At 47.7% G+C, this 138,544-nt stretch overlaps 2 protein-coding genes and 1 long non-coding RNA gene across 11 annotated transcripts; 1 reads left to right on the plus strand and 2 right to left on the minus strand.

Moving 5' to 3' along the window:
• Positions 1-445: 445 nt before the first annotated feature.
• On the minus strand, positions 446-31,670 carry ZNF76 (zinc finger protein 76). 2 transcript variants are annotated; one of them, XM_059938872.1, is made up of 14 exons: positions 31,563-31,670; positions 13,119-13,287; positions 9,383-9,463; positions 9,190-9,267; positions 7,730-7,929; positions 5,506-5,622; positions 5,091-5,166; positions 4,372-4,497; positions 4,073-4,252; positions 3,045-3,278; positions 2,787-2,950; positions 1,911-2,075; positions 1,253-1,366; positions 446-701 (listed from the first exon to the last, which is right to left on the minus strand). In XM_059938872.1, exons 2-14 carry the CDS (start codon positions 13,189-13,191, stop codon positions 597-599), a joined length of 1,713 nt encoding a protein of 570 aa, XP_059794855.1. In that variant the 5' UTR covers positions 13,192-13,287; positions 31,563-31,670; the 3' UTR covers positions 446-596. The 2 variants fall into 2 exon arrangements, with proteins under 2 accessions (XP_059794855.1, XP_059794856.1); XM_059938873.1 differs by lacking the exon at positions 446-701 and having other exon boundaries at positions 1,280-1,366; positions 1,898-2,075.
• A 62-nt stretch (positions 31,671-31,732) lies between these two features.
• On the plus strand, positions 31,733-36,337 carry LOC132374757 (uncharacterized). The gene is made up of 2 exons (XR_009505750.1): positions 31,733-32,108; positions 35,975-36,337. It is a non-coding gene; the product is annotated as an uncharacterized LOC132374757 (long non-coding RNA).
• A 1,258-nt stretch (positions 36,338-37,595) lies between these two features.
• On the minus strand, positions 37,596-74,840 carry SCUBE3 (signal peptide, CUB domain and EGF like domain containing 3). Of its 8 annotated transcripts, XM_059938862.1 has the most exons (24): positions 74,210-74,840; positions 60,785-60,907; positions 59,660-59,785; positions 57,762-57,896; positions 56,658-56,783; positions 56,349-56,465; positions 54,119-54,166; positions 51,652-51,768; positions 49,806-49,928; positions 49,177-49,293; positions 48,538-48,663; positions 48,126-48,242; positions 47,885-47,989; positions 47,479-47,595; positions 46,982-47,140; positions 46,529-46,744; positions 46,012-46,173; positions 45,638-45,805; positions 44,966-45,127; positions 44,331-44,528; positions 43,720-43,872; positions 43,518-43,597; positions 41,522-41,693; positions 37,596-40,946 (listed from the first exon to the last, which is right to left on the minus strand). In XM_059938862.1, the coding sequence occupies exons 1-23, from the start codon at positions 74,292-74,294 to the stop codon at positions 41,544-41,546; spliced, it is 3,030 nt and encodes a 1,009-aa protein (XP_059794845.1). In that variant the 5' UTR covers positions 74,295-74,840; the 3' UTR covers positions 37,596-40,946; positions 41,522-41,543. The 8 variants fall into 8 exon arrangements, with proteins under 8 accessions (XP_059794845.1, XP_059794846.1, XP_059794849.1 ...); XM_059938863.1 differs by having other exon boundaries at positions 37,596-41,693; positions 56,658-56,780; XM_059938866.1 differs by having other exon boundaries at positions 37,596-41,693; positions 44,331-44,465.
• Between the last annotated feature and the right edge of the window lie 63,704 nt (positions 74,841-138,544).

Below are 138,544 nucleotides of genomic sequence, written 5' to 3' on the forward strand. Positions count from 1 at the left end.
AGCTGGGGGTAGGGGTGGGGCGGGGCACCTTTACTCCAGCCACAGGCCCCTGAGCAATTCTGACTGCAGTGGCAGAAAGTCCCTGCTGCCAAGTGGCCAGACATCTCGGCTGGCCTCTGGGGAGGTGGTTATTGCTGAGAGGGGCAGTGCTGGGCCCAAGCTGCCCCTACTGGGCTGAAGGGCTGTCTGCCTTCTCCCCTAGTGGGCAGTGACCAGTTGGAGCAGAGGACCAGTCCCAAGAGCAGCCCCAGTTGCCACCTGAGAAGGGGAGTGGACCAAGGGCGGGAAGGGTGTTTTCTAGAGAGAGGAGAGGGTGCTCAGCTGATTTTGGGGGGAGGACACCCCAGTGCAGCCTGCTGATCAAGCTTGTCCTCCTTAGCTCCTGAGGATGACACACTCCCCCGATTCCAGCTGCTTGGCCCTTCTCTTGGGCAGGACCCCTGTGCCCTTCAGGCCATTTTCCTGCTGCCTTCTTGCCCTAGAGACCTGTGTGGCCACCTTCCACGTGTCAGCCACAGCCTGGGCCCTTGCAGGCAAGGATGCCTGTACGGCATGGCGCCTCTTCCAGCGTGGTGTGGGACCCGGCCCTCTCGGGCTCAGCAGCCGCTCTCCGAATCTGTGGTCTCCAGGGTCACAGTCCCTTGCTGCATGGCAGCAGTGGCTACGCTGATGGCCTCCTCTAAGGTCTGCTGCTCCTCCAGCTGTGGAGAAGGGGGAGGAGAAGGAAGGAGAGAGTGAGACCCTTCCTCCTAGATTCCAGTGGTAGTATATGAGGCCCACTTATGTGAATCTCCACCCACCCAGTGCCAAACACCTGAGAACTTAGTAGGGCCCCAAGAAACAGGAAGTTCACTGATAGAATCCTATTAGGCTAGACATGGTGAGGAGCCATGGAATGGTCCAGGGTCAGACAGAGCAGTTTGCTCATAGAAGGGGAATGACTGATTGGAGTAATCATCTACTTCAGCCTCCTTATTTTCCAGATGACGAAACAGGGACACGAAGAAATGAAGGGTTTAGACCACCAGGGAGACGGCCATCGAAGTTATCCTGAAGGTCAGAAGGGACTCCCTACCCTGACTCAGTCAAGAAAGAGCCTGAGACAGGTGTGTGGATACAGGCAGAAAGGGGTTTGTCCTCTGAAATGGGCTCTTTTTGAGCCAAATGCTGTCCTCTTCAAGACCTCCATCTAGTTCCCCTTCCCTTCTAGTTCCTTTCTCTGGCCACAGTATCCTACCAGACCTCTACTCACCTGCACTGCAATATGAGTTCCATTGGCTGTGGCTAACAACGCCACCTGTTGATGATGAAGGGATGCTACACTTGAGTCCTCAGCCACCACAGTCCCAGAGGTAATGATTGTGACCTGAAATATAGAAGAATGAGGTTTTCCAACACACCTACATTACTCTCCCAAACCCCAACCCAAAAAATCCCTCCAAGCAAGGTGGCTGGGAACAACCCAGAAGGAAATGAATAAAACCATTATGAGTCAGATTAATTAATTAGCTTGGGGCTCAGAGCTAAGTGGGGTTGTATTTTACTTTAATTTACAGCCAACTTAATTTAGGAATTTTGAATCACAGAAGGACAGAGCTGTAAAAGGTCCCAGAGATAATTTAATCCCCTCATTTGAAGATGGGCTAAAGTTCATGGAAAAGTAACTTGCTTATGGCAGCAAAGCAAATTTAGGGTAGACTGAGATTTAGAAACTGTCTCTTGACTCCCAGTGCAATGCTTTTCAACAAGAGTTGCTGACGACCCAGAGAAGATGTAGGGAAGATCCCTTATGTGTGGGAATCTTGGTCCTCGTATGAAGGCTTGACTAATTAAGCCTGCACTTTAGGGCTCACCCCACAGAAAGGAAGGACAAGAGAACAAGAAACCCCAAGCAAACCGCCTGGTCATACGGGCTGCGTCTGGGTGCCATCAGCGCTGACCATGGTGACTGTGTGTGTGCCAGATGTGGCAAGGTCATCATCATGACTAGGGATGGTGAGGGTGGTACTGCCGTGCTGGGTCACCATACTGATGGCACTCCCCAGTGCCTGCAGGTCTTCTGGTGACAGGCTGACCTGCCAACAGCAAGGAAGAAGATGAGCTGGGAGTGGAGGGGAGGGCAGTCTGAAAGCCCCTAGGCAGATGAATCTGCTCTCCCAGAGCAGGTTCGCTTATTGGTAAGCTAGATTAGCTTCTTGTCACGGGGTGGAGGGAGTCAGGACAAGCAAGTAAAACAGGCCCTAGGTTGCAAAGAGAGGCTACATTGGAAGAATTCTGCTGACCACTTCTATTCATCACCACTTTGCCTCAGGGCTCTGTTCCATGTAATTCAGGGTCTCCACCTAATTTCATCCTCATATCAACCCCAAAAGTCATAAGTGCACTTGACAGTGAGGGTGCTGACAAAGGTCAGGTTATACTGCTGGCTAGAAACGCCAAGTTTCCAGATCCCACACCATGCTCTGGCCCGTATACCGACATGTCTCTCTTGAGAAGGACATCCAAGTGTTTCACTCAGATGAACAGGACCTGTCAGCCTCCAAGTAAAGAGGGAAGCTACTAACTGTGCTCCAGAAGTCACAGAGACTGAGCTGGAAGCATGAGGAAGAGGTGGGGGCCTGTGTTACAAGATTTGGTACCCTCGGCCTCAGCTTTCTGAGATCCATAAGGCTAAAAAAGAGAAACTGGGTGGACGTGGGGCTGTTAGAACTTGGAGCTCCCCAGAGAGAGTGGGAGAGGCTACCAGCCAGACTGGCCCACCCCACCTCTACCCCCAGGGTCTGTACCTGCTGGGCACCATCCTGAGTGATCAGAGCCACCTGGGGGGCCCCATCTTCCTCGGTCACCATAGCCACTTGGGCAGGGATGTCATCACCCTCTTCTTTCACCTCCGACAGGTAAGCAATGCGGGGTCGTTTGGGTAGCGGGTTCTCCTCGGCTGCAGAGGCGGCTGGGAGAGGAGAGCCCAGGCTGACACCTGCCACCAGGTGGTCACAGGGAGGCCCAGCCGGTCCCCACTCTCACCTCCTGCCCACGCCCCTCACCCTCGAGCTGCTGTTGCTCATAAAGGGCCTGCTCGCTCTCCTCCGTGGCCTCCAGCTCGCCGTGGGCGCTGCGCTTGTGCATGGCCAGGGTAGAGGTCTGCCGGTAGGTCTTGCCGCAGGTGCTGCAGGTGTAGGGCTTGCAGTGTGTGTGCACTACATGGTGCTTATACAGGCTTGAGTACTCGGTGAAGCGCTTCCCGCAGCCTGGCACCGTGCAAACGTATGGCTTCTCCCCTGGGGACACTGGGCTGTGAGGGGGGTGGGACCTGGGGCTGGCAAAGGGGAAACTAAGGGGATAGGAGTGGGGGACAGGGTTGGTGAAGGGAGAGCCAGAGGGAGGAAGAGGGACTGAGATCTGGGACTCTGAATGGACAGAGTTGGGGAAGGTGACCAGTGGAAGGCAGAGGGAACGTGAGCGTGGGACCACGGAGCCCAGAGACAAGGTGGAGAGAAAATGGCAGGGGCAAGGCCGAGGCTAGTGAAGGGGCTGGTGGGGGCACTGGGGGCTTGTGAACAGAAGAGGCAGGAGATAGAGAGGGGTGACTGATACGTCAGGTACGATGGGAGAGTGAGGGGACACATGCGTCTGAGAGATGACACAGAAGGCTGGACAGGGACGTAACACTGGGGAGGGTGAGGATACACGGGAGTCACATGGACAGTGGATGAGGTGAGGAGCTGAAGATGACATTTCCCTCTGCTTTTTCCCCATCACGCCTGACCCTGGCCTTTTTCTGGGAGCTCAGCTGGAGTGGGAGAATTTCGGGTGGGTATAGAGAGGCAGCAGGGAGCTGAGAGGGCCAGCAATGCCCGTCAGATTGGACCTAACTGCTGAAGGAGGAACCGCTCACTGCAAGTGAAAGAGTGGTTCTGGGGATATGGCCGAAACCACCGAAACCCCGTGCCCTGCCCACGGACCAGCCTGGAATGACGTTCTGGGCTGTGCGTCGAGAATATGTTTAGGTCAGAAGCCTATGGTAGAGGGGGCTGGGGCCTCAGGGGTGGTCCTTGCATGCCAGCTGGCCCACCTGTGTGGATGCGCACGTGATTCTTGTAGTTGGTGGCACTGGTGAAGCCACGGCCACAGTGGGGCTCGGGGCAGGTGTAGGGCCGCTCGCCCGTGTGGGTGCGCACATGTACCTTGCGGATGTTAGACGTGGTGAAGGAGCGGCCACAGCCCTCAAAGGGACACCGGAAGGGGCGTTCACCTGTGGAGATGGGCTGTGTGAGGGCGGCTCTGGAAGGGGTCCTGCGGAGCAGGGAGCAGGGCGAGCCCTGGGCTCAGAGCCGGGTCTGAACGGGGCAGGGCGGGCAGGGCCCAGCCTACCGGTGTGGGTCCGGACGTGCTTCTGCAGGTCTCCGGAGGTCTTGAAGGCCTTGCTGCACAGCTCCTCTGGGCACTTGTATGGCTTCTCACCAGTGTGGGTGCGCACGTGGCTCTTCAGCCCATATCCTGTCCGCGTGTGAGACGGAGGGAAGGAGGGGTGAGAAGAGCATTGGGTGGGGCCTCATCCTCCACCATCTCTTCTTCCTAATTCAGAGGCTCTCCATCTTCAGGTCTGCTCTGCGAGGCTCCGGACCTCCTCTGGCACAAGAAGCCTGTGTCTGCCTCTATCCCACCCCTGCCTGGGCAGGTAAGAGGGGCTGGAGAAGCCCACTCTGCTCTCCTTCCCTCTCCAGGGGCAGCTGATGCCATTCCAGAACCAGTGTAAGAGGGAACCTAGAGAACCTATGCCTAAAGGGCCTCAATTCAGAGGGAAAATGAAGCCTAGAGGGATGCAACCGACCACCTGGAACCCCCAGCTGGTGGGTGTCAGGGCTGATGCAGAGGCAGGTCCCTCTGCCAACCCCCAGCTCCTGCTGCCTCTTGCCTCTGTAACAGGGTTTCCTCCAGAGACGGCGCCCTGCCTCAGAGCACTCCGACAGCAGTCTCTCCAGGAAGGCAGCCCGGTGCTTGGCTTCCTTGAGGGAGTTGCCAGAGCTAATCTAGAACCCTCTCCCCTCAACTGGAAGCAGTCCACCTTGGTTCCCATCCAGGTAGGTTACCTGTGGCAAAGGCCTTTCCACAGCTGGGGAAATCACACCTGTATGGACGGTCACCTGTATGAGCTCTCTCATGCACCTGTGAGGACAAGCAATCATGTAATTCAGAGGGACAAGGGTATGAATGGGCAGTTTAGTTCTCGTTAGGGCCCGGAGTATCAGCATTGGCCACCTCCTTTATTTTGCTTCCTCTTCAGCTGAGATGCCCCCTCCAGAGAGCCTTCCCTGATTCTCTTCCCTCCTGCATTCTTCATGTGTGTCAAAGCCCTCTGTGCTGACTTTTCTGTACGCTCATCTCTTCCTTCCAGGAGGCAATGAGCAACTCGAGGTCAGGGACCAGTTCCAGTCAAAGCGGGAAGGCAGAATTACAGCCTGCTGGGAAGATGGCAAGGCTAAAAGCTCTCTGCAGCAACCTTACCTTTAAGTGATGAGCGGTGGTATAGAGACGCCCACAGCCCTTGTAGCCGCAGCGGAATGCTCTGTCCCCAACCTGCTGTCCTTTGCCATTATGGGGAGCCTGGCTGTCATGCAGAACCTGAGGAAAAAAATCTTGGGGTCCCTATATGTATTCTCCTCAATGAAAGAAGCGAAGAGGTAGGACACAGGACCCGGCTGGCCCCTTAAGACCCAATAAACAGGGTTAAACCTACCAAGGGGGAGAAGTGCAACCTGGGTGACAGATCCAGACAGACGGAACAGACACCGGGGCATGCTGCAGCAGAAATGGGGCTGGCATGTGGAGTCACCACCCAGCTCTGATGGACAGAGGAATGACTAAATGTCATAGGGGCTGTGACAGCTTTGGGAGAAAGGGTATGGACAGAGGAATGACTAAATGTCATAGGGGCTGTGACAGCTTTGGGAGAAAGGGTATCTCCTAGACGGCTAGGTAAGGTGAGGGAGGAGTGGTCTGAACAGCCACACTTGAGCTGGGTGGTGACTCCACATGCCAGCTGCCCCTTCTTTTGACCACCAACCTAGGAGGCGCAACTCTGGACATGTTTATCCTCTGATGGGAGGAGATCCCTCCCTCCCTGGGGGAAACCTGTGTTTGGAAGGGGCATTAACATGTGGCTTGCTGTGGGGATGAGCTCACCTGTGTTCACCAGAAGTGAGGTGGTCACAATCAACAAACCGCAGAAGTGCCAAGGGCAGGGGCCCGAAAGTCCCACCAGAAGCCTCAGCTCTAACCACGGCACCTGGCTAACTAACAAGTCGTTCCCTTCCCCTTCTCCTGCGAACACCCTTTTCACACCAGCCTCTGGCTTCGTGGAGCCCTTACTGTTCTTCTGCTTTCCTGGGCACAGTCCTGCTGGGACTGTCCCTTAGTCTTTGTTTCTGGGACACTATGGCCTTCCAAGGAGCTCCTGAAACAGAACTCCGGAAGTCGTGGTGAGCAGGACACAAAAGAGGGAGACCAAATCCATGGCAAGGTCTGTCTAGTCAGCTCCAGGTCAAGGGGTCAAGCAGCTGACAAAGTTTCATGGACACTTAAGCAGCTGGTGGGTGGCAGGAGAGGGTCACAGGTGGCCAGGCCTGCTCGGCAGGCTAACCCACTCAGGCGTTCAGATTTCATTCCCATGTCCCACTGGCTCTTGAGGTAATCAAGGGAATCAAGGAACTTCAGGGCTGGAAGCGACCTCTGAGATCATCTGGCCCCATCTCATCGTATGAGACAGGAACAAGCTGAGGCCTAGGAGGGGAGTGACTTACCCAAGGTCAGACTAGGTAGAGGCCGAGCCAGCACAGATCTCAGGGCTCACAATTTAAAGCTCAGTTGTCTTTCCAACGTCAGTAAGCCTCAAATTAGGCTTCTAAAATACACCTGAAGGAACTGGAGTGGGAGTGGGCATAGCCCAGAGGGGCCTACTGCAAAGTTTTATGCTTCAATTTGAAAAGATACGAGGATTTCCTCTTCTCTTTTATGATACAGACACATTAGTTTTATTATAAAAATAACTCCCCCCAGTCTTTGGGTAAAACGGGTGTTCCAGGAAGCCCTGCCACATCTACCCTGAGGCACTGCTGTTCATGGGGAGAGGGAGCACCCTGGTTTGGAAAGCTCACAGATCTCTGTACTGGTTCCCCCTACGGCAGGACCACAGCCCCAGCAGAGAGAGCTTAGACTGACTGATGTTTGGAAAGCCAAGATCCATTTCTTTGCAGCTGAGCTACTGTGCAAGCCTTGTGTTCCAAGAATCCCAGCTGCTCTGTTACATCTGCTCTTGTCACTGCCTACTGAGGTTATTTTCCCAAATGACTTAATGAGTCGCAGAGAAGAAATAAATACAAGAACATCTGACCTCGGTGGACTGGAAAACTAATAAAATTCACTGGCAAGGCAAGAGCTTTCTCAGACAGTACAGCCAAAGTGAAGCTGGGCCTAAATTCCCACCGTACGGATATCGCTGTTTCCTACAGCTGCCTTCCCTCTGCACAGACAGTATAAACAAGCGTGAGTGTACACAGCTGTCGGTGGCCCTGGCCAGGCTGCGATGCTTATCCGAGACGATGACGTGTGAGAGAGAAGTCGGGGGAGCCAGTGTGGAGGGGCAAAGGGAGTAGCCCCGGCCATGTCCAGGCACAGGACTGCCCTCGTCCTCTAGAAAGGTGGCAGATTTGGCAGGGCCAAGAGAGCTCACCTTGCTGGCGTACTGCTCCAGGGCCACCACTGTGTCCGTGCTGAAGCCCTCATCATCCTCTGTGGCCAGGTCCTCCAAGCCCACCTCTGTCTGCACGGCCAGGATGGTGCTGTCGGATGGCACAGCCACGGGGTGGTGAATGTAAGCAGTGGAGCCATCTTCCAGCTGGACGGCTTCCAGGGCACTGGGGTCATAGCCCTCTGCAGGGAACATGCGGTTAGCCCAGACGCTGCACAAGGGCAAAAGACGCGGCTGGGACCTGGGCTTTAGGTAACGAGAGGTACATATACCAAGGAGGGTTTTAACCTCGGGTTTCTCCTGGTCCCGCACTTTAGCGATTCACTTGGGCTGGCCTTCCTTCTGGGGCAGCCTCTCCTAAGCATGAGGTCTCCTATGGAGTACCGACTGGGAACTCACAAGCTCCGTGAGGACCTGAGGGGACCATCATCTTGGCCTAGATGACCACAAGAACCTCCTAACTGGTGGCCCCTCACCCCCTAGTTCCCTCTAGGCAGCAGAGCATCCAGAGGGATCTCTGCAGGACACAAATGCGATCACGTTACCTGAGGCTCTAAACAGTTCAACCATGTTCCATTTGTCTCAGGATAAAGACCAAAACCCTTATCCTGAAGCCCCACTGCTCTGGCCCCCGCCCTCTCTATTGAGCTTCACCTCACCCACTCTGCCCTCACCCCCAGTACTCGAGCTCCTAGTAGTTCCTTGGACGTGCCGTTCTTTCTCCCCACCCACCCCTGTTTCCGGACCACATATGCTGTTCCTTTTGTCTGGGGTACTGAACCCTCCCTGCCACTGCTCTTCCCCAGCTAAGCCCACTTCACCCTCCAGCACTCAGCTCAAGTGTCACTTCCCCAGAGAAGCCCTCCATGAGCCTGAACTCCATTTGCAATGATCAGTTCATCATGATGGTTCATTTCAGGCCTATTTCCCCCACTAGATTCTAGGAGAGCAGGGGCTATGTCCGACTCTGTTCTCTCTTGTATACTCCACACCTAGTACCATGCCTGGCACGCAATAATTGCTCAAGAAACTACTTGTAGAAGTAATAAAACATTATTCTTCGATACCTTAAAAGCTTAATTCTTTTTTTTTTTTTTTTTAAAGCTTAATTCTTAAAAAAAAATGATAGTTAAGTTTTTAGTCCTGGTCTTCGATGACGTCATTGGGTCCTATTTAAAGGCCTAAGAATCTGTGGCTGTGCTGGAGCCAAAGCCGCCATCAAGGCCCAGGCTACAGACCCCCATGCTCAGCCTCCCGGGGGCAGAAACAGCTGTTCCTGTGGTCCACGCCAGGGAAGGCAGGCGAGCCTGCTGAATCAGGTGAGCTTGGAGACCACAGCTCCATGTCTCTGCCCCAGCTCCCAGGGTGCACAACTCCAACCCCCAACCTCTGCCAGTTCTGCTTCCCTTCCTTCTTGCCAGTCGTGATAAGTGTGACCCCACCTTTGGGTGTGCGGTGTATGTAGGCCATGCTGCCATCTTCCAGCTGCACGGGCTGTCCATCCTCAAAGGAAAGAGGTTCTGTAACGAGAGCAATGCCTGCCTTTCTCTGGAGCTCGGTGTCACAGAGGGGGGTCCTTCAGTGGGGGCTGCCTGGCCTGCCTCATGAGGCAGGGGTGTCTCAGGATGCCCTCACCTTTCTGCACTGTCACTTGGTGAATGTATGCAGTGGTCCCATCCTCGAGCTGGATCACTTGCCCTTCAAGAAGCTTCTCTCCTGTGGAGGTGGAAATAGAGAGAAGCGGGCCAGGCCCAGAAGAGGGCTGAGGGACACATGCCTGTTTTAGCAGAGGCCTGTTGGAGGCACAGACCGTGTGTCTAAGCACAGGTGACATTCTCCATGTTATCTCATTCCCTCCCTCCCTCCCAGGCCTGTGCCTCAGAGGTACCGGCGGTAGAGACGTCCTGCCATGAGGAACCCTATAGCTCCCAGCAGATTCCCTTCCTGTCACTCACAGGAGGAGCAACTTCCTTTATTATTCTACCCACACCTGGCAAAGTGGGGACTTCCAACCTGGCAGTAAGCTGCTGAGACTGAGCTAAATGGCAAACAAAGGATGCCCTGAAATGTGGAAAGGCCCCAGTGGGTCAAAGTTCAGATCTGACTCAAACTAACTAAATTAAAATACATTCCCTTGTCTCCCACTGTGGCAGTATGCCAAGCCCTAGACCCTCTGATAAGGCAATATAGTTTAGAGGTTAAAAGCAGTGGGCTCTGGGGCTTCCCTGGTGGCGCAGTGGTTGAGAGTCTGTCTGCCAATGCAGGGGACACGGGTTCGAACCCTGGTCTGGGAAGATCCCACATGCCGCGGAGCAACTAGGCCCGTGAGCCACAGCTACTGAGCCTGCGCGTCTGGAGCCTGTGCTCCGCAACAAGAGAGGCAGCGATAGTGAGAGGCTTGCACATCGCGATGAAGAGCGGCCCCCGCTTGCCGCAACTAGAGAAAGCCCTCGCACAGAAACGAGGACCCAACACAGCCAAAAAAAAAAATAAATAAATAAAGCAGTGGGCTCTGGAACCAGTCCAGGCCTCCTGGGTTTGAATTTCAGCTCTACCTCTTACTAGCTGTGTGATCTTGGACACCTTATTTAAACTCTCTGTGCCTCAGTTTCCTCTTCTAAGAGCAAAAGGCTCTTAGGTTTAGAATTAGAATTAGATAGGCTTCTCCTTATGTCCAGTGAGTTGAGAGGGAGAAGGGGTAAAGGAAGTGAGAAAGGGAAGAAGGAAATGGAGACTGAAGACTTAATGACATGTGCTTTCTTTGTTCCTTTCTTTGCAAGTTTCAGGTTTAGGAATTTGAGCTCCTATGATGTGGGAGAAGGACCAGACAGCTACTTCTGGCTCACCTCTGCTGATGTCTCCCACTCAGAAGAATTCCCAAACTTGTCCCCAAACTGAGTTTTCTTGGGTCAGTAACTAACAGTTCAGCAACCCAGCCAGAGGCAGGGAAGGTGGAGACAAAGGTAAGAAGTAGGAGTGAAAGGCAGTTGAGACAAGGGGAGAGCGACTCCCCCTCTTCCCTCTCACCCAGCAAGCAGTAAGCTACCCTGCCTTTTAACACTTTAGCTGTCCTGGCAAGGGCACCAGTACATGGGGTTCTGAAAGTATCATCAGAGCTTCTGCTAGCGGAGTGGGTACTGCTTCAAGGCAGGAAATAAGAGGTTGAGAAGAGTTATTTGGGAGAAAATTTCAACCTTGAATTTCCTTTAACAAGCAGAGATGACAATGGGGAGAGGCAGGGGGGAGAAGAGCTGACCGTCAGGGCCCTCATACCCCACTACAGAGGTGACCGCATGTTCGTTTGCCTGGAACGGTGCCAGCACCGTTATTCATAGCACGCTCTTCCACTCTCCAAAGTGTCGGCTTTGAATAACAGGTTTCACACTTACCCTAATTATAGGTAAGTGTCATAAAATTTTAGGGCTTTCGGCTGGCTAAGCTGGGCCCAGGCAGAGCTGCCTGCTGACAGAGATGAAAGTGCCCTGGTCAAGGGCATCAGAGGAGCTCACCAGCAAGAGAGCTGCCTTTCAGGACAGTGAGGTTCTGGTGCCTGAGGGCCAACTCTGCTCTCAGTAGTGTGAAATCTGTTGTGTGTGAGTGTGTGTGTGCACTCATGTAAGCACGCACTACAGCACCATGGAGGAGGCAGAGAACAGAGCCAGGAAGAGTGATAAGAGGAAGATATAAACGGAGAGGTGGGGGAGGCAAAGAGATCCAGACATAAGAAGACAAGATGTAAGAAAAGAGTGTGGCTTCCGCAGGCCAAGTGTTGCCACTTGTTTTTTATTCATTCAGTCAACCATTAATTCATAACAGAAGACTGAGGCATGGGAAATACCTGGGTCCACAGAGTAAACACAGCCCCATCTATAGTTCCTAAGTTCTTCCATCCCACTGAGACTGCTGCAAAGGGGCAAGACCTGTGATGGGAAGTCTGCAAACAGAGGGTTGCAGGCTTCACAAGTATTCTAGAGAAGTTCCATTACCACAAAAATGAAGTCAGCCAGACCCATACATCATCATATGGAAAGAGCTTATTGATGAGTTTAAGGGGCCTCTTTGTCGTCGTCAGGAAGCAGATGATTTAAAATGAAATCAACAAACAATTTATCTGTAAGCTTGGGACCTGAAATACATTTTGACAATGTGTTGAAATGGAGGAGGGCAATGTTACAATGACAGTGCAGTCACGTGGATGGCGGTGCTCACAGAGTCCAGAAATGACAAAATAAAGAGTAGGAATGAGGCGGTGTTTGGCCAGTGCTGTCCAAGAAAGACACGCATGCCATCTGGCAAGCCTGAGAATGCTGGCGAGAAAGACAGAGGCTGTCAGGATGGTGAGTGTCCCTGGCCAGAAGGCCCTGCCCTTCAACAACGCTCTGTTCTGACTCCACGCCCTCCTTGAGAATCTGAATTTCAGGTAAATCTGAATTTCAGATAAACAATGAAGTTTTTTTTAGTACTTGGTGCTATTATGTTACTGTTTTTAATATTTAATCCCATGTTTATACATGTCTTCCTCATGCAGTATGTGGAACATACTTATACTACAAAATTATTCGTTGTTTATCTGTAATTAAAATTTAACTAGGGCTTCCCTGGTGGCACAGTGGTTAAGAATCCGCCTGCCAATGCAAGGAACATGGGTTCGAGCCCTAGTCCGGGAAGATCCCACATGCCACGGAGTAACTAAGCCCGTGCACCACAACTACTGAGCCTGCGCTCTAGAGCCCATGCTCCACAACCAGAGAAGCCACTGCAATAAGCCTGCGCACCGCGACGAAGAGTAGCCCCCGCTCGCCACAGCCAGAGAAAGCCCGCGCACAGCAACGAAGACCCAACGCAGCCAAAAATAAAAATAAATAAATAAAAAAAATAAAATAAAATAAAAAAATTTAACTGTGTGCCCTGTATTTTTATTTCTGGTCACCCTAGTGGGGTCTAAGGCATGAGATCTATGCTTGGGTGCCCCCTCTGAACCTAGAAGAGTATCTTGTACATGGTAGATGCTCAGAAGATAGTTTGACTGCTTAAACTTGCTTAAATTAAAATGAACTGCTTCTAGAAAGCACTGAGAAACTGGAAAAGCAGGAAGTCACAACCAGCACTGTGTTCATCCATTCCAGAAATATTTATGAACTACTCACCACATGTAAGGAAGTCTGCCTTTCAGAGGTCTTGGCTCCTATAGCTAGGCTAGTCCGATTTTCTAGCCTGCCTACATGGCATTTCATTTTAAGGAGTTCCCTTTCCACCAATCACCTTGAGAGATTCTCACGCAGAGCAGGCTGTGGCAAGCAGGCTGGAAGGCAGGGTGGTCGTGAGACTCTGGGATGGGGACAGGGCGGGATTCTGAGGTCCCCGGAAATACCTTTGATAGCTTGCTGTACGTAGGCCGTCGTCCCGTCACTGAGGGTCACCGTCTGCAGCCCCAAGCTCTCCATGGCAAACTCCTGCTCGTACACTCAGACATGAATTTGTCTTCTTCCCAGCACTGAGAGCCACAGCTGAGGTCAGAGATTTCCTTTGGCGTCACAAATCTGAGAAAACGGACAGTGTCATATTATGAGCTGTACGGCTTCCTCCTGCCGTAAGGACACACAGGGACAATGAAGGAGGCCAGCCAAGAAAAAAAAGAGGCGAATTCTTCAAAGTAGAGAACTATGTTGGTTTTTATTAAGAGAGTTCAAAATATACACACTTAAGAATTCTAAAGGTTGAGCATGCAAGAGAAGCATGCCAGCCAAATTGATTGTAAAGTAAGATTTCATTAATCAAAACCCACTTTTAAACTCGCTCCCCTTAGAAGGGAGCCCCACTGAAGGCAGGCGGCCAACCCCACTGCTGCTGGTTCTCTGTGACCATTCTGACATCTCTCCTGTGCTCAGATCTATCCATTCACCAGCCTTGTAAATATCACACAGGCATCACAAACAGCACAAGTCCCCAACAGAACTCACAATGGTCCCCACCCCAAGAACTGTTCCACTCCCAGTATCCCCTATCCCGGGGATGGCATGTCCAGCCACCCAGAATCAGTGGGGGTCATTCTTTTTTTTTTTTTTTTGGCCACATGGCTTGAGGGATCTTAGTTCCTGGACCAGGGATTGAACCCGGGCCCTAAGACTGAAAGCACAGAGTCCTAACCACTGGACTGCCAGGGAATTCCCAGTGGGTTCATTCTTGATTCTTCCTTTTTCCTCAGAAGTCTAGGTACACCACCATCTTACATCATACACAAAAATTAACTCAAAATGGATTAAAGAATTTAATGTAAGACCTGAACCCATAAAACTCCTAGAAGAAAACATGGGTGGTAAGCTCCGTGACATCAGTCCTGGCAATGATTTTTTCGGATTTGTCACCAAAGCAAAGGAAACAAAGGCAAAAATAAACAAATGGGACTAAAAAACTAAAAAGCTTCTGCACAGCAAAGGAAACAATCAACAAAATGAAAAGGCAACCTATTAAATGGGAGAAAATATTTGCAAATCATGTATCTGATAAGGGGTTAACATGCAAAACATACAAAGAACTCATATAACTCAACAGCAAAAAGCCAAACCATCCAACTGAAAAACAGGCAGATGATCTGAAAAGACATCTTTCCGAAGAAGATATATAGATGGCCAAAAGGTACATGAAAAGATGTTCAACATCCCTAATCACCAGTGAAATGCAAATCAAAACTACAATGAGATATCACCTCACACCTCTCAGAATGTCTATTACCAAAAAGACAAGAAAAAACAAGTGTTGGCAAGGATGTGGAGAAAAGGGAACCCTTGTGTGCTATTGGTGGGAATGTAAATTGATTACATTGGTGGGAATGTAAAATGAAAAAATTAAAAATTTGATCCAGGAATTCCATTTCTGCATATTTATCCAAAGAAAACAAAAACCTTAACTTGAAAAGATATATGCACCTCCATGTTCACTGCAGCATTATTTACAATAGCCAAGACATGGAAACAACCTGAGTGTCCACTGACAGGTGAATGGATAAGGAAGTTGTCACGCGCACACACACACACACACACACACACACACACACAGAATGGAATATTATTCAGCCACAAAAAAGAATGGAATCCTGCCATTTCGACAACATGGATGCACCTTGAGGAAGGACATTATGCTAAGTGAAATAAGTCAGGCAGAGAAAAAACAAACACTATGATCTCACTTATATGTGGAGTCTTAAAAAAGAAAATCTAATGGATTCATAGATACAGAGAACAGATTGGTAATTGCCAGAGGCAGGGGTTGGGGGTAGGTAAAATGAGTAAAGGGAGTGAAAAGGTACAAACTTCCAGTTATAAAATAAGTCCTGGGGGATGTAATGTACGGCATGAAGACTACAGTTAATAATACTGTAATGCACATTTCAAAGTTGCTAAGAGAACAAATCTTAAGGTTTTATATCACAAGAAAAAAAATTCTGTAAATGTGTATGGAGCTGGATGTTAATTAGACTTACTGTGGCGATCATTTCACAATATATACAGATATCGAATCATTATGATATACACCTGAAATGAATGTAATGTTGTATGTCAATTATACCTTAATTTAAAAAATTAAAAGATAGACAAAAAAGTCTAGGTACCTAATTTCAGATGAGTATCACCTTGTACCTCTTGACTAATGTAAGAGCCTCCTAAACATATGTCCTCAATAAATTGTTGCCCGTTTCCTATTCATTTTGTAATACCGTGTCAGAATGTCTATGTACAGATCTAAATCTACCACTTCCTTGATTCAAACTCTTCAGTGGCTTCCTACCACCCTAAGAATTCATTCTCCTTGCAGGCAAGGCTGGTCCCCTTATAAGTCCCTGCAGCCCTGGCTACTACCTCTTCCTGGCACTCACAATCCTGGAGTCACCTACTTCAGTACTTATCACTACCTCTTTAACACATGTTGCCTACACAAGACTTTGGGCTCCAGCCTGGTTCCTGGTTCACTGTGGGCTCTCCACAATTCCTTGTTCAGTGACCTACCAGGTCCTTGTGCCAGGAGGGAAGCGCTGGAGTGTCCTACTGGCAGCACTTGCTCTGCGTCTGCCGTAGTACAGAGCGTACTAGAGCCTCTGCTCTAGGCTCAGGGGTTAAGATACTCTTTGCCACCCATCCATAGAATTCTCCTGGACCTGGAGTCTGGACTTCCTGCTTGATTCTCACTACCTGCCAGCTGATCTTCTCAATCAGTGCTGCCCAAACTGTTTTCACATCAGGGCACCCAGGGAGAAGGATATTTGTGTGTCACACTTTGGATGCTGCTGCTTGAAGCCAGGAGCAACCAGCTGGGGCTTTGGCAGCCCGAAGGGCTGAGTGGATCAGTATTTTGACTATAGCCCAGTTGTGACACACTGGTTGGGATACTCTACCCTAGACTTGGCATCTCCACTAGAATTATTCATTCATTCTGTCCATAAACATTTACTGAATGGGCTAAGCTCTGGGGATAGCACTACTACTACCACTAATAGTGAATATTGCTGGAGAGCTAACCATGTACTAGGCATTTACATATAGTAACTCGTTTAATCCCCAAAATGGTCCTTTAATTAAATACTATTATTATCCTCATTTTACAGTTGAGGGAGTTGAAGCCCAAGCCATTAACTTGTTCAAGGTTGCACAGCTAATAAATGGAAGAAGAGGATTTGAATCCAGGCCATCTGGCACCAGAGTGGGCTCTTAAGTAATCTACTCTGCTGCCTAATACAGAGGTTTTTAGCTGGAGTTTATGAACCCTGAAGCCACCTGGTAATACTTTTTTGGTGTGTGAGCTTGTACATTTTTCTGAAGAGGGGAGAGTCCATGACTGTCATCTGAGTCTTACAAGGATTAAAGGAGGTAAAGAACCACTGGCCTAGGAATTCCCACATCTGACTCCTCTTCTTTGGTCTACTAGGATCCTGGCAGTGACCCCAATGTTGCCCAGAGTCCTGATAACCCCCACATGGTCCCTATTTCATGAAAGCTCTGGTCCTGGCCTGTTTTCATCTGCTCCAGGACCTTCAACTTTCATTCTCTTGATCAGGGAGAGAAGTTCTTTTGGTAACCTGTTTTCATATAAACAGCATTGTGTCAGAAATAAGAATACACCTGAGAGACCTAGGTCGGAAAACAAAGCAGACTGTAGGTTGAAAAGGGATTACAAAATGGCCTCAGATCTTTATGGCTGGGCCCTGTGACTGCTGAAGCAATGGTTGGTTTGATTTAGCTCATCTGTATTCTATTGAGACTTTCTGAGGAAAATCTGTGCCATGGTTAAAAACACAGGCTCTGGTGTCAGCCTTGGTTTAATCCAGACTTTACCTCTTTGACGCTGTGTACCCTTGGAAAGTAACTGAACCTCTCTGAAACTTAGATACTACTTCTAAAAAATGAGGATAATAGTGGCGCCTTCTTCAAACGTTGCTGTAAGGATAAAATGAGGTCACATACGTCAGCATTTAGCACAGTGATGGCACACAGGAAGTACTCGAGAAATTCTGGCTCTGAGGAAGGGGATGGAAGAGGAACCTAAGGGATATGCTTTTGAAGCAATGGGTATTTCTAAAACAGCCAAGAGTACTGGGAACAGCTCGGGACCAGAAGTCTGCAGAAAGCCTTTTAACCTCGATTCTATCTTCTGTGACTGCCTCTTAATCTGTAAAATAAAGTGTTGGTCCAAATAACCCTAAAATCCTTTCCATTGTTCGTGCTAATAACACTTATCAAATATATAGTCCTTAATGTGTCAGCTGCTGTTCAAAGCACTTTACCTATATTAACTCTTTTAATCTTAAAAATAATCCTATGAGGAAGTAGGTACACTATCCCCCTTTTACAGATGAGGTGACTGAGGCTTAGAGGTGGAGTAATTTGCCCAAGGTCCCAGAACTAGTTAGTGCTGAAGCCAGGATCAAAGCCAGGCTGGCTGGCCACAGAGCCCATACCTCTCAATATCTGGTGCATTTCTTCCTTTTGCTAATCCACTGTGACACAACATCAGCTCTCAAAACGCTTGAATACTGGTTGTTTAGCTTTCATCTCACCCACTGCAACTTAAAACCAGTTCTTCTCGACCTGACCACATGGAAAGAGGGAATAGCTGGTAGCCACATTTCCCAAAATAACACTTTTTAGACTCAAAGAAAACAAATCTCCACTCTTTTACATGTTCTCATGTCCAGGCTAAATACAGTTTTCCTCCTTAAGCCTCATAATATACACTTTCAAAACAGTCTACTCTTGCTCTTCTACCATTCCCTGGTCTCTGAAGCCGCTTTCCAACAGAGCCTGACAGCAGGTGAGGAGAAGGTGCTTCCTGGCTGCCAGGCATGTACAAGTGTCTAATTGCCATTTGTCTCCCTTTCTTTTGTTAAATGATGAATCCTCCTGTGCCAGTACTAAACCAACAACAGTGACACTGGCAGAGCCAAAGAGAGGCTTGTGACTGCCTCAGGATGGCTGGGTCTGAGCAGTTTCCGCCTGTACTTGACATTTCAGATTCATAACTCCCGTGGCCCTCTGAGAAAGAGTAGGGGGAGGCGGGGAGCAGCGGCAACTGCTATGTTTTCTCCTTGGAGGGTGTAAGTTATACCAGATCTCTAATGACCTGAGCTGGGTATAGGGGAGAGCCAGTCTGGGGGAAAGGAGGGAGTGGGGAATAAGAGCATGACAAAAGGTAGGGATGAAAAGGGAGACTGACACTCCCAGAATTATCAGCAAGTCCAGTTCCTGTTTGTTGCATTTTTAAATGAACTTAACCTACTGTTTGCTCTGATGCAGGAAACAACCCTATGGCTTCATAATATATAAATGTGTTTCCTATTGTAAACATAAATTTTAATTACCAGTGAGATAACATCTAGAAAAACTTTTTAGACACATAGAATCTTTAGGTCTCTCTATGAAAAAAGATGTGCTTAAATTGCCTCCCCAAAGCAGAAAAATAAGAGAAATGACAGACGGGAAATTAAAGAGTAGCCATGTATTTGTGCTTCTCCACTTGGTCATGGTTTAGATCTAATCTGATCCACACCCAGGCTGGGCTTCGCCTTGACTACAGGCACCTGTTCACTAGTCTACCATTTTCTGCTAACCCGAACTCCCTGGTCATTTGGAACAAGGCTTTCTGTACTCTGCCTCAGCCAGCCCAGAGGGCAACTGTATTGAGAAGCCAAAAAAGAGAAAAACAGAACATTTGCTTGGAAAGAGAAGAATGTTCAACTTTGAAAAAAAAAAAAATGACAATTTTCACTCAGATAATTCTTCATTTGGAAATATAGAAAACTTCTCAGAGAGGACAAAGCGACATTAGGTTGGGAGGGATGAAGGCTGAGGGAGTCAAGTGGCAAACAAATTAGAACCGGATTTGGAAGAGCTGTAGTAAAATGATTCAGTATTTGTGATTATAGAAGAAGACTTCAATGCACACACAAAAAGCTTAGTGAAACAGGCTTGGTTCTGTGGGTTTCCAAACACTAAAGAGAAAACAGGAAATTAATAACAGAAACATATTTAAAACATCAGCTAAACATCTCTTTCCAAAAGGCACAATGATGTTAAAAGCCCAAAGCACTTTTTAGTATGGTTCCTATTTGGCTACTACAATTTTATAGGTTTGAATTAGTCACAGAAAAGGGAGTATTTAGGCAAAGTGGATTATTTTCAATTCCAAAAGGGCAATGAAAATGCATACTCCTTTACTGCAGACCGGCATTCATTTAAACTAAAACAGATAACTTAAAAATCTAATTTTCGGCCAAATGTTTAAGTGAATTTTAACACCTTAGTTTGTAAACATTCAACAGAGCAATCATGGGGGAGTTTCAAACCCACCTTTAGTCCATGAAAAGAAAAGTGCAGAATAAAGGCAATTTGGAAGGGTTACCCTAAGGATATCACTTTACATCAACAAGCAAATTAATACAGATATGATGAGGTTACATCTCAATTGTTTCTGGAATTCAGCTTGGGATCACTGCTGGCTTGAGAAGGGCTATTTGAAAATGAAACATTCCATCAGCATCAGGAGGAACTGGGTCATCGCGGTTATTTAGACACGTCATGTTATTTAAAACATCACCCTGGGACAAAAAGGTTAAATTTATATTACCAGTTCATCAAAATGGAACAATATCCAGATCTCAACCAGGATAAGAAGGGAGTTTTGGACTTTTGAAGCATAAGAAAATCAAGTCAAAAGGAAGAGTTGGCTTAAAAAAACCCTCGACATTAGGGGAAAATACTAAAGAAATAAAACATAACACATGATATTAAAAACACATATAACTGATAGATAACTAATAAGGACCTACTATATAGCACAGGGAACTCTACTCAATACTCTGTAATGACCTATATGGGAAAAGAATCTAAAAAAGAGTGGATATATGTATATGTATAACTGATTCACTTTGCTGTACAGCAGAAACTAACACAATATTGTAAATCAACTATACTCCAATAGAAATTAAAAAAAAAAACACATGTAATTGAACCGTACACTTAAAAATGGTTAAGATGGCAAATTTTATGTTCTGTATATTTTACCACAATAAAAAAAAACTAGGTGGAAAAAAAAACCACATGCAGACACTCACAAACCTCCAAGAACATTATCAAATTCCCACTGGACAAATAAGGCTACAATATGAATTCACGTAAGCAAAAAACACTAATATTAAAAAAAAAAGTTTAATTAGTAATTAAAGAATAAGAAAGAATAATCATGAGGATATTATACTTATCAAATTACCAAAAATCAAAGTAAAAGTGTTCACATCCAACAGACAATGAGATATCACTACACACCTATTACAGGAGCCAAAATTCAAAACACTGACAACACCAAATGCTGGTGGGAATGCAAAATGGCACAGCAAAATGGTATTCTGCAAGACAGTTAGGCAGTTTCTTACAAAGCTAAACATATTCTTACCATAAGATCCAGAAATCCTATTCTTAGGTATTTACCCAAATGAGTTGAAAACTTATGTCTGCAGAAAAACTTGCACATGGATGTTTACAGCAGCTTTATTCATAATTGCCCAAAACTGGAAGCAATCAAGATGTCTTTCAATAAACAAATTGTGGTACATTCATACTATGGAATATTACTCAGCAATAAAAAGAGCTATTAAGTCATGAAAAGACATGGAGGAACCTTAAAATGCATTTTGCTAAATCAAAGAAGCCAATCTGAAAAGGTTACATACAGTATCATTCCAACTATATGACGTTCTGGAAAAGGAAAAACTATAGAGACAGTGGAAAGATCAGTGGTTGCCAAGGGTGTGGGGTGAGGGGAAGAGGGATGAACAGGTGGAGCACCGGTCATTTTTAGAGCAGTGAAACTATTCTGCATAAATCTATAATGGTGGATAACTGACATTATATATACATTTATCAAAACCCATAGAATGTACAACACAAAGAGTGAACCATAATTGCAAACTATGGACTTTAATTAATAATAATGCCTCAACATTGGTTTATCAATTGTAGTACATATACTACACCATTGTAAGATGTTAACAGGGGAAACTGGGAACTGGGGGCGGGGGGTTGGGGAAGAAGGGAGTATATGGGAACTCTCTGTACTTTCTGTTCAGTTTTTCTGCAAACCTAAAACTGCTCTAAGAAACAGTCTATTAATTACAAAAAAAAAACAAATTGAACCATCAGTGTTGGCAAGGCCAGGAGAGGCAGGCGCAAGCGTGCATTGCTAATGGCACTACAGGGGCTCCAGGTTCTCCAGAGAACAATCTGTCAATGCTTAACCCCACCAGGAAAGGTTCCGGATCTGAGATCTAATCATCTCATCTTCATAATTCATCCCACGAAAAGAATGGACAGAAAACAAGAGCTACTTGCACAGGATGCTTGTTTAAACGTTTCAGACAAGAACCACCAAGACCATCTGGATTAGTGGAAGAGGGTTAACAAATCAACGCTAAGTGAAAAAAGATGAGGCTGAACACACATCCAGCTCCAACTCGCAGAAACCTAAACTCCAAATGAGAAGAGGGCAGAAGAGGCCAAAATGAAATTAACAGTAGTGCTAAAAGGAGGGGGTATAATCTTTAAAAAAAAAAAAAAAAGTCGCTGAAATGAAAAGATACCAACCAGCATTGAGCTGAGAGGCAGCTCTACAGTGGACACTAAACCCGTCTGCTTGGTTGCCCAGCTCCACCCTCTAGGAGTTTTCCTTTACTCTCCCCACAGCCTTCCTATGATTGATACTACTGGCATCTCATCCCTCCTTGGTTCTGCAAAGACAGATACCTATTCTTCCTCTAATTTATGCTAATTTAAGTACTGAGGTAGGGAACTTCTTCCTCTAGGATTTTTTCTTCCTTTCTTCTCTTATAACCACCAGAGGTCCAGTTACTCTTTAAAATATATATATATTTTTTTATGGCTGTGTTGGGTCTTCGTTTCTGTGCGAGGGCTTTCTCTAGTTGTGGCAAGCGGGGGCCACTCTTCATCGCGGTGCGCGGGCCTCTCACTATCGCGGCCTCTCTTGTTGCGGAGCACAGGCTCCAGACGCGCAGGCTCAGTAATTACGGCTCACGGGCCCAGTTGCTCCGCGGGATGTGGGATCTTCCCAGACCAGGGCTCGAACCCGTGTCCCCTGCATTGGCAGGCAGACTCTCAACCACTGCGCCACCAGGGAAGCCCAAAATATATTTTTTTAATTGTGGTATTCTTTCAACTGGGCTGTGTGGTGCTTTGTGTGTCTTGTGGAATAGAGTGTCACAGTGGGGCCCCATGATTCAGTATCCTATGTTGAAGGTAGTCTGTATATTCTTAACTCAAAGCAATGTCCCTGTGTGACTTCCCTGGCTGTCCAGTGGTTAAGACGCCGCACTTCCACTGCAGGGGGCGCGGGTTTGATTGCTGGTCGGGGAACTAGGATCCCTCATGCCATGCTGCAGCCAAAAAAAAAAGAAAAAAAGCAATGTCCCTGAGGCTGTGGGGAAACAGGCACAGTCTTACATTGTTGGTGGGAGTATCATTGGTATAAGCTCTATGTTGGGCAATTTGGCAGTTATCAATCAAAATTACAAATGTACACACCATCTGACCCAGCAACTTCATGTCTAGTCTACAGGTAGACGTACATGTATGAAAAATGGCACACGTCCAAGGTTATTCATGGCATCCCTGCATGTAATAATAGCAAAAAAATTCCAAACAGCATAAATGTCTATCAATATAGAACTTCCTTATTATGTAGACATAAATAAATGAGGATGTTCCTTACATACTGACATGGAAAGATCTCCAAAATATATTGAATAAAAATTTCAAGGTACAAAACAGTGCCTTTTGTATGCTGCCACTGCCATAAAAAAATCTATGGAAAGACAGTGAAGCAATTACTAACCAAGGTTGCCAGTGGAAGGAAAACTGAGTGACGGGCACAGCGATGGAAGGGTGACTTTTCACTGCATATCTTTCACTTACAAAAAAAATTTTAAGCCCTGTGAATGTGTTACCTATGTAAAATAAATAAATAAAAATATAAGAATAAAAGAAGAAAGTCTAAAAGCAAGCTTTGCACTCCTTGTGTTGGCTAGAGGAATATCTATGATTCTCCCCTAACAAGGCATGGCTACTCCAGGGCTGGCAGGATAGATTCCATGATGTACTGGTTTGTAGCAAAACCACATCTGAAAACTCAGCTTTCCAATTCATGGATGCCATTCTCAAGTATCAGATGGAAACCTGATCAAGCTGAGCATGAAGCAACAGCAAATCTACACAGGACCTGAGGACATACTGGCTCCCCAGCCTGGTATGTCCCCAGGCGGGTCAAGAGGGTGGGTCTGGCTGAAGTGGCAGATGAGCAGGGGCTGCTTTTCTCCCTCACTGCTTCTGTGGCTTTGGGACAGTACCTCCTAGATTGAAAGGATGATCTTCTCAGACAGAGAGAACTCTGGTCTTAGGTACCCCTGCCACACCCTCTACATCTAAGCCTTGGGTCAGTTCCACAATTTCAAGGAGCTCCCAGTTCCTTGAGCTTATCTTAACTGCATGGGTCTCATGCTTTATCAGCTATCCCAAAGCAGCAGGGACTTCCAACAAATGAAAAGTTATACAGTACCAGGCTAACAAGTTACATCTGCACTTCTCTGAGATGAACCATTACGGAAGGCAAGCGTTAACCGGGAGGCAGTAGAAGAAGCGCTCCGACTTCCAGCTGGTGTCAGTCTAATACACTGAAGCTTTGAAACATCCCAGATCTTTCTGAACTATAAGTGAGGAGCCCAAGTAGGCCCTGCACTTCGAGCAGCAAAACAGAGACAGGATTTGTGAGACCCTCACACGGACACTCACATTTCTATACCTTGATTGATAGCTGCCAGGGCAAGAGGCATCTGATGTTTTGTCAGTAGCTTAAGGCCACCAGTTAAAGATAATGGCTTCCGGACTTCCTTGGTGGCGCAGTGGTTAAGAATCCGCCTGCCAATGCAGGGGACACAGGTTCGAGCCCTGGTCCGGGAAGATCCCGCATGCCACGGAGCAACTAAGCCCATGCGCCACAACTACTGAGCCTGTGCTCTAGAGCCTGTGAGCCACAACTACTGAAGCCCGTGAGCCACAACTACTGAAGCCCACGCGCCTAGAGCCCATGCTCCGCAACAAGAGAAACCACTGCAATGAGAAGCCCACGCACCGCAACGAAGAGTAGCCCCAGCTCGCCACAACTAGAGAAACCCCGTGCGTAGCAACGAAGACCCAACACAGCCAAAAATAATAAATAAAAATAAATTTATTTAAAAAAAAGATAATGGCTTCAGCTGCACTTGGATTTGTAGCTCAGTTGTTCTTTCGGTTTTTTGTTTTTTTTTTTTTTACTCACCAGAACAAAATTTTCCCATTCTGTTAAGTGAAAGATGCTAGTTACATATCCACTCTAATTTTGTGAGTGACCGGATCATTAAGATGGGCTATATCTCGTATTTTTAAATTTTATTTATTTATTTATTTTTGGCCACGCTGCACGGCATACAGGATGTGGGATCTTAGTTCCCCGACCAGGGATTGAACCTGTGCCCCCTACAGTGGAAGTGCGCAGTCCTAACCACTGGACCGCCAGGGAATTCCCTATATCTTGTATTCTTGTTTAGCTGGTCAGAGACTCTCCTTAAAATATAAGCATCAACATCTAAATGACACAAGGATTAGACGTCTGTGCTTCCAGATGCAGTGAAGGGATTACTCTGCCAGGTATTTTTTTTCCTTAAACTCAACTTTTTTGGGGTGAAAATCACACATCCTACTTTCTGTTAAACTGATTATAATTTAAGTTCCTGGAGAGCATGCATTTCAGCTTAATCAGCACCAAACAAAGAATGTGCCCACAGATACTAAATGAATAATACTACTAGGTCACATAACTAACTGAACTCTTTAGCTCAAATTTGAATCCTAAATCAACCCTACTTATTGTGAATTAGATCTAATTGAGACCAGATTTGAAACCCTTCATCTAGGGACTTCCCTGGCGGTCCAGTGGCTAAGACTCTGTGCTTCTAATGCAGGGGGTGCAGGTTCAATCTCTGGTCGGGGAACTAAGATCCCACCTGCCTCGTAGTGCGGCCGAAAAAAAGAAAGAAACCCTTCCTCTGCTACAGAACTATAAGCTCCCTAAGAGGAGTTCCCGGCAGAGGAGTAAATGCTGAGTGAAAGAATGAAGGAGGGTGGGGGACTTCCATGGTGGAGCAGTGGTTAAGACTCCACACTCCCAATGCAGGTGGCCTGGGTTCGACCCCTGGTCAGGGAACTAGGTCCCTCATGTATGCTGCAACTAAGAGTTCACATGCCACAATTAAGGAACCCACAAGCCGCAACTAAGACTCGGCACAACCAAATAAATATCAAAAAAAAGAGTGAAGGAGCTGAGTCCCACCACCCCAGCTCTTCCTACAGCCCTAGCTAGGACGCCCACTTTTTCCTCACTTGGATTACCATCTTGCCTCATCTCCGACATCCACGTAGTTTTCTCCCAGACCCAGGTCAAGAACAAGCTTTCCCTGGCCAACACCGCACCAGACCATCAGACTCCAGCCCACTCCCTCTATACTCAGCAGTGAAGCTACACCAGGCGGCTCGTCTGTAGTGTTCCACGAGGGCACGGATGCATCTCTCTGTCATCGGATCCTCTGTGTCCAGTGCCCAGAACATGGCAGGCACTCACTGGGTTTTGCTTTAGCAAAGTAAGGGAGGCCTCTTACCACCAATGCCACTACGCTGTGTAGGGCTCAGCAGTTTCCAACATGCTCTCAGATATACGTACAGTTATATTACCTCCCTTGCTCTATGCACTACTTCATCGACTCTCACACAGGAGGAGCTGAGAAGACAACTCATTTCTAGTCTAAAGCTGTCATTTTGCAGATGAAGAAACAGAGGCCAGAGCTGCCAGAGGAGTCCGAAAGGATCACAGAGCTACCTGGTGGCAGAGCCAGGTCTCACACCTGAGCCGCCAGTGTTCTTCCCACCATACTCCTTTGTCTCTTGCCCAGTAATAGTGTTCTTTCAGTTCCCAGGAGGGCAGAAATTGACTAACAAGTCTAACAGACTTGTATATCCAGCTGCTTATTTAACATCTTCACATCCAAAAACATCTCAAACTTGACATATTCAAAAGTGAATTCCTTATCTCCCCTTCCTATAATGTATCCTTCTTCCAGGCTCCCCCATTTCAGTAAATGGGAACTCCATCCTTAAATTGCTCAGGCCAAAAATGAGGGAGCCATCCTCAACTTCTCTATTTCTTTTATATGCCACTTCCAATCCATCTGCAAATCCCGTTGGCTCCTCTTTCAAAACATATCCAGAATCCAACCACTTCTCACTCTTGCACTGCTTTACTTTGGGTACAAACTACCAACTTGTCTTGCCTGGACTATTGCAGTAGTTTCCTAATCAGTTTCCTTCCTTCCACTCTTGCCACCTACAACTCATTCTCAACATAGCAGCCACAATGATCCTTTATGTCAGATCATGTCACTTGGGTGCCTAGGACCCTCCAATGGCTCCCATCTCACCCACAATTCACAAAAAATCCAGGGGCCTATAAGGCCTAATATGATCTACCACCAATCCACTCCCACCTCCACATCTCTTGCTATGTTTCTCCTCTCCACCCTACTGCAGCCATACTGACTGGTGTCCTCATGTTTCTTGAATATACGAGGCATACTCCTGCCTCAAGGCTTTTGCACTTGCTGTTCCCTCTGACTGGAATATAATTCCCTCAGATAAATGCTTGGCTCACCTCTTAACTTCCTTCGGGTCTTTGCCCAAATGTTACCTTTTCAATAATACCTTCCTTGACCACCCTACTTAAAATTTAATACCCTGGCTCCTGGTACTCTTTATCTTCTTTCTCTGTTTAATTTTCCCAATATATATTTTACTTGTTTATGGTATGTTTCTGCCTCATCCCAACAGGCGAGCTCCTTAAGTCCTGGAACTTTATTTTATTCACTGCTCTATCTCCAGGTATGAGAAAAGTACCTGGCCTCCAGCAGCTATTCACCAAACATTAGTGGAATGAATGAATGAGTGAATGAGTGAATCAATGAATGAACCTCCATACTTTTAGAATCTCCCAGTAATCTGGAGGGTTTAGGCCAGAAGGGGAAGACCCTAGTTGAGCTCTGATCTCTCCCTCACTTCCCCCACTGTCTCTCCCTCTTCTCAGGCCCAGCCCAGCCCTTTAACACAAGAAACCACACCTGGGCTGGGAAGCAGGGCAGGACCAAGGCCACAGGTGCTTGTTGCCAGGATGATACATTTCTGCAGTGTGCTGATTTTTGAATTTAGCATCATGATATCTCACAAACAGAAGAGGTCAAAAATAGGTTGGGACTAAATATACTATTTAACCAAGATAATAGTACTGACTCGGTAACAGCAGCTCGTTTGTTTTGAGATATTTTGCAAGGAACAGTGCTAAATTTGCACTTGTTCACCTAGCTGTCCTCTTCTTTTTTCTCCTATTTTTTATTATGGATTTCAAACATACATAAAGGTAGAAGGAATAGTATAATGAACTCCACGAACCCATTACCCAACTTCAACAATTACCAACATTTTGCCAATTTGATTTCTTCTCTTCTGATTGTCTCTGCAACCTCCGCTAAATATTTCATCTAGCTGTTTTCTTGAGAACTGGTCTATATATGACAGACCCTGGCCTTGTTACCACTGTATTCTAGCCACTATGTCAATCAATCTCTCTAGTCTAACCAGAAACACAGTAAAAAGAAGCACTTACACCCAGTCCCCCACCCAAGCAATGACTAAAAAAGAAAGTGTCTGAATTCCAGAACGTTTAAATCAAGGGACTTGCCCATTATTACGTTTGGAGGGATTTGGGGAGAAGGGTTGTTGTAGCTACAAAGTAGATGTAGACACTAGCTGTTTTCACTTGTTTGTACCTGATGCAGAATTTCTGAATGAGTTCATTCAATCCAGTAAGTATTCACTGACTACCTGCTAAATATGCGGGACAGGATTAAGATAACAGAAGATAAAGAAAACCCAGCTTTTGTTCTCAAGGAAATCACAGTGGGGGTGGAGGGTGGGTGTTGGGTGAGAAGAGTACCCAAATAACTAAGATCCAAGGCAGAATATGTTCTGTAGCCTAAGAGAGATTAAACAAATCTAAGGCGAAAGCTCCTTTTAAAAAAATCAACCCACAAAATTTGCAGACCCCAAGATTTATGCCTTCCTTAACTCTAAATCTGCCCTCTGCTGAGTTTATTGCTATACAGTCAATAAGTGTATTATTGGGAATTTGGGAATTCCCAATAATTCCCAAATTTGGGAATTTGGTGACCCACAGAATAGACTTTTAGAAGTGGATCTTTAATGTCACCTTTTGCTACTCACCATCCAGTCCTCTGGTGGGAGGGGACTGGAAAGTCCTCCCAGGGCTTGGAAAACAATGGGGCTAACTCGGGTGCTGACACTCAAAGCATTCTACCCTGAGGGCATATACAGCAAGCAGCTTCATAAACAGGATAGAAGAGTGGGAGTGTGTCAAGAAGACATGGCTACATTTATTCAGAAGGATTTCCAAGATCTCTCTTCTTGCTACCTAAAGGACTGTGATCTTGGTGATCTATTATCAGAGGTTCCCAGAGAAAAGTGTAGTTCTCTGGACAAACCAGTGAAGTGTGGCTGGCCAAGCCGTGTGTGAAGGAGAGAGTGGCAGGGAGAGTGGAAGAAGGGGCAGAGCTGGGATGGGAGAAAGGTTTACACCATAATCAATGCTACCAAGATTGGTGAGGTGAGGATGCAGGTGAGGATGAGGTGAGGTGAGGGAGAAAAATAAGAGTAGGGCAGGAAAAAGGCACTGTGAGAAGGGATAGGGCACAGGAAGGGGGATAAGGTAAAAGATGATTCTGGTTTGAAAAGATCACTGATGAAAATGAGAAAGATGCCATGAGATCCAGGAATCTAAGAGGCAGGATCTCACAAGATATTGAAAAGGGTATGAAGAGGAGGGATCTTAGCATGGGAGGGTGTATAGATTTTGAAGGATGGGCTCACATTGGGATGGAAGGGGCTCATTTCACTGAAGCTGGGTGAAGCACTCACTAGATGAAGGGCTAATTTAGATGAAGGTTTTGAGTAACAGGATGTGGCTGAGGATGGTAGAAGGGAAGCAGCTGGAACACTCATAAAAGATTTCCAATCTCTTATGTATATGAATTCCTGGGGGTAAAGGATTTAACAGGATGAGAGGATTTGGGATAGAGTGCCAGTGAGGTGGGAGACACCTTAGGGTAAGTGGGAGCTCCAAGGACTCATACGGTGAGAGGATAGTTGGACAAAGGATAAAGAGAGGTATTAAGGTGCAGGGGTCTCAGGACACGTGGGGTCAAAAGTCATGAACAATGGGTTAAGGAAGTCACCAAGCCATGGGGCAAAGGTTAAGAGAAACCTTGGAAGTGATGGGGAAAGTGTTGGTGTTGGGCTTAGAAATTATTAGAAAATAAGGAACAAGGGGCTGAGAGTGACCTGGAAAACTAGGTAGGTTTAGGGGCAAGAGAAGCAATGGATCCAATGAGTTTTGAAGACTGTGGGTTCAAATCCCAGCTCTACTACTCATCTGTGTGAGTTTCAGGTTCTTCATTTGTTTAAAACCAAACCAAAACAAACAAAATATGGGAAATAGTGGTAGATATATTGGGGTTGTGAGGGGAAACAGTTTACACATACAAAGCTTGGCGCACAGTAGGTGCTCAGCAGTAAGTGCCAATCATTATTAAGGAGATAGCAGGGTAAAAAACCAGAGAAGTGAGGAGGCCACAGCAGAGACAAGAGGACAGTGATTCCAAGAGCTCGGGGGTACCAAGATAATGCAAAGTGTGGCCCCTGTGTTCATTATCTGTTGACTCCCTAGCACCCAGGACAGAGTAAGACCCATAAGAGCTTCTCGGCTTATACTTAAGGGCTCCCATGGACTAGGCCTGGTACCAAATGCTTTGAATGCATTATCTCAAGCACTACTATTATCCTACCCTAGTAGAAGTGAAGACTGAGGCTAAATGGTGTGCCTAAGGTGCCATACTTTACAGGCCAGAGTCAAACTAGAACCCAGATCTCTTATCACATCAATACCCCAAGCTGAAGCACTCTTATCCTGCTTTGCAAACATGTTAACTGATGAGGCCTGATCAAGGGAAATGGGTACGGATTATTAAGAGTGTAGGGGGGGTCGCAGGAGTGAGGGAATAAGGTTCAAGAAGCAAGTGGACCCTGGGCTGAGATTACAACAGTAAACTTCTAGTTAGGAGTACAGAGTACAAAAATGATTGCAAACAAATATTATCTTGACTGAGAATTGCAGAACGTCACAGCTGGAAGGAAACTCTGAGATCATTTAACCCAACCTTATCATAATACAGATGAGAAACAGGTCCAGAGCGAGGAAAGACTTCTTCCAGGTTCCCAAAGCACAGTGGCAGAGCTAGGACTTGAATCTGGGACCACACACTCAATCCAGATTCTCTGATGATTCCAACTATATCTACTTCATATTCATCTCTATATCTTTCTGGGCACCAGCTCGGTGCTAGGGCACTTGTAAGTCATGTGCTGATTAACACTGGGGGGCTGGAGTGCAGAGAGGGATGTCCGTGGAGGTGATTTTAGGATGAAGGGGGCACATGGAATGAGGATCATGAAGTTACAGGGCAAAGAAAGGATTATCAGATACTGAGGGTTATGTAGAACATAACTCGGTGGGAAACTATTTTAGTAGGTAAGGCTTAGGAGTTACCAGGAAAGGTTTGGGGGGAGTCACCAAGATTGTGGGGTAACACAGGGTAGAAGTGGAGGGGGTTACCAGACCAGTGGTCACTGACGTTTTGGGGGATGTAGGGATCTCGGGTCCTGAGTCACTGGTTTAGAGCTGAGGTTGGTGGGTCCTGAGCAGTGCTGGGGAAATTCCTGGGTTGGCAGAGTCAACGAATAAGAGGTGAGGATTACCTGGTGAGGTCTTAGGGTCAGTGGATGGGGTGTGGGGGGTCACAGAGGTGGAGGCGGGCGCAGTCACGGGGTGGGGTTTGGAAGTCATGGGGGAGGAGTCGCAGGACGGAACGGAGGGGCAGGGATGGGGGCCGGAACCTGGGGTGGGGGAGGGTCAGGCCGCCGTCCAGCCTCCCGGCCACCGGGCTAGGGCCGAAGGAGGGGGGGCACGCCGGGCTCGGGACCTTCTCGGGGCCCTGCGCCCGCCCGGCCTCCCACCTGGGCACGGTGGACCCACTCTTCCCGCAGCCACCAACCTGACAGCCCCCGAGGGCGACTCCGCCGACAGACCGCCATGCAACGGGCCCCGCCACCAGCGCCGGCCCCGCAACCCGCCTGCGCCATAGCCCGCCCGCCCGCGCGCAGCTTGCCTCGCGCCATATCCAGGTTCCAGGGCCGCCGCACTTTCCTGTCTCCTCGGCGCGCCTCTACCGAGCCCCGGAACCCGTACAGAAAATACAGGGCACGCTCCACCCCGCACCCCCAGTCGCCGCGGCCGCCGTCCTACTTATCCCTGTTCCCGGGCCGCTGGAGCCCGGGCAGCCAGGCTCTGAACAGTGCCGGTGAGAGCCCCGCCCCGCCCCCCGACCGGGGTGACGCGCCGCCCGCGAGGCCGAGCGCCCGGGGAGGGCGTGATGACGTCACTACGCCCCGGTCAGGGACTGGGCGCGGCTCGCGAGCGGGGTTGTCTCTATAGCAATGAGGAGTCGCCACCTGTCCTGCCGAGGGATTCGGTCCACCTGAGGCGGGAGGCGGGAGGAGCCCGAGGCCCCGAGTCTCGTCGGCCGCCTGCGGGTGAGAAGGTGCGCTTCTGGAGGCGGGGAGGACCGGAGGGGCAGATTGTGAGGGAGGCTGTTCTCGCGGCTGCCACTCTCCGCACCGGGGCCACTGACCCTCTCCTCGCGGCTCAGAGCCCCCAGGCGTCCTCCTGCGCCTTACGATCCCGAGGCGCTTTACTGTGCGCAGTCCGCTGGCACTGCCTACGATCTATGAGCCACCCACTGAAGGAAGCAATTGCAGGTATTACTAGCTCCTTATTGAAAAAGACGACGTCGAGGAGCCGTGAGGGACTGGCCTCTTTAGGGAGGGCGCCCTGAGGGTGCTCTTCGGTTCTCTCATTCCTCCGCCAGCCCTACCCGCAGCCTCAAAACCAGCTGCTCCCCCTTGTAGGCTCCTTTCGGGGTGAACAAAGCCAAGCCCTTTTACTGTTTCCCCCTCTCACTAGGGAGGGGCTGTGCTTGGGGAATTTTCAGACACCTAGGGGAAAAGTAAAAGAGAGTGAGCTTTTGGTAAAAAATTAAAAATAGAGAAGTTAGATGAGGAAATGGTAAACGTTGCCTCTTAGGAGAGGAATTGGGGTGACTGGAGAAGTGAGGTGAGAAACTTTTCTCCCTCTCTGTCCTTTTAGACTTTAAGTCCTTTCTTTTGTCTCCTCTCTCCCCTCCCCGCCCCCCAAAATTAACTAACAAAAATTTTAAAGGAAGTATGCCAATAAACTAGAAACATTTACAAAGTACTGTGTTTGGGGCCCATGGTAGCTAGAGATGCCATTGGTGGTTTCTTTCCTCCCCTGTCTAAAGAGCTTAACCACAAAGCCTCCACTTCAATTTTAGACATTCTCTGTTCCGCGTCTTACTGCTTTTGGCACAATTCCAGAGGTGGGACTGGGGCTCCAGTTCTCATCAGGTTCTCAGTTTAGGGGGGGCAGTAAGTGACAGTTGATGGCCCATTCTTTTTCTCTTTTTTTTTTTTGGCCGCGCTGCAGGGCATGGGGGATCCTAGTTCCCCGACCAGAGATCGAACCTGCGCCCCCTGCAGTGGAAGCGCAGAGTCTTAGGCACTCGACCGCCAGGGAAGTTCCGATGGCCCATTCTTATGGTCATGTATATTATAATTAATCCTTTCTACATCTCCTGCTATAGAAATAAACAGCCTGACCTTTAAGGTGCCCTCTTTCCGTTCCTTTTTTATGGAAGTTTGACAAGTTATTTTACCTAGATACAAAGAGAGAACATAGTAGTTTGTCCTGTAGCATAAACTTCTGGTTAGACATAGAGCAGGGACTAGAACTCAGGTTGTCCTAGTTTGTCCCCCCCGCACCACCTTTTTCCATAATAAAAAATACATCTGTTCTTTCTCACATTCCTTGCAGATCCTAATTTGATTGGCTAATCACCTCTCCCATTACACAACAAAAACTCTGGGAAACTAGTGTCTGAATTTGAAGTATTAAGATTCTGATGATGGGTAATTTCAGGTACTCAGGAGAACTGGGGAGGAAGATACTTTGGAGTGGAGGATTGAAGATCATTTCTAGTAACTTCTGTTCTGCCTTTGAACCCCATCCCCACAATATACCGTATACGCTGGTGGTCTTCAGACATTTTAAAAACTGGACTCCATATAAGAATTTTAAAGAACTATGTACCCCCTTGTTCATTTCTAAGTTGATACCTAAATTTTCCATCATAAATTTAAATACTTGTAGAGGATATAATTTCTGACTTACTGCAAATGTTGACGTTTTAAACTAAAACCATTACATCATTCTTAAATTGTATCTAGTGGACTCCAAATACCCTAAATATTTGATGTCTGCCAACATCCATTTAAAAATATATGCACAAGAAATTTTATATGGTTCCCTTTCTTATTGAGTTCCTAATTCCATTCACTGCCCCTATAGAACTTTATCCTAATTAGTATATTTGTATGCTTTAAAGTCTTTTACTGATCACTATCACCTTCTTTGCAACAAAATTGAGTATATATTTAAGCTTATTGCTTGTGACCATAGGCTTTGTTGAAAAATTTCTTATGAATCAAATTGTCATTACGGTTATTACTAGTACAGATTTATTAAGCTACATCACTATATTACACATCTTTATAACTTGTGAAACCTAAAAAGTACAGTTTTATTGAAAATGCATCTCAGTGAGAAATATGGTGTTTCTCCTCAATTAGTTCAGGTATTCACAGACTAATATTACCTAATGGTGGAAGGAGATAAGGTGCCACACCAATTCTCTACCTGTTTTTTATTTTTATAGACGTAAGCGTTGAGAGACGTTGTTCACATAGTAATTGGGAAAGGAAGAAATTTGTTAAAATGATATCCCTCAAGTCTTTGAACTGCTTCTAAATTACATGCCAACAATCACAAAGTGTCCTATTACCAAATACTGTTATCAAGTACTATCAAATAGAGTCCTCCTTTACTTTATTAAAAGCAAAGAATTGGAAACCACTGATCTTGCAAAAGGATTTGTTAGTCATTTGATTGTCAGTTTCAGTCTTATGAAAATAATTATTAATTATCTGTCACCTTTTCACTCAGAGGCACCTAGTTAGTCAGATACTGATTTTCGTACTTCTTTGCCAACACAATTTTTTTGATAAAGTTCTTTCATCATTACATGTTTTCAGTATCTTTCTGTTAAAATATTGACATGCATTCTCTTCCATACGGAAAACACCTGCCATTTGTAGAATTAGCAAAGCCAGTCTTCATTTCACATCAGACTTACTTTCTGTCAGGAAAAAGTCTGACTTTATTCTTCAATTTAAATAAGTACATTAAGGGACTTCCCTGATGGTGCAGTGGTTAAGAATCTGCTTGCCAGTGCAGGGGATACAGGTTCAAGTCCTGGTCCGGGAAGATCCCACATGCCACAGAGCAACTAAGCCCGCACGCCACAACTACTAAGCCTGCGTGCCTAGAGCCTGTGCTCGGCAACAAGAGAAACCACTGCAATGAGAAGCCCGTGCACCGCAATGAAGAGTAGCCCCCACTCGCCGCAGCTAGAGAAAGCCCACATGCAGCAACGAAGACCCAACGCAGCCAAAAATAAATAAATAAAATAAATTTATTTAAAAATAATAATAAATAAATATGTTAATATTCACTTTCAAGAATATTATAAAAATCACTGGGAAATAAATTATTAACGGTAGCTTATAAAATAGATTACTAAAGTCAGTCATGATAAAAATTATATAGATCTAATATTAATATTATAAAAATTGTAAAAACAAGATGGTACTATTTCTCATTATATAATTTGGAATAATGCCATATAATGTATAGCTGAATACCTTAGTTAATTTATTAAGTGAAAAGTAGGGTAGAAGGCATGTTAGTCCCTTGGCAAATACCGGTTTCTGCTTGTGTTGAACTCTTATGTTTGGCTTTTGGGAACAACTAAATAACAATTGTGTAACAAAAAAAGAAAGAACTCCAATAATTTTCTTAGACTTCATGATAAAACTTTTTCTTATGTATTTAATAAAAAAGAAAGTTTTTTTGTTAGGAAATAATGGTTTGAGCAGCTAACGATTTCATTTTTTGCTAGCAGGAGGTAGAAAATAGGAAACATAAGATGAAACAAGAAGATTGATTGTAATGGGAGTATTTTGTTATGAAGGGAAAAAACAACCCCTTCCTTCTACTCCCCAGGGTTTTACACCCTAGGCCATGCATCAAGATTCAATGTAGGTGAGGGATATGCCTTTCTTTTGTAATGTAGGACAAGGATTATGGTGAAAGAGGAGGTAGAATGGAGAGTGCATGAATATGCTGGCTAGCTCTCAAAACAGATGAGTTTTAGGGAAGAATTCTTATGGAAGTTGAGGATCTGGAAATGTATTCCCTTAAAACTCTCCTCAGGGCTTCCCTGGTGGTGCAGTGGTTAAGAATCCGCCTGCCAATGCAGGGGACATGGGTTCAAGCCCTGGTCTGGGAAGATCCCACATGCTGCGGAGCAACTAAACCCCTGCGCCACAACTACTGAGCCTGCGCTCTAGAGCCCGTGAGCCACAACAACTGAGCCCATGTGCCACAACTACTGAAGCCTGCGCGCCTAGAGCCCGTGCTCCACGAGAGAAGCCACCGCAATGAGAAGCCCGCGCACCGCACGAAGAGTAGCCCCCGCTCTCCGCAACTAGAGAAAGACTGTGCACAGCAATGAAGACCCAATGCAGCCAAAAATAAATAAATAAAATAAATGAATTTTTAAAAAAACTTTAAAAACTCTCCTCAGATTGATTTCCTTGGCCAGGTACCCCCCTTGGAAAGTCTTCACATACCTTAAGGAAGAATTCCTTGGAAAGTCTTCATGTACCTCACTTTAAAGACTGCTTGATATAGACAGACCCATACTCCACTGGCCCTCACTCTACGTTATTCTGGGACATAATTGCAAGTGTCCTAGAAAGAAGGAGGAAGATTTGGTGTTTTTGGAATAGAAGAGGGTTAGGAGAGAAGTCAGAGAAGATGGCCCCAAGTTGGTATAGTCACTCACCATGGTCCTGGATGTGGTCCTCAGCTTTGCAGTTCTAGAAATGTGATTTTTGTCAGTCCACACAAAGGTGTTCATATTTTGTCACACTGAATCAAACTCATAGGAAGTTAATGTATGAAATAGAATGCCAGTGAATTAATTTATACTCATAATCACCAAGTTGACTGGATTCCCTCTCCTGCTGGGAAATCTATGTAGAAAGGTCAGTTGTAATCAGTGTTACGTGAGGTGTGCGGATCTTGAGCATGGCTATTGTTATCAAGCTGTGATGGCCTGATGCGCGATGCCTGGCATGTAACAGGAGCTCAGCAATTGTGGAGTAGAATGCACCTGTCTCCTTTATAGATGCTGACGGGGAAGTTAAGGATTCTGGTAGGCCAACCCAACATATTTTTTGATCAGGTAGATTTTTCCTTGTTCCACTTAAATGGCTATATCATGTAGCTATTAAATCCAATAAAATTTCACATCAGGAAATTATGTAATTACAACAATTAAGTTTTATCTATCATCTCTGAGCCTAGAAATGGATACTGTTCATTTATAAGGGGTTAGAGGTTGCTTTCCCAAGACCTGTATAGTAATGGTGGTAGTGGCTGAATGATCTCTACTTCAGAATTCTGTTTGGCGGCCAAGAATGTACTGCATAAAAAGAACAACGTTGGTGAATCTCAGTGCTGGTACTTTGCTAGAGATGGGACATCTTTATTAGGGAAGTATCTTAACCACCTGTGGCCTGGCTGGATTTTGGGGACTGTACTATGATAAGCAACAATACCCCAAATTTCCCCCACTCGGGATAATTCTTGATACTGCTTTTTAAAATAGACAAGCCTTTTCAAATTCTAAAATCATTAGGAATAAGATGGATAAATGAAAAATTGGGGTAAGTCCTATCTGGAAGCAAGAAGACACTTTGTCTCCTCAAAGCTTTTTTCCAGCTCTAGGGTAAGCCATTGAGAGAGGAAAAGATGCCAGGCTGAGAAGTTTCATTTAGTATTTTAATAATAATAATAAAAAAAGACAATACAAAATCCAAACATTTCTTTTTACAAGTTCAGATACATTTTTTCCCCCAAGTGCAAAATACTCTATGAACTGCATCATTTATTGTTGTGTAGGAGATGCTTACTATATCGGCAGCAGTGGAAGGTAGATATAAATACAATATTTTGAGACTTCTTTTGCATAAAAAAAAAAAAAGCCTCCCACATGGTAATGGTTATTCTCTGAAACTTAAGTTCAACTCACACAGAAGAATAAAGTTTTTGGTTTGTCCAAACTGTGACAATCTGTGTTGTCTAGATAAGCTGATAACAGAACTGGGGGTTCTATTCCCTTTGTAGAGGGTTCCTAGTCCAAGTAATGGCCCAAGGACAGAGTGTGCTACCTTTGAGACAAGTCAAATTTAAAGGTATCTTTGTGTTGTTGGCTTCCACTTTTCTCTTACAGTGCTTAAGAGAGAAGCCAAGCAGGTTAACATTATTTTCTGCTTGTGGTCAGTTACACTTTGTCTCCCTTCCTCTAGTTTGAGCCTGTTATATTGAGGTTAAGCAGCAAATACAGAAGTCTGAATGCTCTATAATATTTTCTGACATTTTGAGATATGGCCCCTTAATCTTCAGAGTCACCTCAAACATGCATATGGAGAAAACTTCTTGGATATGAAAACTTTCATTAGGGCTAAAGACCAGGACGGTACTATTGAACTTTCAGCAATAAATCTGAGCCTCCACCACCTCAAATTAATCCAATCCTGGCAGAGTCAGAGCAGTCACTGCTCAATGTCAGCCTCTGCGAATTTGTAGGCCTGGGGCAGGGCAGTTCAAGTCCAGGCTCTGGTCAGTTTTCTCCTGACTTTGTTCTCTAAGGTTTAGGGAATGGGCCTGGCCCAATAATACAGAAAGACAGAGGCAGAGAAGTAAAAAGAGATTGCCACGTTGCTGAAGACATAAGTGCCTTTCTGATATGCATCACTTGGCGCTTGCAGCCCTTGCAGGAATGGCTTCCCATTCCCAGACTCAGATCAGGGCAGGTTTTGTACTAAGAAAAATGAGGCCTCACAGTACTGCGGCCCTACGAATACCTCATCCTGCAGAGAGGCCTCTTAGCTAGTTCATGAAGGGTTCCCATTTATACCATCTTCCCACTTCCCTACAGTGGTAAAAACCTCTTTTTCTGTCTGACCTGTAAAGGCCTAAAGAGTCCCTGAATGTTGACTCCTCAATCCACTAACCCTTAGTTTGATGCCCCTGGGCCAGCTTCCTCTGTAGGTTTAGGAGCAGCTTTGCCTGGATTCTTAACTCCCAACTTGGACGACCTAAATTAAACTTGGTGGACATTAGCAGGTCTTCACCTGCTCTCCAAGATCTGTCTTAACATTAGTTAAGAAGCTTGGTGGTCTCTACTTTCCATACTGTGGAAATAATTTGCAAGCCCTGGAAACCATGGAATAAATGGTTAGAGGAAGTGTGTTTATGTGTGTGTATGAGGGTGACAGGGAAGGAATGGAGAGCAAGAAGTCAGACCCTGAAGGCATGAATCGGGAAGCACTCTGACTGTTTGGCTTTCTGAGAGAGATGCAAAATGGTAGAGAGAGAGGAATCAGAAAGTTATCCTAGCTTCTGGTGGAGAATGAGGATGGTCAAAGTAGATTAAAGCAGTTTTCATGGCATCTCCTGGGAAGTGTGGATACTTCTATTAAATGACCATTTCCCATTTTGTATCTCTACAGCAGAGCCTTCTTTGACCCAGAGAGACAAAGGCAGCCAGACACTCTACCCACAAGGGCCATGGTGTTGGCTAATGGATGTCAGGGGATCTAGTTGTGACATTGGTTACCTACTGCCTAAGGCTGTTTCAGTTGGTGAATGCTACTGATTGAGGGGGTGTCCGGCTCCTTTATTTAGTGTTGAGCCTCCTTGGGGAGCAATAGCCTGAGAGAGTCATTAGAAGTGAGCCCTAGGAGTCAACTGTAAGCCTTTGATTGAATAGGGCTACAGCTTTGGGGGAACTAGAAGGAGCAAATGGAGAATAATTTTATAGGCAGCAGTGGATTGAAGGTGGAGTATGTGCAGGATCTGGACTTGGGCATGGACTTGATTCTTCTTCCTTTTGAAAAGCAGCAGTTGAGGAAGCTAGGCTTGAAGTCAGCTCCGAGAGGAAATGGCAAACAGGGGTAGGCAGAATGGCCAACGTCAGGCAAACAACTCCATGCCTGGATAACTGTCCTATTCTTGGCTCCCACAGCCTTGTCTCTGGCCTCAGGGCCCTGAGTCGGCCTATCCCCAGGGGGTTTGTCCTGGTCTTCTTCCATGTGCACATCAGGGGAAAACTGGATGAAAGCAGGGAAACGATGGAGGTTTTCCCTACTTGGGGTGGAGAATCACTAGCCAATTCCATCGGCCTCTACAGTCTTGAGGTCCATGCTGAATTCATGGAGGCATAGGGACGGTGGGATTGGTTTAGCAAACACAGGTCCTTCTCCTTCCTGCTCCATCAAGTCCCCAGAATTACATATCCTACATATCAGGTGCCTCTGCTGGGGGAGTAGAGACAGATCAGATGCTCCAGCACTCAAGGCTCATGAGATTCAAAACCTTTTTTCTTCCACTCCAAACATACACTCTTCTCTCTTAGGCAGCTATAAATAGGGTTGTTCTAATACAGGAAAAAGAAACAAAAACAAAAAACAAAACCAGAAAACAAAAACCCCTCCCTCTAGTCAACATAGAAAGACTCAAAATGATTGCACTTCTTAGATGTGGACAGGGTGGCAGAAGGCTCGCCAAGTGCACACATTCCTCTTGCTGCCCACGGCCTGGGGCCAGAGGTAGGTGGCTCTGGGCTGGCTGCAGAGCGGGGTCCTCTTTGGTGGGGCCCACAAGCCATCTGGGACTACAAGGGAAAGACAACTCTGAGGGCAAGGCCCAAGCTGGCTTTTGGTCAGCAGCCATGTTTCTTTAAGGACAATCCTTAGCAAGGGGAGTAGGGCTCCCCCAGGGAGCACTCGGGTGGGAGTGAGGGAATGGCTGGGCCAGGGAAGACAAGTAAGAGAAGGGATTAGTGTTTGAGACTGGCTTCCAATTGTTCTGTCTGGTCCTTTAGAGGACACATTTTCTTTTTTTTTCCGTTTTCTTTTTTTGCCGATGCTTTAAAACCTGGTTTCTGTCCTGCAGAGATAAAGTCTTTCTCTTGGGGAGCAGCAGCGGCCTATTCAACATGGTAATTCCTGCTGCTCTTCCTCATTCAGCTGGTATCCACTAGCCAGGGGTGTGGGCCTTTTGTAAGCCCTCATGAACTGGACCCCAGGCAGATGTGAGCGAAGAAGGAGAGGAGCTGTGTAGACAGGAAAGTTGGCTGTGTGGGCATTCCAGGGCTCAAACCACGTGTCCCAGAGGACGAGTGCTGGCATTAAGCCTGTAAGTCAAAGGCTTCTTTGGCAGAACCCTGGGCTGTTAGAATATTCCTGGGGGGCACAGCCAGGGGACATTTTGGCTCCTGTCTAGCAAGGCACAACCTATAACGGCAGAAGCCCCTCTTCCCCCTCCCCATTCCCCACTAGACCCACTTCCTTCATGGGCCTCTAGCACCCTTCCAAGCTGATAGGGTCAGGGATGTGAGCTGGTAAAATGGGCAGTGTGGCTGGGGAGGGGAGCGGGATACTATTCCTTCACCCCTCGGGAGAATAGAGCCAGCACTGAATGGCTTTTCCAGGGAGCGTATAGGAAATGAGTAAAGAAAAAGAGCGAGGCAGAAAGAGACAAGGAAAGGAAGCTAGAGGAACGGAAAGGGAGAGTGCTTGGTCTATATGGAGATTTTTTTTTCTCCAAAAAGAGAGATCGGAGAGAGTCCCTCATCCGAGGGTGGGGGCTGCCGGCTCTGAGGGCTAAAGAGTCTGGGGGCTTCAAAACCTGGGTCTTGGGCCTAGCGGCACTATTTGTAGGGCCTCAGGAAGCTGGAAACTTTGGAGCGGAGCAGCTTGATGAAGGATTTGGGCAGCATCTCCTTGTGCTTCTCTGTGTACTTGAAGTAGTTCTGGGGGTGGGCCAGCACCTCGAAGAAGGCCTTAATGAGCTTCTTGTCCTGCAGAGGATGGCAGGTAGCAATGTCAGCATCAGTGTCAGTGGTGGGAGAGAGGACCACCAGCCTCCACTCAGCAGCAGCCCCTCTTGATGTCTAATAGGCATATCCAGAAGTGAACTCTGGATTCCCATCCCACCATCTGTTGCTCCTTTGGAATTCTACAGCTCAGTCAGTGGCAGCTCCATCCTTCCATTGCTCAGTCCCAGTCCTTGGAGCCATCCTTGACCCCTCTCTCTTGCTCACAACCACAGCAAATCCTGTTGATTCTACCTTTAAAATACATCCAGGGTCAGACCACTTCTCACTGTCTCCAGAGCTACCACCCTGTCCAAGCCACCATCATCTCTCACTTGGCAATGGCCTCCTAACTGGTCTCCATGCTTCTACCTACACTTGTCCTTCTACAGACTGTTCTCCCCCGCAGCAGCCAGAATGACTTTTTTGGTTTTTAATTAGATCACGTCCTTCTTCTTTTCTAAACACTTCTCTGGTTTCTTTTTTTTTTTAATGTATCTTTTATATCTTTATTGGAGTATAATTACTTTACAATGTTGTGTTAGTTTCTGCTGTACAACAAAATGAATCAGCTATATGTACACATATATCCCCATATCCCCTCCCTCTTGAGTCTGGTTTCTTTTATCACTCAGTAAGGCTGAATCCCTTTCATGGCCCATAGGCTGAATGTGATCTGTGCCCTGCTGTCTCTCCTCTATCCCCCTCTTGACTCTTCCTTACTCTGCTGAGCTACACTGGCCTCAAGGTTCTTGAACATGCCACATGGCTCCCATGTTCCTGGGCTTGGAATGCTCCTCTCCTGATCTTCTAATGGGTAGCCTTTTACCTCATTCAGGTCTCTTCTCCTCAGAGGCCTTCCCTGATCACCCTGTCTGAAACAGCAACATGATGTGTGGAGAGCCTACTGGGTGCCAAGCACTGTGCATTAGGACTCAGCTCTTCTGGCTTCTAGGCTAGTGTTCTTTCCATTACATCAGCAGATTTTTAAAACAAGGGGTGGAGCTTCCAGCCTCTCATCTCCACTTTAATCAAAATGGTGCCTCTACTTTATGCATTGGAGTTCCATAGCACATTTGATATAAGGATTCAGATGCTCTAAAAATTTTTGAAAAGCATTGCTGAAATTATATTTTTTGCAGTCTGCAAGTTCTGGATTTTTGTCATTGTGTCTCATTTTGATAATAATACAAAAATTATTTTATTTATCATAAAGATAACATTTTTTTGCATTGATAATTTATGAAGGATAATACTGTGACTAGGACTATAGTTTCTTTAGTAAGATTTTCTCAAACTGGGATCCACAGACCTAGGTATCCAGACCGTCCTTCAATGTTGGAAACATTCCTTTTCCTTTAAAAGAGGTCTATACCGAATTAACTCTGAGAAACGCTGTACTAGATCTGCTGTTTTTCTGTGGGAACTGAGGAGGGAGTTAAGGGAAGGCAGGGACTTATGCAAAAGCATCTTTCTAAACCACATTTTCCATATATTTCTTGGTGGAAGAGGTCAAGGACATTTCATTTCCTCATCCTCCCTTTCTCTTCACCCAGAGTGTAAGATAGTGTGAGTGACACTGCAGTCAGATGCGCTTGGGCTCAAATCCCAGCTTTACCACTGGGCAAGTTCTCTAACTCTCTGTGCCTCAGTTTTCTCATCAGTAAAGTGGGAGTGATGAAAGTACCTACTTCATAGAGCTATTGTGTAAATCAAATGAGAATATTCAAGTAAGCACTTAGCATATTGCCTGCACATTGTTACATGCTCATTAAACACTGGCCATCATTATTGCTCATATTCACTCACCTTTAAAATCTCCTGGTGGTTTTCAGATGCATAGAGCCGGCCATCTCGCACAATGTCTTCTACCAGCTGCTCATAATCCTCTGCAAAGTCAGCGAAGGAGAGGGGCTCAGGGGTGGGAACTCTTCCTGCTTCCTTGCTCCCTCCAAGACCCATGAGCCTCCCCTTTCTCACCCACTTCCCTGGCTCTCCTGCCCTTGCTCACCATCATAGGTAACATAGGGAATCTGGAAGCCACGGGCGCTGTTGGCCTCACTTGTCTTGAAGTTGATCCAGAGCTTCCTGGAGCGGGCTGTGAAGGCGATGGGGCGCTCGTAGGTCTGGCAGGTCTCATAGGTGGTAATGGAGGATGGGGAGGCTGGGAAGGCAAGCAGCAGGTCAGGAGAGAGCAGGGCAAGCTCTCCAAGTCCTCCTAGAGTGAGGAATCATGCTGACAGAGGCCCTCCCTCATGTATGTAGCTCCCCTACCCTCCAGCATACACATATTCTCTCTCAATGCCCTGGGCTTGTTCCACAATTCCTCTTCGACATCCAGGCAGTCACACAGTGTAAGAAATTTGACATTTAAGTGAATGGAACAGTAAAAATACTAGAATAGGAAAGTGACACATGTAAGACTATTGGAATTCTACTCCCAAAGCTGGCTTTCTTAACTCTGCTCTCCACCGGACACGCAGCATTCATTGCTGTTTTCCTTTGCTCCGAGGCCTCCCTCATCATTGCCCCAATTCTTCCAGCACCAATTTTTTCTCTCTCTCTCTCCCTCCCAACCAGGTTTGGACTGCCCTTCCCTGGCCCAACTCTGCAGCCACCCACAGTTCTTTCTCATGACGAGGACGTCCCCACACTCGTCCTCAGATGGCAGGAAGATCTCGGGTACCACGATAAGAATCTTGCGCTTGGGTGGGGGGTTGATGTTCCAGACGCACTCCACGCCGGCTGGGTAGTTGCCTGGGTAGTTGGGAGACTCGATATAGCCAGTGAACTCACCCAGCTCCCCACCACACTGGCGATCTGTAGCCAAGCCCCGGTGGACAAAGCGAGAAAGAGAAGGGAAGTCAGTGGGGAAATAGGTTGGGGAAATTGAAGAGTTCTGAAGTGGAAATCAGATACATGTAGGCAGCCTCCTTCTTAGTCATCATCTCTTCTCCAAGTTCTGGGTCTCCCTTCCTTCCTGCCCTTTTAGTACCTTCTAATCTCACTTTACCTGTCCCTGCCTCCCCACTACCTGCCTCCCTCCCCTCCAGGGAGAGGGTGCTACAGGGCCCAGCCCAGCAACCAGTCTTGAGGTTGAGTGGGTTGGGGAGAGATGGAGGGTGGGACTTTCCTGCCCATCCACTCCCCAGCCCTGCTCCCTGTTGGTTTACTCCCTGCCCACCTCCGGCTTCCTCCCATGCCCACTGCTCCCAGGCCTCTCCACCCCGTTTTCCACAGCCTGGCCTGACACATACTCTTGCACTGGGCCACACTGGTGGAGCCATCAAAGTCAGTGCTTGTGTTTCCTGGACAGCGGGTGCAGAAGTTCTGACGGAAGTCGGGCTGATAGGAGCCCATGGCACAGCGGATACAGCGATGGATGCTGGTGTTGTAGTAGTGCCCAGGGGAGCACTGGACTGCAGGCAAGGGGGAAGGGTAGGAGTTAAGATGGCAGGCAAGCGGGAGTTCTGGGGCAGGACACATTCATCGCAGAGAATGAATGAAGACACCAGAGTTCCTTCTAGAGTCCCAACCTTCCCTAGTCAGGCCAGAATTTAAGCTCAGGGGAAAACGAACTTGACAGAGTGGTTGGCTACAGCGCCAATCCTGTTCTTTCAGGCACTGAGCACAGTGGCAAACCTGTACAGAAACTCATTTGTAGTATAGAGGGGAAGGTGACACCAGCTTTCCAAAGCAGAGGGGTAAGTAGAACGGTTACTTATTCCCCAATTGCCACCCTTGGGACTGGTGGAGGAGGGTCAGGACGGGTCCTATGAGTAGGATGGGGGGGTTGGTCATGCAGCTGGGCCTTTCCCGGTTTGGGGAAAATGGTAGGGCAACATACCTGGGTCTACTCTGGGGACTTGGAGAGTTTTTTGGAAGTAGCTGGGGTTGGGGTCCTGTACCGGGGGGAGCAGCCCACTCACCTTTAGTGTCACAGTCTTGGAAGGAGGCGGCTCCCTCGTGCTTGGTGGTGAGGCTCCCACCGCACGGGAAGCACAGGGTCCGTCCCGCTTCAGGTTGGTAGGTGCCACGTGGACATGGCTGGCAGGGCTTGAAGCCATCTACAGAGTGTTGGCCAGGTGAGCACTGACCTGCAGTAAACCGAGGGCCCAACTCTGATGGGGATGTTTCTGGTCATCCCCACGGGGTCACCCAGTCTCAGGGGACAGAGGCACACACAAACAGGATGTTGACTAGGAGAGTGGCCTGGAGCCTGGGCCTGCCTTGGGAAATCCCATGCCCATGGGCGTCCCAGTGCCCACCCTACCCCACTCTGTGTTGTTTGTTCCCCTGGCACCTGCACATGTGGTGACGTTGGTGGCTCCGAGAGGCCCGTGGGCATCACTCCCAGGGCAAAGGTCGCAGGAGAGCTGCCCTTCTCTCTCCTGGAAGGTGCCCGCCGGGCATGGCACACACTGCTCCGTCTGGCCGTGGTAATACGTTCCCTGCGGGCAGCTGACTGAGGGAGAGTCGGCCGCGCTAGCCACCCACCCCCCACCTATTTCCCACCACCCAGGTCTGGGACTGCCCTTCCCTCCTCCCCAGATTCAAGGAGAATCTCTTTGTCTGGAAACAGAATCCTGCTTGGGAGGATCAGGGGCCAAAGCCATGTGCAGGAGGGTTGGTGGCCCCACATGACGTCCCTCTAGATTTCAGCCTGGGACCAAGGAGTGGGGGATGATGGGCAGGAGGGTCTTGGCTGCCTCACAATTTGAGAGATGCAACCGAGGCCTTAAAGTGTCCTGCTCTGAACCAGACCCAAGCTGAGCCTTCCCTACTCCCCCACTCCCCTGTTCCCCAGCAAGCTCCCTTACCACACTTGGCCCCAGAGCGGTGCTGCCCGGGCCTACAGGCCTCCACTGGTTCCGCTCGCTCCCCAGCTACTGGGCCTGGTTTGTGGGCCAGCTCATAATCAAGGCCTGCCAGGCGCAGTAGGAAGCGGTCCTGGTTGATGGACTTTCTAAGCATCTTCAGGGACCCTTTCAGCCGCCGTTCCATCCGCTGTCGGAGGCAGGGCAGCCCACAGCCAGCTGGTGGGGGATGGTGTTATGAGTCAGAGAAGGAAGAGAAAGAAAGAGTGGCTGTGAGCAGGAGGGCAAGGAAGCAAAGCTAGGAGCTAGGAGGGTCGTGGTGAGAGGGACTGGCTCCTGGGCTTGGCCTTAGGCAGTGTCTGCCCTTAATACAGGCTCTGCCCCTTCCTTCGCTGCTGTTTGCCCATCTCTGCCCTACCCTTTCCACCCTCCTCCCAACGGTGTCCCAAGTCCCACCTGTGGTTTCTTCAGCTCTGACTTCTGCCTCCAGTTCCAGGGTGAGCCGAGTGACTTCCTTGCCTGGAGGGGTCCGGGCCCGCCGGCCCTTGCCCTTCCGAGAGGAGTCACACTTGAGGTGGATGAAGGTGACCTGGCAGTCAGAGCAGGGGGCACCACCTGGGGGAGAGGCCTTGTCAACCTCAGCGGCACCCCCTGGAGACAGGGAATGTTCTTACTCCCAGCTCTCACTTTTCCACCCCAACTCAGACAGATCTCACCAGATCTCTGACTATAACGATCTCAATTCTCTTTTAGTCTGAGATACTAATTAGTTGGTGGGGGGGGGGTATCCTAGGACTTCCTTGGACTCTGTGCCTACAACCGCTTCTTCCCCTGTTCTGTCCAGAATTCAGGGTGCCAGTGGGTTTTCGGAGATCCCACTAAGCAGAAGAGCTGAGGGGTGGGAAGGGTTTGGTGGCCAGATAGCCCATTGGAGTGGGGTCCCCAGTCCAGACCTGGCCCCAGGATTCTGCTGGCCTCCTCCGTTTTGCCTTTGTTTCTCAGGTGCAAACGGCATTTGGCATCTTTGATCTTGAAGGAAGCCCGCTGTTTAACCGTCAGCACTGCAGCCTCTAGAGGGATGGCAGAGCTCAGCACAGCCTGGGGGGTCCCTTGAGGGTGGGGGCTGCTATAGAGGATGTTGGGAAACTGGGGCCAGGGGCTTGGCTGGAGGAGAGGGATTACGAAAGCCAAGGGCATCAGCTGTTAAGGGTAGAGGGAGCAAGGCAGCAGGGCTGGAGAATTACAGAGGAAAGAAGGGGATCCAGGAAAAAGTAAGGCCAGGAGGATTAACAAGGAAGAGAAATAGGGGTTAATAAGCCAGAGAGTAGCATGGAACAAGGCCTCTGGGCTGGTGCTCACCATGGCAGTGGTTGGAGTTTGTGCTGTTCCCAGTGTGGCCAGCTCGGGCTGGAGCAGCCCTGGGGCTGGGGACGCCACAGCTCACGGTGAAGCCATTCTCAGACTCTGAGAGAAGGGGGCTGTCACAGCTCTGACCTGCCCCCTGACCCCCACTGGCTGGAGGAATCCAAGGGGACGAGAGGAGCTGCCTAAACAGCCAGACTTCCTCCCTGCCAGCCCTCCAGGAACCTCCTCTCTGTACCTGGCAAAAACCGGGCCCGAGAGGGGCAGGTCAGGGCACAGGTGTCCTTCTTCCCAGACCGACTGCAGCTGATCATGGCTTTCGAGGCACCAGGACTACTATGACACTTTACTGGCTCTAGGAAGTGGAGAGAAGCCTGAGGAGGAGAGAGTCTTCCTCTCCCACCCTCTCTGTCAGTCCATCAGTCAAGTAATTAGGAGGAAGAGAATTAGCTACATGTAGAACTGCAACTGTACACGGAGATGAATGAAGGGATTATTTACCAGGAACTTCACATCTCAAATGGCTACATTCTCCATCTCCTACTACCTCATACCTTCCTCAGTATGGAACTCCACATTTCCCAGGACTCCAACTACCCCCAACCCTGAAACTGCAGTGCCAGCTTCAGCCAGCAGAGGGCGCTGCCCACCTGTGCAATCCTTCCCGTTCCAGTGCAGCCGGCCCTGGCCTGCTGGGCAGGTACACTGGTAGCTGCCAGGAGTGTTGATGCAGCCAGAGCGGCAACCTCCCCGGTTGATACTGCACTCATCCACATCTGGGCGAGGGAGGAGGGAGACACAGAAAAACAATAAGGGGGTGGGGGGGTTGGGAGGAGTAGGAGCCAGAGAGTGGGCAGTGAGTGAGGACCTTTGGTTAGAGTTCCAGGCACTCTAAGATGATTCCTGGCCCGAGAAGAGCTCAAACCTAGGACCTCCTTCCCTTATTTCTGTTCCCAGTCAAAAGAAGGATTGAGAAGGGGCCAAGCTAACAAGCTTTTTAAAGCCTTCCACTCCTACCTACCAGTGGGGCTGTAATTTGGAAGCTAAGGATGGGAGTCAAGAGGCAGTGATGGGGATGGGAGACAGAAGTTTCGTAAACAGGATGCTGTTCCCTGATACTCTAATCTCTCAATTGTCTTACTCTCTCCCACTTCATCATGATGAATGCAGACATGGCACATGCACCTGGGGATTGCCCACAGCCACCAGCCAACTCAGGGACTCGTTCAGTTGAAGGGTGAGGAGGTGAGAGGGGCTGGGTGGCTGAGGGTCCAGATTTGCTGACTTACCCCCACAGTGGGTGACACCATACAGCAGGTAGCCGTGATGGCAGAGGCACTGGAAGCTCCCCGGCGTGTTGACACATATGTGGTCACAGGTTCGATCAAAGGAACACTCGTCTATATCTGGAAGAGCAAGGTTTCAAGCCGCTGAATCTGTCTTGGGGCACATGACCCTGTGACTCCCTGCTCAGGTGAAGGGCCCCAGGGAGGGGCCTTGGCTCTCTCCCTTAAACTGAAAAGAGTTCCTACCTCTGGCCCAGCCCTAAGATCAGCAATTCAGCCATGCCTACCCACCCCCTAAGCCCGCTCCATTTGGAGTCTTTGGAGTCAGGAACTCTTGAGGTCCGGTGCCTATGGATCAGGGCCACCATGTGTAGTTAGGCTGGTCAGATCCTGCCAAGGATATGAACTGGGGTGAAATCCATCCCTCACTTCTTGCCAAGCCATGTGCCCCAGCGTAGAGCTGGTTTGCCCAGAGGAAGGAGCACATTTACTAATTCACAGCACAACACTGCCTATGGAGACTCTCCACAGTGTCCTTTGAGCTTCTCAGGCTCTGGCCCTCTGGCCTCTTTGAAGCTCTCCTACCCCAAGAAACTCTCCAAAGGCTTTGCCCTTGGCCCAAGTCTGCTCACCCTGGCAGTTCCTCTCATTGATGAGAAGCTTATAGCCCTTCTTGCAGCTGCATTCGAAGCTGCCCACTGTGTTGCGGCAAATGTGGTCACAGCCCCCATTGTTCAAGCGGCACTCATCTATGTCTGGGGAGGCAGGGCAAAGGAGAGAGAATCAGAGTAGTACTGAAGGCTGGGGACAAACAGGGAGACAAGAACCCTCCCTCCCTCACAGAGACAGGGAAAATCAAGGAGAGCCCTGGGCCTGCCTCTTCCGACTCCTCTTTCTCTCTCCCATCTCTGTTTCTCCCCCGTTCAGGGTATCTGTGGCCATTAGTAACAACCTTGTTTCCTGAGGCTGAGTCTTCTTAGAAGGGGAAAGATGAGAACCTGTGTCAGGCCCTCAGGTAATTGCCTAGAAGTAGGTGGGCACCTGACCTACAGGGGGCTAGTCCATGCCCCTCACTCTGCCACTGACAGCCCCTCCCAAGAAAGCTGGTGGACAGGTTTTATCCCCTTACTGTCCCCCACCCCTGCCTGCCATAAGAGCGGGGGTGGGGGGGGGCAGAGAGGTGGAGATTCAAAGGGGCAGCGCTTCAGAGAGGAGGAGCTAGAAGAGAGGCCAGGCAGGGAGGACCTCCAGGGGAGCCAGTGAGGCTGGGGAGCTGATGGGGGGAGGGGTGGGGGCCAGGCAGGGGGCTGGGCTGTGAGAGGTCTGGAGAGACTCAGGCCTGAGGCAGCTTTCAGCACTAGGAAGGGAAGGGAAGGAGGGGGCACGTGAGCGGCTTCCTTCCTGAGGTCAAGTTCCCCAAGCGGGTGGCAGACAGGACCCAGGCTACTCACCCCTACTTGGGGGAGGGGGCACAGGGGGCAGTCTTCCACTTCACTCTTAGCATACCTGTCAACAGTCCTTCCTAGCAGCAAACCTCTCAGCTCTGGCTGTCTGACCTGTGGCCCCAGCCCTCCCCCCAACCCCAACCTCCTCCACGGCCTCTCTACCAGCTGTTGGGCCAAAAGACACAAAGAGCAAGCCCAGGCCTTCCTCCAGTCCCCACTCCTTGTGACCAAGGGACACAGACCTGATGAATCACAATTTTCAGTATGGCTACCCTCCCTTTTTCCTCCCCCGCTCCACCTTTCCCCTAAACCTGGCTAATTAAAAGGGGGGAAAATAGAATGGACAGTGTGGGAGATTATACCATGATAATAGCTAACACAGAGTGTTCACCATTTGCCAGGCACTGTTCTAAGACTTTACATATAGTTTATATGTAACTCATTTAATCCTTACAACATTCCTATGAGGCAAGCACTTTACTTGGTGAAACTTAGGCACAGAGACACTAAGTAACTAGCCCAGGATTGCAGAGTTAATAAGAGGCAGAGCTGGAATCTGAACCCAGGCAGCCAAGCTCCAGCATCAGTGCTCCCAACTGCTACCCTAATCTCCCTCTGACCAGGAGAGCCTTTCCATGGGGAAGGTCTGGGGAATGTGAGTTAAGAAGGTTATGGAACACACCTGTGACCTTGTGCACACATAGGGCTCAAATATCCTTCTAGACCCAGGAACAAACGTGAATGGCATGTTCATTAACCAAGAGGGTTAGGGACCCATAGGGGAAATGGGAATAAGAGTAAGGAAAACAAAGTGGGGCAGGGGCAGGGGCACTAAGGAACTGGCTGGACTTTTTTTGTGCCCCTTGAACTGAGATGGGGAAAGGTGGGCAGGAGACAAGCCTTAGTCACAGCCTCAGTTATTTACAATCAGGATCGTTTCCAGGGGGTTGAGGAGGTCCCACAATAGGTACTGTATCTCTGGTCCCAACCTCAGCCCCTTACCCTTACGCTCCTGTCCTCTGAAAACCCTTACCTTTGCAGGTCTTCCTGTCCGGCTGCAGCATGAAGCCCACAGGGCAGCTGCAGTGGACGCCCGTCGCTGCATCGTGGCACTTACTGTCGCAGCCCCCGTTGTTGACAGCACAGGTCTCTGTTTAGGAGGGAGGTGGGAGATGGTAACCTGGTTATCAGCTCGGAGGAGTCCCAAACGTGAGGGTATAGGAGGGAGCACAGAGGCCCAAGGGAAGGCCTTAGCCTCCCTGTGCTTTAGAAGGAGCATTAAGCGGAGGCTCCCAGCCCCCTTCCTCCCATCACTCCCACCCCCATCCCCTCACAAGTACAGCCAAGCAGTCCACTTCCCTGCCCCCTACTTGATTGAAACAAGGTGGACAGCAGTGAGGCAGGTACAAGCCAGAGCTGTCAGGCAGGAATGTGCTGAGGGGGTGGAGGAGGTGGAGAGGGGAGGGCGCAGGGAGGGATGGAAGCTAAGTAAGGGTGGTTCTCGCTGCCAGGGAACAAGAAGGGACAATAGGAGTTTCCTCCTCTTTCCACCGACTATCTCAAGACTATCTCGTTGGCGGGTGGGGGGTCATGGTGGGACAATCCTGGGAAGAGTGAGCCTGGTGATTCCTAAGACAGCTGAGAGATGGCCATCAATCCACTTCCCCTTCCTCCCTGCTCAGCTGTCTTAAGAAAGATCCCAGTTCCAGGACTGACTGCTCATCCTCAGAGGAGACAGCTAGTACTCCATCATTTCCCAGCCCCTTCCCGGCTACCTCCAACTCCTCCCGGGCCCTCCTCTTAGTTCCAAATGGAGATAAGCTGGCTGTTCTGTTGTTGTTTTACTTTCCTAATGGGGAGATACTGTCTAGGCTAGGGGAGGGGGCAAAAGGAGAAGAATCCAGAGGAGAAGGAAGGGCGTAAGAAGATAGGTGAGAGAGTTAGAGAACCTCAGAGCTAAGTCTCTTCTGTTGACCTCTCCTGACTGGTAAGCTTTCCCTTTGCTGAGAGGTCGGAGTTGGGGGAGTATGGATGGGCCACTCTCCCTATTTTCTGAATTCAGAGCAGGAGAAAAATAGAGGTTTAAACTGCAGCTCAGGAGAGTCAGATGAGCCCAGGAGAAAAAACATCAGCTCAAACAGTGCAAGGCCCTGACGCAGGGACTGTGAGGGAGGTGTGGTCCATCCTCTGGGGGGCCTAGAATTCTCCCATTAGAGAGACAGAATCCTGAGGCCTCCACTAGGGAAGACAGGAGAGAGGGTCTCAGAATCAGGGGAGCTGAATGAGAAAAGCGCTGGAGAGTACTATCATCTTCTTGAGTCTCTGACTCCTAAAACTCAGGCCCAACCCTTGTCACTGAGGAGACCAGCAAAGCAAAGACTCCAGAAGAAGCCCAACTCTGCCTGTGGGTCCCTGGTCATGCCCTGGACCCTCAAATGCCCAGGTCTGGGAGCAGCCACAGTGGTATCTCCTATGTGCCACTCTCACCTTAGTCTCTCCTGAGGTTCCCCGAGACCATGGGAAGAACCTAGGAGGGAACCTTGACTTCAGGCTCCAAGCCCAGCCATCCCCCACAAGAGTGCTCTTAGCATAAGAAGAAGCCCTCTAAGCCCTGGAGCAGGGAGAGGGGAACAGAGATCCTGCACCAAGTCTAGTCAATTCTGAGGGATCCAGGATGGAGAGCAGTAGAGCTGGCACACTGACCATTCCAGGCTGGACCAGGAAGCTGGGCATAGCTGCCTGCCCCTGCAGGGCAGAGCTCTCCAGAGGGGCCTCCATGGCTGCCTCAAACCTCTGCTCTTCAGGCTGTGTATTTACATCACAGTTTAATCTGTGCTTATTCTGTGTCAGGCACTTAGTAGACGCTATAATGCACTATCTCCATCATCATAGCAATACTAAGAGAGGACTCTTATTCTCCCTCTTTTACAGAAGAGTAAACTGAGGATCAGAGAGGACAGTAGCTTACTTAAGGTGGCACACTTAGAAGATGGCAGAGCCAGGATTCAAACTCGGGTCTCTCTGAACTCAAATGTCGTGCACTTAACCGTTATGGTGGGAGAGAATGGGGAGTGATGCTGGGACTGTGAGCTAATATGGGTAAGAACCCAAGAAAGATACCCAAGGAGGGGATGGCATCTAACCCCATCCCACCCCGATCTCAGATGGCACAGTGGGCACGATGGGTAAGTGCAGCTGGCTGGGTCTTTAGCTGTGTAGAAGGCAGAGAGAGGGAGGGGGCAGATGGCTGGGAAGGGGTGAGGTGTTAGAAGGTGGGACAAAGGAGCAGGAGAGGCAGGAGAGTGACAGGATCATAGAGAGAAAACCAACATGAAGGCTCCCAGGCCAGCTCATGGGGACTCAGGTTTCCTGTCACTCAATGGGCCCGGTACCCAGGCTGCCAGGGGAGCCCGTGGGCATGCGGTTAGTGGGAGCCCCAGCGGGTTAGCCCTTCCCCTAGCAAGCCAGCGAGAGCAAGCGGAGAGAGCAGACATATTTACCATTAGAAACGGCCTGAGGGGGGATGTGCTGCTCTAGCCGCCTTTCCCCTGTTTGACATTGTAAAAAAGCTGTTTAGATGCTGCGCAGGGAGCTACTGTGGCCCTCTGTGCCCCAACCCCTCCCCACCCTCCTCCTTCTCCCTGCAGGCCCAAACCACTGGCCCTAAATGATAATAAGCTCTGAGGCTCCCACACTTCATTCCCCAGGGTTGTCCTGCCTGGTATTCTCCAAGAAGCCAGGCTCCCACCAAGTGACCGATGGGAAGCTGAGTCTCAGAGAGGGGCAGTCATCGGCCCGGTACCACACAGCATGCCAACAGCAGAGCTGGGATGCAACCTCAAGTCTTACAAGCTGCCAAATCCCAAATCCCAGAGGGTGCCCACCCTTTCTGCTAACCTGTACCGCCCTCTCAGTCTCCCCACTAAATCTGAATGTCCTGATGGCCCCGAACAACGAAGTTTCCTTCTACCAGGGCTGGGGAGAAAAATGAGATACAGGTCAAGGTAAAAATAAGTTCTACTGGAGAAGAGGGAGAGGAACTTGGAAAGGACATAGCTATGAACCTTAGAACAGCCTCATTTGCTCTCTTCTGCCTCACTTGGCCATGGCCCAGAGGGTGGAATGGGTCTTGATTAGAGAAGAGCTCAAGCTTAATAGGAGTATTTTCAAAAGCAGCCATGCCCAGGACTATCTAAACAGAAAGACATCAGAGAGGGACCCGGCCTCACACCCATGGGCCCCAAGCTCTGTCCTAATACATGCAGCTTTTCTTTGGGGACTGCATGCAATTTCTTCTGGGAGTCTCTAGGATGTGTGAGTGGTCCAGGGCATCGTAGGAGGTTTGGAAAGCAGAAGAATTAGACTTATGAGGGAAAAAATGAAAGGAGCTGGAACAAACCAGCCTGGAGAAGGCAACACGAAGACCTGAAAATGTTCCAAGATTTTGGCGAGTTAGTTCAGAGGGGAAACACGTAGCAAGAGAGATTTTAATTAAGGAGCTTTAAAACTGTGTGTGCAAGTCTCTGGAGCAGGTAGGTACCTGAAGGAGACCTTTAAGAGCACCGTCTGCTCCCCAGTTCCTGTGTCTGGGGGAAAGGCAGTGCTCTCTCCAGAGACGGGGTGGGTCTCTGGAGTGAGATGGGAGAGAGTCTGGTTCTGAACCGGAATACCTTGTCTCATAAACACACCCAGTGACTGTGTTCACACCTTCCCATCCCCAGCATGTTGTATCCCATGAGATGAACGTCCATTCATAAATATCCGTGCCCACAGGACAAGCTTGCCCCTGCCTGGCTCAACACAGCCTTTCCCCCTGCCCAAACTCTCCGCGTTCATTTCCCACTTTTCCAAGGGGACACCTTGTCCCAATGTCTTTCTCAGCACTCTGTGAGCACATAGTAATTGGCCTTCACAAACAACAACAACAACAATAAAAACTAAAGACTTTTAGAGAATTAGGAATTAAGGAATTGAACTCATTCATCTATGGGACCTAAAGATATGTGAGGTAAGGCCTAGGACTTCAGGACAAGGGGTCCAGGGGTTAAGAAGGCCCCAAACCAGGGTGAGAGGGATGGGATGCTGGAATTGGCGAGGAAGTGGGAAGGCTACAGGCAGAGCTCCACTGGAATGTGGAGGAGAGAGGAGGACATGGGGGCCTAGGGTAAGAGGACTGGAAAGGAGATTTACAGGAGGAGAGCAAGGAGAGAGAGGAAAAGATACCTGGAGCCAGGAAGCCCCATTTGTCAGTTCAAGGCTGGTTGTTCCAGGAAAGAGCACTGTGTCCCACCCTCAGTTCCAGAGTGGGGACACTGGGTTGTGACAGCTCCCATCTTACCATACTTGTCAACCAGGGCCTCTGCTCAGGCTTAATCCATTGCATTGCCCCAGCTTTCCTCCCCCTTCTCAACCATGGCCTGGGTCAACAAGCACCTCTGCTAATTATTCCCAACCTGGCAACACTTTATCCTGGATGAAGAGGATGGTGAGGCTCCCAGGGGTGGGGCAGCAGAACCACTGGGTGGGGGAGGGGAGGAGGGTCAGGTGAGCCCTTCAGTCTCTCAGAGTTGTCTCTCACTAGACCTGGCATTGTCTGGGTCCTCAACCCACTCACCAGTCATTCTGCTCTCAGCACCCGGGCCCCATGTGCTCCCCCCTCCCCTGGTTCCCAAGGGCCCCTACCCCCACCCCCATCACAGGTGGACTGAGTTCTCCACTGGCCTCACCCACCGATGCACGTCTTCCCGTCGGTATGGAGCACAAACTTGACATGGCAGCCGCACCGGGGACCCTGCTCTGTGTCATCGCACGTGTGCTGGCAGCCACCATTACCATAGTTGCACGTCACTGTGCAGAGAGGGCGGGAGGCCTGTCAGCTTGCTTCTCCCTGGGGACCCCAGTTCTCCATAACACGGAGACTGGTCCTCTAATCTAGCTGCCTCTCCCACGCTCTCTTTTCTTCCCACCTCTTGCTGCCAAGGCCCCACGCCCTTCCTCTTTGTCTCCCCTTCTCCCCCACTGCCAGCCCAGTTATCTCACATTTACAGTCCCGTTGGTTCTTGGTGAGCTCGAAGCCAGGGCGGCATTCGCAGGCAATACCCCCTTTGGGTGTCTCCCGGCAAATGTGAGCACAGCCATGGTTCTTGTTCATGCAATTCATTCCTTCTAAAAGGGAAGAGGAGGGCGGTGAATGTTCTGTACTCCTGGACGCCTAGAGGAAGAGAAACTAGAAGGGATAGCTGGGGCCTAGGGAAGTGGGAGGATTTCACTGAGGCTACAACACAGAGGAGACTGGCTCCCCCTCACAGGCCCCCTGTCCTGCCCATAGAGCTGGGTGCTAGTGAGCAGAGCTCAGAACTATTCTGAATGATATATGAGTATTGACAGCCAGCCCCTCAGCCCTGCATGATCACTCTCTCCTTCACACAACCAAAAACTAGTGTCTAATAGTTGCCCAGCACTGTGCTGGTACTGGGTGGATCTAGGAAGGATCCAGAAAAATATAAGACATGATCTCTTTCCTCAAAGAGCTTACAGTCAAACTGGGAAGAAGATAAGTAACATTGATCCTGTGAGTGAGGAGTAATTAGTACAGATAATTACTATACGTCTTGTTCAACAAGTATTTATTAAGCTCCTACTACAAGCAGGGCAGTATGTTAGGTTCTGGGGATACGAAGATGAATTAGGCATAGTCTCTGCCCTCAGGGATGTCACAGTCGGCGGGGGTGGGAGGGTAATGGCGGAGTCACAGAAACAGACAACACATACCCCACTGCTCCTGCCTGGCCCTCCCAAGCCAATCCAAGGAATAAGGCATGGGTGAGGTCCTCTCAGATAGCATCGGCTTAGGGCTCAGCCATCTACAATTAGGAGCGACACCCATCTTGGGTCTGGACACAGAGGATGTCCCATGGTAGCCTCAATCCCATACTGACCCCCAGCCCCAAATGAATTCTCCCAGATTTTGCTGTAACCCCGAGTATCTGTCCATGGAACCCTTAGGATGTAATTGGGTTGAGGGACAAGAGAAGAAAGAGTAGCAGAGGGTGGGACCTGGGGGGCACTGAGGGGAAGCTCCAGAGCAGGTGGAGAGAGAAGGCTGGGAGTACAGGGCTGGGCCCTCCCAGGTCATAGGCTGACCTTCCGGCCGCTGGATGCAGGTGTGCTGGTTGTCGCTGAGGAAGAAGCCCTCCCGGCAGTGGCACTCATAACTGCCCATCATGTTGACACAGCTCTGCTGACAGCCACCGTTGCCCTCAGCACACTCGTCCACATCTGTGCAGGATAGGTGGTTGGTGAGGCCATGGGTGCGGGCCAGGGTCTGGTTATGCACTGGGACTTCAGCACCCAGGGCTGAAAGCAGTCTTAAGAATCCAGCACACATGCACATCCCCTCCACTGAAATCCAACTCCCAGCCTTACGCTAGGCAATTCTCACCCACTCATCAGCTAATGTTCCAGTGCTTGTGAAGAGGCCACCCTAAGAGGGCAGAGCTGGGGAGTTACGCAGGTGGGGAGGGGACATTCCAACATGGCCTCCCTTTCCTTCACCTGTTGAAATTGGGTCTGAAGGTAGAGGACATTAGGAAAGGAGTCAGAGCAAGAGAAACAGGGATGAAGATAAGGATGGAGATTGACGATGGGGAGGAACTGTGGGCAGCTGGTTGTGATGAGCAGCCAGGGAATCAGGGCTCCATGTGCAGGGAGAGCTTTGGCCACGGTGCTGAGGTTGGAGGGGCAGGGTGGGGAAAGGTAGTGAACTTCAACTCATTGTGGGGCAGGGACCATTTCTGTGGACAGGCCATGACCCCGTCCTTCCTCCCCTTCCCCCATGCCTGGGCTTGCTGCCACATTCCCTAGCCTTTCTCCTATTTTGGTTTAACAAAACAAAGTCTGATAGCTTGGCAGGGAGGGATGGGGGAAGGGCTGCCAGGCCACACCCTAATTACCAACCCCAAATCACCACCCCCAGGTCCCAAAGCCAAGCTCATTCCGGGGCTCCCACTTCAATGCCTTGACTCCATCTCTATGCTACTTACTACCCTCCCAAGTTCACAGTCCTTCTCAGTTTTCCTTGGCACAGGGAGGCATCAGGGAGATGGACCCAAATGGACCATCTAGCTCCTAAGGGACCTGACTCCTAAGGGCCTCATCTGTCCTTCTCTTCCCATCGTCTCTGCTGAGCCCTGAAACCCTGTCCTTCACCCTTCTGGCCAAGGGCAGAGAGGCCCAGATCCAGCAGGCTCCTGCCTGAGACATGCATCTGTAGGGAAAGCCAAGGAGGTATACTTTTTTTTGCCTTGTTCCTGTCCCATCTCCTACACCCCTGACTTCTCCCTATCCCTGTCTTCCTGCTCTTACCCCGTCCTACATTCCATCCTTCTATTTGCTCCCTTCTATTCCAGCCTTGTGATTTTGCTACTCTAGCCAAGTTCTTTCCTCTAGTTCTCAGTGGGGAAACTGAAGCCAAGGGCATGGATGACTTAGGGTTCCCCTAAAAGCCAAATGTTGAGAGTTTGAACCCTAACCCTGAGGTTAGGGAAGCATCCTCCTCCTCCTCCTCCTCCTCCTCATCATCATCATCGACATTCCTCCTGTTTATCGAGCACTTACCATGTACTGAGGATTGTACGGGGCTCTTTACACATGTTCTCTCATGGTGAATCACACAGCAGCCCTTTGAGTGGGATACCACCATTCCTATTGCCCAAGGCTCCATAGCTAGTAAGCAGCAGAGCCAGGATCTGCCTGGAGCCAAATCATCTTCCTATCATGCTCCACCCCCCGTGACTAAGCCCACTACTGTCATATCCTGGCCCTTCCCCTGAGAACACTTTCTAGCAGCATCTCCTTCGTGTTTTTCATCCAGCAGAAGGATTATTTCATCCTCAGCATCTAGTTTCCAGGGGGAGGCTGACTTTGTTTTCTATTTTGTGGGAATGCAGCTTTTTGTTCACTTTCCTCTTCTTGCCTGGGAATAGAAAAGGCTAAAGACACCTCCTCCTCCACAAGACATGCCCTGCCCCACCCTCGCTCACCCAGACAGTTGTGTCCGTCATGTGCCAGGTGGAATCCATCATAGCAGGTGCATCGGTAATTGCCAGGGATGTTGACACAATCGTGCACACAACCTGCATTATCCTCCCGTTCACACTCATCCACATCTGTGGGCAAATAGGAGTTGAGGCAGCTGGACCCCACTGCGTGCCCCCGACTGTCCACCCCTGGGCTCAGCCTTATGGTGGTTTTTAAAAAAATATATAACCTCTGTGTATGTGTGTGCTTGTGTATGTGTCTCTGTTTCCCATAGTTACTTTCATAGCCTACAAACTATTTTGCATTTTGCTATTTTCATCTAAACTTAAGTCATAAACATTTTTACATTTCTATCCAGTCTTTCCAATTATCACTGTACATGGCTGCAAAATATTCCATTATGTTGCTACATCATAACTTATTAATTCCTTTTCTCTATTGTTAGTTTCCTCCCATTTATTTTTCTATCATAAATGATGCATCAAAAAACATATTCTCCCATATATTGTTTCTTTGAATTTCCTTTGAACAAGTTCCTAAACATGAAATTCCTGGGTCAAAGAGTATAAATAACTTCAAGATTCCTGCTAGGTATGACAAAATCACTTTTCAATTCATAATGTCACCAGGAATTAACGAGTGTACCTTGTGCATTGAAGTCTTAACCAGCACCGAAGGTCATAAATTTAAAGTAACATCTCAAGACTGCTTTAATTTGTATTGCTTTAATTATGAGGAGATGTGTTTGTTTATAGTATGAATTTCCCCTAGGGTAAACTGCCTGTTCTCATTCTTTTTGGGCATGGCATAAGGGTCTAAAGATGGAGGTTCCAGTGTCAGGGAACCTCAGGCCTTAGTCCCATGATTCTGATCCCCCCACCCAGTCAGGCTGTATGGCTGTGAACTGTTCCCACCAGGGCCTTAGCCAGCATATATGGTGGTGCCTTTGTGCAAATTAGAAAATGACACCCTCTCTGGGAAGAAACAGCTTTCCTCCAGCCCTCTCCCCACGCCAGCAGGGACTGCAGGCTTTAGTGTAATGTACAGCGTGGCCAACTGAGAGCAGCTCAGTGGGGGTCTCCCCTCTCCGGCAGGTCCCCCTTCCCCAGGTGCCCTCCCAGCCTCACCTTTGCAGTGTTTACCATCCCCTGTGTAGCCAGACTTGCAGATGCACTTGTACGACCGCGGGGTGTTCTGGCAGATCGCATCGATGTGGCAGTTGTCAGTCCCCTCCACACACTCGTCCACATCTGGCAGGGGCAGAAGGAACACATGAGACCCTCTCTTGGAACCTCCCAAGGGGTGTCTTGAAGGTGGTCCCTCAGGGCAAAATCCCCTCTCCTCTAAAATAGACAGCAACCCCTCCAGAAGCAGGTGGCCTCCCATACCCCTCCGATTTCAGAATCTTTCTGAATTCCTGAAATTCCTGTAATTTCAGGAATTCAGAAAGAACACCCACTCCCCTCAAAAATACTTAATCCACAATGACAGCTAAAATTCCATCATTTGAAACACTCCTCTTTGATTTAAAAACAAACAAACAAAAAACCTTTGGACTGGGTAGGTAGCACACTTGATTAGAAACATTCAACCTAGGGTGAATTAGTTTACCTTTCTTAGGAGCAGACTTAGAGGGAGAGGGAAGAGAAAGGTACAGGGACAGTGGCCTCTGGGAAAGTGGCAGGGTCCAGCGACTATTGGTAATTCAAGGAGGAAGAAAGGGAGACAGGGCATCTGTGGAATCTTCATCTGCCTCACAATTCCGCTTGAGACCAGGCCTGCTCCCACTTGCCCACCATGGCGCCAAGAATCTTTGAAGGAAAGAAGTTCCATCCTGGAAGATTTGCCTAGGCCCATCCCTCAACAGCAGAGGGACTAGGAGCTGGCAGGGGCTGGCACCAGCAACCTGAAGCCTGATAAGTGCAGCCCTTGTGGCTCTCCAGCTGACTCATCCAGGCCCATCCATCCCACCACCCTGAGCTCTTTCATCTAACCCCAGGTGTACCTCGCTCTGACACAAGGTGCTACTCACAGAGCTCTGCTGAAGAAGAGGCCACCCAAGATCTAGCAGAAAAGACAATGTTCAGAAAGGACATAGGAAAGAGAATAATTTATCATCTTTGGGCAAAAGACTCCAACTTCTGGGGCAATGTTATGGTGCCCATAAAGCTGAACTGAAGTAGGCGAAAATGTTTCAGTCAAAAATGCTTTATAATTTAAGGCTGTGGAGGTTCAGAGATGACTCTGACCAGCCAAAAGGAGAGACAAAAAAGTAACACGAAGCAGGATGTGTCGAGTGCCACGAGGGCATTAGAGATAAGGAAAGAGGGTCCTCAACCTTGGCTGCACATCAGAGCCAACTCCCCTAGGAGATGCCCAAGTGCTACCTCCAGAAATTCTGGTCAACTGGTCTGGGCTGAGATCTGGTCATCAGTATTTTTCGAAAGTTACCCAGGTGAGTCTAATATGCAGCCAGTCTTGAGAATCTCCATTAAAGGGAAGATCAGAGGAGGAAGAGACAACTTCTAGCTGTGAACTAGGAAACCCAGGGTAGTGTAGCAATCTGCAAGTAAAGAAATGGGATTTGAAATCAAGATCATAACTTCCAAGTGTGATCTGTGGGTCATAGAATTGCTTGGCTTTTGTTAAAATGCAGATTCTTAGGCCTGATTGCTGACCTATTGAATCCAAATCCTTAAGGTGCTTGATATATTTTTTATTGAATGAATGAATGAATGGATCAGTAATTGCTCCAATTTATAGACACCCATGAGTCCTAGCTTGAAACAGTTAACTGTTCTTTTCTTTTTGATGTCAAGAACTTCCAGGGTAGGACTGAGGCTTCCTGGGGCTAAGAAGGGAACTGAAATTTGGAAGAGTGCCCCCAAACACCTGCCTCAAATCTTCTGGGCTTCTATTCGGCTCTGCACTCTACCCTCCAACTCTCTGACCCCTCTGCAGCAGTCCACCACGCCCAGTGATCTAATTGCTGTAATTCACACTTATTCTCCCCCTCCCTCAGGCTCTGCAGTCATGGCATCTGCCTGCTAGCTCACCCTAGGAAGTCATCCCAAAGTGAATGGATGGAGAAGAGGGGGCATAGAATTCTAGTTCATGAGACAGGGCAAGAGGGACCTGTGTAGATAGTAAGAGGCTGCATGGAGAATCAGTTTGTCCAACTGATGAAGAGAAAATGGTACTAAGAAACGTCCTATTGTAGAAAGACGATAATCAGCCAGTCCCAGGTTCAAATCCAGCCCTACCACTCTCTAGGGCGTGTTTTCTGATTCTCTTATTTGTTCCTCTTTAAAATGGGGATGATAATACCTTCTCATGAGAGGCTGTGAACAGCTGATGAGATAATTTGTGTAAAGTACCTAATAAAGTATCGGAAGCTTGAGATGATAATGATTAAATCACTGATTCAGATAACAGGTGCTCTATGACTGTGCTAAGATGGTAGCCACTAGGCACATGTGGCTATTTAAATTTAAATTACTTTAAAGTTCAGTTCTTTAGTTGTCCTGGCCACAGGCCAAGTGCTCAATAGCCATATGTGGCTAATGGCTACCACAGTGCACAGCGCAGGCGTGGAACATTTCCAACATCACGGGAGGTTCTATTGGACAGCATTGCTCTAGGAGTTCTGAATAAGGGATACCCTGGGCCTGAGTGGACCAAAAAAGCTCCCTGAGGAGTGGTACTCAAGTTTGAGTTTTGGAAGTTGGGTAACCATTAGACAGTTAGAAGGGGAAAGGACATTTCAACTGTGGTTAAATGCATGAAGAAAGACTAGGCACTCTGAGGTCCAAGTCCTTATTCTCTGTCCCCACATTTGCACATGCCCCCCATGTTGGGGAAAATATCTTTTAACAACTAATCCTAATCTTTGAATGGAATCCAAAGTTTTAGATGTTCTTATTGGGTCCCCCGGAAGAAAGGGGACTGGATGATCACCCCCTTCCCTGTGGTAACCCTTGTGAGTCTTAGAGGCAGGTACAGAGCACTGGGCAATGCCAGTGACTAATAATCATCCTGTTCATCCTGCTTTGAGCCCTCTTCCCCTTCTGTGTCTCTCCATCCCTTCCCCAGCGGCCAGAAGGACAACTTGGAAACTCATCTGGAAGCTCCTCCTCTAGGGCCATCTCAGAGGTACATGCTTGTCTCTGAATCAGCTGGGGCTTTACAACAGTCTACATCAGGCTGTCTGGGCTCCCAGTTCTTCCGTTTGCCTCCGATTCAATGCTCACCGGTACTAGAGAGGATCCTGATGCTGACTGCAGCAAACCCAGGCTTCCTGGCAGAACCTTTAGACCCTTCAGGCAGTTGGGCTTTTCCTGCCATCTTACCCCTCCCCCTCATCCCCTACTCATAATGCTTATCCCTCTCCACCACCTAAACCATTCTACCCCTTTTCACGCATTCACACATCTCATTCTTCACATTTGAAATGCAGTCCTTTCTTTTTTCTTGTAGCCACACTGTTCCCAGCTTCCCAAACCTGGCTCAAAAATTGTCTTCCCAAAACCTCTTCCTGGTAAGCCCTATTCCTGGTAAGTTCCAGGTCCTAGGGGACTCAGGTTGCCTCAGCTCACTTGCAGCTATTACTGAGTTGCTCTGCTAATGCTTTAAAGCCATCTTGTGTGGCATGTTCAGCTTTCCTCACTTGGCTGGTCACTCACTGAGGATGGAATTATTACTTGGATGGAATCTTTTGAAGCAGAACAAGCCTAAAACAGAGCTCTGAAGTAGGGCCCCAAATTATATCCAGTGTCTCCTTTTGCCAGTTCGTTCTTTCAGAGCTCCCCCCACATATGCCTACCCCCAATTTGTCCATGCAGGGATCCCTTCAACACCCACGGGCACAGTCTCATCTTAGTTCATTCTCTCAGGGTGCAGGTGTTTACTAGCTGGCCTGACAAACCAGGTGATACTGTTGGGCAGGGATTGGTTTAGACCAGTGGCTGCACCCTGGGATTCCCAGGGGACCTTTTACAATATGCGACTGTCTGGGGACTTCCCTGGTGGCACAGTGGTTAAGAATCCGCCTGCCAATGCAGGGGACACGGGTTCGAGTCCTGGTCCAGGAAGATCCCACATGCCTTGGAGCAACTAAGCCCATGAGCCACAACTACTGAGCCTGTGCTCTAGAGCCCGCGAGACACAACTACTGAAGCCCGCGTGCCTAGAGCCCGTGCTCCGCGACAAGAGAAGCCACCACAATGAGAAGCCCGCGCACCGCAACGAAGAGTAGCCCCCACTCACCACAACTAGAGAAAGCCCGCGCACAGACCCAACACAGCCATAAATAAATAAATAAATAAATAAATAAATAAATAAATAAAATGGACTGTCTGAGCACTCTCTTAGACCAGCTGCATCAGGATCTCCAGGGTGAGTCTGGACCGCTCTCTGTCTTCCTTTCCCAACTCAGATAATGTGACAGACTATTTGCCCAAGCTGGGAAGAGACGAGGGGCAACAACATGACAGAATGTTTGAGAAAAGGGGTTCTGGAGTGATACTGTGTCTGTTCAAATGCCAGCTGCACGCATGTCCTTGTGGTCCTGGGCCAGCCTCTGAACTTGCCGGCTCCTTCCTCTGTAGATGGGAATAATGATCACAGCACCTCCTCATGGGGCCACCATGAGTATCAAATGAGTTAATACTTATCAAGTACTTAGCACTGCAGTACAGGCATACAGTAAATGCTCAATAAAGGTTCGTTATTTTATTCCTTCTCTCCAACCTTCTCCCCTTTCTGAACCCCTCTCTCCTTCCCCCTTCCCCTTCCCAAAGCCCCATTTGAGGCCTGGTGTGGGGAGATGCGGCACTAGGGGAGCACGTGATGGTACAGGGAATTTGGGGGAGACATATCCTTAAAGGTATCTGTGTCACTGCCTACTCTGCCCATGCTGGGAACTGCCCAAGCAGCAGGTGAAGTGGGTGAGAGGACAGTTGGGAACCGAAAAGCTGCCCTCCACAATCCTCTGTAAAGGCTGTCCTTTTGTGCCCTTTCCCCCACCCCAGGCACTGGCCTGGATCACAAGCTGAATCAGGGGAGAGTGGTGGCTGCAAAGACACCACAGATGAGCCAAGACCTCCCTGCCTCACCTTCTCCTGGCATGAATGCACAGGTCTGTAACGGCGGCAGCTTTTCCCAGCACCATCTGACGTTTCTTCTGGATTTGCTTCAGCACCTAACAGAGCACTGCATAAATTCTGCTAAACAGGGAGGAGGGGTGGGATGAGGCGGGGGATATGAGGGTTAGAGGACAGACTAGAAAAGGTGGATTATTACAACACAGGCTTAAGCATTAAGATTCCCTTCTGAGGATGGGGAAGTGTACCCTAAAAGGGAAGCAGGAGGACCCCCAAGGAAACACTTTATCTGCTTCAAAATTTTGCCCAGGTCCAGCTCTGGAATAACCAGGGAAAATGAGCAGGAATGCAGGCTGCAGAGAAGCAGACGCCCGTAGGTAGAGTCTACCCCACCTCTATGTTACTACAGTTGTCACCTTACTACTCAGAGGGGCTAGGGGTAGTTGTGGACAAATTTGCTGGGCCCAATGCAAAGGTCCAAAGGAGCTTGCTTGGTGTCCTCATGTGCCCACATGGCTGTGGCATCCTTCTTGCCCAGCCAGGATAGCCCAGGATGTTTGCTGTGTCTACCTCATTCCTCTATTTTCCTCTCTTGAAATGCCTTCGAACCTCACCCATCATTGAGGACCCAGTGTAGGTGCCACTGCTGGGAAGCTACCTTTGACTGGTGCAGCTTTCTCTAATTTACTCTTTTTCTTTAACTCCGAAGGCTTTTACTGTCAGGTTCTCTCATCCTCTGACCAACTGCTATCTTGTGATGCCTCTCACATGCTACCTTACACCATTACTTAACTTTTGGTTCCTGTGTATTATCTTCCTACGGAAGCTCTGAGCTCCCTGAGGCCATGGCTTCTGAATCTTTGAAACCTGTACAGCAGCTAGAATAGAGTTGAGCATATTCATTTAACCATTCAACAAATAGTTATTGAGCATTTGCAACATGCCAAGCACTGTGCTAGGTGCTGGGCATTCAGCAGTGAACAAGACAGACTTACATATATATATATATATATATATTTTTTTTTTTTTTTAATTGGGGTATAGTTGTTTTACAATGTTGGGTTAGTTCTACTGTACAGAGAAGTGGAATTCCTTGTGCTATACAGCAGGTTCTTATTAGTTATCTATTTTATACATATTAGTGTATATATGTCAATCCCAATCTCCCAGTTCATCCCACACACGCCCCCCCACCCCCGCGCTTCCCCCCTTGGTGTCCATACATTTGTTCTCTATCTGTGTCTCTATTTCTGCCTTGCAAACCAGTTCATCAAGACAGACTAATATATTAAAAGCATTTAGTAAATATTTGCTAAACAGATGCATGGATGGATGCACGGATAGAGGGATGGGTTGGCGGGTGAGTGGATGAGGTCCATACTGTGGCATCCTTCCTGTTCTGTGTTACTGCAGAGAAAAAGCTCACTTCTTTTCTCTCCTGTAACCCCACAACTGTGCTGGGTAGAAGACAGTCCCAACAAATTTAGTTTTAAGTTAAGGGTAGAGAGACTGGTAACTCAGAAATGGTAAGATACCCACTTAAAGGCATCTATTTGGTCGTGCTGAAGCCAGAAGAGATGGGACCAACAAATCTAGTATAAGAGGGAATCCTATAGAATACACAGGTCCTCAGGGTCTTCAGATGCTATCTGGGGTTACTCAGGCATCTCTTCAGAGTATCCTTGTCAGACAGACGTTCCCCAGCCTCAGTGCTAACACCTTCAGGACAGGGCACCAGGGGCCAACGTTCCATTGCTGCTCCTGGTCAGTTCCCCTCTCCTTTCTTCCATGTTGCCTCCCACATCCAAGTAACATCCAGAGTAGAACCAGCTCAGGTTTTGGCCATGACACCCTAACCTGCAGCATGTGCACGTATGTGTACCTGCATATGTGCATATCTGCTCATATGCAGGTACCCGTATGTGCACATGCTGGAGACTGGCATCCCAGCTCTGGCTTCTCAGGCTGTCTTCTCAATTTGGAACTGGGCTGTGACCTCAGCTGGAGCCTGGGCCCATCCTCAGCCTGGACAAAGCCTAGGCAGGGGTGAACCGGCCTGGAGAGAGTCCAGGAAACCACACAGACGACCCCAAGGAGAGGAGACAGAGTACTTTGTTCTTTTTAAAAAAGTACGCTTCCCTCTCCTACAAGCTTAGCCTGCTCAACTCAAGAGCCAGGAAAAGCAGTTGGTGCTTGGTGACTGGAGAGGTGCAGGGCTGAACTTGATAGTGTCCTATCTTATTCCTAATCCAGCTCCTTGCTTATGTGAATGTGCCCCTAAATGGACAAGAATTTTCTCCCTTTCAGTGTGGACTAAACCAACAGCCCTGAGTCAGAGGTGTTTAGAGGATGGGTAGGGTAGAGGGTAGTGGGAGTGGGGAGGAAAGAACAGAATACTGGAGAGGGAGTCAGGCCGTGGGCTGAGGCACATTCCCTTTTCATGATGATCAGTCTTCTCTCTCCAAATTGGTGGGAAAAAATAACAAGATAAACAGTGATGATGTCAGATGATGTATAATTCCATTAAGCATGCAAAGTTCTTTCATGTAGGCCATTTCATGTGGTTCTCAAACAGTCCTGTCTCTCACTGAATCGATGAGGAACACGCCAGAGACAGTATCTTGGGAAAGAGAAAACAGCTAGTGTACAGCCAGGACTCAGGTTTTCTGACTCCCAGTCTGGCGTTCTCTCAGTATACAATGTCTTTTATAAACGTTATGAGGGAGGAATCGTGCCTTAGCTGTCATCGCCCCCCCACCCCACCCCAACTCAGCACTTAGTCCAGCACGAAGCAAGCATCCACTATGGAACCACGGAATGGCCTGAAACTGACATTCGGATGTTCCTGGGAGGAAGTCAGCAGTAGGCATACAGATGCTCCCAGGCTTCGGGCACGGGGGCAGCAGGGAGGAGGGCAGGGCTGTGTGTGGGCAGCGAAGGAGGGTGGTTGCACCATGGTGGGAGCAGACAGAGTTGCAGTGAGGAAGGGGTGGGCAGTGCGGCAGCGGGCAGGTGTCTCCTGCCCTTGGATTCACTAGGCTGGGCGAAGCAGCTGGTTAGAAACAAAAACAAACACCAGGGATACAGGTTCCTGCTGTTAACAGCTTCAAACCGCCAGAGGAAAACTCCAAATAAATATAATTAGAAACTTGTAAAAACGTCCTCTCTGTAAACCTGCTCCCCAGGGTCTACCCTTTAAGCGCCCCCCTTCTCCCAGCTCCCCCCAAGCCCACATATCCTGACACTCCACCCTCTCGGAGGGATTCCTTAGATCTGTTTCCTTATTCTGGATCCTCTCTCCAGCCCAGCAGCTCCTGCCCAGGTCTGTCCTCAGCTGTTACCATCAGTGACCAGAGGCACATAGCCCCTGGCCTGGGGCTCTGACATCCACACCCCACAGATCTATCTCTAGGGCTATGGTTCTAGCCACAGGGAAACCATAGGTAAGAGTGAGGGCCACAGCACCCTATTTAAGGGGCATCATTCTGCCTGTAGGGCCAAATTGCAAAATCCAATGGCAACTACAAGACGGTGCCTTGGTCTGAAAAGGGGAGATGTCTAGGTTGGAGCACAATAGAGAGGGTTACTCTTGGAAACTGAGACTATATGGTGTGGGGCAAGAACTGGGGCCCTGGGGCCTTGCCCAGAGAGTACTCAGTTCCCAGGACACAAACATTTCAGCTCTACTTCCCAATGCTGTTGGATACATGTACATTCGCACACACAGAAACACACACGTGTCCTACAGGGGCTGTTTCCAGGGGGAAATACTCCACTTAAGGACACGGTAAGAGCTATCGGGTATGTGAGGCTCCAGGAAAGTTGGGGGGGGGGGGGTGGAGAAAGGAAGAGTAGCCACATGACGTAGACTCGGGCAGGAAAGAGTGAAGCAGGGCCCAGGGAGAAAAAGGCACGAGATTCAGGCGAGAAGCCTGGGGAGCCCCAGCTGCAGGATTGGGGCTTGCTATAGTGTCTTCCACCTTCAGCAGGAAGGATTTTGAAGAGATGCATAATCTCAGAGCTGAAAGGGACCCTACGGATACTCTCGTCCATTTCGTAAGTGAGGAAGAGAATTTCAGTTATTTCCTCAGAGGCCCCAACCCTCGGGCTCTGCATTTACCTAAATCCACTGGTACCTACCATACTTCCCACCCTGTGCCATTTGGGGCTGGCAGTATGTGGGCATGAAAAGAAGGGAGTGGCCAGTCTGGTGACAGAGGGGCCAAAGGGGACGAGGAGGGGAGGGTCCATGTTCCCTCTTACTCCAGGCAGCTACCTCCTCTACCCCTCAAACATCCCTGTGTTGGCAGTTGTATCACTTTTCCCCACAAGGGCCGGCAGTCCCTCTGTTTCCAGACTCCTGTCTAATAACTGAGCCTGAAGAAGCTGTCCCCAGGTCTGGGCCTCTTGTGGGTACTGCCAGCCTCAGAGTAACTCTGCAGTTTCCAGCCCTGACAGGGACTCTTTCTTATAAGTGGTCATGTGCTAGGGGTATGGGACGTCAAAGGAGGCCCACACCCTGACACGCAGGGACCAGAGCCGGGGGCAGGGACTGGGGTTAGTTCAGGCAGCAAGCTCTTTACCTCCATCTTCTCAAGACGGTTTGAAGCCATCCACTCCCTTCCCCCATGCTCAGTTCAAGACACGGGATCAAGCCATTCCACTTCTTTACTTCTCCAATGAAAACAAAATGCACATTGCCTGCTTCCTTTTTCCTCTCACCAGAGCACGGCCACACACTCACACACCCTGAGTCATGCACACGCACGCTCACACGCCCCAGTGAGTGCACACCGCGCATTCCCAAACTCACACCCAGGGCCGGCTCCTTTTACGACAGGTCCCGGCTGCTTACATCTCAAACCGGTTCTCAGGCGCTCAGATTCCTGAAGGTTTCAGGAAACAGTCTCATTTAGGGGTGCTGATAACTTTCTTCTTTCTCTGCCCGTAGTAATTCTGGCCTCGGTGTCTTCTAGTCCCCTCTCTCTCATTCCACCCCGCAGAGACTCGGGAGATGAAGGGTGAAAAGGGGAAAAGTTCTCCCCTGGCTCCAGGCTTTCCCCACCCCCTTAGAGGACATGTCACTGACAGAAGAGAGGTCAAAGGGATTCCTGAGGAATTGCTAAGCAGTCCACCCCCACCTCTCCACCCTTCTGGAAAAATGAGGGGTGGGGGTCAGGCTTAAAGGGAAGATCAGGCTCCAAGAGCGGAGGCTGCCTCTCCTTCTCTCTCCCCAGTGTGGCCCGGATGGGGCGCGGGCAATAGCCGGCTGCCCACGGGGCCACCCTCACCCGCTGACACCGCTATGGTTTATTTCATATTTTGGAGGGAGGGGCTAGGAGGAACAGTCCCCTCACTGTAAGAGCCGGCCACAGGAGCCCAGGGAAGCGGGGAGGAAAGGAAACGGCCACATTAAAGAGGAAGAGAGGGGTGGGGGAAAGAGAGAGAGACACACACATATACACCCAGACAGAGACCCGGAGAGACGCATCGAGACAGAGAGACACTGTCTGCTGCCAGATGAACGCTCTCAGTCCCAGGGATGGTGTTACTTGGAAACTCTAAATATACGACTGTATCAAAATTCTAGCCCTAATGAGGAGAGGAAACAACCAGGTAAACTAAATGGCCAGGCTGGCTCTCCCAGCCGGCCCTGGGGACAAGTTTTCCCCAGGAGGCCAGGAGACCTTTTCATTCAGCTGTAACCTGAGCTCCATGCAAGGATTAGGTCTTTTTAACCACTGCTGCACACCACCCCCCCCCCAAAAAAAACAAAGCAAATTAATGCTTTTAAGTTAACAATTATCCTGGTTATCCAGTCTGTCTACTTTAAAATACACAGACAGGCACTTGAAAAACACTCAGAATCATGTACCCTCATGCTCACTCATTCCCAGTCACACACACAGTTCTCAAAGACACTAAAACATCCGTATACATGCTTAACAACTAAGTCACAACAGAGACATACACCAGCTATGTCACCTGTGCGTGATCGTGGTAAACCTCACACACACACACACACACACCTGCATACTCAGGGCTCCCTTCTGCGTCCCTCCCCTCCTCTCCATTCCACACCACTTTGGTTCTCCCCTGGTGAATCTCTGGAGAAAAGGGACAGAGGCCCAGATATCCCCAGTGCGATAGTAACTCTTGGCAAGATACTTACCAAGGTTATTGGTATTTTAAAGACTTGCTAGAGCTTCATTTAAAAGCATGTGGCATTCAAAGCACACCTTCTGGCACTGGCGATACCTTGGAGATATGTCTGAGAGCAAGGAATGTCCACAGCACCGTCTACGGGTAAGGCTGCCCTGCCCGGTCAATACTTGTCCTTCCTGCAACATTGGCCTGCAGATTTGGGACCAGAGATGTCCCCCTACCCCAGCAAACCTGTTGTGAGGCAACTCTAGAAGACCAGGTTGATAAATTTCCTGAATAGTAGGGTTAAAGGTAGCTGAAACAACAGGCTTGGAATCTACGCCCAGCTAGACTCAGGGATCAAAAGGAAGGAAGATGCAAAGCTAACTGCAGCCCAGGCAGAGCAAGTGTGGCTCGAATGTGAGATAAGCAGTGGGCAAAACTATAGTCTGTAAGTTCCTTGAGGGCAGGGCCTCCACTCTGGCTGCATTTCCCACAGCAGCAGCAGGATGAAATGCAAGAGGGAGCCCTGAAGTACCTCTGAGAGATTCTGAGTCCCTCTGTCCCTGAAGGATAGGTTGATCTCTCAGGCTTGAAAGCCTTGGTTTGATGGCACCTGTCCCTTCTCGGAGTCTCCATCTGCCCCACAAACCCCCCCTGAATATACTGCTTGCTCCTCCTTTTGGCCCCAGCCTCACTAGGCCACTACAGACACTGGCTTCAACTTGAAAGGGGCCCTTATCTCGTCTCTAGATTACTGCATGAAATCTGTTCCTTCCTTCAGACTAAACTCCCTAGCTAATTCCCTGTTATGAGTTAGTCAGCATGCACTACAAAAGCCACCTTTGTTTATGAAAACACAAACAAATCCACAGTGGGAGAGGGGCTACTCCCAGCCTGGGGGTGGCAGTGGTAGTGAGCTGTCTGGAACCAGGACTAGAGAAGAGGCAGTTTGGGGTTGGAAGGGGTGGGGGTGGGGTCTGGTATTTGACAGCCCAGGGTCTCCAGTGTTTTGGTTCTGTTAAAGGACAGGTTGGAGGAGGAAGGGGGTAGTTGAAGAGGCAGTGCTTGGGGAGAAGAGGATGGCACTGATATAGCACCTTCCTTTTAAGAGAGTGGGAGCCCATCCAGGACACAGAGCGGCTTACGAGCCAAGGGCTCAGGCTCCAGGACACAGCGACCCGACTGCCAGAGACTCAGACTTCCCCAACTTCCAAGTTCAACTTTCCCTGGTGGCCCAGCCACCTCCACACCCCAACTTGGCTTCAAGGAGCCCCTAGGACAATAGGCAGAATCATATTCTCCTGGGCAAAGCTGTGGCAGGAGGAATTTTCTTTTTGTCCATACAAATCTCTTCCTGGGTGAGGACTCGATGGGGGAAGGGTGCAGCAGGAGGTCAAGGGGGAGGGGAGTCTGTCCCCAAGAGAACTGTAGCCCACCAGCCTGGTTTCTGCCAGCACAGCCTTGGGACTGGCCAGGCAATGAGCCTGGGGTCAGGGATGGGGGCGGGAGGGCCTCCCTGTCTCTCTCTAATTCCTAGAGGGATCTGTCAGAGCTCCCCAGCCTGGAATTTTACTTTGTTATTTTAATGCAATTCTGACCTGGATTTAAATGGAATTGGAAACCCAAGGCCTTAATAAATAAATATTATGATAAGAAATGAAAGCCATGCAAGACGAAAGAGATTTCCCCCCAAAGAGGCAGAAATGCGACATTCTTGCCGGGAGCCAGAGTCACAGAAATTTTCTTTTCTTCTTCAGCCCCCTACCATCCAGAGGGAGACAGTTGGTTTTTTGGTTTTCCTTAAAAGATCCTATTTTTGTTTAACATTTTTCTGATAAGACAACTTCGAAATTTCTGTTTAACTTTGAGGATTGGGGGTGAGGGGAAGAAATATAGCATGGCTGAAAAAGTTTTCATTCTTTCAGTCTGTCCAGGCCAGAACTTAAGTTTTCTGACAATGTTTGAGAGGAGAGAAGATTCTCTCTCATACTTTTGGAGGACAAGAAGTCTTTGGAGGATGCTGGGGTGGCAATGAAGTCGGGCAGAATTCTGAGATGCGTGGTCACTTCTGCCCAGGGCTCCCCAAACTTCTCATTCACCCGTACCGCCCCTGGCTCCTCCAGCCTTTCGCCTGGGGCGCAGCGCCCAGAGGTCAGGCCCCCAGCCGAGGAGTGCGGGTGCACAGTGCCCGCTCCTGACAGCAGCACGCCTCCCAGCACCTGCCCTGCCCCTCGGAAATCGCGCCCCCGCCCTCGGGCCCTGCAGCCCAGGCAGCCCGGCGCCCGCGCGCCCCTCCTTCCTTACCTTGCACGGCTTTGCTGTGCTGGGCGGCGCGGGCGTGGACCAGCAGGACTAGCAGGCAGAGCCCGGGCACGCGCCCCGAGCCCATGGCTGAAGCTACGGGCGGCCGGGCGGCCGGGGTCGGTCTCGCGGCCCGGGGAGGGCGGAAGCGGGCTGGGCCCCCGCGCGCCGTAGGGGGAAGGGGAGGGGGTGCCCCGCCGGGGCCGGGCCGGGGGGTGCGGGCGCGGGGCGCGGACCGCGGCGCCCTTGGCGAGAGGCTCCCGATGCTGCCGGCTTCTCCCGGCCCGACGCCGGGGAGAGCGAGGCGGAGAGCGCGACGAGGCTGGGGGCGCCCGGCGCCGCTGACGGAGGGGAGCCCCCGCCCTCTCCAAGCCCGGCTCGGCTAGCGGCGGCGGCGGGGCTGCTCCGTATAATCCCACCCAATTCCCAGCTTCGCCTGGAGAGAGCTGCAGCGGAGAGCGCGCAGAGCCCGAGCGAGGGACCTGAGAAAGGGGAGGGGAAACGCAGCGCCAGAAACACGCCCTTTCTGCCTCTCTTTCTTCCTCTCTCGCTCTTTCTCCTTCTCTCAGGCTCCGTCTCTTTTTCTTCGCCTTTCTCCTCCTCCTCTTTCTCCTCCTCTCCTCGCTCCTTTTCGTTTTCTTCCTCCTCCCCCCCCTCCTCCTCCTCCTCCTCCACCACCTCCTTTTCCGTGCCCTTTTTTCTTTCAAATGGGGCCTCGGCGCGGCGGCCGCTCCCCCTGCGCGCCCGGGCGCGGCGGCCCCCTCCCCAGGCTGCCGGGCCGCTGCCTGGAGGAATTTACAATCCGGCGCTGGGGGAGCGGGCCCGGTCTCCATGGAGACGGCTTCCCCGGGAGCAGGGAGGTCAGGCGCAGACCGCGCACAATCAATGGATCAATGCAAGCACCGCTCGGCTCCAGACCAAACAGTACCCGGCTCCCGCTCGTCCTGTCTACCGGCGGAAAGAGTGGGGGAGCTAGGGTGCGCCCCCGCGCTCGCACGCGATGAGGGCTGCGCGACGCAGGTTTGCACTCACACCTACAAGAGGAGACAAAGAGAGTGAAGGGTGTCGGGGAGGCTGGGCTAGACCGGACGGGCACTCAGGCTCGCCCGCCGACACAGCCCGACACGCGGGACACAGCCACACGGGACCTCGAAAAACTGAGAGCGGCTCCGACAGCGGGTCGAGTTACGCCCTCCCAACTCTCACCTCCACCACAGACCCCACACCCTCAGGACTCAGTCCCCATTCGTAGTGCCGAGTCCACTTTAATTGAGGACCAGGAAGAAAGTAGCCTTTCTCCAGCTGAAACTGCCAGCTCCAGGGCAGACTCCCTTACAGTTAAGGCCTCGGAGGTAGCCCACCCGGCACCCTACCCGTATAGACCTGGGTTTATGTATAAAAAACACTCTCATGCGCTCAGCACAGGGGCAAAAGCTAACCCGCAGAAATCTGTCTATGTGTGTAAACACAGAGACCCAAAGATATGCACAACATTCTCCTCCATACCTGCCCTCCCACCTTCAAGATGTAGTCCCCACCAGAACATTCTTAAGCCTTCATCCTTCCAACTTGCAGGAGCAGAAAAGGAAAGATAAACCATATTTTTAAAAATAGGGGCAAAGTGTGCCAAAGGAGCAGTGTCCCTGAACCGTGGACGACACCTCCTGACGCATTTACCAGCTCTGCATCTTCTCTCCTTCCATTCTAGCGGAAAGATGAAGGACCTCTTGAAAGGTGGTGAGAGCTTTCTTGGAGTATGGAGCTTTGGTAAGAATGAGACTGCCAGGCCCCAGCCAGCTACTTATGCTTCAGAGCCAATCTTCTGCAGGGAAGAGACCTTTGGGACACAGACTAACCTCAGAGAGCCCTCAGGGTACCCAGGAGGAAGGGACAATGACCGGGCTCCCCCTGAAAATAACTCAGTTCTTAGACCCTTGACACTGACAGCCCACATCAGCTGGCGTGACAGCTCTGCTTTGTCAGAGGCTTCCTTAACCCCCAGGGAGAAGAACTGAGCCCTTCCTCCTCTAGGGATTGAGTGGAAGAGTAGGAGGATGCAAACAGACTCGGGCATTTGGGTTTCTCGTCCTGGTTCTATCCTGGGACAAAGATTACCTTTGGGCAAGTCACACCTCAGTGGGCCTCAGTGTCCTCATCTAGAAAACAAGACGGCGGGTTAGCTCAGTGATGGGAAGGAGACAGTGCCCTTAAGAAGTCTGGGGAAGGAGGCCTTGGGAACCACTGCATGGCATGAGAGATGACGGTTGGGATGGGAGCACATAGACCATGGGAATGGTGTGGAGGCCACAAAAGGTTGGGTCAGATGATCTCTGAAGTCCCTTTCAGCCCTGTCACTCTAGGACTCCCTCCCTCCTTCATTACATTGGCAAACCCCTCCCCTTGAAGCAGCTTTGCCTGCTGCCACCAATTATGTGTAGGGCTAGAGGACAAGTGCAAACCTGCCATCCTCTCTGCCCCAAACAGGAGAGGGGTTAAAAAAAAAGAAAGAAAAAGAATTGGAGGTTGCCAGACGGTGCCAGATCAACATGGGGGCACAGAGAGCTGATTAGCTCCCCCAAGGCAGGGAAGGGAGATTGCACTGTGCTTGCTTTGTCTCTGCCTTGCTTTGGGCACTGGTGTGAGGTCCTCTGGGTCCCTAGGGAGGAGGGCTCCTGCCCACCCTCTAAACCACAGGTGAGGTGGGCATTGAGGATTCTGTATGGGCTGATTAATAGGTTAACTCAGACCTTCTCTCCAGTTCAGCATGATTTCCTGGTCCTCTGAATGTGGACATTGCCCTGGCTTGTGGGGGGGAGCGGGTGGTGGGAGAGTGGTTGGCCTCACCTTAGCCGCTATATCTCTGGGACACTCAGTGTCTTTTACTCTAGTTTCCTTTTTTCCCCTCATTTTCCTCTGATCGTCTCCTCTGCTCCTCTAGGAAGGTGAGTTTTCTCCACATCTAGGCAGAAGAGGCAGTTCCCTGCCCTGCTCCCCACCATCCAATCTGGTACCCTCAGCCCTTCAGAGGATTCTATAGGAGCAGAAACAGTCTTATATCACCAGGGTACTGTGAACTGGGGTGTGGGTCACATTGCCCTATGCCCTGTCCACTTCTGCAGGGACTCACAACCAGATAGGGACTCAGGAAGATGACAAGGAAGGAATAATGAGATGGCTCTTGCAAGCGCTATTACAAAAGCAGCAGCACATGCCATACTGGTGGGGGCAAAATGTCCCTGCGTTCTCTAGGCCTCCCACACTCACCTCAGGTGGCAGTTTGCTTCGGGGCTTTACTTTCCTTCAGGGAGACCTCTGACATTCACTTGGTTCTAATTTCTCTTGCAAATGTCTAGGGAGAGGACGGGGCTGGGGGGCCCATAGCCAATACATCTTGGTTCTGATCCTGCTTCTAAGGACACCTCTGCCAGGGCTCTGTCACATTTGGGGACTTCACCTCCCCTGCCAAGTCTCCTTCCATGAGGCTTTGCTTTTTCTCTCTGCTCCTGAGCTACCTGTAAAATGAAGCCAGTGCTTCTATCTTGACAGGAAATTATAGTCTTAACGGAGAACATGTACATATTGAAACAACACTACCCCAAGTTCAATGTCGGGCCCTACCATTTCCCAGCCATCTATCTATTTTGGGTGATTTATTTCATTTCTCTGAGCCTCAGCTTTCTCATCTAGAAAATGGGTATGCTCATACAACCTCATAAGTGAGGCGTAAATCACTGTTTAACTACATGGGCCCTAGAGTAAAATAAAACTGCAGTTCAAATCTCAGTTGTGTGACTCAGATAAATTACTCAGTCTCAGCGAGCTTCAGTTTTCTCTTATGACAAAGGGAATAAAAACCTCATAGGGTTAAGGTGTTAATTAAATGAGATAATGAATGGAAAAGCCCTGGCACATAGTAGGCATTCAATAGGTGGTGGCTATTGTTGTTATTTCCACTACTTCTCAGAAGGAACAAAGGCCACCAGTGTTTGATGGTAAAGGTATAGTAGTGCCTGGGAAGGAGCAGTCTTGTCCCAGGCCAGAGTTTGACGCAGCTGGGTATGAGTGCAGCTAACTGGGCTCGAGTCTCACCACCCTCCATAGGTTCCTGTCTGTCACACATTCCTACTGAGAAGGTTCCAAAAATGCCATGCATTCCAGCACACTGCCCTTGTCCGCAGCACTTCCAAATTGGAAAGTTGGAAGGAAACTTACCTACCAGGTAGAGTAGCTCCGGAACCCCTCTTTCCAAACCACCTTGCACCTCCTATCCTGCCTTAAGAAGGCACAGACACTCTGAGACACAAATTAGAGCGCATGCTACCATTTACTCAGTGCTTTTCTATGTGCCAGACACTCCACCACTAGCCAATCAGGCAAGAATTGTTATCCTCATTTTGTTGTTGGGAAAACTGAGGCTAAAGTAAGGTCAACCTGCCCGGATGACCGACTAAGAAGGAACAAAGCCAGGACTTGGGGCCCAGGCTTGACTCTGAAATGTGTATACCCTCTCCATTCTCTATTCTGCCTCCTCTGAAAACAAACATTCTTGCTACCGTTACAGTTTAATCATTTGGGGCAGACCAGCCCCTTCCCATACAAGAGATAAGAGGACAGTACCCTTACTCCGGAGGCTCATACAGGAGTAAAATTTCAGAAGACTTTAGCCATCAACTTGTCTAATGATGAGAGGTCACATGACTGCCCTCGGTCACACGACATATTAAAGAGGCAAAGCTAGAAGCAGAATCCATGTCTCCCCTGACTTCTGACTCCTGGATCAGTGCTCCTTAGTCAGTACCTCAGAGCTGCCAGTCTCCCTTCCAATTCTCCCTTTTCCTGATGATTTGATCAGTCACGAATCCTTCTGTCAAGTGGCATATGGTACTTGTCTCATATCCTCCCCCCAACACACACTGTCCTAGGCCCTCTAGAGTGTACAAAAGAAATAGAAAATGTGATCCCCGATCAAAGAGGTGTATCAGCACCAGTGTATGATTCCAGACCTTCACATCACAAGGCAAATCCCCCAAATGCCCTTACCAGGAAGGCAAGATTTGTATATGCAAAACAATATCTGAATGCAACATCAAGCAATCCAGACAGAGTGCCAGAGAAAGTCAGAGGAAACAGGAGTCGATCATCCAAGAAGGCTCCGTGGACATTAGGAGGGATTTGAGGTGAATCTTGATGACACTTAGAAAGAGATGGACAAGATAGAAATATAAACAAAAATCAGTGATTGACAGATGGAGAGAAAAAGAGAATAGTCAGAACAACAACAAGAACAATAAAAGAAATAGAAGAAAGAAGGGGGGAGCATGCTAGGTCAGTGGACAGGTTGACTCTGGTTGGTCCTTGTTTCCCACCTGTTCAGGATGGTTGAGCAGCCATTTGGCCAGATAAGCTGAAGATTGGAAGTAACTCTCTCTCAAAGTCTGTTCCAGCCCTGGGATTCCAGGAGTAACTTTTTCCAAGACCCTTGGTCTTGTCTTTGTGGAGAGGTGTGCCGGCAGTCCTGCCAGGACCTGGTGGGGAAGGGGGGTAGTAGCCTGGTCCGAACTGCCCACACCTGTTCCAGCCTCCCTACTTGGGCAGCCTCCTTGGCCCCTCGTCCTGGTGTCCTCACAGCCCTTCCTCCCTGCCCACCCTCGCACCTGAGTCGCTTTGCCACCTGCTTCCTCCCCACCTGCTCCCTGGCTGCTTCCATGAAGGAAACAAAAATCTCCAACCTGCCAATTGGCATGAACACTGATGTGTGGTTCCAGACTTCTCCACATCACAGGGCAAGTCTCCAAACTGCCCTGAGCCTTTGCTCTGTCACCTTCTACACAGCTGCTCTTCCAAACTTTGGATTCCCCTCCACCAACCTCGGCCCCCTTACTTCTCCAATCAGTGCTCTCAACTCCTGTTTCATTGAGAAGCCAGAAGCGATCTGGCATGAACTTCCTAACTCCTCCTCTCCACTGCTGGGAGAGGGGTCCCTTTTTTTGGCTAAGGCCAGTCCCACATACATGGGCAAGGACCCCATCCCCTCTTGCCCCTACAGGGAGCTGATACTGTCAGTTACCCCCTCCCTCTCCTGAATCCCTCACCTCAGCTCATTCTCCTGTAAACACAGTGTAACCTGCAGCATCCCACAGCAGCAACAACAAACTTCCCTAGACTCTGCTGCCTCTTGTCCTCCCAGTCTCCTGAACTTCTAGGAGGAGGACTCCTGCTCTCCATCTCCCCTGCTTTCTTCACCCCTCGCCCTTGTGCAGTCCGGCCCAGGCCCACTCTAACACCCCTCTGCTAGGTCTCTGCAGACTTCCCCATCTCCATATCTGGGGCTGCCTGCTGGTCCTTATCTAGCCTGACCTCTCTGCATCATTAGATGCCTCTGAACATTTCCCTTCTTGGAATCCTTTCTTTCCCCCAGTATCCTGCCAGCCACTCTCCCTCCACTGGCCTCTTAAGTGCTTCTAGCTTGGCTCTTTTCCCTTCCTACACTACGTGACCTCCCCAGGGACTCTAACCCAGGGATAGCAAGGGTGGAGGAAAGAATATTGGTTTTGTGGTCAGATGGTTCTAGGTTTAAATCCCATCCCCAACAATGGGTGAGTTTGAGCAAGTTTCTTTACCTCTCTGAGCTTCAAGTTCCTCATCTAGAAAATGGGAGGATAAAATTCTGACCTTGCAGGTCGTTGGAGGGTTACTGATAGGTCGTGTGGAAGGTCCAGCACAAAGTACGTGCACGGTTTGCCCACATTGTGGGCCATTATGGCTCCAACTATCACCAATGTGCTGATGACTCCCAAATGTATATCCCTAGCCCCAACTTTCCTTCTAGCTCTAATTCTATATGTCCAATTTTCAGATCTGTATCTCTAATTCATCCTATATTTTTGCCCACTTACAGATATTTCCATTGGTATTTTTCAAGACCTCAAGTTGAACTGACCCCCAACCAAACATTGTCCCTCTCGACACTCTCCCCTGACCTGTCCTCTTCCTGATCTCCATCTTGGGGTTAACAGCCCCATAACCCACTCAGCAGCCCCAGCTGGATTTCTCAGAGTCTGAAAAGACTCTCTCCTCCTTCCCCATCTAACAGGTCACCAGGTCCTGAGGGTGAAACTTCTGAAACCTCCCTCAATCTCATGCCTCCCCTCCACCTCTCCAGCCCCTCACCACTCCCCTTGCTGCTGCCTCAGTCCAGACACTCAATGTGTCTCCTGTGGACCACTATCTGACAGGGTTAAGTTCCAGCTCCTTAACGTGACATACATGGCCCTCTGTACCAGTCCTGAATGCTCCTCTCCAATGACATTTCATATCTCTCTTCTGATCTCACCACCAGTACACCCAAGACATGCCATGCCTGGCACATGTTCTTGCCAGCTGGAAAACCACTACTACCCTTCAAGATCCAGCTTAAATGTACCTTGTTTATGAAGTCTTATTACTGCCCCCGCAGGCTTGGCACTCAGTGGTCCTTGAAACCTACCCCTGTGACGGCTCTGGCTGTGCTGTGCTGTAATGCTATGTTTCCCTTCACCAGTCTGTCAAACATTTGAGGGCAGGACCCATAGTGGTCACCACTGTATCCCCAGCCCAAGCACATGCCTGGCACATAGTTGTGCTCAGTGAATGTTCGCTGAATGAATGAAAGAGTGAAGGAATGGTGAGCTCATGGGAATCCATCCCAAGGAGAGGTCGAGCATCCCTGACCTGTCTTCCTGCCTCCCACCAGCCTGAGTTGGGTTGCCTAAAGGACTGGTGGCAGAAAAGGGTGTTAAATGGAGGGGCAGTGTGGAAACCAGGGGCGGTGTGGCGATGCCAGGCTGAAGAGAGATCACGAAGTTGCAGGGAACCTAGGAGGGGACTATTCTGGCCAGAGACTCTGAGATTCTGGAAGACAAAGAATCAGAGCTGGAATCTTCCAAGCCAGAGCTCAAGACCTCCTTCAGTTTTGGAGAACTGAATGATGGCAGTCTGGATAAAGCGGTCAGAGGCAAGAAACTGGGGAGAGAATCAATGATCCCAGAGGCCTGGGACCAAGGTGGATGGGGCGGGGTACACAGGCGAGTTCCCCATCTGAACCTTGGAGAAGCAGACTCAGGAGGCAGAAACCTCATCATCTCTACCCCTTCATCAAAGATCTTTCATACTGATGCTTCAAATCCCATCATTAGAAGATAAACTCCTTTGAGCTAAACTTGTGTTCCTTGGGTTCCAAATATAAATATCCCTGTAAGAGAGGGTGGCAGGATTAGTCCTTTGTGAGTTGAAATGTTACTTATCAGCTGAAGCCTTAACAAAGGTGTGGCAAAAGAGGGGCTATGGGAACACTCACTGAACTTCCTAACTTTATGGCTCTCCTCCCCAGATCCCCACTGGGTTCCCTCCCCAGAGGAAAAGATGAAGAGATGGAGGGGGACCTCTCCATCTAACACTATAATTCCTATGGGTATCCTGGATTAAAGAAAGGATGAGTGGAGGTATAGGGGCAAAGTTCAAGGTACTCATGAACCAACTCATAAAGTGAATTGCTGTAAAATAAAACTCAGTTCCCCCAATAGCCTCTATTATATTTTCCAAGAAGGGCCCTTATAGGACTGAGAATCCTTTTAGAAGAAGCTGAAAACCTGTAACAAGGAAGGGCTTGGAATCTTTGCCAGCTGTGTGCTTATGCTGAGTGTTGATACCCTTACAAAAGTTTGCCTCCCTTATTTGTTAAGAGGCTCTCCCTTCTTCATGCCACCACTTCTCCTCTGTCCTAGGCATCTGCCGAGCTGGCTCAGCAAAGCTAAGGGGCATCAGCCAGTTTGGGATTCCTTGGTGTCTCGCCCCTGTCTTGCAAAAATTGGTCTGCAGGAGGCTGCAGTGCTCTGAAGGAGAACAAGCTGTGACCTTGACTCAGGCCTAAGGGCTACTGAGGAGAGAGCGGAACTCATTCTAGTCCTCTTCTGCCCTCACCCGCCCCTCCACGTCCTGGTCTGGTCCTGCTGGAGCTGACAGAAATTCGGTTGCTTCTCTCTGGCGGACCCAAGCTGTAATGCTACCCTTTACCAGTAGGTGCCGCCGTCTAACATACCATCCTCCAGTCCTTGGTGAAGTCCTGAAATCAGACCTTGGGGAGCCTACTCAAGGCACCCAGCGCTTCAAACAATTTGCAGTTGAAATTACTATAAATGAGATACTCCCACGTCGGTGAAGTTAAGATGTGGAATTAATTGTGTGTTTCTGTATAACCATAGATTCAATTTTTAATGAGTTTGACATTCATTTTGCGCTTACCGTGTGCCAGGAACTTAAAGGATGTGGGAATTCAAAGGTGACATAGTTTCTCTTTTAGAGTTCATAATTAGGTAGGAGAGAGAAATTTGCATCTAAATAATTAGAATGTAAGGCAGAGCATGGTAAATACCCAAATACGGAGGTGCCAGCATAAAATTCTACAGTAATGAAGGCATAAAAGAGACAGATTAATTCCAGCTGGAAGCCTGGGGACGACTCAGAGGAGAGGGTTTAAAGACGACCCCAGAGAATATATAGAATCCCATACATGGAGTTGGGTGAAGAGGGCAAGGGCTTTCCAAGTGGCGGAAACGAGGTGAGCAAGGACTTGGAGGGGGAATGTCTACTGGGAATTAACAATGTGGTTCAACCAGAGACAAGGACTTGAGGGGGTGGGGAGGAAGATCTGAAAGGTGGGATGGGCCAGACGATGCAGAGCCTGTTCCCACCTGGTGCTAAGGGTCGACCTCGTTGCATAGGCTCCAGGAACCCTGAGGACTTTGAAGCAAGGCAGCAGCATGGCTGGCTCATGTCATGAATTGACTTTCTATACTCTGGGCTTTATGTACTCTGCAGGATTTCCTCAGTGTTTAGCGGCTTTATTTCATCATGGATGCAGGAAGAGAACAGAGAGCAGAAACGGGGAAAGGGGAAAAGAAAAGAAGTGAAAGGGAGGGAAATAATGGTTAGAAGGAAAAGAAGGATGGAGAAGGAGGAGAAGGAGCAAGAGGAGGCAGCAGAGGAGGAGGAAGGCAGACCCTGCACTGGGAAGAGGCTCAGCCCTGGGGCTGCGCTCAGGTTGCTGTCTGGGCTTTTCCAGGCCACCGGCCTCTGGCTCCAGGCCCCAGCCGACCACAGAGCACAATGTGAGACGGGCTTGTTTGGTGATGTGTTTTCTGCTGGCCCTCTTTGTTTGTTTTCCGTTTTTCTGGCAGTGGACACATCTGGGGTAGAGAAGAAGGAGGAGGTCAGGGGCGTGGCCGGCATTGACAGTGGTCCCAGGTCAGGCTCTGGGATGGTGGGATCCTTTAGTGGGGGCTTGTGGGCTTTGGAGCTGGACTTTTGATGTTCCTGGGAGGGGCCTCCATGTGGGCACCCAGAGCCCGGTGGCCTGCCCAAGCCCAGAGATGGTTTGCCCGAAGCTCTTTGTCCCTGTTTTTCCCTACCCTGACCGGAAAGAATTAGTCCTTGAGGCCTGGGCTCCTTGCCTGTGTAGCCAGTATGTCGTGCTGGGCTGGGGAGCCTGTGAGGGTAGCAAGAGTAGCCACTTTCAGCTCAGCACTGGGGGCCTCAGGGGGAGTCTACACGAGCCAGCCTGCTCCCAAGCCCTGGCGATGAGTCTGGCCTTCTCTCTCCTGTCCCACAGCCCTTGGAAGCCAACCTAACGAGCACTATTAAAGTTCATGAAATGCAATGATTCCTCCGTTTGCTCAGTTACAACTCTTTATGAGATTGCTCCCTCTTGCAGAGGAGATTCATTTGAGCCGCCAGGGCTTGGCCTTTGTCCCCCTAATTTTTATTGGCCCATTAACAAGATCAGATGCCCTGGGCTGACCAGGAATATCTGGTATGGGGTCCCAACAAGCCCTATTGGGTCTAGTCTCAGGTGGCCTTTTGATTCCAAATTAGCCTAAAAACAGCTCCTGTTTCCCTTCTTCCCTCTGTTTCTTCCCCACCTCCAACCCAGTTTTCTATGTAGGTACAGTAGGGATGTGGGGAGATTTCAGAAATTAGGAGATGCCTTCCCATCCCCTTTAGAATGTGTCTCAACCCACTGATGGAGCAGTTCCCCTTGGGAGAACTCCAGTTTGGCTTAAGGGCTTTACTTCCCATTAAAATGGAAATACACTGAACCTTGTTAGTCATTCCTAGGTTGCTGTGAATTAGTTCATAAGGTCATGGATTGGCTTCAAGGGAATCTGGGAATCTCCTGTATTGTACACAAGCTTTTGTCCCCAGTGTTCGTTTTTTTCCAGAGAGAGATTTTCTATAGCTTTCTTCCAAGTTTTCATGACACCCCCAACGCCTCGCACAAGGTAGAAAACCTCTACAGAAGTGGAAGGAGAATGGTTTGTGACTGGGGCACAGCAGATAAACTCTTCTACCTGCACCATCTGCTTGGCCAGCCCCATCCCTGAGGAGGAACTAGACCCCTCCTCCTTTGGAGATATTTCTTCCACAGACCTCCCTTGTCACCACAGCTCAATCATGCCTCTCCTAAAACCAACCGCAAGTTGGGGGCGGGGGCAAGAGGAGAGCCCTTTAACTCTGTGTTGATTTGCATGGCAAGGCTGTAAATGATAGGTTCTCATTCTGGTGTAAATACTCATAAACTCACTGTAAGTGCCGGGCGTCACAGGCCTTGGGTGTCCAGATCCTCTGCAACCACGTACAGGGCTGGCATTCAGGAGGTCAGGGAGGAGGAGAACGCTGAGCTGGCAGCAGCTGTCATGACAAGATCACAGTGACTACCAGGGAAGAGGGCATGTAGGCTGGTCTCTGTAACCCCTCGTCCTCCCCCACAGAGCAGATGGCCCTGTGCACTGATGCTTCAGAATGGCTCCTCTCTTGCTCAGCCAGTCTGACTCTTCTCATAGACTATGGCATTGTCATCAGAAGGCCCCTGTTAAAATGCAAAGGGGCTTCTTGGGAAGATAAGTAGGGCTGGTTGGCTGGCTGTCACCCAGTAGGAAGCAGAGACCCCGGACCAGGGAGGATAACGTTTGGGATATGTGGAGAGAAGTTTCCAGCAGATCAGTGCAATAGCTGTATGAAGTTAATTTAAGTGGCTTTTCAAGTAGTCTCCCTAATTCCATTCTTGCATTCTGAGGGTCTGTCCTTCACATGGCAGCCAGAGTCATCTTAAAGCAGAGTTTCACAACTTCAGTGCTCTTGACATTTGTTGGGGGGGCTGTCCTGCACTTTGCTGGACGTTCTGCAGCATCCTGGCCTCTACCCACTAGATGCCGGGGTCGCCTCCACCTCCAAGCTGTGACAACCAAAAATGTCTCCAGACACTGTCAAATGTCCCTCATTTGACAATGGGGGGGGGGGGCAAAATTGCACCTCCCCCATCCGCCACTCCATTGAGGATTTCTGCCATAAAGTGTAAATCAAATCATGTCACTCCCTGGTTAAAATCCTGCAATGTCTTCCCCTTGCTCTGAGGATGAAATCCAGCTGCTTGGCATGGCCTTCCAGGCCCTCTCTGGCCTAGCCTCGCCTCCTGCTCCAGCCCCAGGTGTGCGCCTCTGCCTTTGTCCGCCATCACCCTTTAGCCACGTGAAACTTTTTAAAAAATGTACTTAGGACTTTTATTTAAATACATACATATATATGTGTATATAGAGGAGTGAAAGAAAAACCAAGATTTCTCCTTTTATTCTTAACTTATAAATTAAGCTGCAAAAGGAAGCCCCAGTAAAAATTGCATAAACCAATCTTAAGAATCAGACCATATTTACCATATACTTTCATTTTGCACTTTTTTTGTTTCCACTAAAATACTATCATTACACAAAAATGAGACTTTACTTTTATGTTGTCTTTGACACACAAAATTTTTGATGTACCTAGATAAGCCAAGTTTTTTTGGACAGAGGAGAAGATGGAGAGACGTTGGCAAATTTTGTATATGTTTTAGAAGGCTTTTCATACATACTTATGACAACTCATAAATATTTGACTTATAGAACTCCTTACTTTTGTTTTTCCTCTCTTCCGCATGACAGCAGGGAACTTATCTGGCTTGTTCACTATTATATCATCATTATCTCCCCTGGTGCCTGCCACACAGTAGATCCTGAATAATTATCTGTGGAATGAACAAATAAGGGTGGCAGAGTTCAGAGAAGGGAAGATTTCTTGGGCACATTGAGGCTTGTAGCTTGTTGGATAGGAAGAGTGGCGAGTAAGAAGGGGAAAAGGTATCCTGGGACAGAGCTTAGGGGATGGCAGAAGCAAACGCCCAAAGAAAGCACAGTGGCCAACATGTACCACAAGTGACCCAAAGGACGTGTAGGCAGCAGAAACTCCTCAAGGGACAGAAGGACAAATCCGGTGTGAAAATGATTTTTGGTCTGAGTGGATCCAGGGGTGAAGTGCTTGTGTCCCTTGATGAGGAAGTGGGGAGAGAAGTCAGCTGAGTTGGAGCCTAGTGAAACTGGGGACAAACCAGGGAGGATTTCGATTGCTGAGCCGGAGTCTAGAATGGGCTGAACCTGTGAAAAGTAATGATTTTTCCTCTCATGGTATCCAATGTCGATGACTCCAACTGCTCTGATCCCCTCCGACCACTGGAACCAGATCTGTGGCCATAAGGGAAGTCGAGGAGCTGACCAGACAAGTGAGCCTAGACCAGTGCAGAGAACCCTGGGACCTAAATGGAAGAGGCCTGGCGTCTGGTTCCTTCTTCCCTCCCTCTCTTCATGTGTGGCCTTGCTCTAGGCATTGGACTGCAATGGACCTCCGCGTCCTCCTTTTGGAAAACAGAGTTAACAATACCTGCCCCATTCAGAGGAGAAATGAGGTCATGTTTGTGCAGCATTGTGAGCTCACTGGAGACAATGAGTGCATTCTTACCAGTAACAATAATAATCATTACTGTAAATCTAACCAGTAAATATATCTCCTCAAAGCTGGAGTTGGGCCCCTCAGTAGGATAGCAATTAAAGTTTTTTAAAAAATCTCTAGACGGGGGAATTTTCTGGCCCCATTTTGATCTTTGGGGTTTGCAGAGTTGTGGGAGGGAGCGAGCCCTGCAGCAATCTTTCATTTCAATTCCATTCAATTGTACTTGCTGTATCTCTCTTGTCCTTGAGTTATCCCCAATGGGTTTTGCAACCTCTTGCCCTCCTTTGGTGCGAGAAGAAAGAGGTTCCTTATATTCCCCATTTCCACACCCATCCAGTGTCCCATTCACTCACAGAAACAGTCATCTGACTACTAGAGATCCTGGGCATTTGGGCCTTGGCCACAAACTAGCCTGCAAAGTAGGTGACCTACCTCGAGTACTTGAGCCTCACTTCTACCCATCCCACTAAGTAGGCTGATGGTTCCCTAACTGAGCTGTGCATTCAAAGCCCTTGAGGAGTGGGGCCCGTGGATTCTCAGGTGATTCTGATACAACCAGCCAGCACCTGTCTAAATTTGGGAACCACAGTTTTAGTGAAGTATTAGTTATGAAATGGGTCTACAAAGAGAAAAATGATGCTTATACAAAGGCATTGTTAAAGTTTGGGTCAAGCTGGCAGAAGACCCTTTCTCCTCCCCAATCCATAAAATGTTAGAAACCTACAGGAAAACAAACTATATTACTGTGTGAGAAAACAAAAGTGAACCCTCAGCATATCAGAAATCTTGGATACCAGAAAGATAAAGAACAAATAGCATCAAAGCTATAAAGAAATAAAACTTGAGGAAACCAAGCTAATACATACGAAGAAGGCCACGGTGGAGGGAAGAGTGGTTTGGCAGATAGGGTGCCCTAAGCCTCAGACAACAGACTCAAAATAAGCAGAGGAGGTCCCAGAACTGTTCCTTGCTGCTTCCTGACCTGTGTTAGTAGTTGGCAGTAGAGGATTTGCCCCAAGGTGCTGGGGCTAGAGAGGCAGAGCAATGTTCCAAGTAGCTACTGACACTCTGAGAGGGATATAGGGAGACTTCATTCAGAAGAAAAGCTGCTAGCAGGCCATTCCTCTCTCTCCCACCCTCAATAACCAGTGACAAGGCTATAGTGAACACAAAGCTGGCAAACTGGTATTCTCAAACACAAAAATGAGCAGAACACCAAGAATCACTAGAGGTTAAGGAAAAATAAAACTATGGGACAGAGAAACTCTAAGCCAGTATGGTCCAATAGAACTTTCTGTGATGATAGAATTGTTCTGTATTTGAGCTGTCCAATATGTAGCCACACACCGCATGTGGCTAGTGACCACTTGAAATGTGGCTGCTTCAACTGAAGAACTGAATTTTTTATTTAATTTTATCTTAATTTAAATTTAAATAGCAAGCAGCTACTGTATTGGATAGCATAGCCCTGAACTTAACATAGAGAAGAGTTAACATCCAAAGAAACAGAGACAAAAAGAACAAAAAAAAAACCAACAACAACAAAAACCACTTGAGTTGAAGAAGAATTATTATTTTCAAGAGATGAAAAATAATAATAAAGCCATTTAAAAAACCAACCAGATTTTTAGAAATTTAAAAATTGATCATCAGAATTTGAAATTCAGCAGATGGTCTGAGATGAACTTAATGATCTGATTATTAGAAAGACGGAGCTGGAGAAGTCTCCTAAAACACAGCGAAAATGATAAAAAGATGGAAAGTCTGAGAGAAAAAGTTAAGAGACATCTGTCTAATAGGCATTACAAAAGGATAGAACTTCAGAGAATAGAAGAGAGAAAATAATTAAAGAACTAATAAAAGAAACTTTTCCAGTTGTTGAAGAAAGAAATTAATCACTAGACTGAATGTTCCCAGGAAAAAAAGACCCACACCTAGACACATTTTGATGAAATTTCAGATCACCAAAGATAAAGAAAAAAGATCTCGAAGCTTCCAGAGAGAAAAAGCAGGTCACCAACAAAATAATATTAAGTTGGCGTGAGACTGGAGGTTAAAAGACAATGGAATTCTATCTCCAAGTTCCAAAGGGAAATGAAGTATTCAAGTGGGAGGGGAAACATTTTTTGTTTTATAAGGAGAAAGTTTGCCACCCTCATATTCTTTAAAGAATTCCTAGGGGAAGTGCGTCAATAAAAAAAAAAATAGTGAGGGACATCCCTGGTGGCGCAGTGGTTAAGAATCCGCCTGCCAGTGCAGGGGACACGGGTTTTATCCCTGGTCCGGGAAGATCCCACATGCTGCAGAGCAACTAAGCCCGTTCGCCACAACTACTGAGCCTGCACTCTAGAGCCTGCGAGCCACAACTACTGAGCCCGCGCGCCTAGAGCCAGTGCTCCGTAACAAGAGAAGCCACTGCGGTGAGAAGCCCTCACACCAAAACGAAGAGTAGTCCCTGCTCGCCACAACTAGAGAAAACCCGCACGCAGCAACGAAGACCCAACACAGCCAAAATAAATAAATTAAAAAAAAAAAAGTGAACTCAAGAAAGAGGAAGACATAGGATGCTGAAACTGTGGTGAACAAAGAAATTAGTAATACTTTTAGTCAAGTCTGAATTATTGAGGAATAATGTAAACATTTCAAGAACAACAATTTGGAACCGTAATCTACCCACATGATCTCAATTTGGGAGATGACAAATGGGGGAGGAAGAAGAATGTTAAAGTGCGTTAATGGAGAAAAAAGTTCCTGATTAACTCCAGACATTGATAGAAAATCATGAGTTAAAGAATATAGGATTTGGGCTTCCCTGGTGGTGCAGTGGTTAAGAATCTGCCTGCCAATGCAGGGGACACAGGTTTGAGCCCTGGCCCGGGAAGATCCCACATGCTGCGGAGCAACTAAGCCCGTGTGCCACAACTACTGAGCCTACACTCTAGAGCTCGCAAGCCACAACTACTGAGCCCACGTGCCACAACTGCTGAAACCTGCGTGCCTAGAGCCTGTGCTCCGCAACAAGATAGGCCACGACAATGAGAAGCCCATGCACCGCAACGAAGAGCAGCCCCAGGTCACCACAACTAGAGAAAGCCGGTGCACAGCAACAATAACCCAACACAGCCAAAAAATAAAAACAAAACAAACAAAAAAACCATAGGATTCAAATTCACAAACAGATAATGGGGCATTGGAAAATCAACTTCCAAATCACTAGAGTGAATTAAAAGGGCAAAAAACTTAATCTAACAAAAAGCAGGAAAAAAGATTTTAAAAGATAAGAAGAAAGCAAGGAAAAGAGGAAGCATAAAATAAAATGACAAGGTAAGTCTAAAAATACCATTAATATTACATGAAAAAAGAGACAATTCTTCTATTAAAGGGCAAATCCGGCTATATGCTGTTTACACAGATGTATTTGAAACCAAGTGGCAAGAACATTTTGAATATGAACAGATGGGAGAAATATACCAAGCAAATGATAACAAAAATAAAACAGGTATATTAGCATCAGATAATTTGGAATTCAAGGCAAAAATCACTAAAAGAAACAAAGAAGATATACTGAAAAAAGTTATAGTCTTACAAAAATATATAACTTCTATGATTCTTAGCAGTCAATTTCAAAATATATAAAGCAAACGCTAGTAGAAATCAAAGAGAAACGAACAATTCTATTATGACCATGGATGAAGTTTCAGAAATTTACAAGTCAAGTAGAAAAAAGTCATGAAGAAAATAATAGAGGATTTGAGTGACATAGGATTTGAGTTAACAAGCTTTAACTAATATATGTTATACCCTACAAACTGAGAACACATTTTTTTTTCAAATACATTTTTAGAATTCACATACAAAAAAAACCCCCCAAATTCCAAACCACTCCCATTATACCAGGCATTTTCTCTGTGCACAATACATGAAAATAAGCAATTAACATTAAAATGGTGGGGTGGAATGAGGTGCGACTTTACATCTATTTGGAAATGTAAACTCATTCACAGGGAATTCTTTGGAACTCAAAGCCTAGCTTATCTCTGCTACAGCCCATTCTGGTGAATACTTATAGACGTAAGTCTCACATATGAATGTCATGGGATCCCAAGGGGGGAGGGGGATATTATTGTGAACCTCTGGTTCTGAGAGTAAAGTTTAAGTAAACTCAGCCTGGTATTCAAAGGCCTCCAGAATCTGACCCTAGCCTGCCTTTCCTCTCTCACCTCCAACTCTTCTGCAACATGCAAATGCCACAAACTCGGAATACTCACCACCTAATAAATGCTCCTTGGTTCATGACACTCATCCTGTTACTTAACTCATGTCCTGTTGCTTAATTGTTCTACCTGTGTAAATCTCACCTCCTCAACATGATTGCACACTCCAGCACTCCAGCAAACTAAGGCTCAGGCCATAGTTTAGTAAATAAAGTTTTTTTTGTTTGTTTTTTTCTTTTTTCTGGGAACAACAGGTAATTTGGACTCACTCAACCCAAGTGAAAGAGGCAGTGGAAATTTATGTTATTATATTTGTCTTTAAAATGAGGAAATAGGAGCAAAGGAAGATTAAAGTATTTGTCTAGTGTAGTACACTGGCAATATTGCAATTAGTAGGCACCATCTTGAAACTGTGCACCTCAGATTGGGACTTGAACCCATGTACCGGGACTCGAACCCAGCCAAAACCCTAATTGGGACTCAGTCCCATGGGGCCAGGACTTGAACCCGGCCAAAACCCACAGTCTTCCAACTGAAATCACACACCTGGTTTCAGGACTTAATGAAGCTCAGGTTCTTGAAGTCTTATCGCAGGAAGAATTTAGTGAGAGACAAAGTGATAGGTAAGAAGTAGATTTATTTAGAGAGAAACACACTCCGCAGACAGAGTGTGGACCATCTCAGAAGGTGAAAAAGGCACCAGGGTATGGGGTTGTCAGTTTTTATAGCGGTGGGTAATTTCATAGGCTCATGAGTGGGAGGAGTATGCCAGCTATTTCGGGAAGGCATGGGGATTTCCAGGAATTGGGCCACCACCCACTTTTTGATCGTTATGATCGGCCTTGGAACTGTCATGGCACCTGTGGGTGTGTCATTTAGCTTGCTGGTGTGTTACAGTGAGCGTATACTGAGGCTCAAGGTCTAGTGGAAGTCGACTTGTCCACCATCTTGGACCCATTTGGTTCTAATCAGTTTATGTCATGTCCTTGGGCTATGTCATTCTTTCAAAGGTTGTGCCCTGCCCCCTTCCCTCCTATTTCAATCTCGTGATCTAATTCCTAACTGTTGCTGTTTTTTCTTTCTCTTGGACATCTCCTTTATTTAACAGAAGTTTATAATGTGCTTCCCATGAATCAGGCATTCTTTTATAAGTTTTCACTCATTTGAGTCTGAGCACAGTCTTAGGAGTTAGGTACTGCTATTATCATCCACATGGTATAGGTGAGGAAACTGAGGCACAGAGAGGCGAAGTAACTTGTGTGAGGACACATTCTTAGTATGTGGTAGAAGCCATTTGGCTCTGGAATCTACTTAACCACTATCTTATACTGTCTTTCATCTTCAGATGTGACTTGTCTTTTTCCTCTAGGTCAAAAACACATCAGGGATTTCCCTGGTGGTGCAGTGGTTAAGAATCTGCCTGCCAATGCAGGGGACACAGGTTTGATCCCTGGTCCAGGAAGATCCCACATGCCGCGGAGCAACTAAGTCTGTGCGTCACAACTACTGAAGCCCATGCGCCTAGAGCCCGTGCTCCGCAACAAGAGAAGCCACCGCAATGAGAAACCCGCGCACCACAACAAAGAGTAGCCCCCGCTCGCCGCAACTAGAGAAAGCCCGTGCGCAAAAACGAAAACCCAACGCAGCCAAAAATAAATAAATTAAAAAAAAAAACCAACACATCAAATAATGCCTAATCTCCCCACCCTGTGATCCGTAGAGGTTCTACTCTATTTAACATTGAATCAGTCACCAAGGAGGGTACAAATAGGTAATGTGAGCTCCAAGAGGGCAGAGGGGTTATCTTGTTTACTGCATTCCCATCAGCAAAACAGTGCCTGATAAAGGAAGGTGCTCAGCAAAAAAAAAAAAAATTAAATAAATGATCAGATGAATAGTTGAATAGATGGATAAATGTATGAATTAGATATGTTTGTAAATAAAGTTTTATTGGAACACAGCCACACCCACTCATTTACACAATGTTTATGACTGCTTTCCCCAGAGGTCATATGGCCTGCAAAGCCTGAAGTATTCACTATATGGCACTTCACAGAACAAGTTTGCTGAACCCTAGAGTGTAAAGACACTTTCTTCCTGGAAGTTGTTATCACCAAGCCACTGCTGGAGAGGAACCCCTGTCACTACTTGTTGCATGAAAAATGGTCAAGAACGGCTTGTGCAGGAAATTGCAAGGATGCTCTTTGTGCCGAAAGAATGCCCTTATGGGAGAAGAGGAGGCAGTGCTAGCATATGGCTGTCACCCTTGCAGAAGTGACTGGAAGGCAGGAGCCTGGGTTGACTTGGGTTTGATTCCCAACTCTGCCACTTACTAGCTGTGTGATTTCAGGCAGGTTCCATGCTCTCTTTGAACTTCAGTTGGCTTCTCTGTAAACTGGACAATAAGATCTGTCTCTAGGGTAGTTCAAGGCTCAAGCAAGATTATGCACAGAAACTATCTAGGATCTAGAAGCCCTGGTAAATGGTCATTCTTTTTCATTGTGGATACCAAATCTGATTCAGGATTGGTCTCCAACTATTACCCGCCAGTTTTGAAAGAGCTTTTGTGCTCAGGTAGCCCTTCATGGAGAAGACCACCACTGCCCCCACCCCCTTCTTCCTGCAGTTACCTTCTGCAGCCTTCCAGGTTCCACACTGGCTCTCATCCGGTCCCAACCCTCCAACCCTCCCTGACTTCTGTCTCTACCCACCCCCACCACCCCGTCCTCATCCTCTGCACTTACCCTCTCTCTTACTCTATTTTTCAAGTCATTATTGTTCTCTGGGTGTTTCCTGTGAACCCAGACACCTGCCCAAACAGATCTGCCCCACAGCGGGTCCAGTGAACCCTTGAGGGCCGGTCACTTGATTTGACAACAGCTCCAGGCTGAGTGGGCACACACTCACCCGAGGGGGGCATCTTCATTCCCAGCCACACTAGACTGCACCCTGTGCCTGGTGTCCCGGGGCTTGAAATTCCTGCCACCAGAGAGGCATTCCTTTGTGATTATTCTTACCCTCGGGATGTTCCTCTGTTAAAATACAGGTAATTCCTGGGAGGAGATCACCTGTGTCCAGGTTCTTATCTTGAGTCACAGCCTCTGGGGTATTAACCTACCAATGGTCAACTAATTCCTGAGCTGTTACAGTCCCAAATGGGATTCTGTATCTGAAAACGATTTCAACTTTGTGAAGAGAAATATATAAGCAAAGGATTATTCTTAGTGTTAAAAGGTGTTAGCAGTTATGTGCTCCATTTTACTGAAATGGGTTTTGAAATAAGCCCCAAAGGAGTGAATCTCTAAGGGTGGCATTACAAACTACAAAATAAGTTTTAAAATATTTAAGATGCCAGGGGAAGGTACTTTCCCTCCCAAAGCCCACTGCTCGGGTGACCATCAACTCACCAAGTGGCCAGCTCTGACCCCTGGAGTCTTGGAGTAAAGAAGGTCTGTTGGTGTGACTGTGTTGTTGCTGCTGAAGCTTAGAACCAGGAAGAGTCTTGGAAGCCTCTTATATTGCAGATGAGGAAGCCGAGGCCCAGAGAGAGAAAGGTGTTCGCTCATCTAAACTGGGGGAGCCTAAGTAGAAGAGTAAGCAGGGGCTAAAGTAGCTCGGGGAGGCAGGGGGCCAGGAGGGGTCAGAAGGCAGAGGGAACCACAGGTGTGTCAAGGACACTGCTCTCAGTGCTGGCCCCTGTGCACGCGCAGCAGAGGCAGATGGTCCACCCAGCCCCTCACCCCGGCTGCCCCTCCTTGCCTGGGGCCACTCCGCCCCTCCCACGCCGGGCCTCGGCCCACACAGAGAAAGTCAGAAACAGCGCCACTAAACTGGAAACATTTTTGTCTTTCTCCACGGAACAATGGCCATTAATAGCCATGGAACTGGAGCAGAAATGGAACGTGAACCCCAGGGGCTTGGGAGCCTGGAGGGCTGTGGGGATGGGGGGACGGAAGTCTGGGGACAGCTTCTGCCCACCACCTCCTCCCATCACCCACCTGCAGCCCGGTCCCTTTGAGGCACTTCTGGTGGCAGCTGACTTTTCCATTTGGAACACCGCTTGACCCACACCCCTCATGCTCTAGTGGGGCCCCTGAGGGGCTGCCCAGGCCACCCTCCTACCCACCCTGGCAGTGCCCTGGACACTCACCACACACCAGGAAACCGGGAACCACAATCAAGGGATGGCTTAAAATGGGCCCTCGACGCCCTGAACTGGGCATCCCGGGCGCCCTGAGAAGCCCTGCAGCCCCCTGCTGGGGAGCGGGCAGGGCTGCATGGGTGACCTGGAGGCCAGGGACTGCCCCCCAGTCCCCTCCCTGCGGGCACCCCCAGCGTGGGCTCTTTTGGGGGCGGCTGAGGCAATGAGCCCTGCCGAGAGCGGGAGATGACTCATTTTTCTGCGGCCACAAGTCGCTTTTGACGGGTACGCCCCATTGGGGAGCAGCCGAAGCCTCATCCCACCCAGCATGGCTTTTGTCTACACCACATATTTGTCTTATTTGGAAGATTTTTGTGGGTTTTCCCGTCTTTCTCCAGCGCTCACTGCCCCGCGGGGGATGGTGGGGCTGAGGAAGGGCGATCAGGGGGCCCCCGCCTGGTGGTCTACGGCACACTTGGAGATGGGGGAGAAACGTCGTGCCCCTCACAGCACCCTCTGCGCCCCAATGGGCATCCTGGACCCAGGCCACACGCCTCTTCCCTGTGGCACGTGTGCCTCTCCTGGTCTTTCCCCGGCACTTTCCTCTCTGTCTTCTCCTCTCAGCTTCCTCAGTTCCTGCGGCAGCATCCCTTTTTATCCCTTCACATCCCCTTCTGCCTGACCCCTTGTAATTTCGTACCTCCTGGCCGTTGCCCATATTTTTCCTCCCGCTTGGAGCACCTCCCCTTTTTTTCTACCTGTCTGAATTCTGAAGTATCTCTCAGGGCCTGTTGGCATCTCACCTCCTCCTTGGTGCCCACCTGGACTACTTTACCCCTTGGTAGGATCTCCTGCTTCTGAACTCCAAAAATGTGTGTTTTCTATCCCTTTGGTGATTCCAAACACCCCCTGCCTCTGTACCATCTGCCCAGCGACATGGCAGAGGCCGTGGCTTTCATTCTTTGGTTCCTCCCCCATTATGCCTTGTATAAAGCGATTGCTCAATTAATATGTGTTTGTTTGTGGCTTCTCAAGGGCTGGCCATGGACCAAATTAGAGAATCTCAGTTGATGGAAGAGGCCGAATCTAAGGACCCATTCAGAGCTTGAATTCCTGCTAAAAGGTGTCTGGCTTCAGCTTACATGCCTCTAGTGACAGAGACCTCACTACTTCTTGGGGCAACTCATTTCCTCTCCCGATAGCTCTGACCACAAGAAAGTTCTTTCTCATTTTGAACTAATACCTGCCACCTCTGGCTTTCCCCACCTTACTTCCCAGCTAGACCACAAAAACTATTTCAGTCCCCTTGCCTCAAAACTACCCTTCAGATATTTCAAGGCAGCCGTCTCCTACCTCTGCAGTCTTTTCTTTTCCATGGGGAAACACCTTTTGTCCTAACCCCTGGTGCTCCAGTGCTTCTATGACCATGGACTTCAGCCTCATGCTGAGCCTCTCCCCAGACCCTTGCTGAACTCATTCTCCTGACAAAATTTCCCCTCTTTTGGATCAAAATGGATGTCATAACCTTTGAGATGGGGCTTGCCTCTATGTGGTAATTGGAGATGTCCTAAAGGAAGGAGCCCACTTTCTCACCAGGTTAAAACAAAAAGGGGATGAGAGGATGCCAACCAGCTGCTTTGTCTATTTCCCCGTTTGTCTTGGAGCAGCCCTACCCGCTCCTGAGGAGGTAGCCAGCAAATCTGGTAACTGCTTCTACATGTTAGTGAAGGACTGGCTTTCCATACATCTCAACGGCTGTCTCTTAGGTAATTTATGTGCGTTTTAATATAGGTATTTCAGAGGGAATACCAAATGTTTTAAACCAAAGGGGTGACTCATGGTGGCATTTCAGGCTGGTGAGATATTTTGTGACAAGTGAGTCCTGTGGTGCCTGGCCTGCCTCTCCCCTGATCCTCTGCGGGTGATGGAGAACCTCCAAGCCCAAGTACATTTGCATTAGGACCAGCCACTTAAGGGGTTGCCCCTTCCAGCTCCCAGCCCCCATAACCTGCATCGATTATTGGAACTTATGCTTTGCTGCCTTGTATAGTTCACTATCTTTCTTAAGTATCTGTGTCTTGTAGCAAATGAAGGACTCCTTGAGGAAAATGACAGGGATCTTAACGTATTCTTATCGATGTCCCGTTTCTTAATCGTGGTGATGCTTACACAAATGTATGCATTTATTGAAACTCATCAAACTGTATGCTTAAAATGGTTGCACTTTGTTGTTTGTGAATTATACTTGGATGAAAGTGGTTTTTAAAAAATGTGTTCATGTCTCTTACAGAGTCTAGAGCCGCATCCTGCTCACACCTGGATTCACGTGCATTTGTGGATTGATTTACTGAGTTAAGCTGTACCTAGAGCTATAGCCAAGAGCCATCTTAGCTTGTATACCCAACCACCAGCTTGACATGGCTCCTCAAACAGCGTGGCTGAAGTAACACTCTGCATTCTCTGGCCTTGCCTCCAGCCTGGTCCTTCTACCCAGTGAGTCAGGCCCGAATCAAGGAGACACACTCGATTCGTCACCCAGCCTATCTTGCAGGATTGCTTCAATATGACCGTTACCATCACTAGTATTGCTACATTACAGGTCCCTCATACACCAGCTGCCTCACCAGTTTTGCCAATTGCTCACTTTGAGAGTTGAAGGCTTCCCCCTGAACCCTTGAACATGAGGGCAGCACTGTTACCCAACGTTGATTCACCAGACCATGGCTGTTGCTCGGAGCCTCCCAGCCACCCTGTTCCAGAAGCCATGTGCCAGTTGTCCTGCCTAATGGGCTACTGCCCCTGGGCCAAGGTTCTAATCACCTAGCCTGAGTTAGGGCTTAAGGTGTCTGGGGCCCTTAGGTGCTGGGCCCTGTTCTACCCAGGTACCTGGTTTCTTTTTCTTGTCCTGCACTCATGAGTGTGTCCTTAGAAAGGAAGATAATAGCTGCCTGTTGGTAGCAGGATGGGGTGATTTCTGTTTGCCTCTTTATGTTTTCCAGTCTATTCTAATGATTCCTGAGTGAGCGTGTCTATCTCGCCTACCAGATTGCAAGTTCCCTGAGGGCAGGGTCTGAGTCCTACCCCTCTTCATTACCCTCTACTCCTAGCTGTGTGCCTGGCATATATTTGGTGTTCGATAAACATTTATGGACTGATTAATGAGTTGGATTTCATGAAAACTATGGGGGAGATGTCCTGCACTCATCCAACAGTATCAGGTGTTGGAGAGGCTGCAGAGAGACCGGAAGTGTGCTTCTACGGAGTGTGACTTGATCCAACCGTCTTAGAGAGCTATTTGGCAATATCTTGTCAAGTGGAAAATGCCCACCAAAGTCTTTACCCTGGAGACACTGTCTCTTGCATGTGCATAAGAATGTTCATGGCAGTGCTGTATGGAATCACAAAAAGGTAGAGGTGACCTATATGTCCATCCACAATGGACATTGTGGTGGTCACAATGGACTATATACAGCACAGAATCAATCACAGCTTCACTTATCGATGTGGATGACTCTCTGAAACATAAAGTAGATCAAAACAGAAAATTGCAAATGGATATGTACAGTATGATACCACTTATATGGCCTTTAAATAAATGTAAAACAATACTATATATTGTTAGTTATGTACACTAGGTCTCAGGACAGGCTGAGTGGGGCTCAGGGCACAGTTCACCCCTCTGCAAAGGATATATATAATATGTATATAGTAAGATATATAGAGATATTTGATAAACATCATATTCAGGAGAATGGTCACCTTGGTGGGTAGGTGCGGGGGGAGAGCAGAGAGAGGTATTTGCGTCAGGTACACAGAGGGTTTCACCAGTATTGGCAAAGTGATATTTTCTAGGTTGGGTGGTGGCGAGTACATGGTGTTTGTGATGTAATTCTTTATTTTGTGGTCATCATTACTGTTGTTCACCAGACATTTGTGGCTCCTTCTCTTCTAGGTACATAGTAGGATTGCAATTTCTGGTTCTCTGGCTGGGAGGGACCCTGTGACCAGCTCTGGCCAATGAGTTGTGAGCTAGACCATTAAATTGCCTTTTCGAGAACCTCCAGATTTCTCTTTTGCTTCTGACAGTGTTTGAGATGTTGGCTGTTCCATCAGCCTGGGTTCCTGAGGGATTTCAGTGAGCAGAGCCCTCTGCTCATCCTTGAAGGACAGGTAGCAGAAGGAGGAAGCAGCAAGTAGCAGAAGCAGAAGTGTGTTAAGTAGGTGAGATACTGGGGTTGTTTGTTACGGCAACAACATCTAGACTATTCTGACTGATACATGCCTTTTAGTGTGCCTAAATATTTCAATTAAAAAATGAAATGATAGGACTTCCCTGGCAGTCCAGTGGTTAAGACTCCACACTTCCATTGCTGGGGACGTGGGTTCGATCCCTGGTCGGGGAACTAAGATCCCACATGCCGTGTGGTGCGGCCTAAACAAAACAAACAAACAAACAAAATGGAATGAGGGGAAACATCCATGCCTTTTGGGCAAGTGCCAAAATTTGACAAGAGAAGGAAGCATAGGAGAGAAGAAGGCCTGCAAGGTTTCATTTTCATTGCTGTTTCCTTTAAAAAAAAAAAAAAGCCATTTCCTAATATCCTTTTTTTTTAAAGACTTTTTTTATATTAATTTATTTAGTTTATTTATTTTTGGCCGTGTCGTGTCTTCGCTGCTGTGCGCGGGGGCTACTCTTCGTTTCGGTGCGCGGGCTTCTCATTGTGGTGGCTTCTCGTTGCGGAACACAGGCTCTAGGCGCGTGGGCTTCAGTAGTTGTGGCTCATGGGCTCTAGAGCGCAGTCTCAGTAGTTGTGGCGCATGGGCTTAGTTGCTCCGCGGCATGTGGGGTCTTCCTGGACCAGGGCTCGAACCCGTGTGCCCTGCATTGGCAGGCGGATTCTTAACCACTGCGCCACCAGGGAAGCCCCTCCTAATATCCTTTTTCCCCTCAAGTGGTGACAATGGATAAGCTCAGCAATGAATCAGAGAGGCTTGAGGCTGTAGTGCCCCTGGCATTTCATTACACCTTCCTTAGAAACCCATTTAGCGCCACTGTGCTTTCCCTTGGCCAGGCCTCAGCTTCAGGAAACAAGCCCAGCCATTGCTGGGTATTAGACACCTGCAAGGCAGACTTGGCTTGGCACATTCTCCAGGCTTCCGAGTCCATCCCCCCCACCCTCCCCACTCCCCTAAGCTGCAGGAACATCAGCCAGAGCAGATACATGAGATCAGAGCAGACAGGATGTGAGGAGGTTCTCCGCTTAGGTGCCTGGCAAGAAAGGGAGCCCGGGCTCCCAAGAGTTTGGGGCCAGATAGCTCTGTCACACACAATGTGGAGCCCACTGACACTTTAAACATGAGCCTCCTGCCTTCTGGCCTCCGCCTCCAGAGGAAGTGTTCCTGGATTACCTTGACGAGAGGGGAGGGGAGAAGGAGCTGCAGGGAATACTTGGATTTCTATGGTGCTTTTCTTCCTAAAGCTTCAAAAGATTTTCCCTTCTCTGATCTCCTGTGGCCTCCCCCAGAAACAGGGCAAGGAGAGGAAGATCCTCTCATTTCCCAGTCCAGGTGAGGAAATGGGAGCCCAGAGAGGGGTAAGCAAATAGCCTGCGGTCACAGAGCAGGACAAGGATATGATTCTGGTGGGCGAGGGTGTCGTCTTCAGCCCCATATCCTCCACCCTGGTCCTAGGCCCATCCTGCTGGGCTGGCTGATCTCTCTGTGTGGGCAGCAGCTTCTGTGCTCTCAAAGCTGCCCTTGCAGAGGGGTGAGCTGGGCCCTGGGTCCCCACTCAGCCTGTCCTGTGGCCTGAGCACAGAGGAGGAGGAGGATCCGGGAGAGGCTAAGGTCAGCCTCCTGCCCACAGAGCAGTGACGAGAGGTTGGCCGCGAGCCCTGTGGTCCTGCCACTGGGAGGTCAGGCCAGGGAGGCTGCCAGAACACCAGGGCTGAAGAAGGTCCAGATAACGCAACTGGGGCAGCCTCTGTGGGTGGAAATGACATTACTTGGCTTTAAATAGCTCCATCTCCCTGGAGCCCCAGAGCCTCAGCGGCGCTATTAATTCCTGGACTCCCAGGGCTGCACGGCCCCGTCATTCTGTTTGCACAAGTTGTGTAAGATCTCAGGCATTTTTCCTGCCACCCATCTCCCCACCTCCCTTCAGTTTTCCTGTGCAATTTCAACAAGGGGTTAGTTTATTTCTAGTAACGGACCTGGGTTTTGAGCTGACCACATACATATTTTGTCCTTCTTACAAGTGACATGGCTCAAGTCAACAGCAAACTATTGAGGGTTTTCTTTGTAAGCTGTTGTCTCCTACAATGAAAGGTAATGTGTATACATGTGAAAGGTAAAAGTAGAGGCCATATCTACGCAGATATGCATGTGTATACCAAGTTAATTAATCAATCGTTTAATCATTCAACCAATATATTAATCCCCCAGATATTTGTTTGAGTGCCTACTATGTTTCAGGCACTGTGCTAGTTCTGGGTACACAGGGTAAACGAGAGTCCTAACTGATTAAACAACTGTTACCACCTCCATGCCTGCCGCTAGGGCTGTCTCCTGCCTAGTTGGGCATCCCAGTCACTAGATCCATGTGTCTCTGAATCCTGCTCATCATCACCAAACCCCAGCTTGTGCCATGCTGAGAATGATGAAGAGGAAAAGACAGGTGGATACAGCAGGTACTCGATGTAGAAAATTGACAGGTCATGGTGGCTGATTGGCTGGAGATATAGGAATCGGTGACAATTCCCAAGTTTTCAGCCTAAGGACAGGGAGAATTGGAGAATGGCAAAGACAGATGCTTGGACTTGGGAGGGGCCATTTGCCTCAGTTAGGAATTGTATCTGATTGCTGATAAAAGTCCATTCACAGTGGCCTAAGCACATGGGGTTTCTTCTCTCACATAAAAGTCCACAGCTCTGGGACTTCCCTGGTGGCACAGTGGTTAAGAATCCATCTGCCAATGCAGGGGACAGGGGTTCAAGCCCTGGTCTGGCTCAATCCCACATGCCGCGGAGCAACTAAGCTGGTGAGCCACAACTACTGAGCCTGTGCTCTAGAGCCTGCAAGCCACAACTACTGAAGCCTGTGCACCTAGAGCCCGTGCTCCGCAGCAAGAGAAGCCACCGCAATGAGAAGCCCACGCACCGCAATGACAGCAACGAAGACTGAACGCAGCCAAAAACAAACAAACAAACAAATAAATAAATTTATATTAAAAAAAAAAGTCCACAGCTCTAGGGCTAGTGCAGCAGCTGCATAGTCACTGGGATCCTTCCATCTTTCTGCTCTGTCATCCTCACGTTCTCCTCATGGCCCAAAATAGCTACTGGAGTTCCACTCATCACATCTGAATTCCAGGAAGAGAGAAAGAAGAAGGATAGAAAGACAAAAAAGGTATATGCTCTCCACCCTTTTAAGGAACCTACCTAGAAATTCTCTGTCACCCTCCACTTGCCTCTCATTAACCAAAACTTAGTCACCTGGCTACACCAAGATTCAAGGGGGACATGGAAATGTAATTTTTTAGGAGGGTGTGTTGCCCAGGGCTCTGTTACTAGTGAAGGAGGGAAGGACTGACATTGGGAAGCAACCAGCAGTTTTTGGATGGCACTGAATAGATACATGTTGACTTGAATTGAGTCAGGAAGAAAGATAAGGAACTGTGTTTGGGGGCATGAAGAGTTTGCAGTGAGGATGAAACATCCTATTCGAAACAGAGGAGTGGAACATATGTGAAGGGAGGACTGAATACGTAGGTTCTCTGGTCAGCCACAGAGAGATAAGAAAACCATGGCTCAAGTGAAAGCCCATGGCTGAGCCTGGGTCAAGAATACAACATGTGGGAAAGAGGAGAAAGAGCAGCTTGCAAAAGAAAAAAATTACAGAACATCATTTGTCAGTTCTCATTGTGTGATTTCATCCTGGCTCACCCAGCCTCCCAGTCAGTCTGTAGGATCTTTGAGGGCACACACTGCAGCTCCGACCTTGGGGCAGCTTCAGACAGCACCTGTGAAATACAGCCGCCTAGTTCTCTCCTGTGCCCAGGTTGAGTCTTTCAAGGACACCCACAGGGAAGACACCTCCACCTGCTCCTCCTCACGCAGGTGCACCCTGCTCAGACCTGGCTGACATTTAGACCTCGTTGGGGAATTCTGGAACCGAAGAGTGGGGGCCTGCCCTGTAAAGAGGGAGCAGGGGCATGGGAGGGGACTCTCCTCTTGCTGTGTAAACCCTCAAGAAGTTTCTCCTAGAGGATTTAGATCAGTGGTTCTCAACCATGGGCAGTTTTGCCCTGCAGGGGACATTTGGCCAGGTCTGAGAACATTTTTTTTTTTTTTAATTAATTTATTTATTTTTATATTTTTTTATTTTTGGCTGTGTTGGGTCTTCGTTTCTGTGCGAGGGCTTTCTCTTGTTGTGGCAAGCGGGGGCAACTCTTCATCGCGGTGCGCGGGCCTCTCACTATCGCGGCCTCTCTTGTTGCGGAGCACAGGCTCCAGACGTGCAGGCTCAGAAGTTGTGGCTCACGGGCCTAGTTGCTCCGTGGCATGTGGGATCTTCCCAGACCAGGGCTTGAACCCGTGTCCCCTGCATTGGCAGGCAGATTCTCAACCACTGCGCCACCAAGGAAGCCCTGAGAACATTTTTGACTGTTATGACAGGGGGAGTAGGGTGTGCTATTGACATTTAGTGGGTAGAGGCCACAGATACTGCTAAACAGCCAACAAAGCACAGGACAGCGCCCCCCCAGCAAAGAATTATCCTACCTAAAATATGAAGAGTGGGGGCTTCCCTGGTGGCGCAGTGGTTGAGAATCTGCCTGCCAATGCATGGGACACGGGTTCGAGCCCTGGTCTGGGAAGATCCCACATGCCGCAGAGCAACTAGGCCCATGAGCCACAGTTACTGAGCCTGCGCGTCTGGAGCCTGTGTTCCGCAACAAGAGAGGCCGCGATAATGAGAGGCCCGCGCACCGCGATGAAGAGGGGCCCCCACTTGCCGCAACTAGAGAAAGCCCTCGCACAGAAACGAAGACCCCACACAGCCATAAATTAAAAAAAAATAAATAAATAAAAATATGAAGAGTGACGAGGTTGCAAAACCTTGGTTTATGTGAGTCTGATTACTGGGCCCACAGGGAACAAATAATCCCAAGTTCACCGAGACACAGGGAACAAATAATCCCAGGTTCACCCAGACCCATGCAATGTTGATTGACATTCAAGCTAACCCTAGGCCTCTGAAAGGCCTACTTAACCACCAGAGGAAAGACTAAAGCTATGCTTATCATAATTGACTACCATTTATTGACCATTTACTACACCCCAGGTTCTTTACATAAATTACTGCCAAGCATTTCAGCAATTATAAAAAAGTTTGTGGCATAATCATCATTATCCCTGTTTCACAGATGAACTAACTGAGGTTCAGGGGGGGTTAGGTGACTTAATAGCTCACAGCTAGTAAATGACCCCAAACCCCACTCACTTCCCATTCCCCACATGACTGTTATATTTGTTACAATCCTATTACTACATGTATCTGCTTATGATCTCATCTTTTGAAAGCTCATAATTGGATGTGACAAATGAGGGAGCTCTTTACTAACTAGACCATTCCATTAACCATAGCACATCCTTCTCCAGCCATTCTGGGCAAACGGGAATTTCTGTGCTTAAAAGATATCAAGATGTAACAGGAGGATGCAGTTTTTGGAAAAGCAAAGCTAAGTGGCCACCAAGCAGTTGAAGATACACTCAAGTTCATTAAGGAGTTAGGCAAGTACAAATTAAAGTAATGGGGAGATACCTCAGGGTGGTCGCAGGCAACTGGTAGAAATCACCAAGCACTGTGCCACTTATTACTGCTGGGTGTGGGGAAAAGGGCATCCTCATTCATTGTTGGTGGGGACATGAGCTATTAGACCTTTTGCAAAAGCAGTCTGCAATATCTTCTAAAATTAAGCCCAGGGACACTTCAACCCAGCAATCCCACTTTTGGGCACATGTAGGTAGGTCACAGGAGTTTTATCACACTGTGGCTCAGAGCAGCAAAAAGCTGGAAACAGTCGATGACTGTCAGAAGGCGGTGGCTTGATAAATTAATATAGGTGAGTTTTATTGTTTGTAAATAATAGTAATAATAATTTTTAAGAGATTGCTATACAACCACTACAGTTCCTATGATAATAGAAAAATATATTTAACAAGATTCCATTTATATGCATTTGTGTATATGTAAATATATATAGAGATATTTGCATAGACTTATATGAACATGGAGAAAAGTATAGAAAGGTTCATTCTAGGTTCTTAGCATGGGTTTCCTGGGGATGGAGATGCTGCTGGGGTGGGGATCAATGAAGACTCAAGAAAAAAGGAAAAGAAAAGAAAAAAGAACAGACTTTAACATAATGTGTGATATGACCAAATGTATGCACTTATGCAACATTTATGAATCTGGAGGTACGTATACATTTAATTTAAAATTTAAAAAAACGTCAATTCTCCAACGGGCCGAGCCGGGGAGGAGGCAGGGGTCTCCCGCCGCCGAGCTCGCGGCTCCCGCTCCCCGGGGGCTGGCGGCGGAGGCTGCGCGTTCCCGGGCGGTGAGCGGGGGCGTGCCCGACTGGTCCCGGCGCCTGCGGGCGTGTTGCGCCTGCACCTCGTCGGGGCCCGGAATCCCTCACCTGGAGGGAAGCAGACGCCGGCCAGCCGCCCGCCAGGAAGACCGCGCGGGGATTTTCCAGTGGGGGCGGAGGCTCTTGAAAGGCTCCTTGTCGGCCGGCGAGGCTCAGGGACAGCGGGGACAGCGAGGCCTGGGGGTGGGGAGACCCCAGCTGGTCACCCCGAGGGCTGCGCTTCGGATCCCCTGGCCGCATGTCAGCCCTGAAGCTCAGCGAGAGGCCGGAAGCCCCTATTCAGCGCAGAGGCGAGTATTACCAGCAAGGGGGGCTGGGACCTCACGCCCAGCTCGACACAGAATTTGTGCACAGAATTTGTGCCTCATTTTAGAGGCCAGTAGTGGCTTGGACCCGCCCTGGGAGTTGTTCGTCTCTGTGGCTCCCCCTCCCTGGGGCCTAACACCGTGCCTGGCACTTTACAGGGCCTTCAGCAGGCAATATTAGGGAAGACCCCCCTGACTTCCGGGCTCCATAGCCATATACTCCCTCCAGAACCCTGGGAGCATTCCTGTACCGTCAGCATCCCACCTGATGGGCTTGAGCATCATTCTTCTCTCAGCCTGTGTCCTGCTCCTGCACCTCCACCCCACCCCGGGCTGCCTGGAGGACAGGGACGTAACAGACAAGTTTGACCACTTGCTGCCCAACACAGAGTAGGTGTCTTTCACCAAAATTTACTCTGGCAGGGCGGAGAAAGAGGACATATGAGTCGAGGGGTTCTCTCCATGTTCTTTGAATGGAAATCTAATTAGGTCTTAGATATTCCGTTGTCTTTACCAAGAGAGAAACTTAGAAGTGTAGCCTGAGCTCTGAGCCTGGTGGCAGGAGGGTTGAGATGTGACAAAACTTGTAGCGAAGGAAAGAAAGGAAGGAAGGAAGGAAAGAAGGACGGGAGGGAGGAAGGAAGAAAGAAAGGAAAAGAAAACTGGAGCACAAAGTTTAAAGGTTGAGTCAAGGGGGCCAAGGAGCCTCCCCTGTTCCTTTGCCCTGGGTTGTTTGCCAGGAGAAAGGAAGATGCTTCCAGAAAGCCCAAATTGGGGTTTAGTGGCTCCAAGGGAAAAATTTTCTACCTGGAGCTAAAGCAAGAACTAGGCTGCAAACCAAAATCTTCTAACTTCCTCTGTTGCCAGAGAATTGCAAGAGAGAAGCAGCAGGGAGGTGGGGGACGGTGAGGGGGGGTGGATGGAAAGAACCCTGGACTTGGGGTCAAGGTCTGGATTTGAGCTGTGGTCTCAGCCACTTCGATCAGCCCCTTAGCCTTGGGGCTTGACTTCTCTGAACCTCAGTTTCCTCATCTCTAGTCTAATAATAATAATCCCATTTCATTCACATGACAATCTACTAATAGATGGATGACTACCTATCTCAGTTCCCTATATGCAGCAGGTCCTCAGCTAAAGGGTGCAGGTCAAAAAGATACTTGCATGGCAATGTTCAGTGCAGCATTATTTACAACAGCCAAAGATGGAAACAACCCAAATGTCCATTAATAGATGAATGGATAAACAAAACTTTGTATATCCATACAATGGAATATTATTCAGCCATCAAAAGGATGAAATTCTGATCCATGCTACAACACGGATGAACCTTGAAAACATTATGCCAAGTGAAAGAAGTCAGGCACAAAAGAATAAATACTGTATGATTCCACTTATATGCGGTACCTAGAGTAGACAAATTCCTAGAGACAGAAAGTAGAACAGAAGTTACCAAGGGCTGAGGAGAGGGGAAATGGGTAGTCACTGCTTAATGGATACGGATTTTCTGTTTGGGATGATGAAAACATTTTGGAAACAGATAGTGGTGGTGGTTGCACAGCAGTGTGATGGTAATTAATGCCGATGAGTTATGCACTTAAAAATAGTTAAAATGGCAAATGGTATGTATATTTTACCACAATAAAAATCTTAAAAAGGGGGGTAGGATCCTGATTGTGAAAAGAAATTTCTGTTTTTAGCAGCATTTTTGTGATAGCTCCCAACTGGACACAGCCCAAATGTCCCTCTGCAGTAGAATGGATGAAGTGTTGTCTATTCACATACTGGAATGCTAGGCAGTCTTGAGAATAAACGACAACCACACACAACGATCTGGGTGGATCTGACAGATGTGATGTTGAGTGAAAGAAGCTGGACACGAAAGAGAATGTCCTGTACGATTCCATTTATGCAAAGTTCAAAAACAGGCAAAACGAAATCTATGGTGCCAGAGGTCAGGATAGGGTTCCCGGTGGGGAGTAATTATTGGAGGGAGCACAGGGGGCTTCTGGGGGCTGGCAGTGTTCTTGTTAACTGATCTAGATGCTGTTACCTGGATGTGCTCACTTTGGGAAAATTCTCCAGGCTGTTTTACACTTATCATGTGTTTTCTTTTCTGTATATATGTTTACTTCAACAAAACATTGTTTTTTTAAAATTCTTGTTCATGTCTTGAATGGTGAACTAGAAGGTCAAGCTACAGAAGCCTGATTTATACGCCTAATCTGTACCAAGCCATAGACACTATGAAACCAGATTTAAAATTCACTACGCTGCTTGCAGTTTGTACTGCTCCCACCCCCATGAGCTGTAACCAATTAGTTTTGAAATCTAAATAGCCGACTTTCCACATCTCACACTGCCAGGGAACTGGAGGGGAAGGGGGTGCACCCCAGCACCAAGAAGAGGCCCTGATCCTCAAGCTCAAAGCCCCTGGAGCAGAATCCACCATCCCCCTGGGCTTGCAGGTAGACAGTAGGTATCCAGCAAATACTTGTGGATGGACTGTGTCATAAAAATTCTTCAAGTGCACCCCTGGGATCCCACTGCCCCCGACATCAGGGAAGGGCTGTTGGCAGGGAGCTGTCTGCAAGGACTTAGGGCCTTGGGGTCCAGAGAAGAGGTTGCCCCTTCCTCCAACATCGGGAGTCCACCTCCCAGCTGCCCTACTGGATGCTGTGGGGAGAGCTGATGCAAAACATTTGACTTGTCCCTGGCTGACCCACGTCGACTCCTGACACCAAACAACCTGGCAGTTGGGGTCTGGGGGAGGGGATAATTTATATTTTTGCTTGGTGACAAATTGCTAAATAATAGATCTGGCTGGGGTTTCGGTTTCTCCCCCAGCAGCTTGACCAATGTGTTGGCCTGTTGACTCAATCAGCAAGTTATTTTGGCCCTGTGGAGACCCAGAACTCGGTTTCTGCTCCGGGAGGCCTTCCCCTCTCTCCTGGGTGTTTGGGCTTCCCCCAGGTGTCGTGTTTGTTTGCCTGCCTGTCTGGGGCCCTGAGGGTTGAAGAAGGCAGCATGGGCCCTTGCCAGACTCCAGGTTTTCACATGGCCTGGGGCACGTGGCCCTGGGGAAACAGACTCCTGCTTGCAGGGGTATTTCTCCTGCACAGCTAGCGAAGCAGCCTCTGTATCTCCTTCCTCTTTTATTTGTCCCAGTAAATGCTGTCCTCCCTCTCCTTCCAGCCCTGTCTGCCTTTCTCTCCACAGAAAATAGCCAGCCACTCTTAGTATTAATGACAGCAGTAGCAGCAACATAACCCCTTACGTGGGAATAGTGCTTTATGGTTTATGAGGCCCTTTCACAGCATCATGTCATTTGACCCTCCCCTAGCCCTCTGTTTGGGGCTGAGGCTCAGGAAGGTCTTGGGATTTACCCAAGGCCATGGACTCATAAAGGTCAGAGCATATCTTTTGATTTCTGATCCCGTTTTCTCACCTCTAACCCAAGAAGCCCCCTTGCTTTTGGAGACTGGGGCAGAGGCTGCTAACTGCCACCCCAAATCCATTCCCCTTTCTTCCTTAGCAACAGAACATCCATTTTATTCAAGGTAACGTAGTGCCCAGGCAAAAGAACCATTCCTAGCCTCACTTGCAGCTGTGATTTGTAAGCAGGAACTTCAGGAAAACTCCTTAAAAAGGGGGCATGGACCCTTTTTACCTTATCTCACTGCCTGGAATTCAGAGATAATGGCTGGAGCTCAGCAGCCATTCTGGATAATGAGGTAACCTTGAGGATAAAAGCGACGTACTACGACAGTAAAGTAGAAATATAGAGGGGTCCCGAGTCTCAGATGACCAGAGAACTACTATGCCAGCCCAGACTTCCTACCTCTAGACTTCTTTTACACGAGAGAGAAATAAGTTTCTATTTTGTTTAAGCCACTGCTGTATGGTTTTCTGTTGAATCACTCCTGATTCAGGTACCCCATTTCTGGTGATACACAGTCTCTCCTGCACCCCTTCCTGCTTACTCATTTGGAATGCGGAGGGCTCTCTCCTCATGGTTCTCAGCTCTGATAGTTTGTATATGCTGAGCCTGGGTCATGAGAGCTATCCCAGGCAGGTACCTCTCTGGGTCTCTTGAACCTGCTGAGAGTTCTAGAGAATAATCACATTATAGAGTTTCTTCTGTTAGTTTCTATAGCCAAGTGAAACTACTGAAGGGGGAGAACACATGAAAATTCCAAGCTCTCAGCAATTTGCCTAGATTGGATCCTTCTGAGGGCAAGTTTACAAACATACTTCCGGCTACCCTTCATCCCCCCAGGCTTCCAGAGGGTGGGACAGAGAATTCATCATTTAGGGCCTACTTCTCATCTGCACCCCTGTCCCCAGGGCACAGCAGAGAACAGTAGAGTCCGTGCATTCATGATCCCTGTCATGTGAATCCCTACCAGTAAAACATTTGGAGCATATACCCCTAATAGATGCATGTTTGTTGACTTACGAATTATAGACTCCCTCCTGCTAGTCCACACATGTGGGGCTGCATGTAACTGAAAGCCCAGGCAATAGTGGCTGACTTGAGCACCTTGACTGGTCAGGCCGGGTGGGCTCTGCTTGGTGCATCAGGTCGCGGATGTCATTAAGGGCCGGGTTCTGTCTGGCTTTCTGAAGTTCCTCCATCCTTATCGCATAGGCTTTTGTTCTCAAGTCTGTCCCTTCAAGGTCATGTGTTAAAATTGTGTCTGCCTTCTCAGAAAGGGGGACAGGGGCAGTGCCAGCCTGCCAAGCTCTGGCACCTGTCCCCTTTTTGAGAAGCAAAATGTCTTTTCCAGAAACCTCTGGTGAACGTGTTCTTATGCCTCATTGTCCAGCACTGGGTCGCATGGCTTCGTGGGTCACAGAGGAGTCTGGGAAGTTATCAGGTAACAAGGGAAAATGGAGGTGGGAATGGAATGGCTGTCGGGTGACCACCCCATAAGGTCTGCAATGCATGTGTACTACTGGGCTAATGTATTAGGTATATGTTAAGACCTATGTTAAAAATAGGGATTTTAAAAGCATGAGATAAGAAGTAGACATTCTAATGTTACTTCCCACACAGTTCCTGGGGCCCAAGCACCCACTTTGGAAACCACTGGTGTAGCATAAAAGGCACAGTCTCTGCAGCCAGAAGGATCTGAGTTTAAATCCTGTCTCTGCTACTTATTAGCTGCAACCTTGGCAAACTTCTTAATCTTGTCAAACCTCACTTCCTCATTTGCAAAATGGGGATAGGAGTAGAACCCACCTGAGTTTTGTAACAGTGCTGGGTACCTTTTAAGAGAACAGTAAATATTAGATGTCTCCCTTTAATAACAGCTTCCTATTTATGGGCAAGGGATGGTGGTGGGGAGAGTTAAAATAGTGAAAGTATTGAAAGCGATGGTAAGTCCTCAAAGAACATCTTAATAATGTCCATCATTTAAGTGTCCAGGTGTTTTTCATTTCTATAACAACAAACGCCACACTCTGAGGATTCCTACCAGGGCTAGAGCACAGGACCAGAGTCCTGCCAGTATTTTCCTAGCGTGGCCACTACCTGCTTTAAGCCCCTGATCCTGTGAGTTTGCTCTCTTGGCCTCAGTTTTCTCAGCTGGAGCCTGGGAAGCTTGGGCTAGAAGGTGCCAAGCCTGTCCCTTCTCCTTCGGTTTAGGATATCCCCTTTGTCAGTACCGACTCCTGTGACATCTCTCTACCTGGTCTCTCACCACTCCCACTCTCCTCCCGAAGCCCCCTGGACTTGATTTCTGAGGTCCTGCCCCTTGTGGCTTGCCTTCCCTTTCCCTGGCCTATTCACCCATCAGTTCCCCCGCCTCTGGTAACTCTGCCCATTTGAAAGTGCTCTCTATCCCAGTATCCTATGAGATTCCACTGTCTCTCTAGGGAGGAGGCGGCATGGAGGTCTGGTCTCTGCTAGAGATGAGACCTGGTTTCAGATTTTTTCCCCCCAGAAAGATTCAGAGCACTTTCAGTGTGCAAGGACATGTCCTAAGGGCTTCATATGTTTTAACACACATAACACTAGGAGGTAACTCCTCTTATTATCATCATCATCATCATCATTCCCACTTTTAAAATGAGGGGCATGGGGCACAGAGAGGTTAAGTACCTTGCCCAAGGTCACACAGCTGGTAAGGGGCATAGCTGCATGTTTGCCCAGACACTCTGGCTCTAAAGCCCATGCTCTTAACCACTATGTTAGATGATATCTAATTAATTTCTTTGTCTCTTGCGACTTAGGGCAAGTTATCTAACCTTGTCATTTTTGTAAATGTGGAACCATTTGGGAGTACATTGCAGACATCATGTCACTTCACCCTAAATATTTCAGCTTGCCTTTACCTGGCATTTCTCTATATAACCTCAGCACCTCGCCAACTCAGGAAATTTGACACTGATACAAAACTGTCATCTAATATAATGTTTATTTGCAAATGTCCCTGTCTCAGTAATGTCCTTTGTAGCTATTTTTTTTTCAATATAGAGTCCAGTCAAGGACCACACATTGTATTTAGTTATGTTTTAAAAACTTTTTAAATTGAGATATAATTCACATACTAAAAAATTCACCCTTTTAAAGTGTATAATTCAGAGGGTTTTTAGTATATTCACAAAGTTGTGCAACTATTACTACTTTGTAATTCCAGAAAATTTTCATCATCCCCAAAAGAAACCCTGTACCTATTAGCAGTCACTTCCCATTCCCCCGTAGCAACCACTAATCTATTTTCTATCTCTGTGGATTTATCTATTCTGGACATTTCATATAAATGGAATCATACAATCTGTGGCCTTTTGTGTCTTGCTTCTTTCACTTAGCACAGTGTTTTCAAGGTTCATCCGTGCGATAGCCTGGATCAGAACTTCATTCCTTTTTAAGGCTGAATGATATTCCATTGTATGGATATACCACATTTTGTTTATCCATTCATCTGTTGATGGACACTTGGGTTGTTTCCACTTGTTGGCTATTATGAACATTTTGGGGGTCCAAGCTGTTGTTCTGCAGAATGTCCCTCCATTTGGATTGTCTGATTAGTTTCAGGTTCACTGAATCTATTTTCATAGCCTAACAAATGGCTTTCTCTCTCTGCTGAGCTCAGCCATGGCCAACGTCTCTGCCCAGCTGTGTCGCTGGCAGGTGGAACAGCCTGATGAAGGCAGAGCTCCTCACCTCCCCAACAAAGCCGTGCTGTGCTCATTCCCACTGCCCGCGGTCCCTGCCACTGCCCTCCCTGCCCTGTGGGCACAGAACCTCAGAGCTATTTCAGGCCCTTTCGTGGTAGACCTGGCCTGGGAAAATCTGAGGTCCTGGCGGCTAGACACAACTGCCTTCCTTAGAGGCGTGAAGGTCATTCCTTGGGCTTGGCTTCTTTGGTCTGGTGGCCCAGCCCCTTGCTTCTGGTTCCCACCAACCCCCAGAAGTCAACCCCTGGCAACTAGCATGAGGGAGCAGAATATACATCACTGGGATGGGCTTCCTGTTGACATACGCCAGCTTGTGGCATCGGGTGTGGTTAAGGCTCAAAAGAGCATCTATCTAAAAATGGGCCCTTTCTGCTCAATGAATTCGGAGCACATGTGTCTTTGAGTCATTGCTGTTTCCTTCATAGCGGCAAAAATGACCTTTCTCCCCCTGCTGGTTTCCTCTGAACAGCCCCAGGAGTCCCACAGCTATGAAACTCTGGAGTCTCTTCCCTCCTGGACCTCTTCCCTAGATTAACAGCTCAGCTTTCCTGGCAAAATCCACAGGGTGGCTGGGACTGCTGCTCCGTAGCTGTTTGGTTTTTTGTTAGAGCAGAATGAGGCAGGGCTTTTGGATCACTTTCTGATTCGCTGTATGGCTTTGAACAAGCCACGTGACCACTCTGTTCTCCTGTTTTTCCAATTGGAAATTAGAGAATGGATGATGCCATTCTTTGCAGCATTTCTCCACGGACCGAGGTTTGTTTATGGGTGAGACAATGGAGCGAGTGACCGAGATGGGGTGAATCTCCTTCCTTGGAGATGCGGACATTTAACAATAGGTCAGATCCCCATTTGGCCATCCTGGCAGAAGTGGTTATGGAAAGAGCATGAGCTTCAGGGCCAGCTATTCCCAAGGCCAAAACTTATCTCTCTGTATCCTGCTCGCTGTGTGGCCTCGGTCGAGTTAATCTCTCTGACCCTCTGTTTCATGGGGATGATAGTAGCTTTTCCAGGAGTTGATGGAGAGATTAAAGGGGGGTGACGTCTGGAAAGTGCTAAGGACAGTTTCTAGTATGTTGCAGAAGCCCAATAAACCATTGATATTGAGAAAGTACAGTCAAACAGGGTAGCAGTGGGATAGTTCCTTAGGATATATGCAAGTCCTTACTCCTCTCTGTTGGCCAGTTTCTCATGCTGAGTTTTAAGACAGGTAAGTTAGTGTTGTTGGGTGAATACCCTGAAATTTTTACTGTGGTATTTTCCCTGGTAATTAAGGCCCCTTAACTCTCACCCTCGTTTTTGCTCAGCCCAGTTTTTACCTCCTTGGAAAACAGAACCAATCAGAAATGGGTTGCAAAAGGTCCCAAGTTATCTCAAGGAAAACTAGAAGGAGGGTGAGATGCTGCAGGGCGAGGCTGTGAACCCCACCTGTGGGGCCCCAGCTCCCTGGGAGGCTTGTGGGTTCCAGCCTCCCTGGTAGCATGGCTCTGGGTGGGCCACCCAGGGGGTGAGATTTCAGGGCTGCCCAGCCACAAATCCTCTCTGTCTTGTGGGCTAATTCTTGATAGTCCTTGAAGTCCATTGACTTAAAGCTTTGATCATCCCTGCTGGAGAGAGATCCCCCTGGGAAAAGATATAATTTAATCCTCTTCAATCATGTGATCCTCAGTGTATGTGACTATAGCAGAAGTTGCTGGTTGTCCCCCCGTTTTGTTGCCCTCCATCTTCATTTTGTAATAGAACCCCCAGCATCTGGCTGCCCAGTCACACCTGTGTTTCTCAACCATGGCACTTTTAAACATTTTGGGCCGGGTGATTCTTTCTTGTTGGGGAGGCTATTCTGTGTATTGTAAGACATTTAGCAGCATCCCTGGCCTCTACCAACCACCCCCCTGTAGACATTGCCAAGTGTCCCCTGGGGGTAGGGGCAAAATCTCCCCTGTTGAGAACTCCCTTGCAGTAGAGACTACATTTCCTAGCCTCCCTTGCAGCTAGGTGTGGCCATGTGATGCTGTTCTGGCCAATGACACGTGACTTGGAACACCAGAGGTGTCCACATGAGCAACTGCCAGTTTTCCTTAAAGGGGAGCGTGGGTGCTTTGCTTTCTTTCTCCCCTTCCTACTGGCTAGAGTGAGAGTACAGTGTCAGAAGCTGGGAGGTGGAAGCTGAAGGTCAAGGAGGCAGAGCAGCTACAGAGAAGGAGCCTGGGTGCCCAGCGTGGGAGCTGCCATATCCACCCTGTTGCTTATGCTTAAACTGCTGTGTGAGAGAGAAATAACCTTCTGCCTTGTTGGAGCCACTGTCATTTTGGCCTTTGTAACAGCAGTCAAACTATATCCTAATTGACATAAGTCATTTGTCACCTCCTTTCTTGACTGCAGAGTGTGAGGGAGGAAGTGAGAACATGAAAACAGGAATAAAGGAATGAATGACTAAACCTGCCTCTATGGAACCCCCTCTAAGTTCTAGGCACTGTGCCAGGGGTTTTCATGAACACCACTTTTATTTAGTTAGTTCTCCGGGTGACTCTACAGGAGAGGCAGTATTATCCCTGTGTTTCCATAAGAGAAGGCCAAGGCTCAGAGAGGTTGAGTGACTTGCCCATATCACACAGTCAGCCAGGGACAGAACCATGATTCAGCTCTAGGCTTGAAAGACCCCACCCCCACTGCATGCTGCTCCTTTGATTGAGAAACTTTGCAGACATGAAGCTCCAGTAAGGACGCCACTGCCTTCAGGATAACGTGTCACACAAAGCTCTGTTCCTGTCTCCACACAACACTTTGTCTACTCCCCTCACACCCCATGTTCAGCTTTGCTCGTCTCCAAGTGGTCTCCAGGCTTGCCTGCTCTTTCCTGCCTCTGTATCTTTACTCAGGCAAAGCTTGCTCAGCCCCCTTGGGCTGGGATGCCTTTAACATCCTTCCAAATCCCTAGCCCCTAAATCTGCTGACTCAGAGCCCTTCGGTGGGACTCGGCTCAGACATCGCCTCCTCCAAGAAGCCTTCCTTGACTATACACTTCTCAGTCAGACCAGGTCCCTCTCCTGTGTGCTCCCTCCACACCTGTACCACCTATGATGGCACCTACCATTGTGTGAGGTGTAGGCTCCTTGAGGGCAGAACTCTGTCTCCTCTGTCTCTTTACAGATCAACATGATGTCTGAAACACAGTTTCTTATTCAAGGCCGGGGAGGGAGGGAGGAATGCTAGAATGCTGTCAAATGAGAGAACCGGCTCACAATTTATTCAGCCCTGTATATGTCCACAGTTGCTAGTTACTGTGAAGAGTTTCACAGAGAGGAAATGTGCTGGGTTTGGTCCTCAAAGAGCTAGGACTCTGAGAGGAAGCTGAGAAGAAGTCAAACAGGAAACGTACAAAAAGATAAACAATGGACACTGTACTTGTAGATTGTCTATGGAGTGGGTCCCCCGAGGCCCCCAGCAGGCTCTGGGCTCTCTTCACCCCATCAATCCCTAGGAATGCCGGCTCATTCTAACAGCAGTCTGAGCAAGACATAATTAGGAAGAACGATCTGCTGCCTGAGAGCTGCACCCTGAGATTCCAAGGCTGAAAAGAAAGACCAGATCTCCCTGCCTCCCTGACCTGACTCACCCAGTTTGTGGGAATTATGTCCTGTTGTCCTGCTGTGGCGGACCGGCTGGCGTTTAGGGCTGGGGGAGCCCTTCTCCAGCCCTCAACTCCCGAGAAGCTTCGCCAGAGACCAGGAATGTGTAGGGGGATGTGTAGGACAGGATCCCTTCCTCAGATGCTCTGAAAGCTCGGGGAGCACCTGGAGAGCCAGAGGACAGGCCGGACACCTCGGAGCATGCAGCCGGGCCTCCCCCATTGTGGGGGACCACTCCTCAGTCCAGAGTTCCCATGGGGCGCTCCAGTGGCCTCCGATCAGTGGGTTTGGAAGTCTGGGCAAGAAGCCCAGCTATGAGTCCACCCTTTGCCAGAAGAGCCTTCCTTTCTCCCCAGGCGAGGGAGGGTGGCGACCTGGCCACTGTGGCAGGATCAGCCCTGAGGGTGGACGGGAATGACAGATGTCCTGATGATGGCGGTGGTGAGGACGATGAGATGATGACGTACCTGTCAGGAGCTGTTCGAAGCACTTATTTAATCCTCACAACCACCTCATGAGATTGAGTCTCATAGGTTTTACCCTATTCATTATCCAAGTGATCTTAAAGCCATTTTCCAGGGCAGTACGCCCCCACAGAAGCTCCCGCCCTGTGTGGCCTTGGGCAGGTCCCTTCGCCTGTCAGCAAGACATCAGCCCCGATGAGACCAGCGTTGTGAGACCAACAATGCAGCCATGCTTTGAAGAGGCTGTGGGTATTAACCAGGCTTAGCTGTCATTCCTCCCATCCTCAGCTGGCCTGGCCTGCGTGCAGACGCCAGGGCCCGCCAGCCTTCTCCAGGGAGGGAGCCTGATTCTTCCATCTGTGCATTGTCCTCTCTGCTTCTCTGTTTTTCCTCACTGACCACCCACCATTTCGTACAGCCCGAGGAGGGCCTGGCCAATGTGGACAAGGGTCCCGGCACTGATTCTGCCCCTCACCAGCCACGTGACCTCAGGCAAGTTGCTTCTCCTCTCTGCCTCATCTGGAAAACAAGGGGGTCAGGACTGAACTACCCCTTTGAGCACTAACATCCTAATGTCCTGTGATCAAAGGCCAGGGGAAGGGCTGGAGGACCCAGACGGGAAAGCTCAGCCCCAGCTCAGCTTCCCATGTTAATGGCTTTGCCCAAAGGAGGCCCCTGGCCATGGAAGCTGCTTTATCAAAATGTGTTCCAGCTCACTTAGATTACACTTCACTCCGCTGAACTTCAAAAGGGGCACAAGGGCTCCTCTGCAGACAATTGCCGGCGGAACGTCAGCACGGCCAGTCAGGCTTGAAGGGGTCACGTCACTGGGCAGCTGGGCAGGCTTTTACGGACCCGAGGTGGGAGAAAGAAAAAGGAGGCAGGCTGAAGCCTCACGTGGTTGAGGCTTTATGGTTTTCTCGTGGTTATCGTCTTCCCCTGGTCTCCAAATCTCAGATCCAAAGAGAGAGTCCTGATGGGCCAGAAAGATAGGCAGCCTCTGATAGAATGAAATATAATCTGAGGAGCTGCAAGCCTCATGCTTAGAGGGAGGGAACAAAGCACATTTGTGAGAGTGACAGCTTATGGGTGAAGCCTGTTAGCAGCTTTGTGTGTGAACAGGGGACACGGGTATTAGTTGATGATAAAAGTTAGTCATGTGATGCAGCTTCCAGAGAAACTAAAGCCTTGGTGCTGCATTTAGAAGTTGAAGAAAAGCAAGAATATTGTTACCATTTATAAGTGCTAAGAGTGCTAGACACTGGACCTAGCCAGTTATATAGATTATCTCATCTGATCCTCACAATACCCAATGAAGTAAATACTATCATGATCTCTCTATATTTCCAGTGAGCAAACTGCAGTTCACAGAGGTTAAGTGACTTGCCCATGGCCACACAGCAGATAAAAGGCAGAGGTGGGCTTCAACCTTGGGTCCCTCCACCTATTTTGCCGCCAGAACAACATCATGTGAGGAACAATCCAAAGAGCAGCGGTTGTTGAGTCTTCAACTATTTTCAAGGACGTGAGGGAGAAGGGGGGTCAGACGTGCCCTGCATTGGGGCATTGGGAGGAACTAAGACTGAAGGATGAGCAGAAACCTTCTTCCACTCAGTGCAAAAAAGACATTTTCAGCAGCCAGTTGTCTGGAGACAGCAGGCAACGTCAGAAGTAGTGATTTTCTTTGATATTGGGGGTGTTTATGCATAACCACCTGGCAGGGAGGCAAGCCAGTGGATTCAGTAGATGGTTGAATGAAGGCCCTGCTACTAACGCTGAGATTTTGGCAGATTCAAGGGCTGAGGGGCTGGGTCAAGCAGACACACCTTGGTCTCTGGTGTCCAAAAAGTCACATCATATAAAGGATTTCTCCAGGTGTTACTGGAGGTACCCCATAGTGGGTGGCCTCAGGCTAAGCTGAGAACGAACCTGGCTTGAAAGAACACTCACCTCAAGGTCAGGAGACCTGGTCCTTTGACTTCAACTTTTAGCTCTGTGCCCTTGGGCAAGTCACTTGACCTCTCTGGCCCTTGGTTTCTTCACCGGTGAAAATGAGCTTGGATCAGATCAGTTCTGTGGTCCTGAGACATAAACAGATGTTACAGGTGAACCTGGGACGACACAAACCCTCTGTGTCTAAGTGTTGGAGAAACAGAGCAGTAGAAGGCAGGCTGAGGATGACCCCATGGCAGCCTTCTGAGGAAAGGAGGTCCTCTTAATGGTGTGGGCTAAGCGGTCCTGGCTTGGAGGTCAGGACTCAGGAGCTGGGCTGGTGGCCCAAACTTGAAGTCAGCCCTTGCATTTTTATCATAGAGGAGGAGGGAGAAACGCACTCAGCAGACAAAACAAACACAGAAAGGTGAGTTGTTGGTGAAGGTGTGTGTTTTGTCTGCTGAGCTCTTTCCTGCACAGAGACCCATCAGACAGGCTCGGGGAGGCCCTGGGGAGAGAGAGGAGGGGGCACAGGCACGCAGCTCCCAAAGCGCTGTCTGTGCTTTGCAGTTAATGCCCCGACAGTCTTTGTTATTGTGAATGAGGTAGAACTCCCCCAGTGTCTGCTTTTTGAACTGAGGAAAACCTGAGTTCGAATTCCAACTCTTGCCACTCACTGGCCGGGTGATTTGGGGCAATTCACTTAACTTAGGATGTCCATTTATGACTTGTTATCCAAATGGAGGCATTTTTGAGAATGGAGGGGAAAGCTATTATTAATTATGCTGGGACAACAGCATAAACCGAGACTATTTGGAGCAAAAATGGGACACCCTGCCTGCCTTCGCCAAGGCCATTTCCACATTGAGAAAACGGCCACTGTGATACTCACATGCATGTGCTTCACGTGGCTGGGCTGAAGCTGCAGTGAACGGACACAGCATTTAGTGGGTGCTCAGGAAGAGAAGGTTCCAGGCTGACCTTTCCCTCTTCTTGCATTCTGTGTGTCTAAAAAAAAGGCTCTGAGACGGGGCTAACTGGGGTCCCAGAGAAGCTGTGCTAGGGCCTCCTTCAAATTTGTGTGTGCTTTCCTGGAGGGCCGGTGCCCAAAGCCAGCTAGGACTTGGGCCTCCCTTTGGGATCTGTTTGCCTTTTCATCAACACAGACACAGGGTTTTTCTTGGCTAGGCCCCTCTGCTCACAGCTCAGGGATTGTACCTTGAAGCATTCAGTCCCAAGTGATATGAATCAGGATCTACCAGGAAGTTTGTTTTCCAAGGCCTTAGTCAACATGTGGGTGTGGAAACACCAGCCAATTTCAATGTAGAGTCAACTCCTTTTTAAATAGGGACTTTCACATTAGTCAGACTTTTCAAAACAACATAATGTTTAAACAAAATTCCATTTCCACCTTTCCATCACCAGCAGCAGTTGCTGAAGATATTTCTGTTCCAAACAGAGGCTTCCCCAACCCACGTCTTAGCTGGTTCCCTTACTGTGTCAGAGCCTGGGCTATGATGTCACGTGCTGGGGGTGTGAAATCACTCTTACTTGGGCCTCAGTTTCCCCTTCTGTCTCTTCACGTGGACTCGGACTGCTTCGGCCAGTGTCTTCTTTTGCTTCATTCTGATTCTTTGGTCTGTTGATTGCCTGGAATAGCAGCAATCCAGCTCACACTTTCCGAGATACCTCCCCCTTAAGCCCCGGCACAATCCCAGGAGTTCCCATATTTCAGTATGCGAAGCTCATAGCTCAGACTGCCACTGAGGTACTGCCGTTGAGGTACCAGGATTTGGCATGAAATACTTTCAGCAGAGACTCATGGGTCCCAAACGTGGTCACCCTGAGCAGGCTCAGACTTTCACCTTACCGAAACCTGAAGGTTGGCTGGGTACACACACACCTGGCATCTTCCCACGGGCCTGGGCCCCCGTCAGTGTCTACTTTGATCCCTTCCGTCCTGGCTCCTACATTCCCAGGGCCTGTCCTGTGTCACATCCCCATGGAGCTCTCTTTGCTGGTTTGGCAAATCAGGCAAAGTCTGAGAACTCCTCAACCTGTTGGTTGTGTACTCCAGAGCTCTACTAAGTGTAACACGCAGTATTTCACTTCATGAGCAATGCTCTAGCTTGTGTTCAGAACTTGGGCCTCATGTAAGTAGCCGAGCAACCCCTCTGTGCCTCAATTTTGTCACCTGTAGAATGGGGATGATAACAGTAGCTCCTCCCTCACTGGATTGGTGTGAGAGCTCAGTGAGCTCATGGGTATAAAGTGCTCAGAGCCTGACATTTAGCAAGTGCTCCATTGCCATTGGCCATTGTTACGATAAATCTTCACCACCACCCTAGGAGAGGGGGACTCTGTTTATCCCCATGGGCAGATGAGGAACTGAGATTTGGAAAGGTTAAGTAAGTTGCCCAAGCCGTGTGTTAGAAAGACGGGCAATAAGCATGCTTTGGGAAGTCTGGGGCCTTGCTCTCTGTGACATGAGAGTCCGGGTTAAATCCCAATTCAGTTGCTTTTGCATATATTTAGAGAGACCAATGTGTCAGGCCCTGTGCCAGGAGCCAGGGAGCCAGCGGGTAGCTCCACCCGGTGTTCAGCCCAACCTGTGCGGGCCAGCTCTGGACTAGGCACAGTTAATCTCCAGCCATCCCCCCTGGCTTCACCTGGCTCATTAAAACCAGACACATTATGAGTTTACTTAGCATCTGCAGAGCGTGTCTTTCATCTTCAAAGGCTTCCCGAAGCACCAACCAATTAATCCTTACAACACCCTCATCTCGTGGACAAATATTTATCCTCACTTCATACCCAGGAAAACTAAGGCATAGAGAGGAGAACAGAAGGGGCAGGAGGAGGAAGAGTGAGTGACAGAGCTAAGCAGAGAATTCCGGAGCCCCAGACCCTGCTGACTGCCCAGTCCATCTGGGGGCTGCAGGGAAATTCTTCCCATAATATCCTTTTTTTTTTTTAAATGGAAGCAGAACCTTTTGCAAGTTCAGAAGATATAGATTTCTTTAATAGTAACCTCCAGGAAATACATTAAAAACATATTCTATCCGTTACAAATCTTAATGTCACCAGCCAGGGATGAGGGAATTAATGCCGGGCCCAAAAATACATATAGTCAGCAACTTCAGGGCAAGGGCAGAGACGATTTATAGAGTGAGAGGTCTGTATGTCTGGAGCAGGCAGGCCGAGCTCAGTGGCGAAATTGAAACAGGGCTGTTTTCAGATGGGGCTGAGGTGGGGGGAGGCTGCTGAAGGCGGCTTTGATTCAATCATTGTTCCCCATTTCTTCTCAATCAATGTAAAAAAAATTTTTTTAATGCTATAAAGGCCAGGTTCTGATCTGTCATGAGAAAACTGCTTTCATTAACATAAGCTCCTGTTAAGGGCCCTTTAAAAGAATCAACCCCTCCCCCCTCCCCCTCCCCCTGCCCGCCAAGTGCCCCCACCAGAACAATCCCAGCCCTGATCATCTCCCCTGTCTACCTGGGTCAAACAAAGGGGGAATCCAAGCAGTGGTGCAGCTGGAGAATCTATGCAATGAAGACAAAACGTATGTGTAATTAATGTGGTTTTACTTCCGTTAGCAGAGGGTATTTTTCTTTACCTTTATATTGTAAAATAAAATACAGTTATAGAAAACCACACCAAAAAAAGGTGTAGCTTAGTAAACTGGGATAAGGGAAACAGCGCAGGTCTTTTAAATTGTTTTCATTTTTGGACTCAGCGCTCCATTTTGCCGAACTTGAGTCTAACACAACCTTGGAAAAGTTTTGAACCTCAGGGGTATTATTGCACTCATTTTAGGAAGGATAGTGACCTAAAGAACTATGTAGAGCACTCAGCTGTTAGTTTAGGGCCACCACATTCCCAGCCACGTGCTTGCTGCTCAGAGAAAGGGTATTAAAGGACTCAGCACTAGGAGCTGAAGCCCACAGCAGAGATGGACTTGGGTCCCCAGCGTGTTCCCTCTGCCTGCCTCTCTTGTGGAAAACCACACAGCATCGCCTAGGGCTGAGCGAGTTAATGGGCAGGTCTCTGTGCCCTTTTCTTCTGGAGGAAAGGTTGAGAAGGCATTGCATCACGCCCCCTCCCTTTACAGGGGAGGAAACTGAGGCCACAGGTCTGATCTGAGGTCAGTAGTAGCAGAGCCAGGACCGAGAGCTGGGTTGGAAGACTCCCTGTCCGGTGCTCCTCTGCCCCATGCCTGTGCTGCTTTTTCCGTGATACACCTTGTTGGGTCAATAGCTACTTGTCAGGAACTGGTAACCAGCACTTTCTAACCAGCCCGAGTACTCAGTAGGATGACTGACCACCCTAGTTTGCCCGGGGTTGGGGGTGGGGATTCCAGTGCTAACCCTGGGACAGTCCCAGGCACACGGGGCCAGCTGGTCACCCTGTGGGCTGTGTCCATGTCACTGGCACCCAATCACCTTGACTAGTTGGTGGGCATTCAACCTGTGGGGGCGAATCAAAAGTCAGAGAGGAGGATGGGGTTTCTTATGCCGAATGAGTTGAGTTGGAGTACAATTATCCATATTATTGAGATTTTTAAACAGTTACTGAAGGAAACTTAGGGGTTTGTCCTGAATTATAATAGCTAACACTTTGAGCATGCTTTATAACTTTAATGCACTTTCACACCCCAAATCTTAATTATCTGGGCCCTTCAGGCAAGGATGTCTGATTAGAATCATTTTTATGAAGTAGGAGACTGAGCTGGCCCAGCGACCTAGGCTGGCACACCTAGCTATGAGTGATGGAGCTTAAGAAGCACCACCCCCTTCTCTGACCCTTGGCTGATGCTCTTCACCACTCCCTCTCTGGTCAGGAACGCTGGCTGGAGGCCAGATCTTGAGTTCTCTCTCTATTTAATTGTTGGGAAGCAGGAAGCCAGAAACTGGGGGTTTCTAAATTCAATTCCAAGGATCTTGGATTAACACCAAAATAATTCCCGTACTGTAGGCTTGCTATTGGAAAAGAACCTTAGTGGGGCCAAAGAATGAGCTTGGTTTGATCAAGCGAAGCTATTTGTTTACCTTTACCCTCCACTGAAAGCCCAGTTCCAGTATTAAGGCTCTCCCTCTCCAAATGCCATTCAAACAGCCCCCAGCCACGGACACCGCTTTCCACTCATGCTGGAGCAGGAGACTCTACACTTCTGAAATTAGAGCTGGAAGTGAAGTGCTTAGCTGAGCTTTGTCTTTCAATGCCTTTCTTCTCTCTGGGGTTTTAACTGCTTTTTCTGGCCTCAGGGAATCCCTTGGAAGTTAATAAAACTTACTACATCAAAGGGCTCTACAACCATTACTCTATTAAAACCTCACAGCACTCCTGCAGCAGGTAAGCATTATTAACCCCATTTTACAGATGGGGAAACTGAGGTTAATTGGTTTGCTTCCAGCTACTGAGGAAATGAGTGTCCCAGCTGGCTTGAGAACTGGGTGGTTTGTTCAGATCACCCAGGGGTGGTTGTTTCTAATATAATCCGTTTTTCAAAGCACCTTGACTGGATTTCTTTTTCCTTCAGGAAAACTGATTCCTCACTGGCTGCACTGAGGATGAGGAATTTCTCCAAAGCTGGCTAGTCCGAAAGCAACAGCTCCTGCCTTCCACCAGGAGAGGTGCCATAAAAATAGATGAAAGCTAAGAGCTCAGTGCAGTAATTTAGGAAACAATTTGGGCCTTTCAGAAATTAATGTTATTTAAAGATGCAGATTCATCCACCCCAGGGGCCTCCTGGGAGTGCTTCCCGAACCATCTGGTTCAATCAGCTCATTTTCTTTCCCTTAATCCTCCTGGCTCTCCTGTGTGTATGTACAGGGAAAGTTTCTGGGGAACTCGCAGCATGAATAAAAAGCAAAGACCTTTCTCTTTCACCAGCCACCTCTCCTCTTTTCCAAACAGCATTAAATTCCTAATCCTGTTTATTCTTAGTGGGGGTATAAAATTCATGTTCCAACAGACAATGAGGAGATCTGTGGAGGCCTCCACCCCAGGGCTCATGTCCTCTCAGTTTGGGTCCAGCCAAGATGGTTGGGGTGTCTTTACCCCATTCTCTGAGAAGACCTACAAAACCTGGTAGTGTTTGGGAATAAATTTGTCCAGGCCTGCTGAAGGAAGAAGCCAAAAAAAATTTTCTTTGTGGAGAGTGGCATGTCTGGTTAAAGCTATCCATGAACCACAGGGAAGATTTCAAAGGCTCAGGTAAGTGTTTTCAAAAGGAGGGTTTCATCACAGTCCCAAATGTATGAGTCCCCGCTTCTTGCTGTTCGAGTCCAATTATAATCCACAAAGGCAGGATGCTGTGTTTACATAAATAATTACCAGATTTCGGATAGCCAGACGTGTTGCAGCACACAGAAGGCAAGCCCATAAATTACATTTGGGGAATTAAGGGTCAGATTGATCTTATCTCTCTAAATCTGGCCAGATTCCGGCAAGCTAAAGGCACATCCGGTTGACTGAGCCTTGGGAGGCATGGGCCCCAGAAACTAGTGATCCTGAGGATGGCGCTACCCGTCCCCCCCAACACCTCCCTTTTCTGCTTCTCCCTGCTGCAGTTTGCTGGCTGGCTCTGAGAGCCAGGGGTTGGCAGAAAGAACTGTCCCAACTTGCTCTTTGCCCAACCTGCAAGGGAGGAAGGCAGGAGAGGGGTGTAGGCATCTCACTTCTATCCTCTTTTTCCTCCTGGACCACACAGGATCTCACTTCTGAAATAACGGCAACGATGTAGGAGTAGTGATAGGAAACATCAAAGCAATGAGAGTTATAGAACAGGGCTTCTGCTGGAGATTTCCCTCCTGCACAGCCAAACCTCTGTGTTTTCATTCATTCAACAGAAATGCATTCAGCACCTACTGCATCCCCAGTGCCATGCACAGTGCAATGGTGGAGGGCTCATGCTCTGGAGCCACAACTCTTGATTTGAATCCTGGCTCTGCCGGCCACCGCGGGCAAGTGACCTAACTCTCCTGGCCTCAGCTTGTTTATCTAGAAAGTGACATAATGATAGCACCACTCCCTAAGAGTGAGGTGAGGGTTAATTAAATCATTCATAAAGAGCTCTTTGAACAGGGCTTGCACATAGTATGTTGGTTACTGCTATTATTATTATTATGACTCTGCTAAGCACATGTGAGCCTCTGTTCTGAAAGTGGTTACAAGCTGGTTGAGACAGAATTCCCACATAAACACAAAGGTTATGACAAGGCAGTATGGTTGATTAGGTACCAAGTGAATGGAAAAGACAATTAAGTTCTAGGGAGCAGGCAGAAGGGCGAGATCGCTGTGGTGGAAGAAGGCTTCACAGAAGAAGGAAGGCTTAAGCTGTGCTTGAAGGATGTGCAAGATTTGGCTGGGCCACAGAGGGAATAACAGATGTAGGGAGAGCTTGAGGTGGGGGCTGGGGGTAGAGCCCCAAGAATCCACAAGACTTAAGCTAGAAGTTAGAGTGTTATGCAAGTCTGATGCTTCTAAGAGTATAAGCCAAACCTCTTCAATTAAGATTTCCAAATCCAAATGTTAGCCTCTCTTACAGAGAAAGAAATATTGATTTGTGTTAACTTCATCTGACAAAACAATGTTACACAGGGAGATCAGCTCAGTGCTTTGTGACCACCTAGAGGGGTGGGATGGGGAGGGTGGGAGGGAGGGAGATGCAAGAGGGAAGAGATATGGGAACATATGTATATGTATAACTGATTCACTTTGTTATAAAGCAGAAACTAACACACCATCGTAAAGCAATTATACTTCAATAAAGATGTTTAAAAAAAAAAAACCAAAAAAAAAACAATGTTACAAAGTGGGGCAACAGAGTGCATTGTGAAGAGACCAGAAGAGGCATGGATAAATAGAGCCTCAATTTATAATATGGGGGGTTAGGTATATTGGTAGAGATGTTATTGAAACAAAGTAATATTGTTTGGTGAATTAGAAAGTATGCTACCCAAAAAGTGTTCTATTCATTCAATCATTCTTTAAATATCGAGTGCTTACTATATGCCAAGCATTCAGGGAGACTCTGGTAGTGACAATAAATATGGTTTTTGCTCTTGATGTATTGACCTCATATTTTTCATTTTCTGTAAGTTAGAAAACAATTTAAAATAAATAAATAAAAGCAGGTACATGTGAAGCAAGCATTTCAGAAACATTTCTATATAGTGTGTTTCTAAAAAAATTTTAATCTGCCTCTGTGCAATTTCATAAATTAATTTGGTCTTCATTTGTAAGAATTACCATAATTTATTATTGAACATTTAAAAAATTAACCCAGTCATTGACAATTGAATTTCTGAAAAACTTTTGCTTGGATATCATTACTTACAAAGATGAATTAATTCAAGAAGCATTCAGTGAATGAACCAACCATGTGCCCAACACTGTTCTACCTGCAACAAACGATAAGAAAGGATTTGAAGGGAAAGAAGGACTTTCACTTCCAGCCAAAGAGCAACAGGGACTGAATATACTCTCTCCCATGAAACAACCAAAAAGACAGACAAACAGACAAAATATATGAAACAATGGTTTTCAAACCATTTCAGGCAATGAAGGACAGTTACTGAGAAAGGAAAACAAACAAGGTAAGTAAGCCCTACAATTGCCCAAGCTTTCTGCCTTATGAGGGTTTCCAGGCTGTAGCACAGGGAGAAAAAACCCAGGCAGAGCTCAGCCAATTCTCTGAGAGCTGCAGAGGTCTGGAGGTCTGCAGAAGGTCTCCCTCAAGTATTCAGCATGATTGACCCATGAGTTTGAGGAAACTATCCCAGGCAGGGGAAAGAAGATCTGAAAAGATTATAGAAGATGAGAGGTGTTCACTCAGAGCTGGGAACAGGGTCTTATCACCACCAGCCAGACTGGAAAACTTCATAAATCATGGGGCATTAGGTAGAATACTCAAAAGGGTATTGCCTCTGTAATGGGGAATAATTAGCCCTATCTTAAACATGGCTCTGGTCCTACCTGACAATTCTCAAAAGTAAGACCAAAAGGATCAAACTGTGTCCAAGTAACCTAGCTCCCATACAAATCTCAAGAATATTTATAGAAATACCAAAATATCCAGCACCCAACAATGTAAAATTCACAATGTCTGGCATGTAAACAAAGATTATCAGACATGCAAAATGTGACCCATAATGAGGAGGAAAATAAATCAATCAAAACTGACCCAGAACAGCACAGGTATTATAATTAGCAGCTATTATAACTGTACTCCATTTGTTCAAAAAGATGTATGTTATAAAAAAGATTTAAACCAAACTTTTCAAGATGAAAACTACATGAGTGAGATGAAAACCACACTGGTTAAGATTAATAGCAGATTAGACATTGCAGAAGAAAATTTTAGTGAACAGGAAGACATAACGATAGAAACTATTCAAAATTAAGCATACAGGGGAAAAAAAAGTTTAAAAACTGAAAAGAGCATCCATGCACTATTAGACAACTTCAAGCAGCCTAATATATATAATTGGAGTCCCTGAAAATGATGCTGGAGGACAGAAAATTCACTTGAAGAAGTAATGACCAAAATTTTTCTAAATTTGATGAAAACTATAAACTCACAGATCCAAGAAGCTCAACGAGCCCCACATACAATACCAAAAATCCTGAAAGAGAACTACACCAACTCACATTTGATCCAAACTCTCAAAACCTGGGATAAAAAAGAGCATCATTGAAGCAGCCAGAGAAAAAAAAGACACATTATATGGAGAAAAGCAAATATAAGGATAGCTGCAGATTTCTCACTGGAAACAGTACAAGTGAGAAGACAGTGGAGCAAACTATTTTAAATCCTGAAAGAAAACAAACAAAAAAAACCTCTCAATCTAAATCCTATACCCAGAAAAAAAAAATCTTCAAAAATGGAGGTATTGGAAATTCCCTGGTGGTCCAGTGGTTAGGACTCTGTACTGCCACTGCCAAAGATGAGGGTTCAATCCCTAGTCTGGGAAATAAGATCCCACAAGACACGTGGTGCAGCCAAAAAGAAAAAAAAAGGTACTATACAGATCTTTTCAGACATACAAAAACTGAAAGAATTCACCACCAGCAGAAGTGTACTCTAAGAAATGTTAAAGGAAGTCCTTCAGGCAGAAGGAAAATGATACCAGACGGAAACATGGATCTACCCAAAGGAATGAAGAGCACTGGAAAAGTTAACCACATGGGTAAATACGTGTTTTATTTTAACCTTGTATGTCTCTTTCAAAGATAACTGACTTTGGGACTTCCCTGGTGGTCCAGTGGGTAAGACTCCGCACTCCCAATGCAGGGGGCCCAGGTTCGACCCCTGGTTGGGGAACTAGATCCCACATGCATGCTTGCAACTAGGAGTCTGCACGTGGCAACTAAGAAGTCCACATGCCGCACTAAAAAAAAAAAAAAAAGATCTCGCATGCTGCAGCAAAGCTCCCGCATGCAGCAACTAAGACCTGGCCCAGGCAAAATAAATAAATAAATATTTTTTAAAAAGATAACTGACTGCTTAAACAAAAATTATGATGTATTGTGTGGTTTATTTCACATGTGTAAGTGAAAAGTGTGACAATAAAAGCTTAAAGGCCAAGAGGGGGGAAACGGACATATTCTATAGTGAGGTTCTTATGCTATATGTGAAGTGGTATAATATCAATTAAAGGCAGGCTGTGTTAAGATATAAATACCATAAACTTCAAAGCAACCACTACAATAACAAAACAAAGAATTATAGCTACTAAGCCAACAAAGGAAATAAAATGGAATCATAAAAAATACTCAATTAATCCAAAAGAACACATAAAAAGAGAAAAAAGGAAACAAAGAAAGAAATGGAACAAATGTAAAACAAATAGCAAAATGGTAGACAAACTTAACCATATCAATAATCACATTAAAAGTAAATGGTCTAACAAATGAACCTATCTATGAAACAGAAACAGAATCAGGGACATAGAGAATAGACTGGTGGTTGCCAAGGGGGAGGGGAGTGGGAGAGGGTTGGATTGGGAGTTCAGGATTAGCAGATGCAAACTATTATATGTAGGATGAATAAACAACAAGGTCCTACTATATAGCACAGGGAACTATATTCAATGTCCTGTGAAGAACCATAATGGAAAAGAATATGAAAAAGAATATATATAGGTATAACTGAGTCACTTTGCTGTACAGCAGTAATTAACAACATTGTAATTCAACTATACTTCAATAAAAAATAAATTTAAAAAAAAGGAAATGGTCTATACTGTATGATTTCACTTATATGAGGTAAATAGAGTAGCCAAACACATCAAACAGAAAGTAGAATGGTGGTTGCTGGGGGATGGGGGAGGGAGAAATGAGGAGTTATTGTTTATGGGTATAGAGTTTCAGTTTTGCAAGATGAAAAAGTCCTAGAGATTGTTTGCACAACAATGTGAATATACTTAACACTACTAAACTGTATACTTAAAATGGTTAAGATGGTAATTTTTATGTTATGTATATTTTATCATAATTAAAACCAAACCAAACCAAACAAAAAAATTCACATAATTCTTTGAGCTTACAAAAAAAATAAATGGCCTAACTGCTCTAATTAGAAGGCAGAGATTGTTAGATTGGATAAAAAAGCAAGATCAAATTATATGGTGCTTATAAGAAATACACTTTATTTTTTCAGTTTTATATATATATATATGCACTCTTTATTTTTTTATATTCTTTTGCATTGTGGTTTATCATAGGATATTGAATATACTTCTCTGTGCTACACAGTAGGACCTTTTTGTTTATCCATTTTATATATAAAAGCTTACATCTGCTAACCCTAACCTCCCACTGCATCCCTCCCCCAACCCCCTCCCCCTTGGCAACCACCAGTCTGTTCTCTATGTCCGTGATTCTGTTTCTGTTTCATAGATAAGTTCATTTGTGTCATATTTTATATTCCCTGTATGTGGTATCATGGTATTTGTCTTTCTCTTTCTGACTTACTTCACTTAGTATGATAATATCTCGTTGCATCCATGTTGCTGCAAATGGCATTATTTTGTTCGTTTTTATGGCTGAGTAGTATTCCATCGTGTATATGTACCACATCTTCTTTATCCATTCATCTGTTGATGGACATTTAGGTTGTTTCCATGTCTTGGCTATTGTGAATAGGGCTACTATGAATATAGGGGTGCATGTATCTTTTTGAATTATAGTTTTGACTGGATATATGCCCAGGAGTAGGATTGCTGGGTCATATGCTAATTTTATTTTTAGTTTTCTGAGGAACCTCTATACTGTTTTCCACAGTGGCTGCACCAACGTACATTCCCATCAACAGTGTAGGAGGGTTCCCTTTTCTCCACATCATAAGAAATACACTTTAAGTATAAAAACACAGATATGTCAGAAAGTAAAATGGTGTAAAAAGATATATCATGCTAACACTAATCAAAAGAAAAGATGGACCTGGGGATGTGATGTACATCACAGTGACCATACTTAATAATAATACTGTATTGTATATTTGAAAGTTGCTGAGAGAGTAGATCTTAAAAGTTCTCACCACAAGAAAGAAAATTTGTGATGAATGTTAACTAGACTTATTGTGGTGATCATTTTCAATATATATGTATATCAAATCAAAATGTTGTATGCCTGAAACTAATATAATGTTATATGTCAATTATATCTCAAGAAAGATGGCTATGTCTTGGAAAGATGTCTATGATATATTACTAGATTAAAAATAGTTGTGAAACAAACAAACAAAGAAACATGTAGTGGCTATATGAACGTCAGACAAATTTCAGAGCAAAGAATGTTTCCAGGTATAAAGAAGATCATTTTATAATCATAAAGTGGGCAATTCATCAAGATGACTTAATTCTAAAAGTTTATGCACCTAATAACAGAGCTTCAAAATATGTGAAGCAAAAACTGATAGAACTGCAAGGAGAAATAGACAAATCACAATTATAATAGGAGATTTCAGTGCTCTCTCTTATTAACTGATATACAAGTAGGGAGAAAATAATCAAGGGTATAGAAGACAAACACCATCAATCAACTTGACCTAACTGACATTTATAGAACACTCTATCCAACAACAGCAGAATGTACATTCTTTTCAAATGCACATGGAACATTTACCAAAATAGGCCATATTCTGGATTACAAAGTAAGTCTCAATAAACTTTAAAAATTCAAGTCATAAAAAATTTGTCCTCTCATCACAATGGAATTAAATTAGAAGTTAATAACAGAAAGATTCTGGGAAAAATCTCCAAATATTTGGGAACTTGATAACACAATTCTAAATAACCAAGGGTCAAATAAAAAATACAAAAGGGAAACTAGAATGTATTTTGAATGGAATGAAAATGAAAACCCAACATATCAAAATTTGTGGGCTGCTACTAATTTGGTACTAAAAAGGTCTCAAATCAATCATCTCAGCTTCCACCTTAAGGAACTAGAAAAAGAAGAGCAAATGAAACCCAAAATAAGCAGAAGAAAGGAAATAGTAAAGATCAGAGCAGAAATTAATGAAATAAAATACAGCAAAACAATGAAGGAAAATGAAGCCAGAAGGTAGTTCTTTGAGAAGATCAATAATATTGATAAATATTTAGCCATGTTAGATCAGGAAAAAAGAGAGGAGACACAAATTACCAATATCAGTAATGAGAGAGGTGACCTCACTACAGATTTTATAGGTAAAAAGAGATAATAAGGGAATATTATGAACAACTTTGCCTATGTCAACAATGAACAATAAATTAGACAACTTATATGCAACAGCCAAATTCCTAAGACAAACTACCAAAACTCACTTAATGAGAATAGGTAACCTGAATAGCCCAGTATCTTTTTTTTTTAAATTAATTAATTTATTTTTATTTATTTTTGGCTGTGTTGGGTCTTCGTTGCTGCATGTGGGCTTTCTCTAGTTGCGGTGAGCAGGGGCTACTCTTCGTTGTGGTGCGTGGGCTTCTCATTGCAGTGGCTTCTCTTGTTGTGCAGCATGGGCTCTAGGTGCATGGGCTTCAGTAGTTGTGGCTCACGGGCTCAGTAGTTGTGGCTCACGGGCTCTAGAGCGCAGGCTTAGTAGTTGTGGCGCATGGGTTTAGTTGCTCTGCGGCATGTGGGATCTTCCCAGACCAGGGCTCGAACCTGTGTCCCCTGCATTGGCAGGCGGATTCTTAACCACTGTGCCACCAGGGAAGTCCCCAGTATCTGTTAAAGAAATTGAATTTGCAACTTAAAACCTTCCCCCAAAGAAAACTCCAGGCCTAGATGGCTTCACTGGTAAATTCTGCAAATATTTAAAGGAGAAAAAATACCAATTATATACAAACTCAGAAAACTGAAGAGGAGAAAAACTTCCCAAGTCATTCTGAAGCCAGTATTACCCTGATACTAAAACCATACAAACGAATTTATAAGAAAATAAGACTACAGACCAATATTCCTTGTGAACGTACATGCAAACTTTCCAAACAAGATTTTAGCAAATAAGATCAATATATAAAGAGACAAAATACATCATGACCAAGTGAGATTTATTCCAGGAAGGCAAGGTTGACTTAACATTTGAAAATCAATATAATTCATGTTATTAACAAAGTAAGAAAGAAAAAACATACGATCATCTTAATAGATACAGAAAACAATTTTGACAAAAATACAGCATCCATTCCAGGTTAAAAACTCTAAGCAAACTAGGAAATTCCTCAACCTGATAAAGAGCATCTGTGAAAAACCTACAGCTAACATCATACTTAATGGTGAAACTTAATGCTTTCCCTCCAAGATGAGGAGCAAGACAGAGATACCTCCTCTCACCACTTCTATTCAACATTGTACTAAAGGTTTTAGCCAGTGCAATAAGGCAAGAAAAAAACAGGCATCCATATTGGAAAGGAAGAAGTAAAACTCTTTATTCAAGACAACATGACAGCAAAAGCACGATCCATAAAGAAATATTGATCAACCAGACTTAATGAAAATGAAAATTTCTGCTATATGAAAGACACTGTTAGGAGAATGAAAGTCACAGAGTGGGAGAAAAATATTTGCAAAGCATATAACTGATAAAGGAGTTGTATGCAGAATATGTAAAGAACTCATACAACTCAACAATAAAAAAACAACCCAATTTTTAAAGTAAGCAAGAGATGTGAACAGACACTTCACCAGAGGAGGAATCTGAATGACAAATAAGCACAAAAAAAGATGCTCAGCATTGTTAGTCATCAAGAAGATGCAAATTAAAACCACAGTGAGAAACCACTACACCCTTACCAGAATGGCTTAACAGAAAAAAAAAAAAAGAAAGAAAAGAAAAGATTGACAGTACCAAGTATTAGTAAGGATGTGGAACAACTGAAACTTTTGTATACTGCTGGTAGAAATGTAAAATGAGACAACCACTTGGGAGAAATGTTTGGCAGTTTCTTATAAAATTAAACAAACTTACCATATTATCTAGCAATTCCACTCCTAGGTATTTACCCAAGAAAAATTAAAACATATGTCCACAAAAGGACACTAGAATATTTATAGGAGATTTGTTCACAAAGTCAAGAGCTAGAAATAACCCAAATATCCACCAACAGATACATGGATAAAAAACTGTAGTATATTCATAGAATGGACTAATACTCTACAATAAAAAGGAAAAAACTGATAAATGCCACAAAAATGGATGAATCACACAGACATTATGCTGAGTCATAGATGTTAGACACAAAAGACTACTGTTATGGACTGAATTGTGTCCCCAGATTCATACGTTGAAGCCCTAACCAATACGACTTTATTTGGAGACAGGGCCTTTAAAGAGGTAATTAAGGTTAAATGAGGTCATAAGGGTGGTGGGACCCTAATCCAATAGGACTGGTGTCCTTATAAAAAGAGGAAGGGACACCAGGGATGTGCCCACACAGAGAAAGGCCATGTAGGGACACAGAGAGAAGGAGGTCATCTCTCAAAGAGAGAGAGGGTTTAGGAGAAACCAAACCTGTCAACACTTTGATCTTGGTCTTCCAGCCTCTAGAACTGTGAGAAGATAAATTTCTGTTGTTTTATCCTCCCAGTCTGCAGTATTTTACTAGCTGACTAATATAACTGTATACTGTATAACTCCATTTATATGAAGTTTCAGAACAGGTAAAACTAATCTATAGTGACAGAAAGCAGATCCATGGCTGCCTGGGGACTGGGATAAGGAGATGGGTATTGACTGCAGATGGGCACAAGGAAACTTCTGGGTATGAGGGAGGTATTCTATTTAACTGTGGTGGTGGTGGTGGTTCCCTGGTATATATATTTGTCAAAACTCATCAAAATGTATGCTTAAAATTGGTGAATTTTATTCATGGAAATGATACCTCAATAAAGTTGATTTTAAAAAGAAACAAAATATTATGTAAAAAGTATAGACAAGAATTCTGGATTGCAGTGTAAGAGTCATGAAGTCTACCAATGCTTCATGTCTTTCATTTTGTAAGTTTGGATTTTTAGAGAGGTGTGTCCCCAGCAGAGGAAGCTGTGGGTGGTTTCAGCCCTACATGCAAAGAGGGATGCAGATGGAGCTTTCCACGTTAAAGGCCCGTAGAGTTATAACCATGTATTTCCTTTAATTTGTTCATGAAAAATAGCCGACATTAAACATCAACCAACCAACTATTACACTCAAAAAAACTCTTAATATAAAAATTTGTATTTTTTTTTTAACTGAGTCCCCATTTCTATAATCAACTGATGGTGAAGTTTTATTTAGCCTGGAGGCCTAGCCCTTCCTGGTGTCTAGTTCTCCAACTTGGACTGTGCAAGGCATCAAATCCCCCCTGAGGTGCTTGCCTCACAGAGATTGAAGATCCTCGCTATGGGCGTTAGAGGGTGCCTGCCCTAATTAGAGGGTCAACTATTAACCTTTCTAACACAGCAACTCTTGCTTCTTTTCTCACCATAGAGTAGAAAAGAGAGAAGATTTGGATTAGGTGATTTAAAAAGTGTTTGCTAGCTATATTATCCTCTGAGCCTATATTAGGTCTATGCTTCTCTCACTCACTCATTCAACTATAATGAGTTCTCTCTCCGTGCTTAATTCTATAGGAAGGGCTCAGGACACAGCAGTGAAGAAGGCAGACGTGGCTTGTGCCTTCATACTGCTTGTATTCCAGTGGGAGTTGGGAGCTGCAGGCATCCCAGGTCGAACCGGCTTAAATGATAAGTAATGTATTGGCTTGATGCTTGGGAATCTTAGGCAGGAGTTTCAGGGGTTCCCCGAGACTCTCTGTGCAGTGAAGCTGGTATTAAGATGGCCGTCAGGGACAGTTCCCAGCCTCCCACCCTGGGAAGACAAAGTCAAAATCCAGGAGAGAGACTCTCCCTTCCCTAAGGGTGTGTGATGAAACAGACTGATGAAGAACATTGCCGGAAGCCTCTAGCTAACCTCTCCTTGTGCCTTATTTGCCTGACTCGTGTCACGTGCTCTCTCTGAACCAATCACTGTAATGGAGATGGGATTTTTTTTTTTTCTCCCCCCTTAGACCAATCAGGGTTCTCCATGGAACTGGGTGTGGTAGGAATGAGCTGGGCGTGTCTCAGGAACCAGAAATGAGAGGCTCTGCTTTATTCTAGTTGGGTTCTATTAACCCGAATATTCACGTGGTAAATTTCAACATTGGTTCAAGGCAGCTGATAACCCTTTGGCAACTTCTGGAAGCACTGACCTAAGATACTGGTTTCAACTATAAAGTAATTAAAGGGAGTCACCTTATAGAAAACATATCAGAAATATTCAGAGGTTTCATTGCATGACTATTGAGGGGCAGTTGGGAAAGACTGCTTGGGGGAGGCAACTCTAGAGCTGGCTCCGGAAGCACGCAACGTGGCTTTAAGTTCCTGTCTCTGAGACTTACTAGCTGGGTAAGTCCCTTAAGCTCTTGGAGCCTCAGTTTCCTTTCCTGTAGAAT

Source organism: Balaenoptera ricei, chromosome 11 (genome assembly GCF_028023285.1).
Source record: "Balaenoptera ricei isolate mBalRic1 chromosome 11, mBalRic1.hap2, whole genome shotgun sequence".
Lineage (NCBI taxonomy): Eukaryota > Metazoa > Chordata > Mammalia > Artiodactyla > Balaenopteridae > Balaenoptera > Balaenoptera ricei.

Excerpts from the sequence above, each read along its gene's own strand:
- ZNF76 (XM_059938872.1), bottom strand. The coding sequence starts at position 13,191 with ATGGAGAGCTTGGGGCTGCAGACGGTGACCCTCAGTGACGGGACGACG. Across the intron at positions 7,930-9,189 it reads CATACACCGCACACCCAAAG|AGGGCTATGACCCCAGTGCC; the intron begins GTGGGGTCACAC and ends TGTTCCCTGCAG. Across the intron at positions 1,367-1,910 it reads ATGGCACCCAGACGCAGCCC|GTCACAATCATTACCTCTGG; the intron begins GTATGACCAGGC and ends TCTATATTTCAG.
- SCUBE3 (XM_059938862.1), bottom strand. The coding sequence starts at position 74,294 with ATGGGCTCGGGGCGCGTGCCCGGGCTCTGCCTGCTAGTCCTGCTGGTC. Across the intron at positions 56,466-56,657 it reads GAACCAACGGGACTGTAAAT|TGACGTGCAACTATGGTAAT; the intron begins GTGAGATAACTG and ends CTCTCTGCACAG. Across the intron at positions 49,294-49,805 it reads CAATGAGAGGAACTGCCAGG|ATATAGACGAGTGTTCCTTT; the intron begins GTGAGCAGACTT and ends TTGCTCTTCCAG.